Consider the following 124,969-nt stretch of genomic DNA (forward strand, 5'->3'; position numbering starts at 1 on the left):
TTCATGTCATTATTTTTAATAATAATATTTTGATTGTTCTTACAATTAATTTAGATTGTGTAGGGGCTTCTAAATGTTGCTTATAGAATTTAGTAAATAGTTAGATTTTCTGACTGCAATGTAAAGACTGAAATTTATTGATGGGGATATCCTGTACTTGTCACCCTTCTTTCTGAAACCTTAAAACTGACGACTTTTCAAGAAAAAAAAAAGGCCTTTTTTTTGCAAGGTATTAGTGAAATTAGAAGTAATTTTACCTTGTCAATAAAAACAGGAACAAGTACAAAGTGGGGGCAGAGGGAAAAGCTGTTTTTGAGTAGAGTGACATTTTTTTTCAATTTAGATCAGAGTTGAGATTAGAAACCTTAATAAGTTGACCAAAGAAAGGCTTTGGAAGCTGAAATGTATATGACCCAAGATGCTAATTTAAATTTAAATTTAGGGCCCCATTTTTCTATTGTTTGCTTCTTAGGAATCAGCAATCTAAGGTACACCTCAATATTGCTCTAGGGAGTCCACAAAGTTGCTTTATCACTAAACATCAAATGAGTATCAAAAAGTTCTTCTTCAAAATACACAAGTTTATTCTCTATAGGTGATTACATTGTCCTAGTCTGTTTACTACTGATTCTCTGTAACTTAATCTCTAGCGTAAGATAGTTAGTCATAACTTTCTGTTTAACTACTTTTTGGTTCAAGATAATAAAATACACAATAAATAAAACTATATAGCCTATATGTAGGCCTAATACCAAAGAATAGCTACGAAAATAAACAGATGACATCTAGCAAAATCCATGGCATAATGAGACCAAAAATAGTACTGTTGTCAAAGCGAAGAAAATAACTGCTTTATCTGTCTCACATAAGGTAAAATTACTAGGTAATGGTAACTCGCAGTCAATTTAAGTAATGCACTCTTAAATAATCTAACTTTATGGCAATGTTAAATTATTATTTAAAAATATTTAAAATATCCTGAGATAAGTTTTTAAAGGCAAAAAAAAATTTAAATAACAAATTCTAAAATTTAAAAAGTTCAAAAAGAATAAACAGCAGGCATGCAATGATTAATGATTATTGATTAATGTGAGCATGTCAAGAGGTTGAGAAATAAAATTAAAAAAAAAATCCAGTTTTGAAAATTCAGTTTTCGACAAAAGCCAATTGAGGCTGAAATCCAAAGAAAAAAGATACTATTGGGTAAAACTTAATATGGTTATAATTTATATGATTATGTCAATCATAGATGTTATCTAAACATTTCCGTAGGAGATTTTCATAGGAAAGAAATTATGGATAAATGTTGGGGTGATATAAAGAAACCAAATGAAAAAGTAAAATGAAAAGTGAAATAAATCCACAATATTAACAATGTCAAGGATGCTGAATTGAAAGATTATTTTATGCTTTTTGAAAACACAGCATTAATAAATAAAGTTGACTCTTAATAGTCCCATATCTGATGCAGCAACAATATGATGACTATATAACCCTTATCTGCAGTATTTTTTTGTGTTGAGGTTTTGTATGATTATATAACCCTTATCTGCAGTATTTTTTTGTGTTGAGGTTTTGTATGATGACATTCAAAATATGCAACAAAAAAAAAACAACAATAATAAAACATTATAACTTCCTGAGAAAAAAAAGGAAATTATTAGGTATGTGACCATGGTAAAACTACCACTACTATTTCTTCAATTTCTGGCATCAGACAACCTACCTTTTATAACATTATGAAAAGTTGGTAGAAAATAGAACATTTTTTTGAAAATAGATGGAAGATAACACCAAAAGAAAAACCCTTTTAATCAAGCCAATATCCCTAATTAGAAAAAGATCTTTCTTTCTTGTCTGTTGTTTATATTTTAGGCTTGAATGTGTAATAGAATATCTCATTTCATAATTTGAATGTCCTTAACATTTACAAACAGTTACAAACAGTAACTCTTATCAAGGTTATAAGCAAACAAATAATTTGACTAACAATGATAGTGATACTTCTGTTGAAACTAATTTTAACCTAAAATATTTCACAAACTTTCAATAGGAATTCTAGTGAAAACTTATTTTAAAAAAGATAGCAAAAATAGAAGAAAAACCTTTTAATTTACAACATTTGGATAGTGTAGTAGTATATGTGCTTTTTTTTTTTTTATCAACTTTTTTTTTTTTTTTACAAAATGCAGCCAAGCCCCAAATACCCTTTCATTTCTGTAAATTAATTTAGTTTTTAAATAAATGTATAAATTAAACAAAAAAATAATTTTGTAATAAATATGTATATTTTGAAATGATATTTAGTAAATATAATATGACAACTGTTGACTTTAAGAAAATAATAAAAATTTGATTAAAAAAAAAAGTAAAATTGTACAAATCTGGTTTGAATAATTTTAAATATTAAATTAACAAAATTATACAAACATTTATTCAAATAAAAACATGTCTTTCAACGTATAATCTTTCAACAAATCAGGTGTACCTAATTTCAAAGAAAACAGATTTAAACTTCTACAGCATAATATTAAAATAAACAACTTCTTGCACATTAAATTTTCAAAATGATTTAGTCAGTGTTACAAATCACAGTAAAGTAAATGCAAATAGTAAATTTATAAAAAGCTATAAGATTTTAACAAGAAGCCTCCCTCTAGCTATCATAAGCTAATTTAAAACATCATTTATTTGAACTAAAATGATTTTGGATATTATACTAAATATTTACTAATTATAGATTATGTCATAAATTAGCAGAGTTGCTTGTCGCCCATGATTTAATCAGCTGATGTGCTATGGCTTGACTAGGTGGTATGAATAAGCCATCTGGGTGCTGACCAGCTAACATCTGAGCAATCTCAGCACGAGAGAACCAACGGGCTTCTTCAAGTTCATCTTTGTCTATCTGTCAAAATAAAGATGAAAAAGAAAGGCAGGAAAAAAAAAGCTTTATAATGAGGCAAGTTTTAATAAATAGCCACCAAAGGTGTCCATGAGAAGCAAAAATTTTAGCTAAAAATTTTTAGCTTTTAATACTCAAAGAAACCTTTTGAATCATCATCAAACTCCATTTAAGTGAGGGCTTAAGAGGCTCAAATCCTCTCTTGCAAAAGCACTGGACAGAAATCCTGCTGTCTTGCGTAGTGCATACATGTCACCATACAGGTCTGGAATTTTTGGTTTCCAAGACCTGTCAAGACGAAGATCAGCAAGTCTGTGGCAGTCTAACAGAATATAAGGCATGGTTTCCTCTTCTTTCCCACAGCGGGGGCAGAGTGAATCAAAATTTGGTCTTGCAATGTGCTATAATAGCTTGCGCCGCATGGACAGCCTTCACCAAGGGGAAGTGCGGTCAGGGCGCTTCATGCTCTTCCAGACTCCACTGATTTTTTGTGGGACTTGTCCCAGCACTCAAACCACTTTTCCATTTCTGTTTTTTGAATTATAGCCAGGGCTTGATGAAAACTTACAGCCTGTTCAGTGGGTGGAATTTGCCCTCCCAGTGGGCCAAGGAGTCTGCAAAAGTGTTACCAGTCACACCTATATGACTCAGTACCCACTGCATTATTACAGGGGTGCCATAGCATCGTTTTATATTGTGTGAGGTCATGATGACAGTGTTGATATGGAGGCCATGGTCCAGGGCTTTGCAAAGCCTGTAGTACAGGTTTTGAGTCAAAGACCACAACTATCTGTGTTGCCCTCAAATGTCCCTCTCCGAGTTGACAATCAATGACTTTTAAGGCTTCACAACTGCCATGGCCTCTGCATCAAAACTGCAAACACTGCCACATGGTCCAAAGATTTTGACTGAGTCAGAGCCAAAAAAGTAAATGTAGGCTCCATAGCCTGCTCTTCCAGAATCTATCGATGCTGACCCATCAGTATATGCAAAAATGGCACTGGGCTTGAAGGCATTAATGGTCTCCAGTGCTAGAATTTGAAAGTCATTAGATGAACAACATAGCTTAGGCATCTACTAGGGTCTACTAGTTTCAAGCAGACTTTTTGAATAAAGTAAATAATAAACAGTGTGTTTGAAGAAGTAACTAAAAAAAAAAAAAGTAAACTGTGCTTTCTAGTCATTAAATATTTTGTTTATAGTTTTTTTTTAGTAATGATTTTTAATGCTGATCAAAAAAAAATATTTACTGTAATAGTTTCTGTTCTTGCATGGGCTATACAGCCAAGCATTAGTGTGGCTGGAAAAGGCCAAGGTTGGCTTGAATGGTAGTCTACTCTTCCAACTTTGACTCCACTCTCTTCTTCAATTTCTCTTCTACATGTGTCTTCAATAGATTCTCCTAGAAATTGTGGCAGATAGTTAATAACAAATTTACTAGGAACATTTTAACATTTACCATCTATAGTGTCTATGTGTTGTTGTTGTTTTTTTAACTTACACATTTAGTTATTTTAAGAGATGGATGTTGTTGTTTTTTCTGTTATTTTAAAGGAAATATATCAGAAAATTTCTAGATAAAATTTTCATGGCTTCATTTCGACTATTTGACAACTTTTCTTGCTAAATTGAAGTCTAGTGCAATTTATGTCAATGAAAATATAAATGTACAAAATTTCATTGTGGCATGACTAATGATATCCAAAATAATGACCTGGTTCCATAAACCCTGCTAAACAAGAAAACATTTTTGGTGGAAAGCGTTTCTGTCTGCCCAGTAAGCATTGCTTCTTGCTGGGGGACAAGACAAGCATTATGAGAGATGGATCCACACGAGGATAGCAAGTGTTGTGAACACCTAGTAAAAAAACAAAGGAATAATTCTTATTAGAATTACAAATTTAAACTTATGAGTAGCTTAGAAATGCAGCTAACAATTTCTTTTAGTTTAAAACAAAAGTGTTGAAAATGATTAGTACCTTTATGACTTGTACAGTCAGAATTATTACATACTTGTTTATAACCTCCTTCTATCACTGTCTGCTTACTGCCACATGTTGGACAAAACCTGGTTTTTAATAAATAAAAAATATTTCTCTGGTAAAAAGAAATAGTTATAAATAAAGAGTTCAAAAGGCTAAATTGAAACAGTCAAGAAAATAAGGTATTGATTCTGTTCTGCATATTAGCAGAAAAGTAACTTAAGAATATAAACATTGACAAAGTAAAAATACTTTAATCAAAATGAAAGAATATCTGAGTGATGATTCTAGTACTTGAGCTAAATTATGATGATTATATTTATTAAAAAGTTTAAATAAAAGAAAAAATATATTAAAAGGTGTTCAATAAAGGAAAGATGTAAACATTTTAACATACCACTGACATGAATCAAAACTAAATTTGAAAATAAGGACAAAAATAATGCTTTTTGTGGCTCAACCTCTGTCCTTAATAGGGTTGCAATGGATTTTAGCTCCATCAGCAGAATATCTGACCATTTTTCACTATCCTTTGGCCGGATAGTAAAAAGTGCAATCTAGTAGCTACCTGTCTATCTCCCCACCTTATTTGTTTAGTCCGTCACATTAAGTTTATAGACAGACAGGTGACCACATTAAGACAATATGTTGACAATGTCTAGAGATCATATCTAATGAGGAAACTGGGTTTGCTTACTTAGGGATAAATCTTACTTGGGGCTGGAATATATGACTCATCCTACTTTTTTTTTTTATTCAATCTACGAGTATGCAACTATTAAATTAAAAAAATATATATATAACTAAGTGTAATATAAAAATAAAGTAGTTATCTAAATGTAAATTAAAAAAAATATAGTTCAACTAAACTATAAAAAAAATATTTAAATTTTATGAAATTTTCATAATTTTGTGTGTGGTTTGATCTAGATCTAGCTAATCTGACTGTTTAGGCCTACGGTACAATATAATTCTGTCATCATTGTAGAAATTTTTCTCCACAATAAAATCAATAATAAGGAAGATGTTTCTTACATACATTCTTGCACAATTAAATTGTGTCTTGAATTAAAATGTTAAGAAAAAAAGGCATCTTTCATTTATTAATTCGATTGACTAAGTAACAGAAAACCTTACAGTAAAATTGAAAATCTCAAATTGATCCAGATCTCCACATTTATATCTAGCAACCAAAGAAAAGAATATGCTGGAGTGTTAAGAAACATTGACCTCTGTAACTAACGTAAGGGTAGAATAGCTCTACATGCTTATAACTAACCATGCCAATGTGTTATTTTCTTGCCTGACCACTCAACATACAACAAACACTATGGCGTATGCACAAGAAAAAATGCATGATGGTCATCATCTTCATCAACTATACACTACACTAGGCCTCAAGCCATGACCTCACAATAAACAGTACCTTATGCTTATTATAAAGGCTCATCTAGTTGATGCAGGACCTTCAGATAGGTGTCATTGAATCTCTCATTCCAGGCCTTTGGTAAAGAGTCTCAAGGATTTTCTGCAAAACTTTTTATAGGACACTTACAAAGACCATCATTGAGAGCAGAAATATGATAAATACTTAAGAAAATGAAAGTTCAAAAGAACATATATGGAGCTTTACCAACTATTTGAAAAAGACATGATGGTCATCAGAATAGTACTGTCAGTTCAAACTAAAATGTCAAGAGAATAAAAAGTAAAAAAATAGCATAAGTACAAAAACCACAGGAAAGAAAACCAACGTGTAACCCAAGAAAAAAAAGATAACAAGCAATAAATGGATAGATTTACAAGTTGGAATTAAGAAAGCTCTGAAGAGATCATGATGAAAGAATATTTAGAAGCAGGTCAGGACCCTTTGGAAACTAAAATACAATACCACTGGAATAAATGGACAAAAATTAAATAAATATTACAACTATTTAAATGAACAGACAGAAATAAAAGAGGCAGACTAAAAATGAAAACATCTTGCCATCAACTATTGAAGTTGCAAACTTTAATTGTTAATGAGAGGCTGACACACTTTTTTTTAAAGAGAATCTCGATAACTCAAGAAGTTAAAGTAATGACGAATTTAATAATGAATTTTAAAAAAAGTAGTTGAAGTATATTAGTAACTGAAGTAAATTAAACAGTTAACAAGAAAATTCACAAGGAATCTGTACATAAATTTAAACTACTGCTTACCGATATTTGTCCAACCAACAAAGTATTGAATGAGCTTCAGCAAAAAGCCCAGCATGTGATTGAATCATTTGCATAGTAGTTGGAAAAGGGGCTACAAAAGAGCCATCAGGATAGTACTGTTAATAAATAGATTATTGCTATTATAATAATTATATAATTATTATTTATGAAGTAAGATCTTTAATATTTAAGATAAGATAAGATCTGTTTTTGCACTGGTTTCTTTCCCATTTTTCTATGTTAATGCAAAACATTTTTTTATGTGTTAACTCTTTCAGTGCATATTGTTTTGATACAAAAAAAAGGAGTTTTCTGGGACATACAAAAATGAGCAAGGGGGGGGGGGGTAGAGTTACCTTTTTATTTTATAATCTAACAAAAGGAAAATGAATTGGCTACAAAAGAGTAATAAATAAATAAATAAATAAAATGAATTACCAAGGTATTCAAGAAAAATTTTTTTTTGTCAAGTTTAAACTGAGTACAGAAAAAGGAAATATATAAAAAATTCTTTAAAAAAATTGATATACTGAAAGATTGAAACTTTTAATTATAAATTTATCAAAAAAAAATTGAAAAATCACAAAACTAAACACGTTATCACTTCTAATTTCATAAAAGATGAACAAATGCACTAAGAAATTGTATTATTTACATTTAAGGAACCACTAACACATGATGTCATTTTTTTGTTAAATGTGTTGATCCTGCATCCAAATTTACAACCAAAACAAATAAAAATCATTCTCACATCCAGAAAAATAAAAAAAAAGGGAAAAGTTACTTGCTGAGAGTAACATTGCAATTGCCAGCGCAGTTACTACCAGTAACACCGTACGGAAATAGTTCATGCAAAACATTTTTTATGTGTTAATTCAAAATATATCTCGTATTTAGCAGGACTATATAAAGTAGCAAAAATATTCTAGTCATTGTCGATTAGCTTAACAAAGATTTGATATTTAGAGAGTTTAAGATGCTTTTGTTTTAATGATGCACAAGTTACTGAAATGTTGTATTCTTACCTTACTAATAAAAGAATGATCGCCTTCAACTAAATCAACTGCAAACCAAGGGCTGGACACAGGATCCCAAGTTTCTAACCCCAAAAATATTAGAGTTGATGTTTCTCTTATGCTTGATGGAAGCTGGTCTAGGGTAAACACAGCAAATCTAATTAATGAACAAAAAAAAAAAACAAAATTAGGATAATTTAAAACAACCAGAAACAAAATTGTTAAAATATCAAAATTGTTCAACTTGGTCAATGGGGACTAGCAAACATGCTTCTAAAGTAGTCATCCAGGTTAAGAAAATGTAAAAACACTGTATTGAAGGTCTAATATTTAAGTTCAATCAATTATAGCAATATGACAATATGAATTGAATCTTTGCTTCAAAAAAAAAAGTATACAGACTGTTGGTCACATATGTAATTAATTGTTTCTTTTAATAGTTATAAACTTATTTAATTGGTACTTATTAATCTACAGATATTTTTAAAAACAATTAAGAACTATATCTAGATGCTTAAACAATCCAGGGTATTCTTGTTAATTATATATTTAATTTTGTTACGTCATTGGTTTTCCTTCCAAGTAAAGGAGATGGAAGCAAATAATAGAGCATCATGGCGTAGTGCTGTGAAACAGGTGCACAAATTGCAGAAGACGAGAACAGGGCTGGTAGAAGAAAAGCATCAGAGAAAAAAAGCAAGGCTAATGACACTAGCTGAAATAACTTGCCCAATGTGCAGCCGAAAATTTTGGGCTCACATAGGTCTAACCAGCCAGATGAGGATGAACAAGGCCCCAGTGCAAAGCCCTCAGCTGGCTGTATGACAAAAGTGGTCATTATCGAACCACGATGGAGGATCTATATATTAGATATCTAATTAGTAAAACATAATTTTTCTAATAATTTTTTTTTCAGTAAGCAGATACAAAAAAAAATAAATATGTAATTAGACGACTTTTTAAAATTAATATTTTTAAGTTTCCCCATAATAGTTACTACAGCTTCAAAAAAGTTAAATGTAATTTTATTGTATTACAAAATTATGGACATTTGGCATCATTTGATTTACACTTAAATAATTAGTTTATTTATTTTCATAGATTTTACTTATACTACACAAACAGCACTTTCAAATACACTTTTCTTACTTAAATTTCTTTTTTTTTTCCTCAGAGGTTATTAGAAATGGCTGAAGTTTTGAGAACATTATGAATTTGGCTGATTTATTATTTTTGGCTGATTCCAATTGTTTAGCATCTTTGCGAACATCAGAAGCTCTGTAAAGTGGGTTGAGTGAATAGTAATTATGGATTTGGTCATATTCTAACTGCTGTCGATATTGTGATAGAATGGAAGCAACCTCTTTGTGATTCCAGAACTGTGCTATCTCCAAAGCTGTTTGTCCTGAGGCATTAAGGCAGTTGACATCACACCTATGAAAGTATTTTTTTTTTAATTAACATTTTAAAATTTAATAAACATTCTGAATACTACATAAGTTTATTGTGACTGAACTTTTCTGCAAAGTAGTTATTATTAATTTTTTTTTTGTTAGATGATTTTGTAAATGAAGTTAAACCTTTTTTTTTGTCTTTATAGTAAACAAAATACATCTTACTATACTAAATGCTTTAAAATAAAAAAAAAAGATAATTCTTAACTAGGTCTACTAGTATGACAAATGTTATAATTTTTTTTTTTGCTTCAAAACATTTTTTATAGCTCTATTTTATTTGATAAAAAGATCATCACCCTTTTTGGACCAAAATGTTTATAACTGATGTGTGTCCGTTTCTAGCTGCGAACATTAAAGCTGTCCATCCTCTATCACTTTTGACATCAATGTCCACAGCTCCTAAAAAAATGTTAAAATTTCTGTAAACTTAACCTGAACATGTGTGTGGATTTTAAATTTCATAGTTATTAATGAATGCAAAATTAGACTTACAGTGTAAATTAAATAATGAAACATTTAATTTAGTTATGACAGAAGCAGAAACACTTTTTCCAAGTTTCCATATAAGTCATCCAGTGCAGTGTATATAGAACGAAATTTCCCTACTGAAGATACAATTCATTGTAGAGTAATTATAGTTAGCTTATGTTAAACAATGTGAAATTTAAAGTGGTAAAAACCATAACTCGTGTGGAGTTTTTGATCTCCCATCGAGTGCCTCCCCAGGTGGCGGATAGGGGAATGCCCTCCAGATATGGTGGGTACCGGGGAAATAAAATACCTGGGGTGGACCAAAATCAAACCTGCTGCCTTGCAGGAAGTGGAGGGATCCACAAAGGCTAGGGCACCTTACCCGAAAATAAAGGCAGCTATCCAGAGAGCTGAAAGGGGCAGCCCCCCAGATGGTTATGCACAGGGCTAACAACTCTGTCATATAAAAAATACTGTTACGAAAGCTATTACACACAAGAAAACCCGGATAGATCTCAACGGAAAACAACCTAGGCCTGGAAAAGGACATGATTTTTGTTTTGCGACATGGAACGTGCTAAGCCTTTATAGAGCAGGTGCACTAGCCCAACTTACTGAAGTGTTAAAGAAATATAGGATACCCCTTGCAGCCCTACAGGAAATCAGGTGGAAAGACTCGGACATTCTCAGAACCAAGGAGTATACTATATTTTATAGTGATGGAAGCACTAACAACTTAGGTACAGGTTTTGCTGTTAAAAAGGAAATGGTAGGTAATGTCATTGGATTTAAACCTGTAAGTGATAGACTCTGCTCACTACGTTTGAAAGGAAAATTCTTCAACATATCATTTATCAATGTTCATGCCCCTACTGAAGATGCAGATGATAACACAAAAGAAGCCTTCTATGATGGACTGGAAAGAATTTATGATGAAGCGCCAAAGCATGACATCAAAATAGTCCTAGGAGATTTCAATGCAAAAATTGGAAAGGAACCAGCATTCAGACCAATAATTGGCAAAGAAAGTTTACATGAAGAGACCAACAATAATGGCATAAGATTAGTGGATTTTGCATCAGGAAAAGGAATGTCTATCAGCAGCACAAAATTCCAACATAAGAATATTCACAAGGTAACCTGGATCTCACCTGATGGCAACACCCAGAATCAAATAGATCATATACTCATAGATAAGAGACATGGATCAGACATACTAGATGTAAGAAGTTTCAGAGGAGCTAATGCTGACTCAGACCACCTACTAGTAAAAGCTAAATTTAGACAAAGAATAAGTACCATACACAATTACCAAAGAAAGAGAGCACAGCAATATGATAGTCAAAAACTCACAAAGGATCCACTTGTTGCAGAAACTTATAGAATGGCACTCCAAACACAACTGACAACATTAGAAAAGGACTGCGAAAATAACATAAATGAGCATTGGGAAATAATAAAGCATGCTATCAAAAGAACAGCAGAAGAGATAGTTGGATTTAAACAAAAGAACGAGAAAATAGGGTGGTATGATGATGAATGCAGACAAACTATAGAAGAGAAGAACAATGTCCGAATGATAATGCTACAGAGAGAAACCAGGAACACTAGACAGCAATACAATGAAGCAAGAAGAAGGGCCACAAAAGTTGTAAGAAAGAAAAAACGGGAATGGGAAAAGTCCAAGATCACTAAAATTGAGGAACTAGCAAAGGAGGGAGACATGAGAGGAATGTATATGAAAATTAAAGATGAAAAGAACGGATTTCAAGCTAGATCACACATGTGTGAGAACAAAGATGGTCAGCTTATTACAGAAAACAGCAGGGTCATTGAGAGATGGGCTGAATACTTTGAGGAGATCCTAAATACCACTGAAGATGGAGACAATGGAGAATATGAACTGCCGCATGGGGGACCAGATCCCTTAGTGAACCCTCCAACACTCATTGAAACATCAGAAATAATTAGGACCATGAAGAATCACAAAGCACCAGGAGAGGACCAAATCACAGCAGAACTAATTAAATATGGAGTGAAAGACTTACATTCCCAAATACACAGACTAATATCAAGAATTTGGGAAGAAGAAGTAATACCAACAGAATGGGAAACGGCTCTTATAACCCTAATACACAAAAAAGGATCCAAGTTAAAGTGCTGTAATTACAGAGGAATCTCTCTACTAAATGTGACTTATAAGATACTGTCTAGGCTTATAACTAAGAGACTTGGAAAATATTCAGAAGAAATCTTAGGTGACTACCAATGTGGTTTCAGACCCAACAAATCCACAACCGACCACATCTTCACACTAAGATGTATACTTGAAAAATGCCATGAATACAACATACCAATCCACCAACTCTTTATAGACTATAAAATGGCTTATGACAGTATCAGAAGGAAATACCTATATGAAACACTACAGGATTTTGGAATACCCAATAAGCTGACAAGACTTATACATATGACATTAAACAACTCAAAAAGCAAAGTCATAATACAAGGAGAACACTCACGGGAATTTAGGATTAAACGAGGATTAAGACAAGGAGACGCACTTTCCTGCATGCTTTTCAATTTAACACTGGAGAGAGTTATAAGAAATATACACATAAACACAAGGGGAACTATTACTAACTACTTCTGGAGAGAAAACATGGGTCCACAGCCAACCTCTACAATACCTTGCTTATGCCGATGACATTGCCTTATTGGGTAAAGAAACCTCTGACATCGCTAGAGCCTTCATACAACTAGAAGAAGCATCTCGACCAGCAGGACTTGAGGTCAATGACAGTAAAACCAAGTACATCACAATGACAAGAGACAATCAAACAGAGGGACAAAATATCAAAATCAAAGACCACGAATTTGAAAACGTCCAAACTTTCAAATATCTAGGAAGTACTATTAATTTCAAAAATGACCTACTAACAGAAATAAAGGAAAGAATAGCAGCAGGCAACAGGGCATTTTATAGCACCCACCATCTACTTTAGAGCAAAATGATTTCAAGTAAAACCAAGAAAATAATATACAAAACTATAATAAGACCAGCAGCAATGTATGGAAGTGAGACCTGGACACTGACAAAGACATCTGAAAATTTACTTAACACTTGGGAAAGAAAAATCCTTAGGAAAATCTATGGTGCCATACAGGATGAAACAGGGTGGAGGACACGCACTAACCATGAGTTATATCAATTATATGAAGACCCACCAATAGTGAACGAAATAAAAAAGAACAGACTACGTTGGGCAGGTCACCTTGAAAGAATGTCAGACAACAGAGGGGCGAAAATCGTATACAGGCAAAAACCAAAAGGCAGGCGACCCAAAGGCAGACCCCGAGTGCGATGGATAGATGACGTAGAAGCAGATCTGAAGCAGCTTGGGGTTAGGGCGTGGAGACGAAAGGCCCAGGAGAGATCTGAATGAAAGGATGTGTTAAAGCAGGCCAGAGCCCTCCATGGGATGGATGGATGGAAAAACCATAACTGTAGAAAGCCCTGTCAAATCACTCAATATTAAGAAAAACAATTGTTTTAATAATTTTTTCATAATACTATAGAATTGTTTAACTCAGTGCTATTATGAAGTTAAAATGTTTTGCTGCTATTATAAAGTTTGAATGTTTAATTAACCGCTATAAATAATTTAAATAACTTACTACTAATATAAAGTTTGAATGTTTTACTGCTATTATTATGACATTACTGTTGTTTGTGCCTACTTGCAACTTTTTTTTCCTGACCTCTTTCTCTGATTGGTTAATTATAGACAGTATAGGCGTAGTATAAACAAGTGTCTATTTCTTTCTCCTAACTCTGTTTTTTTTATTTCCCCTACTGGTAGTACGTGTACGGGGCGAGAGTGTCTTGTATTTTTTTGTTTTGAATTGTTTTGCTACGTCACAAAGTCCGGTGACATCTATCGGTCATTCTTTGTCATGAGGCAGTTCACCCTCTAGTTTGGTTGTAGCGGACGGTGTGTTGGCTCGTAAAACGTTATTTGTCTGTACCTGTTTCTCGGACTTATTTTTCAGTTGGATTTTTGGGACCCCTGTTTAGGGTGAGTTATTCGTTTGTGATATCTATTATTGTATGTTGTATGAGGTTGTCACTATTTCTATTTTTAGTGTAGAAGTTGAGAGTATTGTGTTTATTTCGTTTATAGGGTGCCAGTGTTGGAGTTGTGGGCGTCGCTTGCCGTCTCAGAAATACATATTGCAGTTTTTTTCATTGTCATTGTCAAACTTTACTATTACCAAGGTTGGCAGTGTTGTGACGCCAGTCGGTCAGAGTCTGGTGACAAGCCAGGGTGACAAGTTAATAGCCGTAGCAAAGGTGCTTAAATTAATTATTGTATAATATCTTTATATATACCTATTATATATATATATATATATATATATATATCTAATATATATACTGTCTATTTGTCATCCTCATTGTACATACACATATATGTTTCATACAATTAAATTCATTTATTTTTTTGTTGTTATTTAAACTATTCACCTAGTTGTTTACTGTATGTACGACTGTGTGTGAGTGATGTTCTTGTCAGGTTGAACCCCGGGACCTTAACAGTATACAGCTAGTTAAAAACGCAAATAAATCCTAAACCTGACAAATAGGGGCTCAGAGTCCGGCTGTGACTACTAGGTCATAGATTGTCTTATCTAGTCTTGTTATCTTATAAAATAAAAAAAAAATATATACTGACTAATACCCCTTTATTGTATTTATATTTGATGTATTGGGTACAATTTGCTGAAGAAAAAAAATTGCTTGTGTACTTCTCATAATTGTTTGGACATCAAAAGTAGCAGAGGCTTGAAACATTGTTAAATTTATCATTAATTTTACCATATTACCATATGTGTTGATTGTTGATATTGAGGATTGTACCAATGCTAAATTCATCATTTATGACTTAGAACTCATCATCATATGACTATAGGTGTTGATATTTCAAGATTGTTATTTATATTCATTTATTTAATTTTTTCTTTCATGTAATTTTGTGCTTCACTTATGACCGAGTGACGAGTGTCTTCTCGCTCCCGACAACAGACAAGTGTGTGGGGATTGACCGTTGATACATGTGTTAGAGGCCATCGTTCCTGTGTTGGTGTTTTGGAAGTCCCTGTAGCAGCTACCTTTCTACGCATCGGCCTGGAGTGAGGCGTTTTCTCTCCGACGTTGGATACTGCTCAGATAGGTTTTCTCTTTCTTTGCCATACGACACACTCATAGGTTGTAGTTTACATCTTATGTGTGTATATTATAGTATATCATAGTAATAATAATAATAGTATTAGTTGATTTAGCTTAACACAGTAAGGCACTTAGACCATGGAAACCAGGTTAACGGTAACGTCACAATTTATTAGTGATGGCCGTGCTATGGGGTATGAAGGGGAAAGGCTAGAGAAATATGTGAAGGAACGGAAAGCTGAATATGATAGAGATAAGGAAGTCGCGAAGGCAGAGGAAGAGGCTAGGTTTGAGCGGCAGGAGAAGTTGAAGAAAGAGGCGAAGGCAGAAGAAGAGGCTAGGTTTGAGCGGCAGGAGAAGTTGAAGAAAGAGGCGAAGGCAGAAGAAGAGGCTAGAAAGAAAGAGGCGAAGGCAGAAGAAGAGGCTAGGTTTGAGCGGCAGGAGAAGTTGAAGAAAGAGGCGAAGGCAGAAGAAGAGGCTAGAAAGAAAGAGGCGAAGGCAGAAGAAGAGGCTAGAAAGAAAGAGGCGAAGGCAGAAGAAGAGGCTAGGTTTGAGCGGCAGGAGAAGTTGAAGAAAGAGGCGAAGGCAGAAGAAGAGGCTAGAAAGAAAGAGGCGAAGGCAGAAGAAGAGGCTAGGTTTGAGCGGCAGGAGAAGTTGAAGAAAGAGGCGAAGGCAGAAGAAGAGGCTAGGAAGAAAGAGGAAGAAGAGAGATTTGAACGTGATGAGAAGGCCAAACGCGAGGAGCACGAAAGATGGAAGGAAAGAGATGCCAAGGAGTCAATCAAGAGGAAAGAGGAGTTGGAACTGGCTAGGCTTAAAGAAAAGTCTGCGCCAGAGGCAGGCGGGGCGGCAGGACAGTCAGGGGATGTGCGATACAAGAATGTCTTAGACAGGCTTGACAAGAGTTTCCAGGGAATGAAAGATGACGACGACCTCCTAGCTTACCTAACACACTTTGAGGCCGTTGCAGCAAGGTGCAAAATAGAGAGAAAAGAGTGGTCCTTGCTGTTGTCATATAAACTGACCACCGCACTCAGAAACTTCATGCTAAGGGACAGTCTGTTCCTTAGCGAGAATTATGAAGAAGTCAAGACTGCACTTCTTCGCCATGCAGATATCAACGCGGAAACCTGCCGCAAAAGATTCCATCTCGTGAGACCAAGTCAAAACGACTTTAGGAGATATGTAACAGAATTGAGAACAGCATTAGACAATTGGTGCAAGATGGCCGAAGTCGGTAAAACAGTGGAGGAGTTAAAAGACCTGTTGATCAAAGATAGGATCTTAGAAAGTGTTTCGAGTGACGTATACAGGCAACTAGTTTTGAGCAAGCACAGAACAGTAGATAATATGCTAGAAGTTATAGAAGGATTTAAGGTAGCTGGTTCTGATGTGTCCATTTGTAAGGAAGAAAGTGTATATGTTGCAGCAGCATGCAGTGAGTCGGGGTCAGATGTGTCTATTTGTAAGGAAGAAAGTGCGCATGTTGCGGCAGCGTGTCGTGAGCCTGTGAGAAATAGAAGTCCAGGGATTGAGAGTAACTTAATTATTTGTTTTAAGTGCAAGAGGGGAGGCCACAAAGCGTCAGAATGCCCTCAACGTCCGCAACTTAACTCTAGTCCTGCTTCTGATGTTAGATATAGGAACGCACCCACAATCTCCACTAACACACAAAGGCCCAGTAGAAATGCATCACAAGGTCGCTACCAAAGGCAGTTTGATGGTAACGGTCGAAGAATCCGCGGCAATAGTGTGGGGAGACAAAGTTATGCTACATACGAGAATTCTTACAATAACAGGCACAGTAGAACGGGTGGTACTGGGGCATACCAAAACAGAGATCAAGGCCCAGGAGGTTCTTATAGATGACTGAGTGGTCCTCACAATATTCAAAATTGTGGAAATTGTACTTTAGGGAAAGGAGATGAGTATTTTTCCCCCTGTAAGAGAAAAACTTTTTCATATGTGGATAAGACATTACGTGATAAGTCTGTGGGTAAGCTGAAGTTTGAAAAGGGGAGAGTAAATGGGATAAGTGTGTCTGTTTTGAAAGATTCTGGTTCGAGTGTTATAGGAATTAGAAGCTCATTAGTTGGTGAGAAAGACATGATTCCTGGTACTTATAAATTAAAACTTGTTGATGGGACAGTGAAGGATTATCCATTGGCATGTGTGAGTATTGAGTCGGATTACATTGTCGGTAAATATGTCGTAGCTTGCTTTAAAGATCCGGTTGCAGATTTAATTCTTGGGAATGTTGACAGTAATGTGAGTCGTGAGTTTAATTGCTCAGCAGTAACTAGGTCAATGACAAATAAGGAAATTGAGGGCGGCACTGTAAGTGATTGTGGAGTATTGGAAGAATGTCGAGATGTGTTAGGTACAAGCGAAGAATTTTTATGTGAACAGTTGAGTGATCCGTCTTTAAAAGATCTATGGGAGCGACATGTGGACAGTTGTGTAGATAATAAAAAGAATGGAAGTGTGGAATATAAAGTGTTTGATAGACTATTGTACAGAGTGTTTAGGGGAAAGTTTGGTGAGGAAGAAAGACAGTTAGTTGTACCTTCAGCTAAGAGAGAAATTGTGTTGAAAACCGCTCATGAGAGTATGTTGGCAGGACATTTGTCATTAAGAAAGACTAAAAGTAAAATCTACAAATATTTTTTCTGGCAAGGTTTAGATAGAGACATAAAAGAGTTTGTGAGGTCGTGTGATATTTGTCAGAAAGCTAGGATGCCACGTCGTTGTGACAGAGTGGAGCTAGGCCAAATGAATGTTATTACCACTCCGTTTTATAAAGTTGCAACAGATATTATTGGCCCATTGGAGTTAACTGACAATAAGAATAGGTATATTTTGACAGTAGTAGATGTTGCTACGAGATGGCCAGAAGCGATACCACTGAGAAATATAAACACAGAAACAGTTATCGAAGCACTAACTAGTATTTTTTGTAGAATTGGGCTACCGACTGAAATTTTAAGTGATCAAGGCCCACAGTTTACTTCGGAATTGTACAATCAGGTCTGTAATTTTTTCTCTGTCAAACCAGTGCATTCTACCATTTACCACCCGAGCTCTAATGGGATGGTTGAACGACTTAATTCTTCTTTAAAATCCTTTCTAAGGAAAGTGTGTCAGGATAGCCCTTGTGATTGGGACCGGAAAGTCAACGCAGCTCTGTTCGCCTACCGAGAGGTTCCTAACGAAACAACGGGAATGTCACCATTTGAGCTTGTCTACGGAAGACAAATGAGGGGCCCTTTGGCTATCTTAAAGCAAGTGTTCGTAAATAACGAAGAGGAAAATGGGTACAAGAATGTATTCAGTTATTTACTGGATTTGAAGACAAGATTATCTGAGGTGACTGCTATTGCTAATTTCAACAGTAAGGCAAACAGAAATAAATACAAGAAACAATATGACAAATACTCATCGAGGCGTGATATAAATGTGGGTGACTGTGTTTTAGTCCTCAAACCACACAGAGACAGTAAGCTGTCCGTGTTTTGGCAGGGCCCGTATAAGGTTCTAAACAAGATTTCCCAATTTAATTATGTTATCCAGAAAGAAAATATGACAAAGATATATCATATAAACAGACTTATGAAATACCATTGTAGGGTAAAGAAGGGAGATAACCTAATTGTTGCAGATGAAAATAGAAATGAACTTTTGTCAGCTAATATGGTTTCAGTTGTAGGGGAGGAAGACGTTGCTGAGCAGGATGAATATAATGATGATATGCTACCTAACATTCCAACGCTAGAAATTACGCAGAAAGAGAAGATTCACGAGGATGTCTTCACACAGGTCAAAATTAACCCCAATTTGAACCATATGCAAAAGATGCAAGTAAATGAAATTTTAACAGAGTATAGAGACATTATATCCAATGTTCCTGGCAGGGCCACAGTCGAAAAGTTTAAAATTAAATTGATTGATAAGAAGCCTATAGCTCTGAAACCATATGCAGTGCCCATTCATATGAAAGAGAAAGTGAAGCAAGAAATCGACAACATGTTAGAATTGGGAATTATAGGGCCGACGGACTCCCCGTATGCAGCGCCAGTTGTTATAATTAAGAAGAAAGATGGCACACTCCGCCCTTGTATAGATTTTAGAAAATTAAATAATATTACTGAAATACCTGCTGAGGTAATTCCTGAACAAGAAGATTTGTTTAACATGTTGTATAAAGCCAAGTACTTTACATTGGTGGACCTAACAAAGGGTTACTGGCAAATTCCGATCAGTGAAACGAGCAAACCTTTTACAGCGTTTAGAGTTCTTGGGGAGCATTATATGTTCCACTACTTACCCTTTGGGTTGAGCGGTGCTCCAAGTCATTTTAATAAGGTTGTTAAGAGTATGCTAAGGGGAGTAGAAAATGTATTGTTCTACTTCGATGACATTTGTATTTTCAGTGAAGACTGGGAATCACACTCGAAAAGTGTCAGAAATGTTTTTTGCGCTCTAAGAGAGAACGGCTTTACACTAAAACCAGATAAACTTGAGGTGGGCTACACTAGTGTTAAATTTCTGGGTCATAATGTGGGACAGGGAGTTATCAAACCTGATCCTAGCAATGTAAAAAAGATCATGGAATTTAAAACACCCACTACAAAGAAAGAAATACGTAGTTTGATTGGTCTGATAAATTATTACAGCAAATTTATTCCGAGCTACGCGGATTTAGTATTCCCCTTTACAGAGTTACTACGTCGGGGCAAGTCTATAAGAGTGGACTGGAACTATGAGTGTGCGGAGGCATTGAATAGAGTGCAGACTTGTTTGAGTAAGTATCCTATTCTTCGTTTACCTGACCCTTCTCTATCTTTTTTTCTTCAGACCGATGCTTCAGATAAAGGAATTTCTGGTATTCTCTGTCAGTGTATCAAAGGTGTGTTACATCCCATAAAGTACGTAAGCCGTAAGTTGTTGCCTCGGGAGCAGAAGTACTCTATTATTGAACGGGAAGGATTAGCCATAGTATATTCTGTTAAGAAACTGGACAGGTATTTAGCAGGTAAAACATTTCACCTGCTGACTGATCACAAGGCCTTATCGTATCTCAGGAGCACAAACTTTACAAATGCACGTATCACAAGATGGGCATTGATGCTACAAGACTACTCCTTTGACGTTGCCCACGTAAAGGGAGAGCACAATCTGCTGGCTGATCTTTGTTCAAGATTGATATAGACTTCCATCCGCCATTTATATTATGTCTCTATGTGTTATAACATTTGAACTTGTGTTTTATATTATGCAAATGATACTAATTTCAAGAATATAATGTGTATTTATCTACCATGAATATAAGTTGGTATATTATATTAATGTTGTATTTGTAAATATGATTTTGTAATATAACTTGGTTCTTGGCCCAAGTTGATATGGATCACCTTAAAAGTCAAGGTAACCAACTTTTCTTTGTAATTGGATTTTCATCTTGACGTGTATTGTGTCTCCTTGTTTCATTAATTGGTGACTCCCCATCATTTTTTTTCTTCCATTATTACATTTTGAAATGTGACATAGATGCACTTATGATCATTTTGTTCTTCCTTGTTCTTTCTACAAAGTTTTGTCTTCGAAAGGATTTTTGATGACTGGAATTTCTTTCAAAATTTCCAGTTCGTCGAGGAGGGGGGATGTCGCGTAGTATAGACAAGTGTCTATTTCTTTCTCCTAACTCTGTTTTTTTTTATTTCCTCTACTGGTAGTACGTGTACGGGGCGAGAGTGTCTTGTATTTTTTTGTTTTGAATTGTTTTGCTACGTCACAAAGTCCGGTGACATCTATCGGTCATTCTTTGTCATGAGGCAGTTCACCCTCTAGTTTGGTTGTAGCGGACGGTGTGTTGGCTCGTAAAACGTTATTTGTCTGTACCTGTTTCTCGGACTTATTTTTCAGTTGGATTTTTGGGACCCCTGTTTAGGGTGAGTTATTCGTTTGTGATATCTATTATTGTATGTTGTATGAGGTTGTCACTATTTCTATTTTTAGTGTAGAAGTTGAGAGTATTGTGTTTATTTCGTTTATAGGGTGCCAGTGTTGGAGTTGTGGGCGTCGCTTGCCGTCTCAGAAATACATATTGCAGTTTTTTTCATTGTCATTGTCAAACTTTACTATTACCAAGGTTGGCAGTGTTGTGACGCCAGTCGGTCAGAGTCTGGTGGACCATAAAGCCAGGGTGACAAGTTAATAGCCGTAGCAAAGGTGCTTAAATTAATTATTGTATAATATCTTTATATATACCTATTATATATATATATATATATATATATATATCTAATATATATACTGTCTATTTGTCATCCTCATTGTACATACACATATATGTTTCATACAATTAAATTCATTTATTTTTTTGTTGTTATTTAAACTATTCACCTAGTTGTTTACTGTATGTACGACTGTGTGTGAGTGATGTTCTTGTCAGGTTGAACCCCGGGACCTTAACAGTATACAGCTAGTTAAAAACGCAAATAAATCCTAAACCTGACATTGAACTTATTTTGACCTAACCCTTTCTTGAAAGAAGTAGAATGAGGTCACAGTATCAATTCATGACAATTTGAATGCTTTAGTGCTGTTTAACAGTTTGAATGTTTGACTACCATTAGAAAGATTGAATTTTTTTAATGCTATTATAAAGTTTGAATGCTTCACAGCTATTATAAATTTGAACGTTTTAATGCCATTATAAAGTTTAAATGTTTCATTGCTTTTATTAAGTTTGAATGTTTCATTGCTATAATTAAGTTTGAATGTTTTACTGTTATTAATGGGTTTGAATGCTTCACTGCTATTATGAAGTTTGAATGTTTTACTGTTATTAATGGGTTTGAATGCTTCACTGCTATTATGAAGTTTGAATGTTTTACTGTTATTAATGGGTTTGAATGCTTCACTGCTATTATGAAGTTTGAATGTTTTACTGTTATTAATGGGTTTGAATGCTTCACTGCTATTATGAAGTTTGAATGTTTTACTGTTATTAATGGGTTTGAATGCTTCACTGCTATTATGAAGTTTGAATGTTTTACTGTTATTAATGGGTTTGAATGCTTCACTGCTATTATGAAGTTTGAATGTTTTACTGTTATTAATGGGTTTGAATGCTTCACTGCTATTATGAAGTTTGAATGTTTTACTGTTATTAATGGGTTTGAATGCTTCACTGCTATAATTAAGTTTGAATGTTTTACTGTTATTAATGGGTTTGAATGCTTCACTGCTATTATGAAGTTTGAATGTTTTACTGTTATTAATGGGTTTGAATGCTTCACTGCTATAATTAAGTTTGAATGTTTTACTGTTATTAATGGGTTTGAATGCTTCACTGTTATTATGAAGTTTGAATGTTTTACCACTATTATAAAGTTTTAATGTTTTACAGCTACTAATATGTTTGAATGTTTCATTGCTATTATAAAGTTTGAATGTATCACTGCTATTATCAATACTATTATAAAGTTTGAAAGTTTGTTTTAATGCTATTATTAAGTTTGAATGTTATTATAAAGTTTGAATGTATCATTTCCATTATAAATTTCAATGTATCACATTTCTCCCTCAAAAGCTACAGTCTGCGTAGCACGGACCAAAGGTTTGGAACTCACTCCCCATTGATCTCAGACAGACAACATGCTACACCACTTTTAAGAAGAACATTAAGACCTATCTGTTTAAAACTTTTTTAGATTTATTGTCATTTTAGATGTCGTGTTTGTGTTTGTAATGTTATTACAGCGCCTTGAGCCTACATTTTCTTTGTTAACAGCGCTTTATAAATAAAATTATTATTATTATTATTATAAAGTTTAAATATATCACTGCTATTATAAAGTTTGAATGTTTCAATAATATTATAAAGTTTGAAAGTTTGACTGTTTTAATGCTATTATTAAGTTTGAATGTTATTATACAGTTTGAATGTATCACTGCTATTAAAACGTTTGAATGTTTCACTGCTATTTTAAAATTGGAATATTTTACTGCTATTATAAAGTTTGGATGTTTTACTGCCATTATAATGTTTCAATGTCTTACTACTGTGAATTGGTTTGAATGTTTCACTGCTGTTATAAAGTTGTGATGTTTTACTGTTATTAATCAGTTTGAATGTTACTTGGCAATTATAAAGTTTGAATAATTAACTGCTATTATAAAGTTTGGATGTTTCATTGATATTTTAAAATTTGAATGTTTCACTGGTATTATAAAGTTTGGATGTTTAATTGATATTTTAAAGTTTGAATGTTTCACTGCTATTATAAAGAGTGAATGTTTCATTGCTATTATAAAGCTTGAATGATTCACTGTTATTCCATTAATACACAGTGTGTACATATGTACATACGACATTAAAACTTTTTTTTTATTTGAAAAGTTGTGGAAAGGTTTCTTAAACATGCATATAAATTTATCCACCTCTTTGAATCTTTGCTCATTAATCACTGTATTTTACACAGAAAGAAAGAGAACATTTTTTTAATTTTAAAATGGATCAGTATGTTAAATATCACGATTTGGTAAATTTCTTGGTCTAGTTTTCTTATTAAAAGTATTCTCTTTTATATAATTATAAATCATATTGAATATTGTAATTAAAGAAAAAAAAAAGTAAAGTTCCTTATCAGACCTTGCGATCTATAGGGCAGATGATGTTAAGGTCATATGTTTCTTTTGCCAATGGTTAACAAGCAGGGTGTCAAGTCGCCAGCATGATGACCAACAACCTTTACATTCTCCAACTAAAGTCAGATACCCATTAGAGTTGGGTGGACTCAGGGGGACCCTAAAAATCCAGGTATTCAAAATCCCAATCTTCAACGATATTCCAACCCAGGACCCCAGGTTTGGAGGCCAAGCACTTATCCACACAGCCACCACACCCCTTATTTGTATTCTAATTAACATATAATTAATTAATTGCTAGTTGATTTAAAAAAAGAAAAATATATTGTGCTAAGTAACTTTTTGAAAAGTGATGTGTAAAATTGTAATTGCAAGTTATTTTTTTAGATGTATTTGCTCAGAATTCTCATACTACTATAAAAAAACAATAAAAGCCTATTCTCTCATATACAGATAATCATGAACTCACAGATAGGTAAAGTAAAAACAAAATTTAAGTCGCACAGTATATGAGTACAAATCTTATTTCAACTTTAGCGATTTATTTTCCTTTTATTCTTCTATTTGTAACCTCTGTCTATATTGCACTTTAACTTTACTTCACAATGCTATTTTTTAAAGTCAACTGGCTTTTTTTTAAAAGACCAGGCCTTTTTTAATTGTTCATACCATTTATCCTCTCAAAAAATATTTGTGTTAAAATAAGTAGCAAGAAACTGCATTATGTTCTTAATAACCTGGAGGAATTAATACTATAAAATTTTTTAAAAAGCATTATGTGGACTGTCACAGATTACATTATAGAATTGTTTGTACATTTCACTTTTGAAAGTAATATAAGCCCTCGACATGAGTCTCGGGATTTAATCCTCAAATTTAGACACTTGACATTCAAGTCAGGATTTACCCAAGGGACATAATTAGTATGTTTGAAATCTATTGGTTGATTTGAATTTAAACAAAGACATTTTTGAAAAGAGTTAGCGCCAGAGAATTGGCGGTAGTAAGAAAGAAAAGTCAGTCGATAATATTAAGTCCTTGTAGTCAGTCACGTTTCTAAGAGCTCTGTTTGAAAAGCCTTTGTAATATGCTCATTGATTTGTAATTTGTACATAACTGTACTTACGTTGTATTTAAATAAAGTTCCAGAGTTTTGTTTTATCAAAGAAGCTTTCATTGTGATTCTAGATCGTCATTTATTCAACTATTGAATTCAAGTAAAATCCCCGGCATAACAACACATCGTAACATCGTGCATGTTGTTACATCTGGCCAGTGTTGTTACATGGACAAATAATAAACCATATTCTTTCATACTTTCCCTACAAAGTACCATTTTTACATTCTTTTCCAATCAACAATAAAAAGTCTTCAGTAAAAAAAATTACCCAATAATTGTTCAAAGTTTTCAACATCTCCTCTAGCTGCACAATCCAGAAAGCGCTGAACCAGTTCTGAATCTTTACTTTCTACATCAGTTTCTTCACTCATTTTTCTAAAGACAATGAGAGTAATTGAATGGATAAGGTTAAGTCAAATGAATACTTTCAAAACATTTTAGGTTCTTCTGTTGATTTACTTATGATTTAAAATAAAGATTTCTAGCATAGAAGAGAGCAAAGGTGCAAAAAGTAAAGACAACATTGAAAACCTGCAAAGTTGACAATTAAGTGAAGAACTAAAAACAAAAGAAAAAAGTGAGATTGACTAATCTCTTTCATATTAGTACAATATTTTTTCAACGCTAAGATTTTATTTGAAGAAATAAATTAGCATTAAAAGCTTTTATTTTACCTTGATATAATTGTTTCAGGCCTTTTAGCACAGACCTCTTGCTTGTTAAATAATTTTTTTTTTACAGTGAAAAAAGATGACTTTGTCAACACTGGTGAATGAGTTTCCTGAAATGTTTGTAGTAACAAAACTTTCTGAAAGAATGAAAACGTTTTTACATGGCACAAGAAAATCTGTCTTGTTCTGTTAGTGAATAAGTATGTAACTAGAGCTCTGCCTTTCAGTGTTGATTTCAATAAAGCACTATGAATGCACATCACATTAATGGTTTTAAAAAGATCCTAATTTACAATCATTACAAGTTCTTTCAGATTGTTCAAATCTAAAAAAAGACAAAAAAATAAGTTTATAAATAGTGAATTGTATCTTGATCACTTTTAAGTCAATTTATCTTAGCTTTAATTAAAAAAAAACAGTTTAAAAAAAAAAAAGATAGTTTTTGATTAACAAACAAGCATTAGCTACATTATGCAATCAATGTAATGTAGTAACTTAAAGAAATCTATTTAGTTATCTATAGATTACTGATTTTTATATAGATGTAGATCAAGATCTAGACTAGATTTGGATCTAGAAGTAGTAGTCTTATTTATATATATATATATATATATATATATATAAATTAGAGATGGGAATCGAACGCAACTTTTAAAGTTTGTTCAGTTGGATGATTAGTATAGTTTGGGTTCGGTTCTGTCAGATCTAAAGTTTGGGTTTTGTTCAATTTTATTAAATTAGGTAATAGCAAACTATGTATCCATACCACATATCCACTCAGCGGTGTCATACGGCCAACCGGCATCTTATACCATTTCTTTGCCGATGACTCACAGTTATACGATTCATCAGTACCCTCAGAGGTGTCGCATCTGGCAGAGAAAATCAGTAGTACCGTTGCAAGGGTGAGCGATTGGATGGTTGAAAATAAACTCAAGATGAACGAAGACAAGACAGAAATAATTAAGATTGGCACTAGGAACAATGTCTCAAAAGTTGAAAGCACAGATTCTCTCTTTATCACGAACTGCCATGTTCCTTTTGTCCATGTAGTGCGGAATCTTGGAGTTTTCTTCGACTCAACACTATCTTTCGACCCACACATAAATCAGCTCTGCAAAGGTCTTTATCTGCAGCTGCGCAGATTAGGCCAGATCCGACCATATTTAACAACGGAGTCAACAAAAACGCTAGCTGTGGCATTCATACTCTCCCGCCTTGACTACTGCAACGCCGTGCTAGCAGGTATACCTGATGACAAAATAGCCAAGCTGCAACGTATACAGAACAACGCCGCTCGAATAGTCCTTAAAAAAACTAGACAAGATTCTGCTACTACGCTCTTGCGCACGCTCCATTGGCTTCCCGTGAAAGCGAGAATCGATTACAAGGTCGCCACACTTTGTCATCAGTGTATATATAACAATGAGATGCCCTTGTACCTTAGCGAACTGATTACTCCATATGTCCCCCAGAGAACCCTGCGCTCAATGGACTCAACGCTTTTAGTAGTGCCACGTTTCTCCCTCAAAAGCTACGGTCTGCGTGCTTTTTCAGTTCACGGACCAAAGGTTTGGAACTCACTCCCCATTGATCTCAGACAGACAACATGCTATACCACTTTTAAGAAGAACATTAAGACCTACTTGTTTAAAACTTTTTTAGATTAACTGTTACTTTAGCAGTCGTGTTTATGTTTGTAATGTTGTTACAGCGCCTTGAGCCTACATTTTGTTTGTTAACAGCGCTTTATAAATAAAATTATTATTATTATTATGTACATGTAATAATGTTCATCTCAATTTATTCAATAAAACAGTGATGTCTAACCCAATGTCTTTCAGACCTTGTGATCTATGAGGCAAATGATGTTAAGGTCATCTTTTTCTTTGGCCAACAGTTAAAGAGCAGGGTGTTATGTGGCCAGCACAACGACCAACCGCCTTTACTTTCCCCAAACTAAAGTCAGGTACCCATTAGAATTGAGTGGACTCAGGGGCTTCCCAAATTCAAAATTCTAGTTTTCCCCGAGATTCAAACCCAGCACCCCAGGTTCAGAAGTCAAGCGCTTAACCACTCAGCCACCACGCCCCCATATATGATGTGATGTCACTTAAAAATTCCGAATCCCACAACCATTAGAGGTCATTAAATTGAGGCACTTGCTTTCATTACTGCATCATAAAAATTTCAGTTTCATGTCTCATATTAAAAAAGGTTTTAGAAACTTTCCTTTGCTTAACTAGCGCACTTCACTGTAAGATAAAAAGTCTTCAAATTCATATACAGTGCTAAACTCATCATCACATGGTTCTGATCTAACACCTTGCCACAGAGGTTTCGCTTGACTTGAAGATTTTTCTAATAACTCTTGCTGCCAGTTCACTATGACATCCTGCCATACTTCTGACAGTATCAGTAGTCATTCACACTAATTTTTCCCTAAGAATAGAAACATCCTCCAATTTTGTCTGAAACTTCTTTGAACAGGTTTTTTTCTAGTGATGGTCCCATGCACGCTTCTCATAGCAACTATGTCTACTGTGATTTTAAAATTGCATTTTGTACAGCGAATATGAAGTAGTACCAAGAGTAAAGTGGTTTCAGATATGTCGGTACTAAAAAACTTTTAGAGTTCTGCTGCTCTATCTCTTAGTTTTAAATCGAGATTTCTTTTTGTCATACAAAAAAAGAGTGACGGCTTCAACAGCATTCTCATTTTCTTGACACATTTCTTCCTTAACTGATAGTTATCCCCTTTTTATGCATTTGACATTGAAAAAAGGCTTCACTCTTTTTTGCTCTCAAGAACCCCATTTCTTTTTGTTTTTTACCTGTGCACCATAATTTCTCACACATTGACTTGATTTGGAAAAAAAAGTTTCATTTCACTACTTAAAATGGGAGCAACTCTGTAAAACATACCCTTAGCACTGACTCATTTTCTTTTCCCTTCTTGGTAAATATTCTCGTCAATCTTCTAATCTATATTTCGGTACGTGACGTTTTGGCGCCGCCATTTTGGTGACGGGACGCTTTGGCGCAAGCCGTTTTGGCGACGGGACGTTTTGGCGCAAGATATTATTTGACGATTATTTAATAAGCACGTAGCATTTATAACAATGTTTATTTCACTCTACCATAATATCGTAAGTATAGTATGAATGCTAACACCATTCAGCGAATTGTTTTTTTTTTAATTATAAAGGTTTTGCTTATTTCATGAATATAGGCCTATAATAAATCAGATTCCTGAATGGTAATGACATGCTATATGTGAGTTCTGCTATTCGCACTGGATGCCATTTTTGGATTTCTTTCCAAAAGATTTTTTTTTTATTTGACATTAGTGTAATATGGTACATGTATTATATTTTTACTTATTATTAGCAAGTGTTTAGTATGTATAGATAGAGATACCATACAGCCATTAAATAAACCAATATTAATGTAAACAAATAATTGCATAAATTTTTAGTCTATCATCGTTTCATTTTGTTTTTTATTTTTGTTTTTAATTTTAAAGTAATATCTTAAAAAACTTTTTTGAAAATAAAAGAGTGCCTCTTAATAAATACACATACACAAGCCAAAATGTTTATTAAAGAAAATGATGTGAAAAACAAACACACATTTACACTTAGTACGTGAAAAATATGTCTTAACACAAACACTCATGCAAAACATAGATATGAATAATTCTTTTAAAAGAAATAATACAATAAACATACATAATGTATTTAGCGCCAAAATGACCTTCGCGCCAAAACGGCAGGGCCAAAAATGCGTCGCCAAAACGTCCTGCTTCGTCTATATTTGTTCATGTTTTAGATTTTATAATGCTGTTTAACTTATGTTCTTTAGAAATAGCCACAAACAGCTCTTTACAAATAAAAAATATTGGCTTATTTTCATGATCCACAAAAGGTTAAGATCTGTCCACTTTTCCTGGTAGTTTCTAAATTCACAGTCTACTTTTTACAAAACTTATATCAACTCACTCTTTCTGTCTTACTGTCTGGCAAAAAAGTTTGGTACACACGTTATTTCTCCCACACTCAATCTTGGAAGCTTTTTTTCTTACAAGAATATTGACAAATCTTTATTCAGTTGGTTAAGGTAAGGACAGTTTGTTCGGTTTGTACTGATAAGTTTTTTTAAAGTTTGGGTTCAGTTCAGTCATAAGTTTAAGTGAGGTTCAAGTTCAGTTTGTTTCAGATAGATGATAGATCTAAGTTATAAGTAGTCTAAGATCTAGTCTAGTAGCTATAACTATAAATTTTAACTATTAGTAGACTCTAGCTATAACTATAACAGTAACAGTATAATAATAACTTTTAACTATCTGACTACACCCTACAATACAGAATACTAAATGATTAGTAAATGATCTGCTCTAGATTTAATTCTAGATCTAGATCTATATTGATATATTGTCTAATATATAAATATAGATCTATATCTTATTTATCTTGTATAATTTATTAATTATATTGTATATATATTATAATTAATATTATTATTATAAAATTAATTAATAAATATAAATAATAAAGTTACAGTTACACTAGTCTAGTTAGTTACACACTTTACACAGTCCCACATCCCAACTCCAAGCCCAAGGTTAAGGTAAATTTGGATCTAGGGTCTAGTCTAGTCTAGATTTAGAGTCAAGATCTATTCTAAACAAGGACATCTAAAAAAAAAAAAAAGTACATAATAGCTTTATAAATAATATGATGGACTTTAACCCTTATGGATCTAATCGAGTTCCAGACTGAACTATTGATTCTCTTAAGAGATTCTCAGCTGATTGTTTTGTGACGACTTTAAACTGCTTGGACTGTCACTTGTTACACTAACCTTTAGGTCTGTTCCAAAAACCTATATAAATCTAGATTTTATAAACCTGGGCTATGCTTCCCAGCCTCAACGTACGTCGTGGCGCTCGGGTGTAACCAGGGCCGGCCTTAGGCCACTGCAGCCTATGCGGTCGCAGTGGGGCCCCGCGCTTTCATAGGCCCCGCGCTAATTCTAAGTGTACATTATTAAATTAAACCATTATAACGTATATAAAATAACAGGGTTTTCGCGACCTCCTGATTTTCCAGGGCCTCCAGGAAATCTCATGAAAAGGCAAAATATACAATAAAGTCCTGAACTTTTTTTGAATTTATTCAAATCTCCTGAAGAATAGACGAAATTGACATTTTGGGGTGCCAATAAATAAAAAGTGGCATTGCGAGCTTTCATTTGATAAAAATTTATTGCAAAGACTATAAAGTAGGCCTATTTTCTAATTCAAAAAAAAAATAATTTTGACATTATGCTTATATCCCTCCCAGACTAGGCCCCGCGCGATAACGATCCGTTTCGCATAGGGCCCCGCAAATGCTAGGGCCGGCCCTGGGTGTAACGTTATATATAGAGGAGACGATCTCGATTAGACTTATTGATAGGGAGGCAAAACAGAACCCAAGTTGGGATGCCATTGCACTGGGGGGAAAAAAAGGGGGGGGGTGGAATAATAATAATAAAGCCCCAACAAACATGTCATAGTATCCACACACCGTTCCTCAAGTAGCCGTTTTTATGGGCACCTGCACGGTTTCTTTGACGTGGTACCGAGAAGGAATATGGGAGAGTTTCGCCAATATGCCATTAGCCTCGCATCTAACTCATATATGTAAGTGCCTTCAGGAATTGCTGGATGTAAAGATGTAGGCCTATATTTTATAATAGGCCTACATATGCTTGGATCTTTCCAGGACAGAAGTTTGTTCAGACAGGCAGATATTATGGAAGCAAGCAAGTTCCATTAGACTTAATTATCTCTTAAAATTAGGACAATTACGAAGACGATCTTGATTTATATTGTAATAACTTAAGTGAGGCAACTCAACGAGGACATAGACGTTTATTTACATAGAGACATGACAAACACAAAGGGCATCTGCCTTGAGTACAGCATCTCCATATTGGCTCTCTCCTTGGGCCGAAATCGTTTGTCTCTTATGTCAACATCCGACTTGTCTGGTCACTGATAGTGCGCACCTTCTTTCTGCACTATCTTGGATGGCGGTGCGCATGGCAAAGTCATAACATTGCCCCCGTCTTAGCACTTTTCGTCCCGAAAAGAAACACTGCAGCTGAGGTTTGACAGTTCAGGTGGAGGTCGATCAGTGGGATCCACAGGCGGCAGGGAGCGTGTTCCCCACGAGGCCATCCGCATTGTTTTCCTCCAGTGCCGCTTTCTCTTTCTCCAGTTGACCAGGCTGTTGTTGCGATAATGACGTGGCCGTTTGCCACAAAAAGAGATAGGGTCGAGCACTGTTTTCTTCAGCACGGCCATTGATCGGACACGCTGTCTCAGCGGACCTTCCCGACAGACGCTTCCCAAGGAGACTGCAGGCTCGCATGCAGCAACGTTGCAAACAAAGCCCAATGCGCCGCAGTCACCCTCACCCAACAGTCTCACATCCAGGAGATAGATCTCTTCAAGTTCAAGTTTCGAATGTCTTCCTCTTGACAGCTCAGATTTAGCCTGGGTTGATTGACATTCGTCTATGCCAATGTCGATGATGATGGCAGAAGTACACATACCCTGTTTGTAGTTTTCTTGGCATCTAAATTCTATGTGTAATGCGTCGCACGTACAGCTCATGCTAAACTTCTGAATGCAGTTGTCGAGCTTCGAATTTACCTCGTGAGCACCGGCAGATAGGCAGATGTCCTTAAGGTCTACAGCAACAGGCTTAGACGCAGACCCAACGTTGTCTTCGTCTGTCCGGCTCATTGAGATACAGGTATTAGGTACAACAGGAACAATCGCTTCAGGCACATAACAGTGTTCAGTTTCTTCATTGGTCTCTTTCCCTTCGATTCGGTACATCTCGTTGAAATCATCACAGCAATCGTTGTCACGTTTCTCGTCTTGAAAGTCACAACCACAAGACTTGCCCACAACACATACACAGACGGCGCTCAAATCCCCAGCGTCTCCTTCACCACTGTTTGTGCAGCCACAGTCTTGACCACGCAACTTCTTTTCCAACGAGTCAACAGGCAACTGCTCCTTTACCAACGAGTCTACTCGAGACATCATTTTATCTACCTTTTTCCCCATACTGTTAATTTGTTCACACATTGCATCAATACCTTCATTTATCTTGCCAATAAGCTCATAAATCTCCAGTTCAATTTCAAATAGGTAGGTCTCCGGATCTTCGTCTTCATCAATCAAGGCTTGCCGGAGACGAGCTGTAAGCACCTCCTTGGTACCACCAATTATCTCATATCGGTTACGAAGTTCCTTCCTAAGCTCTCTAACCGAGAGTTGGTCTAATGGTTTCAAAGCTGCTATTGTAAATCCTACCTCCTCTCGTTGAGTTGCCTATAATCCCACTTCTGACACCAATTGTAAAAACTTAAGTGAGGCAACTCAACGAGGACATAGACGTTTATTTACATAGAGACATGACAAACACAAAGGGCATCTGCCTTGAGTACAGCATCTCCATATTGGCTCTCTCCTTGGGCGGAAATCGTTTGTCTCTTATGTCAACATCCGACTTGTCTGGTCACTGATAGTGCGCACCTTCTTTTTGTACTATCTCGGATGGCGGTGCGCATGGCAAAGTCATAACAATATAATATGCCTTTAATATATATGAATATGAAACTCCATATTTTGTTGCTTTTTTATGTTTCATTTTCTATATTCAGCCCTTAAAATACATCGCAAATACAACCGATTTGTTCTTGAAAAGATAAGATACCCAACATATTTAGATCTAAATAATTTGAGGATCGCCGCCGAAAAATTTTTAATCCGAAAAATAGGCCCTAATATTTAAAAAAAGGCTCATTTGTAAGTGATACATTTTATTCAAAAGGCATGTTTGTAACTATATATAGGGGAAGGTGGGGCTACTTGTCACATTTTTCAGATTTTGATGTTTTAAACATATCTAGAATTCTTTGATTCTCACCAAACTTAACATGCTGTAACTTAAACATTCAGACAACAATTAGAGTAAATGAAATAAACTTTATCTCTTTATTTATCAAAGTTATACAACAAAAAAGTGGCTGGGTTGAAGTTGTGAAAATTTGCCCCACACCGGGGTAAGTTGACACAGGCATGGGGTATAACAATTTGTAAATGTTTCCGTAAACATCTCAGCTGTAGTTTCACATTTTTTGATAGCGCATCACATTGTACTGATATAGTGTTTGTGACAACTTATACCCTTGTGACATTTCACCCCACCTTCCCCTAATTCAAAGCTCTAAAAAAAAAACATTATTCGGAAGTGGGAGGAGAAATTAAGTGAACCATGGAATGAGTGAACCAATTAGATTCTACTCTATTTTTTTTTAATTATTTTTTTTTTTTTTTACGTTTTTAGGATTCTAGTATAAATTGTGAGTTTATGTCCCAAAAGTTTTTATACAACAGAAAATTACTAGTATAATATATATGAGTAAAGGTTTTGTAAAAACATAATTACAAATATAATATTTGGGTTCATAACTCATCTCAATTGTTACTCTTATAAATGAAAAATTTCGTATGAATTCTAAATTTTCCAAATAAAAAGTCTTACTTAAAATAACTAAGATAAATTTGTATGCATGAATTACATAAACTCTGTCGCCACATTTGGCTTTTCTGTTTTAAAACGTCATCTTTTCATCTGGAAAGGGGGGCGAGGGCGGTTATAGAGTGAAAACGTTAATCCTAACTCCTTTTTATAATTTCTGCTAATGATTGCATTTGGCATTAAAGAATAGGGGGGGGGGGACTCGATAAAAGAAATCAATTTATAGCATATATAAATTTTATTAGTGACATTTTTTTTTTAATTTTGTAATTTCTTATCTAAAATACAAAAAGAAAAAAGTATTGGTTTGTCCGATGGGCGGAAGGCGATCGCATGCATCGCCACTCCCCCCTTCCACCTCCCCGAATCGGCTAAGATATCAGAAGTGTAGCAACATAATATAAAAATTATATTGTAATTCAACTAATTTTGTTCACAAACTATATTTATGGTAACTAATTAAGACTAAGACTGCTTTATTGATCCTTACGGAAATGTGTTGTGATTAAGTAATTAAAAGTAGGACCGCCTTCCGCCCACTCAAAGGGTTTAGGTTGGAAGGGCCGTAGATGTTTTCGCCCCACGACCCCACCCCACCCAATCGGCTAACAGGGGAACGACATAATATAAAGATCGGTTAAAATATCAATAACAAGTTTTAATTATATAGATATTTAATAGATTCCGTTAACAAGCTATATGATTTCTACAAATAAATTCGACCGCCCCGCACTTGAAAGTTTAAGGTGGGAAAGGGGGGGGGGCGGGATTGATGCCATCGCCACCTCCTCATCCGACCCCTTCGAGGTCACGCCCCATCCCACCAAATCGGCCACCATATTATACTAGAGGGGGGGGGGCGAAATAATCCGCCTGGATCCGCCATTGTATACTGCCCTCCCCACCTAAACCCTTTGAATTTGGGGATGGGGGGCAAGTTTTTATGGAGAATCATAGTTTGGGAACAAAATTAGTTGAATATCTATATAATAGGTCGACTAGACCCGAGCAATTAAATATATTGGCAATTATTTTATTACGTCCTCGAGTTTCATGTGTTTATAAGCCTTTAACCTATTCAGTTAGGACTTATATTTTTTTAACAGTTTTTTTTTTTTTTCAGCTTTTGGAGATGCTGTAAATGTCGATGTTTTATAATGATCTATTGAAGAAACTATTTGTAATAAAAAGAAAGTCTTACAATGATTTTTTTTTTTTTGCACTACCAATATAGTATATGGTTTATGCTTAAAAACAAAATCATTGACTATTTAACTTGAGCTTTGTAAATCGGTCTTTTTTTTTTTGTTACGACTTCCGAGACAAACGAGTTTGTACAGTAAAAAGAGGGCACGATAAAATTAGATTTACATACAAGTTTTGTAAAAACATTGATCTAAATCCAGTCCAGTGTGGTGTGCTAAAAAAGTTGCTTCATCATTGTACGAGAGAAAATCGAGTGTAACAATTTAGGCTACAAACCAATCTAGATTAGAACTTACTGGATTCTTTTATTCTGGACTTAAGAAGTCTATAAAACTGCAACGTTTTATATTTGTATATTTAGATTCTATTAGAATAATTAGATCTAGATATTTTTCCAAGCATACTAAAATCATGGGCGATGTAAAATCGTTAGTAGATTCTAAAATTGCAGGAAAGAAAGTTATGATATTTTCTAAACAAAGCTGCCCTTACTGTACTAAAGCAAAAAATACCTTTTCCAAGTATCTTGGAAATGCTCTGAGCGAGTCTGACTATGAAGTTCTAGAGATTGACGAATTATCTAACTGCTCAGCTATACAGGATTATCTTCAAAAGCTGACAGGAGCAAGATCGGTAGATATATTACTTACACTTTAAAAGTTACAGTACAATACTTACGTAATAACATATCATTATTATTATAACTTTTTATAGACTTTATACTTTATAGACTTTTAGTATTTTACTAAAGACTAAGAGAGTCCATAGAGTAATATCTAGATCAGTGGTGGGCAACCTTTTTGTATCGAGGGCCACATTAAAAAAAGTTTGGGAATGGCAGGCCGCATATATGTATATATCTTAGAAAGATATGCTTGCTAAGTGTGTAGAATGTCTTCTAATTCATATTTACACTGTATTATATTCACGTTTCTTTCTTTTTTGTTTCCACACTCCACGTTGAAAAATTACAACAAGAGTTAGCAGTTTTTGAAACCAATTTTTACGATTTTTTAAAATTGCTGTTGTCTTTTTATATCACAATATCCCCACAAATATACATTTGTACTTATTGTGCAGTATTTTACTTCTTACACTCGTGCATAATGTTCGGAACTGTGAAACTATATTTTTAGTTGTTACCTTTGTGACTGCTGTCAAATTACAGTCAGTCAACATTGACCAGTGATTATACTTGTTTAGTTTCCAAAAAAAAACAACGTTTGCTCACTGAATGAGACAATATATGTTCCGGAAGTTAAATGTAGGGACGAGCAAAACCTGCCCTTGTGGAGCATCACCAGAGAATGCTGACCATCTCCTTCAATGGCGCATGCTAAATCAAGAACAAGACTCTCCAACTTTAGACTATTCGGAGAGCTGCCTGATCTGGAAGCCACTGCGCGGTTCATCTCAGATATAGAATTACTGATCTGAACCCTCCAACATGTCAAATGAGAACGAAGAAGAAGAAGAACAGATATTTGTGTACCCAAATTGTGTGAACAGCAGCAAAGTTTTTTTTAAAATGTGCTTCTGGCACCCATATGACTCCCGTGGTAGTACTGACTGGAGCTTCTCTTTGCTTGGAGATATGTCCTCTGGAGCTTAATCAGCTTCTACGTTAAATGGTGAGCTGATGGTATTGAAGACTGGTTCTTGACGTCTTAAAATTTGCTTTTATAAATTGTACAATTACGGATTCTTAATAAGTGTTGTACTTTTAATTATTTCACTAAAAATAGTTTCATCTTTCAGCAAAGGAAAATGACAAAAGCTATTTTCTTTTGCTTGCCTGTAGAAATGGGGAAGCCTCATTTGAAAAGATTTAACATGCATTTAATTGCATTTCATATGTAAACAACCAATTGCAATTCTGTCTTCCACTCTTCATTAGAAATACTGGTAACAAAGTCACATTCAATGTCCTTCAAGTAACATAACAATTTCTTCCTTAAGATTTTATATCTCATTTGCCTTGACCATGCTAAGCTAGCGGATACATTGGATTATTTTGTTGTAAATCGGAACTACCAGTGGTTAACATTCCTACCCCTAATAAGTTTGGTAACTGTAATATTTATGCCTTAATAAAACTCACATTTTTATGCAGCTTTGTGCAAACTTTCCTGTTTAGAGTTTATGGTTGGGATATTTTTTATTTAAAAAAATATTTTTTTTCTCAGTCAAAGATCAAGCTCCATCAGTTGTTACACTTGCCGTCTTGTTCCAACACTCAGAGATTGTGTCTTGAATCGGGTGTATTAATGTATAGCGTATATAGCATAATCTTCGTTTACTTAAAACTTTTATAATGAGACAGTTTCAATAATTTATATACCGGTAGATATTATTTTTAATATTTACATTTTTATATGTATATACTGTGGGCACACCTGATTTCTATAGGTGTCGGCGGGCCGCATAAAACACTTTGGCGGGCCGCATGTGGCCCACCCCTGATCTAGATAGAATCTATAGTAAAATATTTATAATAATAATGTTTAAATTACATGCTGTAAATAGATTAGTAAAAATATTGAATGGCATTGAGTTTGAGAATGCTATGCAGACTATGCTATATAATACTATATAATTATATACTATATATATATATATGTGTGTTTGTTAATTTTTAAATAATTAATGATATTTACTACTAGTTGTACTTCTGTTGTATAGTAAAAGGTTTAAAGATTTGAACAATAAACTTATAGTGTAGATAGATTCTTACCATGCAGAAGCACCTCTTTTCAATTCAAATTTTTTTTTTAATATTTGTATTTTTTAATTACCGGTACTTAATATTTATGAAAACATTGTAATTAAGTCCCAATAGTTGTGCTGCGTCAGCTTGAACTCAGCACCTTTGATAAAAAGACATATATATATGTATATATATAATATACTTTATCACAAATGCTTTTGAAAAATACACTTACAATTTTGTTTTATTAAAAATTAATTATTTAACATTGTTTGATTTTTATTTCACAGGTGCCAAGAGTTTTTATAAATCAAAAATTTGTGGGTGGTGGAGATGATGTTGTAGCCAAAGACAAAAGTGGAGAGCTAAAAACTTTGTTGGCGGCATGACTGACTACAAAAAATCATCTTTGATCTAATCACTGTGTGAAATTAAGCTCATTCAAGTCAAAACCACTTTCTTCTAAGTGTTTATAAACAGTACATCATATAACCACTAAACAATTTTTTACATTCAAATTCACATTTCTAATACCCTAAATGTTATTAGTTCACTGTTAACTAACTTATTAAATTCATATTATAATAAATCTTTGAAATGTACAATATTTATTAAATTTTGGTGGTTTTGTTGTTATCTTATTGTTGTCCTGAATTAATATATATATAATATTTTCAAATTTTTACTTTATGCAGGGAGATTGTTTTTGATTTGATAATCAAAGCAAATTGTTATTTTAAATGAAAATTTAGGTGGGGGATCATATAGCAAAAGCAAGTTAATACAGATAAAAAAAAATCCTAGTTTATGTTACAGAAATGTAGTAAACTAAAATGTCATATTTTATTTTCATCATTTTGTAACTCTTTTAATTAATATAGATATCTATATATATAAATATCACAACACAAGTGATTCTTTTCCTTACATTTTCACTTTTTATTTTCACATGATGTCACTGTGAATTAGAACTATTATTTTGTGGTAAATATTATTACACTATTATTATTTTATTTCAACTTAATATACCGGTAGCTGATAGTGGTCTATGATTTCTCATTTTTCCCCTTAAAGCCTTATGGGTCATGAACAAATAAAAAAAAAAATTGACCAGTATGGGAATCAAACATACAACATTTGTGTTCTCAGCACAACACTCAAAACTAGCCCACTTAACTGGCTATTCAATAAATGTTTAAACATGAATATTATAGAGATCTAGATCTATAAATAACATCTAACTGAATAGAAAATACAAATGCCTGCCAATATGATATCTTCTTTCCACACAATGTAACAAAAAAAAAACATTCAACATTTTATAATGAAGTGATTTTTCCAAAATTGTATTAAAATTCTAATAAATGTGTTGACATACAGCACACATTTATGTGCAAACTTTCAGCTTGACAATGAAATGTCCAAAGTGTGAACTATATGTAGGAATTGAAAAAGAAAAATTAGTTAAAGATAGTGTTTCTTGTTGACATTGTGTTTATTGTTTAGAATTTAGAGTTTTGTCCCTTGGTAAGACAGTTTATTTTGTATTAATGTGTGTATCATATGTTATGTAAGAATGTGTTTTTAAAGAGTGTGATGTATCCAGCTCTAGTGTTAGCATCCCTTATTGAGTCCAGTGTTCTTTAGTGTAGTATTAAACAACCTGACCAAACCAGCTCAGCTATAGCTATAGTCTCTTCATAAATTGAGGCATTCCTCCTTTTTTCCAGCTAAAGTGTTGACTTATAATAGTACAAACTCATTTATCTACTTTTCATGGTATCTAATACTGGTGATACCCAGCATTTTTTTGTTGCATTTATGCTCTCAACAAAGGCTTATGAATTCTTCTTTCAGCCTCTGCATTCAGTGTCCTTTTTCACAACCATAATATAGATCAGGGGTGGGCAAATTATGGGCCACGGGCCACATGTGGCCAGCCGGAGTGTTTTATGTGGCCCACGAACACCTACAGAAATCATGTGTTAACATATTAGAAATAAATAATTATAAATATCTATATAAATTATCGAGACTTCTGACTCTTCTTAACACTTATGAAGGGGCTAAAGAAACAGTGTCCCTACAAGTCATTCTAAAAAGTTTAAAGTAAACGATTATTATTCTTATTTCAAAATTTTCAGTAAAAACACATTTATTTTATTCATTTATTTATTATTCAATACTATGAAGAACTGTCTAAATCAACACTGATAACAGTAAACTCAGGTGTACCCCAAGGAACAGTCATAGGTCCACTACTATTTTTAATTTACATAAATGATTTACCAAATTGCATTACTTCAGGAACAAAAGTCAGATTATTTGCAGATGATTGCATAATATATAGAACAATAAAAACAACACAAGACACAGATATTTTACAAAGAGAATTAGAGGAATTACAGAAATGGGAATCAAATTGGAGCATGTCTTTCCACCCAGAAACATGTCAACTGTTAAGAGTAACAAAAAAACTAAAACAAATTAATTCCACTTATCTTATTCATGGCAAACCAGTAACACAGACAAAAATCGCAAAATGCCTAGGTGTTATAATAAATGAAAAACTGTCATGGAATCCACATATTGATGAAACTATAAAAAAAATCAAACAAAGCATTAGGGTTTATTAAAAGAAATTTCTATAAATCAAATAATAACATAAAACTAAAATGTTATTTAACCTTGGTTAGGCCAATAATGCATCCTCCGTTTGGGACCCCTCAACTCGAAAACATTAAGAAACTGGAACAGACACAAAATAGAGCAGTGAGATTCATAACAAACGAATATTCACATTTGACTAGAGTAACACCTTTAGTAAAATCACTAAATTTAGAAAGCCTTCTGGACAGAAGACTCAAAAGTAAAGTAGCAATTATACATAAACACTGAACCATAATCTTTAAATACAAAAACAAAATTTAATAAAATACTCTGAAAGACACAATGATAAAGGCATATTCCTCGTCCCATATGCTAGGACAAATTTGTACAAATACTCCTTCTTCCCTAGTGCTATTAGAGCATGGAATGGTTTGCCTGAGCTAGCTAGGAAAACAAGTGACTTGGCAGAATTTAAGTCATTGGTTAATATGCATGACTAAATGCATGACGCGTAGGACGTAATCATCTTCTTTTTTGAAGTAACGTCTGTATTATGTAAGATAAGATAACTGTGTTGAAAGTGTTAAGTTGGCATGGAAATTAAAGGGCAAGTGTAACAACGGATAGGAGTCCGTGCTTTGACTGAGAACAATAAATTAAATTAAAGAACAATACCGGGTATACCAATCATAAACTTTAAACTGCATTTGATATTAAACATATTATTGACCCCATTATCTCAGTGATCAAACTTATCAAAGCTAGAAGTCTTAACCACAGGCAGTTCAAAAATTCCGATGTTTGGTACCACAGTAGTATCCGCTTGTTTAACAAGTACAAGGTGTTGAGAAGAATAAGAACGAAATCGTTATGTTCCTTGAAGGACATTGACTGTGACTTTGTTACTAATATTTCTAATGAAAAGTGGAAGACAATTCTCGTTTTACACTGGCGTTAATGTAGTGGATTGTTTCCACACGAAATGTACAGTAAAGTAAAACTGTACATTTGTGGTAAAATGTTGTGATGTAAAAAGACTGATAAAGTGAAAAAATATATTCGTAAAATGTGTTTCAGATATTGTTAACCCTTGTTGCAATTCCTCTATTGGTAGTGTTAAAAAAATGAAATGTAAATGTATAATACAGTATACATGTGAATTTAAAGACATTCTACTCAATTAGCTAACGTATTTGTCTAATTTGTAAGTATATATTTCTCTCTCTCTCTCTCTCTCGCTCTCGCTCACACACACACCACACACACACACCACACACACACACCACACACACACATACACACACATACATACATACATACACATGCAGCCCCCGCCCCGTCCCCCAATTTGTTTTAATGCAGCCCTCGAAAGAAAAAGGTTGCCCACCCCTGATATAGATCCATCGTCCAGGAGTACAGAGACCATACTATAACAAAGAATACAGCTTTCTAAACTTAAAAGTGTAGTGTAGCCTACTCATCGCTCAATCAGTTAATCGGAATGAATGGGAACGCTCAGTTTTTTAGTCTGATTAATTTTAAGATACTTTTTATGGACAAGTTTTTTTTTGTTAATGCAACTCAATATATAATATATAATATATATTATTATCTAATCTAGATCTAGATCTAGTTTTTTTTTTTTTTTATAGCCTAGCATCAAGCAATAAGTCGCACTGTTGTTGGAAACAAATCAGATTTGAGATAAAGGTAATAGATCAAAATCTAGTATCTATAGTTCAGTGCTTTTGTTTTGATTCTTCTTTGGAAAAGTTTTTGAAAAGCAAGGTCAAAACAAAATTTCCAGAAAGTTTCTTTCAACTGATCATCTAATAAAAAAGTGATGTAGTAACAAGTTGCTAGACAATTTGTCGACACGATATCAACCCAGTCTAACTTATATCAATAAGTCATAACTTAAACATTAATTTGTGATTAAAATCATCATCATTCATCATGGATATGGGTGACATGTTCAGAAGGTTGTTTGGTTTAAGAAGTGCACGGAGATCAGACAGATTTGTGGATGCTGATGACAGTGATGATGATGATTCTTTTCACAATCACATGAATGACAACAGTAAATACAATGAGAACGACGACGACACAGGAATGGGGTATGTTGTTGTTGATGAGACTAAATCTAATCACTGAGTGAAGTCCAAAGAATTCTAACTATTCTAAGTCAAGCCGAGTCTCTCTTTTTAATTATTTTCATTTTCCTTGAATTATTTAGTTTTTTTTCATAATCATAATGATGATAATATCATAATTAATGACTCTATTATCTGATGTAACATCATTATCATTCATATCATGACATATGCTTGCCTGAGTGTTTTGACCTGCTATGTTACAATGATATTAGACTAAATAAATTGCTTTGTTAACTCCTTCAAGAAAGTAAAAATGCTGTCAACATTCAGCAGCGAGGCTGAAATGATGCTACCAGCACCCGATCACATTTTCCCTGTTTACGTTTTTAATCCCTTTCCTTAAAAGTTATTTTTCTTCTGATACTTTTGTGGATCTAAGTCTAAGCTGTTTTTATTGTTCTAAATATTTTTTATTGTGACTTTTTTGTTTGTTTACATCATGGCTGACAAGCCTTCTTGTTTGTTTGTCTGGCTTCAGGCCTCCTCACTGTTTTACAGATTATCAGGCTCTAAATATCTTTATAGATATATGAATAATAGTGACATGGGTGACTGAAAGTGGTTTTCATCCTTCCAATTCAAGCGAGTCTGAAAGTGAAATATAGACATCTCTAGATCTAGTATACGAAAGGGGGCGTTGCCCCAGCCAGGCTCAAGTAGATTTAGAAAGCAACTTTGCATTGCAACAGATGATTTAGAACCAACTGAATCGGAAGAAGCAGATCTAGATCTGCTGCCAGCACCGTCTACCCATAATAATTTTAGGTTTTTGCCTAAAGATGGTAGTCAGCCTGGAATAAATCCTGCTACTGACCTAGATGAAAATTCGACTCCACTTCATTTTTTTTTTGGTACCCTAATGACATCTGATATTACTGATGATTTAATTAGATCTGTCAACAATTATGCTAAACACATGATTGTAAAGAATAGCCCAGCATTGTCCAGATAAAGATTAAACAGTGCCAATTGGCATAATTTTACTGAGTATGAATGGCTCAAATTTTTAGCCATCATTATCATCATGGGCATTGACAATAGACCATCAATTTGAGACTACTTCTCAACCGCTGATAATCTTTACACAGGCTTTTATCACAAGATGTTTCAAAGGGAGAGATTTGAAACAATTTACTATTCACTACTTCATGTGGGAGAGCCATATAATATGCTGAAGACAAAAACAAAATCGAACCTTTTGTGAATAGCCTTACTGAAAGATTTCAGTTTGCATTTACACCAATTTAGTCTGTCTCCATAAATGAGATGATTATTGGATGGAAGAGAAAGTGGAGGTACAAAATGTTCCATGCTGCTAAACCATACAAGTAGCACATCAAACGTTTTGGCCTAGTAGACAGTGGTACTGGTTATGTATTGAACCTTGTTACTTACTATGGAGCATATACTTTATAGACCCTGAAGCTGATCCAAATCAAAATATTTGACACCCTCCTGAATCATTTGGGTAAAGGTTACCATGTTTATGCATATAGATGGTACACAACAAGGGCTTTAATTGACCATCTGGGTCAAGGACAATATAATACAGGGACAGTGCAAAACAACCGTGTTGGCTTCCCCAAAGCTCTGAAAACCATAGTTCTTAAACACATGCAAAGTAAGTACTGGATAAAATCTTGTGTGTCTAACCTGGAAGGACAAATTAGCTAACAAGCCAGTTATCCTTTCTTCAGCAAGTGCTACAGCAGAGGATGTCACAGTTCAAAGGGGCAAAGTTAAACCTGGAGCCATCCATGCTTACAACTACAACATGAATGGATGTGATTGTGCAGATCAGATGATTGGTTACTATGGCATTCATACTCAAATAGCAAAAAAAAATGGTGGAAAAAGATTTTTTACTGGTCTTGAGAGATAACTACAGTAAATGCTTACATCTTCTGTGCCTTACTAGACCACCAACAATGAAGAAACATGAGATGACTCTTAAAAGCTTCAAGCAATGAGACATTGACAAGCTATACTGCAAAGCCTCTGCAATCATGTCCGATCCCAACCAGAACAATTCAAACAAAACCTGGAGGTCCTAGATTGGTTAATCACATTGAATGCCTAAAAGGAGCCAAACACCCCATTGTTCACACTGAAAACAACAGAATATGTAAGGTATGCAGCACACCTAAACAAACAAAACGCTGCAACTTTATTTACAAAGGCTGTGAAGGTCATCCTCATCTCCATCCAAAATATTGTTTTGAAATTAAGCACACAAAATTATTTTTTTATCTGTTGTACGCAGTACTTGTATATATGTTGATTTTGTGTACAAAATGTATTTCTAGTTTCAAGTTTCATTGTTGTTATTTTCATACTTTTTTTTTTAATGAGACTGCCTAAAAGGATCACTAAAAGTGTAAATATGGATAAAGTTTGACAGTGTTATGTTTTTTCTGTTGATAATTGGTTATAATTTAATATTTCTTACAATAATAATGAATGAGGACTGTTGTGATATTCTTTTTTACTTGGGTAAGTCAATTTTTAAAGAGAAATGAAATATATATATATTTTTTTTCATCTCTGAAATTACCTAATTTTTTTTTTCCAGTGACTATTTATAACACTCAAAGATAAATTATCTTGTAGTACATTCAGTTTCCAACAAAATTGTATGTATGTCTATGTTTTTAACAAACAGAAAAAACAGTATGACATTTATAAATATGAATATGTGATAAATTGTGTGAAAAAAAATTCCGGCACAATGAGAAAAAATGACTGTTTTTAAGAGTTAATGAGAGTCTGTGACATAACCATCTAGAAATTCATGATTCCTCATTTGATTGAACACGCTGATTAACATAAAGACATTAATTTTGTTATCAGATACAACATAGGATAATTTTAGAACTTGATGCAAATTTGGAACATATTGTCTTTATTAGTTGATATCAATCTGATATTTAAGAGTTTGCAATTTAACTGTGCATTATTTGGTAATGTTTGATTTTGCACAGAAATGAAAATGCCTAAATACTCTTCCCTTTTTAGAGAATTAAGATTTTTACTTGTATTTATCCTTAACCTATATTTTTTTTTGTTTTATATTGTCTTCTGAATTTGAACATATTTTTGAAAATTTCATGTGAATCTCACATGGACCTTGCAAAACCTTTCAAAATTTATGCTACACTAAAGCTATATAGGCCAAAATTTTAAAAAATTAACAAGAGAAATAAAATGTGAATGTTTTACCATTTGTAAATCACATATATAATTGTAGAACATTACTGACAGAAAAAGGGGTTGTGGTTACTTAGTGTTAAAGTCATTTGCTTTAGAACAAAGGGGTTCTTAGCTACATCCTGATGAAAACTGTCATTTTGAACTTAGTGATTTTTTGGACTCCCATGAGTCTTACATTAGTGTGTGTGTGGGAGGGGGCTAAGTAAAGGCAGTTGGTTGTTGTGCTTGTCATGACTTTAATTGTCACTGATAGAAACAAATATGAAAGTGCAACTTTTAAATGCACAACTTAATACACATTTTTTGTTATAAGCTAAATGCACTAGAGAACTATTTTATTAGTAATTCCATGTATTCCTTTAGTTAAAATAATGCTAGTGTCAGATATTACAATCTTTTTTTTTTGATTGCATGAATCTTTAGAGATAATGGCAACTTAAAGCTTAGGTTATTGTGTAGGTGTCTCACTTAGAAATGTGTGTAGACAATCTGTTGAAATCTTATTATAGAAATGGACATTTGTACACAAAACATCACTTTGATAGAAAAACTTAAAAAATATATAATTAACATCTGTACACATAATTGTAAATGATTAACTGCAGTGTTTAATAGTTTTATTGAGTGCAATTATCAGTCTATGGTTAGTAGGGAAGTAAATTAACATTTATATTAAGTATTAAAAAGTGAGGTCACTGTTAGAAGCTATTTGCTCTCTTAGCATACCCTATAAAGCTTAAACAAAATATTTTTGTCTATATGCAACTGACTAATGGCAACTGACATATTTTTGCAACTTTTATTTTGTACTTAAATAAACATATAATTGTATAAATATTTAGATTAAAAATTTGAGTAGACTTTGTGATATTATGCTTATTTTTTAAATTAATACATTTTGTTTTGTAAATTTGTCGTTACTTAGCATTTTTTTTGGTAGCCTAAATGGCCTTGAAGACATGTTTGAACATTTTCATGGTGATATGCAGAGACAGATGGAGGCTATCCAGAAAGAAATGGAAGATATTATGAGAGGATTTGGAGCTGTAGACTTTTCATCAGGTTATTGCATTTTTGTTTTTGCATTCTCTAATATCAAAGAAAGATCTGAACTAACTTTGTTATTTTTTATATATGTTGTTCTCTTAAATCTAAAAATTTTATGCATCAACTTTTTATGTTTTTACATATAAATCAATGATTTCAAAATATGTTTTTATTTTATATTTAATAAGCATGACATTTATGCATAATATGTGTCAGCACTAAAAGCTTCAAACTTCATTTTTATTTTTATATTTACCTTGCATATTGTTCATCTAACCCCCTACCCTTCAACTTTGTTTTCAGTCTTTCATGGACCAACATTTAGAGAAATAGAGCCCAGCAAAGATAGTAAAGCAGAAGATAGCAGTCCCAAAATTTGGTTTGGTTCTGTTTCACCTTTTTTCAACAATGGACTTCGTAAAGAAAAACAAAGTCCCAGAGATTTTATGCTGAAAGAAAATTATTTGGACACCCCAAAAGCTATAGAAACACCTTCAAAAGGCTATGAGGCACCTGTAAGGCATATATTTTTTTTTTTTTTTTTTAAATCTTTGACAATTCATGTCAAAATTAGGTAATATGTTTTGTGAAATGCTAAAGACATTTTTGAGAACTAGTAACCTAATATTCTATATATATATTAGAATGATATTTAAAATAAAGTTTTAATCCTCTTTAAACAATTGTGTTCATGAAAAGAAAAAGTTTACAATGAAAGTATTTTTTTTATTTCAGCATTTCTTAATGATTAAATTTTACCCTTTTTTTTTTGTCTTATGACAGATCTTGGTGCCTCATGGTGATGATCTTAGATCAACAGATTCAGGTAATGTAACAAGGCTCAGCTTTGAAATTGAATATTGTCTATAAACTTCTTGCGTTTTAAAAAATATGTTATATTTAAATCTTCCTTTAACCTTTTAAACATTAATATAATTTTTTTTCTTTAACCTATTGATTAAAGTTTTTTTTTTTTATTATTTGTTGTTTGTAAACATAGTTGAGATATTTGGATATCAAACTGTTATGTTTATCAACTTGCAGACCTTGATGGTAAAATCAGCGAAGATAAGCTCATTGATCTCATTAAGAAACCTAATGTGGTAGAACCCAGTCACCCAGAACAAAGGCAGCCTTCTTTCTTTTCTACTTCCAAATCTTATAGTTTCTCAACTTTCAGAGGCCCAGATGGGGTAAGATATACTAAATATATATATATAACAAAATAAAACTAAAATAAATTATGAATATGTAACTTAAGTGTTCATATTGACATTGAAATAGGATACTGTTAACATGAGTAAACATATTTATTTGAATGCGTTCAGTTTAGACCCCATTTTAGTTGTTATTCTAAACAAAATATTACCAGAGAATTGAAGAGAAAAGAGTTTCAAGAGACTCCAGTGGCCGTGAAGAAAGTACAGTAACTATGAAGCTAGGCGACAGAGCATACAGTGTGACAGAGGTTACTCATCCAGATGGTAAACATGAGAAGAGGGAGTCGTACAATAATGTGGATGAAAGTAAGTAGTCTATAAATTTGTATTTTCAGAAATGATTGGGTTTCTTTAGGGCTTAAGTACATTGCTTAAGTAAAGTACACTGCTAAAGTACACTGCAACTTTTAAAATCCATTGCCTATTTATTTTTTAAATAAGGGTTTATTCTATGCTATTTTCAGGTCTAGTTATTTTTCCCCAAATGTATTTTTACTATAACAGTTGCTTTAATTTATTGTAGATCTTAGTTTATCTTACCAGCGTAATCAATCATTTTTACATAAATTTACATGCATAGTTAAAAGAGTTGAATATAACATTCAAAATTTGAAAATAACATAAATAGGATTTTTTAAAAGTAAGCTTTCCAAAAATGTTATCAGAGAAGTGGATTTTTAGTAGAAATTTTATCTATAGTCATTTCTTGTGACCTAAAAGCATTTTTTTTTTTAATTTCCAGAGGATCTCAGCAAGTTCCTAGAATCATGGAGTAAGCCAAATGGAAGTCTGATGCCCCCACCACAACACTCAGATCTTGACTCCAAGGATGTAGATTTATTTTCCAAATTATTTGGCAGAAAATTTTGATGAAGAGGATGCCAGATGATCCAGCAATTAATTTAGACAATAAAAAAATGGAATAAAAATTGTCTCCATAAGAAAACTTGACAATTTCAAGACAACATTTATTCAAAATGTCTCAAGCTGCACTCTTGAAACTTTTCAATTTATACAAACCTGTCAGGAAACTGAACCAGATTAATTATTCTAAATGTGTACTAAAAAGTTTTTCATAATCTTGTCTGTTATCCTTGTCATAACTATGTTAGTGCTATCATATTGATAGTTACTAATATAAGTTATATAAACAAAAGTAGTAGCCCCTTGTCATTTTGTGCCAATGTTTCTATGAACCTTACCTATATAGCTCACTGGTGATTTATTTCTACCTTACCATTGGTGGTTTGTCTTTGCAACAAAAACACAGTGATTAGAGTAAGTAAAAGCTATAGACCAAACTGTTCTAGGTTAACTGTTGTAATATCATATTTAGTCCTTGACATTCATTGTCAGCCATTCTGCAGTTAAATGTAACTAGAAATACAGTTGAATGTAACTAGAAATAATGTTTATGTCTAACAATGAAGAAATAATAGTTATAAAGCTCAAAATCTTAATTCGTAACATCACATTATAAAATATTTATGGCTAATGCTATGTTCTTTATATAAAAGAAACAAAACATGTTTATTATAAAGAGAACAGATTGTTAATAATTGTTTATTCAACTAGAAACTAGATTATCCATAGTGCTAATCTTTAACATTAAAACCAAATGTTTGATCAAACCTTTTTTTTTTGTTTGTTTTCTGTTGGTAGTCTTTTGTTTACTTTAATTATTATGCTATAGGCTCTGAAAAAGTGTAATATTAAAAAAAAAATAAATTTAGTCATAAAAAAATAATTAATAAGCACTATCAGAAATGCATACCCACCCCAATGATAAAAAATTGTATTGCTAAGACGTTGAACTTCTTTCCAATACAAAATTTTATATTCCCACTTAGATCACAGTCAATTAAAGATGCAAATTTGAATACACCCTGCCAATGAAAGGGGTTTATTTAGAATGTACATGCCAACTCTAATACCATCCCTGTTCAGGCTTTTCAACTTTCACTGAGCACAAGTGACATTTAGTTTACTCCCAGAAAGAAACAAAGAATTCAAGAGTAACAAAAATCTGTGGTTTTCTTCATCTTAAAGCATCCTTCTTTCAACTCATAAGATAATGCATCTGTGTTTTGAAACTTCTTGTTATACTTCTGTTGTTTCCAAAAAAAAAAAAGAATATTAAAAATATCTATTCGGATTGATTTCTTTAAATTAATGACTTCTATGTATCTTTTATTATTATAGATAATGAATCTTGAATCTGTTCTATTTAAATATTTGATAGAAATTTTTAAATAGATTGAAAATAGGGAAACTAAACTAAACTGAGAATTTATTTTTCAGAAAGTAAGATTTCAAAATCGATGTAAAGGATAGTTTCTCAAAGATTTAAAATGCAGGCCTTTATGAAGTCAAATATTAAAGTTAATTTTTGTACTATTTCCTTTTCCCAGATATAGTTGTACCTTTTAAAGTTAATAAGTTCTCTTTTTAATCCCTGAGGCAGATGATGTAAAGCTCATTTGTTTCTTGGAACCAGGGGAAATAACTTTGAACAACTTTTTTCCCCCCAAAATGTTGGAGTTAAGTGGACTCATCAGTCCTGAAGCTCAATATCCCAGTCATTGCCAAGATTCCAACTTCCAGTCCAGAAGCCAAGCTCTTTACCACTAGGCCACCAGCCCTTCTCTCCCAAATCAACTAGATTGAAAAGATGTAAAATGTTTTACATAATTCGGATGTTCCTTCAGAGTTGAAGATAGTTTACTTCCTAGTCCAAACCTCCCGCAGGACGACGGGGGATGGGAGCGGGCAGGGTTTGAACCCTTGACCGTCGATAAATCCGAACGACAGTCCAGCGAGCAAACCGCACGACCAGGCAGCCATCCTGTGAATGGTGATGGTCATATTTTAACCATGATATTCCTTGTAGTAAAAATATTGAATATTTTTATTGAATAGGAACACAATAAACCAATAAAACCAAAATAATGATTAGATTATCAAATTTAAAAGATACACAATTTTCAAAAGTAATTTTATTAATTTTTTTGTAAATGATGTTTATAATTAATTTGTTTTGACATTTTCTCTTTTTAATTTTTTTTTTCAAATTGGAAAACAAATACATAAAAAGTTGTTAACATCATTAAAAAAGTAGTCATAGCATTTCTTGTTTTTAAAAAAAAGTATTCATAATATTTTTTGTTTAAATCACTCTTTATTTTGGAATCTTTGCATTAGACAATTTATATACACGAAACAAGTATGTATATATGTATACCAACCAAGTTTAATAAGTCTCATGGGTTTCCATGGAATTTTCTTGATTGTCTTTCAAAATATTTGGATCTCAATGTTTGGAGCATAAGAAATATTTTAATAATAATCAATATTAGAAAAGTTTGAAACTTGTTCCCACACTCATGAAATATTTATCTTTTAAAAACAAAAAATAAACTATTGCCAAATTAAAATTACCATTATGTTTGTATACAAACATGTTTGTGTGTAGGTATATGGGGTTTATAGAGCTAACCATTTCATCTGAATTTATAGTGCATCTCAAAACACTACATGCTCGTCCATACCTCCTACACACAAAATCATAACATTTAAACATTTAGTTTTTTTTAGTCCACAGGCTTTTGAAGTACACATAGCCATCACTTTGCTTGTTAGACGCTTTTAAGTGAATCTTAATTGAAGTTTATGTTCTATTTTTTTAAAGAGGAGCAAGGGGAACAACTGGTGGATTACATTTGTATTTCAGAATTAGTATTTATGAGACGACATGGCCTAAATTGTGCCTAAACTCAAACTCAAGTATTTATGAGCTAATATGATCTTGCTTTCTCTCAATTTTGTTACGCTAAGTGAAGACAAACAGAACAATGGGGTCCATAACTGTACAGATGTTGCTTCGTTCAGAAGAACAAGACATGAATTATCTTTTGTTAGAACATCACGTTTTTTTTGTGTGTTCAAGCATGACTTGGCCATACTAACATGCAGAAGTAGTAGAGCCATCACCGCAATGAATACGGCTGACCATTGCATGCACATTTAGCCTTGACGTCTGATCAGATAGTATCTTATGTTTGGAAATGGTTATATTGTAATAACTTAAGTGAGGCAACTCAACGAGGACATAGATGTTTATTTACACGAGGACATCACAAACACTTAGTAACGTCTGCCTTGAGTACAACATCTCCATATTGGCTCTAGACTTGGGCGGAAATCGTTAGTCTCTTATGTCAACATCCGACTTGTCTGGTCACTGATAGTGCGCACCTTCTTTCTGCACTATCTTGGATGGCGGTGCGCATGGCAAAGTCATAACATTGCCCCCGTCTTAGCACTTTTCGTCCCGAAAAGAAACACTGCAGCTGAGGTTTGACAGTTCCAGGTGGAGGTCGATCAGTGGGGGCCACGGGCGGCGGGGAGCGTGTTCCCCACGAGGCCATCCGCATTGTTTTCTTCCAGTGCCGCTTTCTCTTTCTCCAGTTGACCAGGCTGTTGTTGCGATAATGACGTGGCCGTTTGCCACACAAAGAGATAGGGTCGAGCACTGTTTTCTTCAGCACAGCCGTTGATCGGACACGCTGTCTCAGCAGACCTTCCCGACAGACGCCTCTCAAGGGAGCTTCAGGTTCGCTTGCAGCCACGTTGCAAGCAAAGTCCAATGCACCGAAGTCATCCTCAGACAACAGTCTTACGTCCAGAAGATAGGTCTCTTCAGGTTCAAGTGGAAAATGTCTTTCTCTTGACAGCTCAGATTTAGAGTGATTTGATTGACATTCATCTATGCCAATGTCGATGATGATGGTAGAAGTACATATGCGCTGTTGGTGGTTTTCTTGGCATCTAAATTCTATGTGTGAAGCGCCGCACGTACAATTCATGCTAAACTTCTGGATGCAGTTGTCAAGCTTCGAATTTCCCTCGTGAGCACCGGCAGATAGGCAGAGGTCTTTAAGGTCCATAGCAACAGGCTTGAAAGCAGACCCAACGTTGTCTTGATCTGTCCGGCTCATTGAGGTACTGGTAACAGGTACAACAGGAACAAACGCTTCAGGCACATAACAGACTTCAGTTAAGGTACTGGTAACAGGTACAACAGGAACAAATACTTCATTTGTCTCTTTCCGTTCGACTCGGTACATCCCGTTGAGATCATCACAGCAATCGCTATCACGTTTCTCGTCTTGAAAGTCACAACCACAAGACTTGCCCACAACACAGACACAGACGGCGCTCAAATCCCCAGCGTCTCCGTCACCACTGTTTGTGCAACCACAGTCTTGACCACGCAACTTCTTAACCAACGAGTCTACAGGCAACTGCTCCTTTACAAACGAGTTAACTCCTTCTTTCAGCTGAGACAACATTTTATCTACCTTGTTCCCCATACTGTTAATTTGTTCACACATTGCTTCATTTATCTTGCCAATAAGCTCATAAATCTCCGGTTCAATTTCAAATAAGTAGGTATCTGGATCTTCGTCTTCATCTATCAAGGCTTGCCGGAGACGAGTTGTAAGCACCTCCTTGGTACCACCAATTATCTCATATCGGTTACGAAGTTCCTTCCTAAGCTCTCTAACTGAGAGTTGGTCTAATCGTTTCAAAGCTGCCATTGTAAATCCTACCTCCTCTCGTTGAGTTGCCTATAATCCCACTTCTGACAACCAATTGTAATAACTTAAGTGAGGCAACTCAACGAGGACATAGATGTTTATTTACACGAGGACATCACAAACACTTAGTAACGTCTGCCTTGAGTACAACATCTCCATATTGGCTCTAGACTTGGGCGGAAATCGTTAGTCTCTTATGTCAACATCCGACTTGTCTGGTCACTGATAGTGCGCACCTTCTTTCTGCACTATCTTGGATGGCGGTGCGCATGGCAAAGTCATAACAATATGGTTCCATCACAGGCAATGTCAAAATGCAACCAGTTCGGTCTACCCATGGATAGTTAACTATGCGACTAATCATATAGACAGTCAATTTGAGGCATTGAAATAATGGTGTAGACTCCATAATCTAAAAGATTGATTCCTTTATAGGTTATAAGAAGAGCTGGTTTAAGGATGTTATCATCAAGTCAAAGCACCTAGTTGATCCATAATCTGGTTCGATTTCTAGTATATCTACTATATGTGCGAAATGTAAGTTTATTCAGCTATTTCCAATGCAATGTCTTGGCATTTCTCTGACTATAACTAACAGAAATTCACTGAAAAGTAAAAAGGGCGGGGTAACGAAATGAATGAATTTATTTACATAAAATAAGTCGATTGTATAAACTTATGACAACAATTAAACAAAAGAGCACAACCACTTGTCCAGATTTGTCATTTATCCTATGAGTATTTGACCAGAGTTGGCGTCTCTGGTTTTGTCATGGGCATAATGACCAGAGTCACAATAGAGGCGGTCACTGTCAACAAAAGGAAGATGTAAAAAAGAAATTTGTCCAAGACCTGGGCCGCCTCTTCCCACTGAAGCTTGATTTCCACATTGGAGTCTTTCTCCTGCTCCTTCAGAAGAACTTTCTTCAGGAGATGCAATAGTGTCTCCACGTCGTCCTCTCTGGGCTGGCCCAGCTTGCGTTTCTCGTGGGTCTGGGGCGGTATTCTCGGGTTGGGATTGTGATTTCTTCCTAAAGATTCGCCACTGCCAGGGCTCTCACCAAGCTCGTACTCGAGTAGGCCGCAGCCAGAGTCACTGGAGACGTGGTTGCCGTTGCTTACGCGGTATATGGTCCGAGATGTCCTTAGAGGAGCAGGGGAAGTGACTCTGACGTCGCCGGAGAAAGATTTAATGAAGTGTAGCTTCCTGAACATAATTTTGCCCAGGACTATGGTGAGACCACGGAGAAGTTTTGGGACTGGTTTCTCGTATTGACCACCGTGGCTTATGTTGGAAATGAGAACAGCTAGCATAACTGAAACAGACGTGATCCCCATAACTGTGGTCAGGTACATACCTAATAATAGAGAAGGCAAGAATAGTAATTACTTTAATTCAAGACAATAAAGAGATGAGAACAATCAAATGAGCATACAGGCACATTATTATTTTGGGAGTGTCTAATAAATATTATATTATATAATATCATGGGCGTAGCCAGGACTTTTTTCGGAGGGGGGGGGGATTTTTTTTCTCCCCCTTCCCCCCGCTAAAAAATTCATATGTGTGTTTGTGTGCATGTGTATGTTTACATAATTAATCTTTATTAATTCGGACCTTTCATTCTTTCGGAAGATGTTTATTGTGCCCTAGAATAGGTTCTTTCTGGAGTTAGTGGAAAAATTGTAGACTTCTTGACCGTGTCAGTAAAAGGGTCTGGGGGAGCGCTTCCTAGGGACACAACAAATATCTATAACAGACTTAATAAAACTTTGTGAATTCTTCAACTGATGTTTATTTACAATTGAGGATGATCCGTCGTTTTAATTAGTGGTCTATTCGCTCTACATCTTGCTACAAGCCCGAGCCACATTCTTCTCCTATCATGTAGTGCCGTGTTCTGCAACGTAATTCGTCTGTCTGACTGCGTCACTAGCTTTACCGTCGCTAAAGACAATGCACAATATATTTATTTACAAAACTAACATGATCTCTAAACTACATATCATCGGAAGGGCCAATGTCGTTGGTCAACCATGTAACATTTCGGAACTACGAGTGACATGCTGAATCTTCAAATATTCTGAATGTGTATTAGTTATCGTGTGTGTATAACTTCCCACAGCGCAATAGTCCTGTTTTATATCAGCTTCGTCTAGTTAGCAGTCGATGGTTTTTAAAGCAACTTTGTCAAGAAATGAATGTTCAACCTAGTGAGTAGAAAGTCGTTTGTGGTTTCAAGCTCGCTTTCCATGCACTAATGTTTGTTACTTGAAAGAATTGGAAGACATATTGCCTGTACATAGGTGAATCGTGTATTTAAATAAGATTTGATACAAGTCTCTCTCACAAAAAGTATATATAACTCTAAGTATTATTGAAATCTGAGTGCATTCTGCAAAAGGGAACGTTCTTAACATCTACTGTTTACTCATACAATTAATTGAAGTAATTCAATTAGTCAATATGCATTGTAATATTAAATAAATAAATAACACTTGAACAAAAATAACGGCAAATATAATTCATCACATACAACACTTTCACAATGAGTAGGCTTACACGTAGTTATTATTATTATTATTACTATTATTATTATTATTATTATTAAATAAATAATCTAACACGTTAGATTTAAAATGAAACGCTGTACTGACAATTTAAGAGTTACCTTCCTTTAATAGATTACATTGTTATTTGGCTCGGATACAAAAAATAAAATTGAAGAAAAAATATACATGATTTAATTAAAATAATGTAATAATGTGATGCATTTAAACCCTTATAGTCAACACACTCCCTTACTTAACCCCGTTTGGGACCCTAGTGGTCGTGGCCCCGGGCGCAATGGTTGCTACGCCACTGTACAGTACATTATTCTGCTATTAAACATTTTTATTTTTAAAATCTCATGTACTATTCTTACTGACTTAGATCTCATGCGCCGTTCGGCGCACTGGGCTGCAAGCTGCTTCCACAAAAATCTGTCACTGGCAATGTCTAAAGCCTCTTCCACCTGCTCTGAGGACTTCCATGAAATTGTGGCGCCAAGTTGTAGGCCTACTAGGATGTCCTTGTTTGCGCTTTCCTCGTAATGGCCTCCATGTAATCGCAACGATTATTATGCGTAATTCATTTTGTCGGAGAACATGTCACGCAAACCTCTCTGTCACAACCTTACTAAGGAGTCGACTTCCAGTTCGGCATAGGATTTCCTTGATTGAGACCCGATCTCTATAACTGACTCCTAAAAACCATCTTTGTTGAGCCACATTTATTCTTTTTCAATTTCGGCAGATGACTATTCACTGCACTTTATTAATGGAGCCCAGCCACTGGTAGAAATTTGTAACCTCTATGGCTACGCTCTTGGAATTAGGTGACTGCAGTTTGCTTTAGATTTTATATCAAAAGGGAAGTTTTATCGTCAAAACCATTTGGTGGGAGGGTTTAAACTAAAAAATCTGTGGAGTTTATTTTTTTAAAATTTAAAACACCATAAGCTACGGTCATAGAATTTGGTGACTGTAGTTTGCTTTAGAATAAAATTGAAAAGAGAGGTTTTCAACTTCAAAACTCTCTGTATGGGGGCATTTAAACTCAAAACCATCAGGAGGGGTTTTAAACTTTAAAAAAAAGTCCTCTGGAAGAGGGGGTTTAAACTCAAAACCCCTTTTGGCTTGGCTAGGCTCATAGAATTTTGAGTGTGTAATTTGCTTTTGTTTATATAGAAGAGGTATTTTTTAGCTTCAAACCCCGATGAAAAACCCCTATAGCTTATTGAGTGTGTAATTTCCTTTTTTTTTTAATATTCAAGAGGTATTTTTTTCGCTTCAAACCCCGCTGGAGGGGGGTTTAAGCTAAAAAATCCCTTTGGCTACGATAATAGCATTTTGAGTGTGTAATTTGCTTTTTTTAGCGGCCCGCGAAAGGGAAAAAGACGCTATTAGTTTTGTGTGGCCTATCAGTCTGTCCGTCCGTCCCGTTTAGATCTCAGAAACTAGAAGAGAAAATGAAAATTGGAGATAATGATATTTTAGATCATTCAAAGTTCTGATGCAACGGCTACTTTTTTATTTTCCGAAAGTGAACCATGTTATTTTTAAAATTATATATGCAAGCAGATAGTTAATGGCAATCAACGATGAAAAAAATTGTGACTCACTAATTTGCCAATGGTTGGAAAAAAATAGATTTCAATTTTGTCAGGAAGAAAGCAGCTAAGATTTTTGTAGTATCTTGTTGTTAAATTGATTTTTTTTCAGATTAGCTATACTTTAACAATAAATACACATTAGTTCGAAAAAAGTCATTTCGTTTTTTTTTTTAGAAAAGGGGGGGGGGGCATCACGAGACGCTGCCGCACTGGGCATCATATACCCTAGCTACGCCGCTGGATCTAGACTAACAATAAAAAAGCATTTATAAAATAAAAAAAAAAAAGGGGAAAGACCTGAAACTCATGGCTCAAGTCTTCTCAAGCCAACAAGGTTACCACTCTGCTAGTAGAGAGCTTATGAACATGGTAGATTGTAGAGTTAGCTATTGTTTCCTATTTTTCAGATTTGTGTTCATTGACTCAGACGACGACCTATAAGGGGACTAATTCAGCTTATACCACCATTTCAGTCAATTACAATTTCTTTCCCTTGTTCGAGATATCAAACAAAATAATTTATTACCAATAGTTAATTAACTAATTGTTGTTGTGTTGTTGTTTTTTTTGTCAAGTACAAGAAACAATTGTGCAAAATTTCAGCGTGATCCGAGATTGATTGTGGGAGAAATCACGTGTAAAGACTTTAAATCAGACAGACAGGCAGACAGATAAAGTGAGTTGATACAAGCCTTGTAAAAACAAACATTTTTACAGTAGTTCAATACTCCAACCAAAAGTGACTTACCAATGAGAGGAACAAAGTTGGATGTTGCTGGCATGTTCTCGGCTATCAGCAACATAAAGACAGAAAATGCCAGCAGGACGGTGAGACCAAGCGTGACCTTCTCCCCTGAATCTGGACTCATCCAGAACACCAGCAAGGTCAGAGAGGACAACATGACACACGGGATGATGACATTGTGTGTGTAGTACAGTGTCCGGCGACGCAAATGAATGGTGAAGGTCACGTCTGGAAACGGTTCTGGACAACAAGGGTAGAAGACCACGTTTCGTTGTGCAGTGACGCTGATCAGGTGCCACTCTCCTGTAAAAATAGGCATAAACGCAAAATGTATTAGGTTTTATTTATCCATTTTTAATAAACAATTAATAACTCTAGGTTTTTCTATAGGTTTTAATGTCGGAAACTTTTAACCATTTTTAATTAGGCAGTGATACTATGCAATATTATTAGTTTTCATATGTATAGCGCATGCTATATAGAATGTTCATTGAGCTTTGGTCCAATCTCTTTCGTGGGTGTGAGGGCTATCTGGAAGGCTTCTATGCTCATGCTTCTGTCAGCTTGTAGGACTGTGTGCTGCACAAGCTGCCTAAAGGGCACCGGCTCCTGATTTTTGTCCTCAGGGTTGATGTAAGATGTATGAGAATAAAAACCAAGTAAAAATTGATATCTTACCATTACTGACATAATTACTTAGGTCGACTGGAACTGATCTGTTATCAACATCAACCTGCGCATGAACACAAACAAATTAGACATTAAATATAAAAATTCACAGAAAGGAAAATAAAAAATTTACAAAAAATAAATTCCGCCATTATGAAGCCGAAGACATTGTAAGAGTGATTAATTCGCCCTCAATAACATTTCTATAATTAAGAAAAATCTGAAAAAAAAAAAAATATCCGCCCTAATTCCTCCCCCCTCCCACCCGAAAAAAATCCTGGTTACGCCCATATATTAATTTACTTAGATTATAGGAGATTCTAACGTTAGTATAGATGTAAATCCAAACTTGATACTTTCTCATAAATAAAAGAAATTGTGTAAAATTTCAACTTGGGTGTGGTAGAAATAACGTGTACAAACTTTTTTTTACCAGACAGACAGTGAGATAAGGTAACCAGACGTCCCGACTTAGGTGGAACAGTCCCGTTTTGGACGTCTGTATCACGCTTTTCATAAAATGTCCAGGCGGGACGGCTAATGTCCCGATTCCATCAAAAAAGTCTATTAATGTCACGCTTTTATTTACAAATCTTTCTCAATCTTTTGAATACCAACTTAAAAGTACCGCCTTGCATCGTTTTCTTCTTGTTCCTTGCTTCATGGTCTCTGTTTAGCAGACTTCTGTTTCCGAGGCATGGGTAGTGCTTTTACTTTGCAGCATCCTGCCTTTTCCCCAGAAACTGACACCACGCTTCCTTGCGACTCTTGGCGTGCTGTCCTTCTGCATGTTTTTCGCTGCTTCTATTAATATCGCTTTGAGCATAGACCATTCTATGGCTTGGCTTCTCCCTTCTGTTCAAGTCGATGACAGGGTACGACATGTCGGAGACCTTCAGTTCCTGGATAGTACCAGGCAAGTAAAATCAACAATCACCGCACTGGCGGATCCAGAACTTTTGAGGGGGGGGAAAAGGGCGATTTTTTTCCAAACCCTAACCCTAATGCCCAGTAAACCCTAACCCTATGCATAAACGTGCGTATATATATATATATATATATATATATATATATATATATATATATATATATATATATATATATGAGAATTTTTAAAAAGCAGCATTTCTCAACCTTCGGTGAAAAACAAAACAACTGGGGCAGCGCTATAAGGTTCTCTTGTGGGGTTCGGGGCGAAGCCCCGACGACAAAAGCGTTTTCTTGCTTTTTTCACTGCAGAAAAGTATTCTCCTGATATTTACAGCTCATTATTCATCAATAGAGTTCGGGGCGAAGCCCCGACGCCTAAAGCGTTTTCTTGCATCCTTCACTGTAGAAACGCATTCTCCTGACATCTACAACTCATTATTCATCAATGTATTTCGGGGCGAAGCCCTGACGCCAAAAGTGTTTTCTTGCATTCTTCATTGTAGAAACGCATTCTCCTGACATGTACAACTCATTATTTATCAATGGAGTTCGGGGCGAAGCCCCGACGCCAAAAGTGTTTTCTTGCATTCTTCACTGTAGAAACGCATTCTCCTGACATCTACAACTCATTATTCATCAATGGAGTTCAGGGCGAAGCCCCGCCGCCAAAAGCGTTTTGTTGCATTCTTCATTGCAGTAACGCATTCTCCTGACATCTACAGCTCATTATTTATCAATGGAGTTCGGGGCGAAGCCCCGCAGCCAAAAGAGTTTTTTTGCATACTTCACAGAAGAAACGTATTCTCCTGACCTAAAACTCATTATTCATACTATTAAAAAAGGACCTTTTGAATAATGTTGTACTTGAAAAATATTCTAATATGAATTTATAGGCCCTTAATACATTGCAAAAAATCCGATTTGTTCCTTGAAAAGATAAGATACCCCACATATTTAGATTTTAGCTTTGAGGATCTCCGCCGAAAAAAAATTATTCGATAAATAATATTCAATAAAATGAAAGTATAAATTGTGAGTTATAGTCCCAAATTTATTTAACTAGAAAAATATCAGATTGAGTAAAGGTTAGAAAAAGGCGACTATGAAAAAATGATTTGGGTTTAGAACTCATCTCAATCGTGACTCTTATACTGAAAAATTTCGTTTGAATTCTAATTTTTTGAATGCAAAGTCTTTCTTAAAATAGTTATGATAAATTCATGTGAAATTACATAAACTCTGTCTGGAAATGGGAGGGGCGGTAGTGTGAAAACGATTAATCCTCGCTCCTTTAATAATTTCTGCTAAAGATTGCATTTGGCATTAAAGAATAGGGGTGTGGCGACTCGATATAAGAATTTAATTTATAGTATATATAAATTATATTAGTGACAGATATTTTTGTTTTGTAATTTCCTAACTGTAATACAAAAATAAAAAGTATTGGTTTGTCCGATGGGGGAATGGCGATTGCATGAATCGCCCCTCCCACCTGGTACAACCCTTTTTCATTTAAATTTTACTAATGATAAAATTTGAGATTATAGTGTGGTACGACATAATATACAATGAGTTCACATATCAATATGTAGTTTATATTATATAGATATTCAACTACAAACTATGATTCTCCATAAAAATAGACCCCCCCCCACTCAGAGGGCTAGAGTGGGGAGGGCAGTACATGCAATTTCCCACTCCCCCAACCTCACCGAAACGGCCAAGATACAAGAAGGCGAGCGACATAATATAAATCTATATATTAATTCATCTAATTTTGTTCACAAACTATGATTTCTCCATTAAAGTAGGACCGCCCCCCCCCCCCAAAAGGTTTAGGTGGGAAGGGCAGTAGAGATAAATTGGCAAACAGGGAACGACATAATACAAAGATCGGTTAAAATATCAATAACAAGTTTAAATCACATAGATATTTAATTGATTCTGTTAGCAAGCTGTGATTTCTACAAAGAAATTGGACCGCCCCCCCCCACTCGAAAGTTTATGGGGGGGGGCGGGATTGATATCATCGCCCCCTCCCGACCCCACCAAATCGGCCAACATACTAGAGGGGGGGCGAAATAATCTAAAAATAGGTTGAAATATAAATAATTAGTATATATTATTAACATAAGTAATGAATTCGTATACAAATTGTGTGAATTATATACTAAAATTCGTCCGCCCCCCCCCCCCGAAGGGGTCGGCCGAGTGGGGGGGGGGCGATCGCCCCTCCCCTCCCCCCCTGGATCCGCCAGTGATTATCACCGAGGAGTGCGTTGTGAGAAATGTAAGTCACAAGTTTCTGTAGCACATGTGGATATAACCAAACATCTGAATGTAGGCATATATTGGGATTTTCAATGGGAAGCTTTATATATGCTTCCATTAATGTACATTCAATAATGAAATATATTTGGAGGGAGATCAAGGTACTTTGCCCTATCCTACAGTTTTCTAGTATAACAGCTCAATCGACTATATGTTTGAAATTGCTTAAAACGTATGACCCAAAATACAATTGAAGCAATCTTTACTAAACATTTGGCCCTTATAAAATGAAGCAATCTTTACTAAAGATTTGGCCCTTATAAAATGAACAAAGCAAAGAAGCAGGCTAGTGATTCCCAGTTTTTGACAGCGTTCACGGACTCTTCGAGCCCACACTAAAATGAAAGTGTTTTCTCTGGCGATACGATTCATTGTGCCACAGTTCGTGGGAAATCTCAAAAAGAAATAAGCAATTTCGTCGATTTAGCATTTAGCTGATTTTCGGGTTATGGAAAGAATAGATGGTTAGCCTTGAAGCATTTCGTTGAGAGACTATTTAAAGTATATCCTACTTGTGAAGTCTGCCTGGTCGTACGGTTTGCGCGCTGGAGTGTCGTTTGGATTTATCGATGGTTCAGGGTTCAAACCCTGTCCGCTCCCATCCCCCGTCGTGCTGGAGGTTTGGACTAGGAAGTAAACTATCTTCAACTCTGAAGGAACATGCGAAACATGTAAAACATTTTTACAAACAAACATTTTTTATTTCTTTTCTCGAGAAAAGTGTTCCACCATGCAGCATTGAGGGACAAAAGTATCTTCTGCTATTGACTAATTGGTTCAGAAATACACGAAAAGAAGTTTGTATGCGACTTCCTATTTTGGATGACGTCACTTGGTTAGAGAAAAGTGACGTAGTAGCGACAATCGTGAACTTTGACGCAAACTGTGCCGAGTATCTCATAGTGAGAAGCGACCTATTCCAGGCAGGTTAACGCGTTCAGAGTGATCTCTCAGTAAGTTGTTCTTTCTTGAAAAAAAAACGTTTCAGAAAGCCTGAAATTCTTTCAATTATTCTGTGTGCACATTGTGATGTGTTGTAATGACGTCAAAGTGGTTAGAAGCAATATTGCTGGAACAAATCTAAGACTGTTCTTTTCACGTTTTGTGATCGACATGCGTACCGCTTTCGCTTGAGATGTTTTATATTTGACTACAACAATATCTTTGGATGGAGAAAACGTAGATTCGAGTGTATAGCAAATTATAGAGTCCCGTTGTACAGATATGCCACTCAGGAATTTAAATGTGCTGTGTCAAATATTAACCTCAATGCAGCGAGTTTCAAATGGACAAAAATTGAGTACTCGATAGTTAGAAATGCTCAATCCTATTCACTCCCAGCTGGAGCCATAGATAACATTAGCCCCAGCAACTCTTCCACACCTTCCGCCTTCAACGGGATTTTTTTCGACACGGCAAATGCAATTATCTCCCTTGATTAACTTTAAGAAAACCAAAACTCGACATTTCCCTCCCTTTACTCTCCTAGCGCTTCGAGTAAATGTGAAAATGAAATTTGTTCAACTCTTCGGTTCCCATTCTGTGTGTGGAGGTCAATGCTTCCCTCAACACCTGCACTGTGCCAGAATGATCTGATTTAGGTGAATGTCTCAGAGGTTATCTAAGAATAAATAAGAGTCATGTACTAAGTCTTGTATTCCGATGTATGTTTAAAAAAGAAAACAAGTTTTGTGCCAGATAAGCTCTAAAATACTTTAAAACAAAAGACACTAACCAAAGCGCTTGGTATAACCGACATTTAGGGCAATTTAAATATACTTTTGTTGCTGATTGCTTGGATGTACAACCCAGTCTGAAAAAAGACAAACTAATAATACTCGGAGCAAAGGCAGCCAATACTGTAGTAGATCCAAGCCAAACATGCCCTTAATATAATCCAGAAGAAGAGCGGACTCTAGGGCCATCCAAGTTCGTTGGAAAATGAGAATGTATTATCTTCGGAAGAGATGGTAAAGCATAATAGACAGGCTAAAAAAAAGGATTCGAGTCACTGACTGACCTCAGTGGGGCCTCGAGTCACTGATTGACTTTACTGAAGCCTCGATTCACAAACTGACTAGAAAAATCCATTGCAACTGGAGAGCTCTCTGACAGTCACAGAGCAGAAAGGGAAGCACTAGCACTAGCTGCTACCATGCTAGCAAATCATCCAAGTTCCCCTCACAGTCAGATTGTCTTTCTAACAGACGCAAAAACAACCCTCCAAAGCTTGCAAAACTCTGATTCCCCTTATATTAAAAACCTCAGAACAGCACTTACAAAGCTCAACAACAGCAAAAAAACTGTTATTCAATGGATACCAGCTCACATACAACTAGCAGGAAATGAGAAGGCTGACACACTCGCCAAGAGTGGGAGAACAAACTCACAAGTAAACTCTGCACTCTATCCAGAAGAAATTAATTGTAGATAAAATAAATGAGAAATGGACGAGCTCTCATCCAAATCACAAGAAAGATGACGCTTACTATAAGCTATCCAGACAAGACCAACGTCTAATCTTTCGAATCAGGACCGGACACAACAGAATGCGACAACACATGTTCCGGAAGCTCAAAATTTGAACCAGTGAAATCTGCCCATGTGGAGTATCACCAGAAAATGCCGACCACGTCCTCCAAAACTGCTCTCTCTACCAAGAGGCCCGTATAAGACATTGGCCCCAAATCACCCCAATAGAAAGAAAACTATATGAAGAGCTCCCTGATTTGGAAACCACTGCGCAGTTCATCTCATGTATTGGTCTAGTCATATGAACACTCCAACATAACAATGAGAACGATGAAGAAGAAGAAGAAGAACACAAACTGATTTCTCTGAGACTTTGAGTCACCACTGGATGACTTCACTGAGGCGAGGCCACAGTGGAATGATGTTAAGGGCTGCAGCTTTCTTTTGACAAGAGGTGTGTAACTATGATCAGGTACAGTGGACGCACTCTGGCCAGGTTGCAGGTTCACAGCCTTGTCAGTTTATTTCGACATTTGATGCAGGATTGTGCATACAGGATGCCTGCAGCTCCAAACGCTTACTGAAAGGAGCTGATGTTCTTGCGGCAAATAGAGTTATCTTGCTGTCTCCCTGCAAAGGAAATTTTCATATTGATGCCTAATCTATAACAAGCTTGCTGTTTGGTGCTCAGAAGGAAAAACCAATCTCGAATGCAAGTTCAAGTCGCCCTCCCCACTGATCCTTATACTGCATGGTCTGAACTCTAATGTGGCGCTTTCCTTTTCTGTTTTATTTGACTTCCATAGCCAATTTACACACGGTCCAAACTTTTAAAGTCCCGGCTTGATTCATTTTTTTCTTTTCGACATCGCATCTCCTAGCCTTTTTTGTCTTCATGGTCCGCTCCATAAATTATAAACAGTTAACCGTTACATGTATATAAACAGCTTTACGCTATAAAATATTAAATCTAATATGCTACTATACATTAGCATAAAGACTAAAAATTTTATCGATGCATTTGATTCTACAGTTGAAAATAAAAATGTGATAATTGCGTTAGGAATGGATTTAAAAAAATTACTTACTTGAAATCCATCATAAGCCCACGAGCCCAGCTTCATGCTACAGATTTGGTCATCAAAGGGAAAAAATGTAATGTCCACCTGACAAGTGCTTTGAAACTTCACAATGGGTGGCCAGAAGACTTCACCATTAGAGTGGACCATGGCCAGTGCCTGCATATAACCGTCCGTATAATCTTCAACACTGAAATAAGTATTTACAAATAGTATCTATATGATTGTCCAAACATGCAGTTAAGTCTGAACTAAGAAAGCAGGGAATAGGAAGGCCTATGTTATACGGCAGCCATTTGATTGTATGAGGTGCATTAATTTGAGCGCGCGAACGTCTGTAACAGGCGTGATCGTCAGAAGAGGATCTTAACTCTTTCTCTCCGTAATTATTTACCACATTCTGTTGGAATCAACGTTGGTATCGTAAGTTAGGAGAGAAAGAGTTAAGGAACTCGTCTTGCCGTATTTATTTTCGTCACTTAAAATTCGTCCAAATAATGATGTACCGTACAGCAGTTGGGGACAATGTTTGCCAAATCGTCACATGAAAGTCGAGAAGAATCATGCTAGCGGAGACGTTTTCAAAAGTTTTCTTCAAAATGTTTTGAGTCGATATTTTTGCAGGCGCCTCTAGCGAGAATGCTCTACATTTTACAAGGGCCTAAATACAAAAATGAAACAACGTATATTGCTTAAAATATTTACATTTTAAAACTTTGTTAAAAATGTCATTTTACTTGGTTATCAAACAAACACTAATTTATAATTAAAACACTAACGCAACTTTTTTTTTCCTTTAAAAAAGAAATCGACCGATTTCTCCCCCTCTCCCTTTCTTTGTCATGACATCGCCCTCCCTTTGGGAGGACAGCGCCCTACAGTTTGAGAAACGTGGTTCTAGAAAGGTCTTAAGGCCTATTTCTAAAAGTGGCATATGGTATAAAAAAATTAAAATCATTTTAATTACGTCTCCATCTAACTGCTATTAGCAAAAATAACTTGATCAAAATCATTTCCTTTCTGGAAAGTTTATTTCCGCAGTTATCTGCCCTTAGATTACAAATGATATTTTTTGGGTTGTCAAAGGACGAGAACAAAATTGTAAATGAATTTTAAGACATGAAAATGATGGTCAAAAATATTGGCAAAATTATTTCCTGATTTGTGTTTTTTTCCCCAAATAGAATAAATAAAAAGGTTATGAAGTTAAAAATAATTTCAAAGTATATGTGATTCTTATATACGTCTTGATTTAGCAATACTATCCAGACTATATTATTTATATACTATGTACAAGTTATATGTAGTATTTTTCAACAACAAAAAAATCTCACAAATTTGAAATCAAACAGATTATAGTTATAAACTAATAAATAGTGACAATAGGTACTAGGGACAAAGTGATTCATTTGTTTCAAAACACATGGTATTGTCATATGATTTATATATTGTTGAGTTATAGGCCTAAAGGCTTCAGCCGTAGGTCAGCAGACACTAATTTATCCAGAGCACATTTTAAAGGAAGTACTTTTACAAACCTGACTCTAAAAATGTTGAAAAAATGTACGTTTTCAATAACACATTCACGGTAGTGACAAAGTTCAGAAGGACAGTAAAAAAAAATTCAATAAACTTTGCAGCATAATTGTTCATTTAGTTCAAATTTCGTTTATTTAACCTTGGATGTTGCTTGAAAAATAATTTTCTTTGGTTGGAAAAATCACAGCTCATTTCATTAAAATGGTATGCAGACAAACTATTAGATAGCCTTCTTCCTGAAACATCTTCAAGTAGCTACTGACTAATAGTCCAGGATTGTGGGCATTTATGTCCAATAGGTATTTAGAGTCAGACGTGGGCCCTCAACAAGAGCAGAAAATAATGCTTGTGAATTGATTTGCCTAAAAATAATATTAGGCAGAAGCTGAGGACACCACATAAGAATACACAATAGCACATCATATAACAGTACACAATAGCATATTACATATCACATAAGGATACACAATAGCACATAGCACATCATATAAAGATACCCAATAGTACAACAAATAACACACATAGCACACCAGATAACTGTACACAAAAGAGGCAAAAAACCCCACCAAAAACAAACAAAACTCCCGAACAACAACGACAGACACTCAACTAACACTGAAACTAAACACCACTCGATAAACCAGAAAACAAGGTGAGGGGAAGACCGAAGAAAAGATGGAAAGAGTGAAAGCTAAAAGAAAGTCTCACGCTTGAGCCTCACAGCTACATAGGACAATTGTTTACGTTATGACCAGCGAAAGCCATGCAAGGGACCTAACACTGACCTGTTGTATAAAACTATATCCGGTTTCCACAAATGTCGACAAGGAATTCTTAGAACTTTGAGTCCATTAAAGTCTTCAGGGTTCCAGTGTAACTTTTGATCCTTCCATTGCTGAAAAAAAAAATAAGCAGAAAAGAAGGGAACAATGAAACGAAACAAATAAGACAATCTCTAGTTCATACAAATTTATCCTCATGACAATCACTACATACAGTGCCTTGATTAGTCCTTAGCTGAATATATCACATAAAAATTTTTGTTGGTGGAAAAAAACTGAATATATAACTAGTCAATGGGCTCCATAATTATGTAGTATATGTGTTGTGTATATTCACTTTTCTATGTATGTTCACCATGGGCGTAGCCAGGATTTTTTTCCGGGGGGGGGGATTCCCCCCCGCCCCCCCTGCCGCGGAAAAAAAAATATATGTGTATGTGTGTACATAATTAATCTTTATTACATTCTGACCCTTTCGGAAGACGTTTATTGTGCCCTAGAATAGATTATTCCTGGAATTAGTGGAAAACTTGTAGACTCCCCGCCCTTGCTAGCAAGGGGGTCTGGGGGAGCTCGCAGCGATCCCCCAGCGCTTTGCCCCGCCGCCGGGCACTATTTTTGGTAATGAAAGCCAACAAAATGCATATTCTGAGGTATCTACAGTGCATTATCTTGCTATTAAAAAGTTTTATTTCAAAAACGTAATGTGCTATTCTTACTGACTTAGACCTTGTCGCGCTGTTCGGCGCATTTTCCGGCAAGCTGTTTCCGCAACTCTTATTATGCGTAATTCATTTTGTCGGAGAACATGTCCCTCAAAACCTCATGCGACGCTCTGTCACAAACTTTACTAAGGGTTCGACTCCCAGTTCGGCATATGATTTCTTTGATTTAGACCCGATCTCTATGACTGACTCCTAAAATCTGTCTTAGCCATCTTTGTTGAGCCACATTTAGTGTTTTTCAATTTCGCAGAAGACTATTCACACTTTATTTATGGAGCCCAAGCCACTGGTAGAAATTTGTAACCTTTCTTGACTAAGCTCTTGGAATTACATGCCTGTATTTCGTTTTAGATTTTATATCGAAAAGAAAGTTTTTTCGTCAAAATCATCTGTTGAGGGGTTTTAATTCAAAACCCCATTAGGCTACGATCATAGAATTTGGTGACTGTAGTTTGCTTTAAAATAATATTGAAAAGAGAGGTTTTCAACTGTAAACGCTCTGTAGGGGAATTTTGAATTCAAAACCATCTGGAGGGGTTTTAAACTTTAAAGAAAAAGCCATCTGGAGGAGGGGGATTTAAACTCAAAAACCCCTTTGTCTACGCTCATAGCATTTTGAATGCGTAATTTGCTTTTTTTTTAATATTGAAGAGGTATTTTTCAGCTTCAAACCCTGCTGGCAGGGGGTTTTAAACTCAAAACCCCTTTGGCTACACTCATAGATTTTATAGTGTGTAATTTGCTTTTTTTTTAAATATTGAATAGGTACTTTTTAGCTTCAAACCCCAACTGGAAAAGGGGGGAGGGGAAATTAAACTCAAAACCCCTTTGGCTACGCTCATAGAATTTTGATTGTGTAATTTTTTTTTTATATTGAAGAGGGTGTTTATCGTAAATTTTGGAGGGAGTTTTAAAATCAAAATAAATCTTCCTTAACTGTGCTGTTGGAATTTGGGGATTGTTGTTTGCATTTTTTTTGTTTTGTTTTATAGAAGAGGGGGATTTAACTGCAAAAACCTCTGGTAGGGGGTTTGAAACTCAAAACCCCCTGTAGGGGGTTTTAAACTCAAAGCCCCTGGTATGGGGTTTTAAACTCAAAACCCCGTTTTAAACTCAAAGCCCCTGGTAGGGGGTTTTAAACTTAAAACCCCCTGGTAGAGGGATTTGTATCTCAAAACCCTCTGATAGTTTTTTTTTTTAAATCTCAAAACCTCCTGGTAGGGGGTTTTAAACTCAAAACCCAACCCCCTGGTAGAGAGTTTTTAACTCAAAACCCCCTCGGCTGTGCTGTGGTAAGTGATGATTTAGTATTAAAATCTCACCTAAAATAAACAAAATGAAAGCAAAAATCAGTCATTTAATTCCGTTCCCCCCCCCCGAAGGGGGGGGATTTCATTTCGGGGGGGTATTTGAACCCCAAAACCCCCCCCTGGCTACGCCCATGATGTTCACCTACCTGGTCCAACCAGACATTGGTCGTCAGCACCTGATTTTTCTCATCCTGTCAGATAAAATTCAAAAGAGAAATGTAGTAACAAAAGTGAACACAGGACACAATCATAGACATACGTCAATACACAATATAGGCTTGTAATAATGTATTGGGAATTTTCACGAAAAACTAAAAAATATCAAAGACGCTAAACCTCTGACGCTAAACATGTGACGCTAAATTGATGTTAAATGCTGCCCACTTAATAAAAGATTTCAATATTTTTTGTACCCCGGATACACCAAAGCTAGCAATTTATAGTTTTTCCCCCATTGATAAAAATCTTTTCTAAAATACTAATTTTAATGTATATTTAATGCATTAATGTATAATAATGTATTATTGAAAGTATATATTTCGCAAGGTTGTTAAAGCCGGAAGTGGTAGTGGTTCTAAGCCCACCATTACCTATAAAATGCTTCCAATGGCACGCGTCTCAAATAGTCTCTGACAACCAGTCCAATTCCTGGCCTACACGTGTGGTTCAGATACTGAGCCCGGCGGAATTGTTATCACCAACAGGAGAAGGGGAAAAGGCGAGCAACTAGCGCCTAAATCAGTAAGCTTCGGGCAGGAGGGGCTCGTTAGCCTTGGTTGGCTACCCATCTAAGAGAAGAAAAACTCTGAATCCAAACCTCCGCTGCCTTGCGGCTATACCCAAACATGGGAAAGGCTTCGGGAGTCAACCCTGATGAAAAATCAGGAGCTGGTGACCCTTAGGCAGATTACCGCACACTGTGCTACAGCCTGGCAGAGCCTGCCCCGCTACTGATCCCAAACTGTATCCATCCGTCAACTTCAGGAAAAGTGCAGAGAGCAAAGAATGCCTTTGTACATTGCATTCATCGATCTAGTCAGCAGAGAATGCCTCTTTAAAATCTTACAGTTAATAGGCTGTCCACCCAAGCTGCTAAATATTATTGTCTCTTTCCACCAAAATATGATGGGTACAGTACAGTTCTATGGCGCCTGCTCCGAAAGTTTCAGTATAAACAGCGGAGTCAAACAAGGATGTGACCTGGCCCCAATCCTCTTTGGAATACTCTTCTCAATGCTAATCCACCACGCGTTTGACAAGTCCACCGAAGGCATATATCTTCATTCCAGATTCGAGTTGCTAGACCGAGGGCCAAAACTAAAACCAGAACCACCCTCATAAGAGATATGCTCTTCGCGGACTAAGCAGCGGTAGTGGCACACTCAAAAGAGGAGCTTCAGTCACTAATGTCCGGCTTGCAAAGAGTATGGCCTAACCATTAGCACAAAGAAAACTAATGTTATGGGACCACCTGCTACAGCACCGCCATCCATCCTCATTGACGATAACAAGCTAGATGCCGTAAACGAATTCTGCTACGTCAAGGTGACCTGTCACTAGAAGAGGAGATAAAAAAACGCATAGGGAAGGAAGGCCACATCAACCTTCGCTAGACTCCGACCAAGAGTTTGGGAAAACCAGAAGCTCACCACAGCGACCAAAATGGAGGTCTACAAGGCATGCGTTCTTAGCACACTACTGTACGGCAGTGAGTCGTGGACAACCTACACAAAACAAGAAAGAAAACTAAACTCATTCCACTTGCGCTGCCTTCGAAGGATCTTAAAAATAACATGGAAAAAAAAGTGTGCAATACTGAGATCCTCGCGAGAACGGGCCTTCCCAGCATCTTTACGGTCCTCAGGCAACGCTGCCTGCGCTGGCTTGAACATGTTCGCCGGATGGAGGACAATCGCATTCCGAAAATCATTCTGTACAGGGAACTTGCGTCTGGCTCAAGAAAAACTGGTTGCCCCCACCCTCGATACGTTGATGTGATAATAAAGGATTTAAAATCAGAAAACATTTATACTGACCATTGGGAAGACCGAAGCAGGACGTTTTGGCGACGCCGTTTTGGCCCCGCCGTTTTGGCGCGAAGGTCGTTTTGGCGCGAGCCGTTTTGGCGACGGGACTTTTTGGCGCGAAATACATTATGTACGTTTATTGTATTATTTCTTTTAAAAGAATTATTCATATCTATGTTTTGCATGAGTGTTTGTGTTAAGACATATTTTTCACGTATTAAATGTAAATGTGTTTGTTTTTCGCATCATTTTCTTTAATAAACATTTTGGCTTGTGTATGTGTGTTTATTAAGAGGCACACTTTTGTTTTCAAAAAAGTTTTTTAAGATATTACTTTAAAATTAAAAACAAAATGACACGATGATAGACTAAAAATTGATGCAATTATTTGTTTATATTAACATTGGTTTATTTAATAACTTTATGGTATCTCCAACTCTACATACCAAACACTTGCTAATATAAGTAAAAATATAATACATGTGCCATGTTTCTCAAAATACTACAAGTTAAGTATACATAGACACCAGGGTTATTTGCCTAAGTCGCTGGAATTCAAGGGTTCATTAAAAAAAAGCTACGTGCTTATTAAATTATCGTCAAATGATATCTCGCGCCAAAACGTCCCGTCGCCAAAACGGCGGGGCCAAAACGGCGTCGCCAAAACGGCGGCGCCAAAACGTCACGTACCCTGGGAAGACATAGCCTTAGATCGCACTAGTTGGAGAGAGACGGTGACCAAGAAAGCTATAGACAGCGAGAAAACATGGGCCTCGATTCTTGAAGAAAAGCGTGCCGCACATAAAATGGCCAGCTCCTCTACCACCAAAGCGAAAGCCACTTTGACATGTAATATATGTGGACGGGAGTGTCTCTCCAAAATAGAGCTCCACAGCCATATGAAAAAGTGTTCGAGATGAACCATAGTCATTTCATGACTGAAGGAGGCCAGTGATTGATTGATAGATTGACTTACATTAAATCCTTTGGATTATAAATTGTATAAAGTTTTAAGTTTTTCAGAAAAAAACAACAACAAAATAATTTCCTAATAGTAAAGAAAGTTTAATGTTTTCTTCATCCTTTTCACAGAGCAGACGTAGCTATCTTATTGTATACATCCGACGGTGTTGGTGTTAGGTCAATACAAATTGAGTTTGTCAGCAGTGACCATGTCTATAGAACTACTCGTAATGGTCAATTGCTAACCATGTGTAAAGGATGCCAGAGATGAGGACTGTTTGACCATGGTCCAGTTTATCAATGGTCCAGTTTAACCATGATCCAGCCGTAATTGAAAAACGTGCAGAGTGTGTCATGGCCTCAAACCTAATTTTCTTTTTGTACTTGGCAGATAAACGAGTATCTTTTTGAAGAGTGATTTCATGGACAATCTCTTCACCATATTGATTTCATGGACACTTTCTTGATTATACATGTTATAGTGAATGGCGTTCTCTTGGACCTTTTATCTGGGATAGAAAGGACTTATATTTTTGCTGAATATGTATTGTGATGGACTTTTTACATGGTTGATATATCTTATTCAATAGCGTCCCAGCGGCTATATTTAGATAAAGGAACAATTTTATTTTTAATGAAATATTTTATTTTGAAAACTTTTTTGTCCAAAATCTTTTCAGTCTATTATGATTTACAGCCCTCGTTTTTATAACGTTTATTTCAACTCACTATTAGTCACTATATCGGACTGGTAAAATGTTTGTACACGTTATTTCTCCCCCATCCAAGCATAATTATTTCTTTTACCTGACAACACAAGAATTATTTTAAAAGTTAACCAATTAGTTCATTAACAATTGATGTTTAATTTTGTTTTTGGTATCTTGAACAAAGGGAAAGAAATTGGAACCACTGAAATCTGCCCATGTGGAGTGTCCCCAGAGAATGCTGACCATGTCCTACAAAACTGCTCTCTTTACCAAGAGGGTTGAAGAGGCCCGTATAAGACATTGGCCCCAAAACACCCCAATAGAAAGAAAACTATATGGAGAGCTCCCTGATTTGGAAACCACTGCGCAGTTCATCTCATATATTGGTCTAGTCATGTGAACGCTCCAACATAACAATGAGAACGAAGAAGAAGAAGGTCGCTCATTTAAAAAGCGATCACCGCGATACCCCTTTCTTTCTCCCCCTTACGCTTTTCCAACTGGTCCAGACAAGTGATAGGATCATAATGTATTAAAGAAAAGTAAAAACAATTGGTCAAAATATTTCTAATCGCACATATTTATTTTTGTTGTCTAGATCTAATTATACGGCTGATCCAAAATAATGGATACAAATACACTTACTATAAGCTTTGTTTTTTTTTTAAAAGTATTTTAGTTTAAAAATGGTTTTGTCTATTATGGAGTGTATGTGTGTGTGTGTGTGTGTGTCTAATGACTGATGAAACATTTAGTAGGAGTGATGCATGCGAGAGTATAAGACAAGGGGATCGGAAGAGGGAAAGGGAGACAAATACTTTAAAAAAAAAATTGTGACATGAAGCCGACATTGACCAAATACGTGTGTTAGTGTACACAAAACAAACTTAAATGTAGCTATAACTTAATTAATGTGTGTGTTGAGGATGAAGGTAGGGTAGAGTTACTACGTCAGAGTGATAAGGAAAATGGGGTTCAACCAGAAGCAACACAGAGCTTATAAAATTTTATAACTTTAAATTGAGATGCAGAAGACAGTCAGTGATTGTAAGTACAATTTTTTGTTACGGATGGTGACTGTTAAACTAGAATTCTCAAGCAAGAAGTTTTATTTGCGTGTTGTAGGTCAATATAAGAGGCAGTTCTAATTCAAAGTAAAACATTGTTAGGAGAATGGGAACTGATCTAATTCAAAGTAACAAATTATAAATTATGGGCCAAAATTGTCAGGGGAAGGGTAAAATGGGGAGGGGAGGTTCGGCTAAAATTTTATGTGAGCGTTTGATTCACAGGGTGGAATAACAAAAAAGTCTCCTGCAAAGAAGCATTGGAGAACCTTTCAAATATCTCGATTAAGAGCTGACTCTGAGATTGTATGTAGGACTATTTTCTAAAGAGTAGGGTGGGGGGGGGGGGAATAAGGGATAAGTACATTATGGGAGGGGTAGTGTTATTCAAGTGGGCAGCCGTGCCAATTAGATGTCACAGATACTAAAATTCAAGTTTTTTTTAGGGGTGGGGGAGAGAACAGTGATATCGCGTTGGCAGGCCAGAATTGAGTTTGTTTGGGAGGGCATTTTAAATCGTGCCGTTTCGATTCAACGCAACATACTAGAAAGCACTGGCCGAATGGGAAATTGTTGAAATGCGGGCAGTGCACAGAAAGGGGGGGGGGGTGGGGGTAGCCTTATGGTTTGCAAGATGTAATAAGAGAAAGTGCCCAGGCTAGAAAGTATCTTAGAGCCTACCAAATATTTCCAAATAACTGCAAAGCAGAAGAATGGCTTCATAGTGTCAATAAGACTATTTGTTAAGGCAGAGTCGGGGGTGAGAAAAGTTATACTCGAATTTAAAGACCGGTCCAAATTATAAGTAAGAAAAAAGGGTGGGGGTTCCATGGTAAACATTTTATAGACTAGGAAAAAAATCAATGGGCGTAGCCAGTGGGTAATGCTAGTAGAATAATAAATATAGTAATCCACATACTCTTTGTCATAATTCTATGGATAATTCAAACATTTAAGCATCTCTACTATAGTAATTAAAGACAAATATAATTTATACTGAAAAGTATTTTCCAGAAGGCAAATCAACAGAAACATAATTCTTATCGATACATCTTTTAGCTTTCATCTTTATTCAACTGTCAACAGTTGCGTATAAACTGTAAAGGATATGTCTGAAATGTGATTCAAGTGAAAGATCTTCTACAATTGCACAAGTTGATTGCCACCCTTTGTAGTTTTCTTAAGCTCAGAGATGTGTAATATAAAACCTTAGCCCCTGACAATATTTACAATCTTATAGACATTTCTATAAAGCGTAGCATGTAAAAAAAACGTTAACAAGCTTATCAAGAATATTGTGGAAGTATGAAACAGAAATATATGAAAATATTTGTTTTACAGTGTAGGACTGGATAATAATCCATTTAGATACACAGACACACACACAGAGACATTTAAATATATATATTGATTTTCACCACTCTGAAGAAAATATGTAGGCTATAATAATACATTTTGTTAAACAAAAGGGCAAATGGTAAGGGTATAGATATAGACATATATAGTGTCTTTATCTAGATTCTAGATTAATCTATGTACAAAATCATTCTCCAATTCATGTTTGTGATTTAAAAGTATACAATATTCTAACCTAAATTTGTATTCAACGGAGGTGGGGGGGGGGGTTGTATGCAGCGGTACAACATTGACGTATATAATGATCTCAGCACAATAACCCAGAAATCACCAATGGGTATGAAAGTAATATGTGTTTTATTAAACTAAACCAAAACTTACCAGATCAAATATCTGGGTTAAAGTAATCCCTATCAGGACTCTGACTGCGTCAGAGGCGTTGTACACTGGACGTGTGTTAGGGTCGTAACCCTCAAACAGCTTGTAAAAGAGCCTCTGCTCATCTGTTAAGCCTTTGGCGCTGAACTCGCCGGCGTTCTTGATGCTCCTTTCACTGACATTTGCGACACGATCTCTTCTCAAGAAGCTGGTCCCGCCAGTAGAGGAATTGAAGTCAGATAAGTCGTTTGATTCAGTCGTTGTCATGACGACTTGAGAAATTAGAAAAAAACAACAATTAGTTGATGAATGATGATTAAAATAAATCTCAATTCAAAATGATTAAGTCTAGTTCCATTTCAAAAGCTATTAGCAGCAATGGCAGATTGTATTTAGGGGCCCCAGGAGCCGGGCTCATAGCTCAAGTAGACGCTATTTAAACAAATTGATACATTGCTATAAATAGATAATAGATATATTCTATCTATCGTTAAAATGATTTTTTTTCTTTTATTATTGCTTTCATTTTTAAACAAATCATTACGTTTTAGTATTGTAAAGTAAGATAATATTTCTCCACAAAGGAATAGTTTGGAAGTGGCTCTGTATCCCTGTCATTCATCGCTCTGCACGTATCTAAGTGCAAGCCTTTGTATTTACTTGTCAGATCTATTGGTTTTGTTGGATGCGATTTTTCGCTATATTTCGTTTGGCTTCTTTTAAGGGCCGACACAATATCGACCATATCACAGTACTGAAGTGGTCGAATTTGAAGCGGGAAATTTTATTACTGAAAAATATGTTGTTTTTTTTAATTAAGACAAAATGTTTCTAAAATTGTTGTTTGCTATTTTAAAGTCTTTTGAATACAATTTTTTTAGTTTTCTTCCAGCCATGCATGCAATCAATGATAAGTGTAAGATGTAATGACAATGTCTAATTAGATCTCTGACATCAATGATAAGTGTAAGATGTAATGACAATGTCTAATTAGATCCCTGACATCAATGGTAAGTGTATGATGTAATGACAATGTCTAATTAGATCCCTGACATCAATGGTAAGTATAAGATGTAATGACAACGTCTAATTAGATCCCTGACACCAATGGTAAGTGTAAGATGTAATGGCAGTGTCTTCGATTCGGAAGATTAAGGATGAGTTCAGTGTTTCACATGACTACACAAACCCAGTTGTTACCTGCATATAATATAAATAGATGCTCTTGGAGTTGTTTGATCTTTAAATGCATGGTGTAGCAGAACTTAAACATCACAAGTCTTGCCTACAAAACTATTTAATGTCATGACACAAAATAAGACTTTTGGCATATGGATAACGTTACAGTTTTTTTAACGACGGAGAACAGGTGCAAACAGGAGCAAACACGGGTTCGAATCCTGGTGTAGACGGGAATTTTTTAATTTCGGGATCTTTGGGCGCCTCTGAGTCCACCCTCTCTCTAATGGGTACCTGACATTTGTTGGAGAAAAGTAAAGGTGGTTGGTCGTTGTGCTGGCCACATGACACCCTCGTTAACCGTTGGCCACAGAAACAGATGACCTTTACATTATCTGCCCTATAGTATATACCAAGGGTCTGAAAAGGGGAACTTTGCACAAACACTGTATGAAAAATAAGGAGTCTGTGTTTGCAATAACGAAACAATTACTTAACAATACACCATGTTAATGCATGATATTGCAGGTCTAAACATTTTCTTTTGTTGCAATGATACTTTTTTTTTTAATTCTGGCTTTTACAATGCCTATATTCAACTCGTACCTTCGGTGGAAAACCATCTGGGTGGAACCTCGATATGGTTCTCGAAAACGGCTCTAACGATTTTCCTAGAGATTTGAAAGTTTATGTATATGGTTTGGAAAATAATTACTAGCTCGTTTGCCACAGTGAGACCACTCTAATTTGACTGTTTTAATTCAGGAAGTATAAAAAATTTATTTGAATTAGGGTAGAGAACTTGAAAATATTTTATCTTCGAGTATTTCCATGTGTATATATTATATTTTTAAAAATTAAATTAATTAGGGTTCCGGAAAATTTTGCGCATCTTCTAGGTCTATTGGAATTGTATAAACTTTTTTAGTATAAAGTCTAGAAGATGTGTACATTCGCTAAACCGTTAGATCGTCTTGAGAACTGAGCCGAAGGCTCTTCGAGTTCTAAGTCTGAAAAAAAACCTGCTTGAGCGTCAAATAGTAAAAAAACAACAACCCGTGTAAACAGTAAAAAAAAAAAACAAAACCCGTGTAAACACAGTTCTGTTTGAGAGAGACACGAGTCAATGCCTATGTAAAGCATTGCTGTTTCCGATGCCTTTGGCCTTATCCGGACGCATGCTTGGCTAATCATGGCCGAAGGACGAGAGCACCGGGAGCCTCCGCCATTTTCCTTCGTTATACCAAGCTAACCGTGGGGGACTCGCCATTTATGTAACGGTCCCTTGAGGAACGGCGCATGGATTATCCACTGGACCGGGCTCTCTTTCAACTCCGTCTCCGTGCAATGGGTCGACTCTCGCCTGCCCGTGGTCACCCTCACGGGACGTTTTGTTTTGCTACCCGTTTAGCCTAGCCACTTCCTCTAATGGCCGTTTCCACACGAGCGCCACGATGAGGCAGAGTAGCTCGCTAAACCGTTTGATCGTCGTATGAGCTGAGCCGAAGGCTCTTCGAGCTCAAAGTTTGAAAAAAAACCTGTTTGGACGCCAAACAGTAAAAAAATAAAACTCTGTGTACACAGTTCTGTTTGAGAGAGACCCGAGTCAATGCCTATGTAAAGCATTGCTGTTTCCAATGCCTTTGGCCCCCGACGCATGCTTGGCTGCACATGGCCGAAGGTTTGTGGGGACTTTTGTGCAAATCCGCCTGTGCAAGAGGTGGACTCTCGTCTACCCGTGGGCATCCCCACGGGAATTATGTTTCTCCATTCATTTAGCCTAGTTGCCCCCTCAAGCAACCGTTTCCACCCGGGTGCCACGGTGAGGCAGAACAGCGTACCCGGGATTCTTTCTCGAAAAAAGGGGGAGGGGTAAAAATGTTCCTTTTTTTTTCAAAATCTAACATTCATTGTTGATTAAGAGAAAATAATCGCTTTATAATTTGTACAAAGGAGATATTGTCTTTTTAAAAAAGTCAGATAATAATCTTATTCATTTTCTTGTGTTATGTCACAAAATATTTTAAAACATTTATATGCATTTTTTAATTACCTTTAATAAACCATGCATTTATTGGTAAAAAAAAAAAAAGAAAATCATCACTTTCCTTGGCCACACGCAAGTGGTCAGCCAAAAAGTCCACTGTTACCTTTCATAATCAACCTTCAAATGGGCTAAGGAATATTCCTAATAATAATCATATAAATAAGGCTTGTCCTCGAGTCCGAAAATAAATAAGGAATGCGGTATTTGCTACACAGCCCAAGCTGCAAACCCACAAATTTTGCTACATGCAACGCAGGTGGTCGATTTCGATTTTCTTTTCGCTGTCTACGTCTGTCCTAGTCAGCGAATTTTCATTTGGTCACAAATGTGTATTCCGCGACCCTTGTAAGTGACCTCCAGCTGTCTCGCTCTAAAGCCCCCTGCAACCAGGTGCTCTATTCTATGTCAGTTAAAGCAAGTTGGCGCCTAAGCTAGTCTTTAAAGCGTTTACGTCGGGCACCACTGTTACGTCGACCACCTTTAAGCTCAAAAAAAAAAAAAGATTGCTTTTGGCATACGGGACACGTGCCCTGCCCAGCGTACTTGTCGAATCATAGTTGCTTTCAGTATAATACCCATGTCTCAGATCCAATTAGAAGGGTTGATAGAACCTCCACTTGGTAGGCATTGATTTTTATAGGCAGGCGGAGCGATTTATTCCACCAAACCTTCGCATGGAGGCGTCCAAAAGCTTTATTGGCCCTGGCCAGACGGTTATCAACTTCCCTTGAAAGCGATGCGTCATTTAATACTATGCTTCCTAGATATGTGAAGTGGTCTACCACGTTGGGGGGGGGGCTGACGGTGGTCTTTGGGGCTGAGTAGGTTTAAGGAGATGGACTAAACTGTTCCAAACTTTGAAACGTCTAGAGATCCTGAATTACTAAAAGTTGTAACACCGGATAAATCTATGAGAAATGGAAAATCAGCAGGGTTTGACACCATTCCTCCTGGCCTTCTACAGGCTGGATGAGAAACCATGTAGTCAAGTAAAAAAAACAAAATAAAAAAAAAAACAATAAAAAAAACAAGAACCATAACGGTGTGTACTTCTATAATAACATTGGGTTCTGGTTTCAAACCACAGGAGTGAAACAAGGATGCCTACTATCAAAATTACCAATATCTTCACCTTGCAAATAACATACAATATCTATCAGGGTCATAGGAAAATCTAGCTGACTTAAAGATGCGTATAGAGTAGATTTTCGCAGCGTATGTTAGCTGAGTGGTAAAGCGCTAGCTTCCGAACGGGGTTTCTGGGTTGGAATTCTAGTGGATACCTGACATTAGTTGGGTACCTGACATTAGTTGGGTACCTGACATTAGTTGGGGAAAAGTTGTGTTGGCCACATGAAAGCCTCGTTAACGTGGGCCACAGAAACAGATGACATTGATATCATCGCAAGGTCTGAAAGGGGAACTTTAGGGTATGCACATACCCAAATTTTGACCAATAGCTAACAAGGCTTTAAAATGGACATCAGTATTGCAGGCGAAAAAACTGGCAAGTGTCAGTAATTTATATACCTCAGAGCAAAGGCGTAGTCAAGGGGGGGGGGGGTAAGCTGGGCATGATGTCCGGGCGCAACTCTCACACGCAGAGGACCGCCAAAATATAAAAAACAAAAAATTAGATAGTAACTAATTAGTTCTATTTGAAAATGTTTCTTAGTTTAAATTAAAAAAAAAATGAAAATTTTGATAATGAACAAAACATGCTCTACGCTTTTAACTAACAGCCATTTAACATGAGAGCAAAAATTGTTTTTATCAATGAGTTTTTAATTACTAGATCTACTCACAGGGCTGGGTATTTGACTAAGCAACAATATTTTTATGTAGTAAGTAAATACTAAGAAGAAAAAATTGTTTTAACTGATCGGCTGCTGTAAGCCGAAACGACATTATAAACAAATATTACAGATAACCCGCGAAAATTCAAGGTCAGAAATGATTAGGCGCCTATGAAAAAAACCATGTGAATCCCTCGCGCGCCGCTTCATTTTTCTTATTAAAAGTTTTCAAAATAGCTTCTTATGTACGAATATCGTTGTTGTTTTTTTTTTAAATAGTTTTCAAAGTATACTGAATTAATAAGAATGTATATAAAATGTTAAACTATTTGAGTAATTTCTTTTTTACTAAACTAAAAAATTAAAAAAAATAAAGGTAACCTGGGAATAATGATTTGGCCGCCCCTACATTCAGCCGCCTGCGTGAAATGCACAGATTGCACAAAAGGTAGCGGCGGCCTTGGTTATTGCATTTCTTGGTCTGACTAACAAATTAATTCTACAAGAGACTTCCACTCGCGTTAAATCTTACGTATTTACCATGTTTGATACAATGCGTTGTGTTTATAACAATTAGTAATAGGCATCAATGAGGATAATTGCGTTTTCAATGAAAAAAAAATGATTCTAGATTATAATTCAGTGAACAGTAGATGAGTAAAACTGTTATAGCAGAGTTCGATAAAATAATTAGACAATAAAAGGACAATTATTTTGCTACAATCATTTTTTTTTCAGTTAAGAATAATGTAAAATCTCCTTTTTGTGTATTAACTTCTGAGGCCAGCGTGTCTCAAACTGTGGGGCGCCCCTTCCCCCACCTTCTAAGCGTCTGCAACAAGATCAACTCATAAAGATCTTTTAAATAAAACTAATACAATATTCTAGCGAGTAGTAAAGTAAAGTTCCCCTTTCAGACCTTGTGGTCTATAGGGCAGATGATGTAAAGGTCATCTGTTTCTGTAGCCTAAGGTTAACGAGGGTGTCATGTAACCAGCACAACGACCAACTGCCTTTACGTTCCGCAACTAATGTCAGGTACCCATTTAGAGCTAGGTGGACATGGAAAAGGAGTGGGAGGGGGCACCAATAAAGTACCTTGCCCCGGACGCATGTCATGCTCACTAGGCCTCTTCCTGGTTACTATCCTTTCAGTATTTTCAGACGTAGGAAACAAACATGAACTACTGGCCAGCAGAAACTACAGCAACACACGTGAATCTAAAGACAAGGAAAGATAATGGAATAGAGATGCTATAGACTAGTATAGACGATGCCTAGGTATTTACTGCAAAGGCCCCACCACACACACACACACACACACAAAAAAGAAATCCGAGACACTAATACAATTGGAATTGGGCCTCACAGAGAGACAAAAAAAAACCCAAACAAAACGCAAACTACAACTAAAACTGCATGGCCTGCATGTCCATATCACAAGTTCCTCGCCAAGACCTTCCTGCAGGGAACCAGGGAAAAGAAAAAAAAAGATATACAGAGAAATCGATGGGAAGGCAGCATCATGACTGGATTGAATGAGGTTCTAGTCATAGACAGAAGGAATGGAGAGCGACGATCGACAGATCATATGTGATACCCCAATCGTTCAGCAGCCTAAGGGATAGGTGAAAGTAAAGTTTTTTCTTGCACTCGGTAATACCTTTAATCTTTAAAAGAAACAATTATACCGCAACACTTTATTGATACTACAAGATTACTACCCTTAGCTCTCCCTCTCTCTCTCTCCATATGCATGTATGTCTAACTGTAAATTCTGTATTCTAAGACTAAGACTGCATTATTGATCCTTATGGAAATTGGTTGTGATGACAAAGACTCTTTTCTCAATAATAGAAACAACAACAGCCAAAACATTCACATCAATAGAACAGACAGAGTTCATTAAGCTAAATGAATTAAAATATTTATTATGGTTCTGTCATTTCTTAAAAATTCATATTTGTTCTTGCTAGATCTAGTTTTAAATGTTGAATTTTCTTGACTAAGTGGCCAGGCATTCATTTCATTTGTATCATGTAATCTGCGGTAGCTTCGCGACTCCAGAAGGCCATACTAATGCTGTTCAATTGCTTTTGTCTGTTTCACGGTTTTTATGTCAATAGGACTGAGACCCATGGGCGTAGCCAGGATTTTTTTTCGGGGGGGTTTTGGGGGGGGTGAATTTTTTTCTCCCCCCCCCCGGGAAAAAAAATCATATGTATTTATGTGTGTGTGTGTGTGTACATAATCTTTATTACATTCTGACCCTTCATTCTTTCGGAAGACGTTTATTGTGCCCTAGAATAGGTTCTTCCATGAGTTAGTGAAAAAATTGTAGATTCCCCGACATTACTAGCAAAGGGGTCTGGGGGAGCGCCACGACTTCCCCAGCGCGGGGCGAAGCCCCGCCGCCAAGCACTATTTCTGATATTGAAAACCAACAAAATGCATATTCTGAGGTATCTACAGTGCATTTTCCTGCTATTAAAAAGTTCTATTTCAAAAACCTAATGTGCTATTCTTAGTGACTTAGACCCTCCCTCGTCGTTCGGCGCATTTGCCATCAAGCTGTTTCCATAAAATTGTGGACTCCCCGCCATTACTAGCAAGGGGGTCTGGGGGAGCGCCAGGAGCTCCCCAGCGCGGGGCGAAGCCCCGCCGCCAAGCACTATTTCTGGTATTGAAAGCCAACAAAATGCATATTCTGAGGTATCTACAGTCCATTTTAATGCTATTAAAAAGTTTTATTTCAAAAACCTAATGTGCTATTCTTACTGACTTAGACCCTCCCACACCGTTCGGAGCATTTGACGTCAAGCAGTTTCCATAAAAATCTGTCACTGGTAATGTCTGAAGCCTCTTCCCACCTACCATGAGGACCTCCATGAATGAGTGGCGTCAAATTGTACTAGGATATCATTGCAACTCTTCTTATGCGTAATTCATTTTGTCGGAGAACATGTCCCGCAAACCTCATGCGTCGTTCTCTCACAATCTTACTAAGGGGTCGACTCCCAGTTCGGCATAGGATTTCTTTGATTTAGATCGGATCTCTATAACTGACTCCTGAAATCTGTCTTAGCCATCTTTGTTGAGCTATATTTAGTGTTTTTCGATTTCGGTAGATGACTATTCACTGCAGTTTATTAATGGAGCCCTGCCACTGGTAAAAATGTGTAACCTCTCTTGAATACGCTCTTGGAATTAAGTGACTGAAGTTTGCTTTAGATTTTATATCGAAAAGAGAAGTTTTATCGTCAAAATCTTCTGTTAGGGGTTTTCCACCTCAAAATGCTCTGTAGGGGGATCTTAGACTCAAAACCATCTAGAGGGGTTTTAAACTTTAAAAAAAAAGCCATCTGTAGAAGAAACTCAAAACCCCCGATTTAGCACCAAACCCCTCTGAATGAGGGTTTAAACTCAAAACCCCTTTCGGCAACGCTCATAGCATTTTGAGTGCGTAATTTGCTTTTTTTCTTACACTGAAGATGGCGGGGGGTTTAAACTCAAAACCCCTTTGACTACGCTCATAGATTTTAGAGTGAGTAATTTTCTTTTTTTTATATTGAAGAGGTACTTTTTAGCTTCAAACTCCAATGGAGGGGAGTTTAAACTCAAAACCCCATAGACTACACTCATAACATTTTTAGTGTATAATTTGCTTTTTTTTTTATTATCAAAAAGAGGTATTTTTTACCTTCAACTCAAAACTGAGTCAAAACCCATTTAGCTACGCTCATAACATTTTGAGTACGTAATTAGCTTTTTTTTATATTAAAGAGGGGGTTTATCGTAAATTTTAGACGGGGTTTTAAAATCAAAATCTTTCTTAACTGTGCTCTTGGAATTAGGGGATTTTCGTTTGCATTTTTTTTTTGTTTTGTTTTATAGAAGAGGGGGAGTTAACTGCAAAAACTCAAAACCCCTGGTAGGGGGTTTTAAACTTAAAACCCCTAGTAGGGGTTTTTAAACTCGAACCGCTCTGGTAGGCGTTTTAAACTCGAACCCCCCTGGTAGGGGTTTTTAAACTCGAACCCCCCTGGTAGGGGGTTTTAAACTCAAAACCCCTTTAATTGTGCTAGGGCAAGTGATGGTTTAGTATTAAAATCTCACCTAAAATAAACAAAATCAAAGCAAAAAATCAGTCACTCAATTCCGACTCTCCCCCCCCCCAAGGGGGGGATTTCATTTCGGGGGGGGTTTGAACCCCAAGAACCCCCCCCTGGCTACGCCCATGCTGAGACCTCCCTGTTACAATTAACACAATGTTTTCTTTTTATGTGAACACAGCTAAGCGGATCAAAATTTACTGAGATCTAAACATATTAATTACAAAATTCAAGTCTTTTGAATTAAATAAGTTTCTGAAGCAATACCAAAAAAATTCGTTTTTCCCCGTAGTCTGTTGATTCCTTAAAGGTGTTAAATAATAAGTTTTGAGTCGATAGTTTTGAAAAATATTGTGACGGCATGTCGCTGCACTCCCCCCCCCCCCCAAAACAAAAAAAACAAAAAAAAAAAAAACACACCAATTTATCGATCAGGACAGTCCCGAAAGAGGTTCAAAGTAGAGTTTAGAGTTAACGGTTTCTGCTCAAGAGCAGAGAAGATACAGAACAGTGTGAAGGAGGCGGATTGCTAGCCCATGAGTGTGTTACTTGAATCCTGCTCTAATTGTGTACATTTATATTCTCATTCTTTCTGATTCTCTTTCGTTATATAGGCCTAATTAAAAGCAACTGTGTCAATTTGTGGAGATCCGATCCCTAACATTAAGAGTAGGTTACCGCGACAGTACTAACAGATCTAAGTCTATAGTTAGAAAATACCAATGACATAAATAAATGAGAATCCGCATGTACTATAAGTAACTACAAAATTTATGCAATTAAACATAATTATGCAGGTCTTACCAATGGATGGAAGATGAAATAATAGCCTACAAACAATTGGGAGCACTACGGTGATGAATAGCTGAGCAAGATGTGACAGTGTTACACAGACCTTTACAAGAAATACTTGTAGATACATGGATATACATTGGATATATTGTTGATTTATATAGTTCATTTTTGTAGATAATTGAGGCAATCATTGGATATATTGCTGATTGTTCATTTTTGTAGATAATTGAATCAATAGAGAATCGATTGAATTGTATAAACTATTTGTGTAAAAATAAATGTATGCTAGTAAAAACTCGTGTTGATGGCCACTACATCGAGTCTACGGGTCCCCAAGGAATCATAAAGATTTAGAAGCTCCTGTCATCAAGTTTAGCTCCCTGGCTAATGTCTCGCGTGATTTACATCTGACATGTTATTACATATTATAGTTATGTTATATTGCCCTCTTCTGTAGGATGGGACAGCTTAGACAGTCTTGTCTCAGACATTAGTTAGCTAGGATGGGACAGCTTAGACAGTCTTGTCTCAGACATTAGTTAGCTAGGTCTAACGTATTTATAATGCTGATGAAACACTTTAATATCTTAAAAACTGTTATAACTGATTTTTATTTGATGTGAATGAAACAGGCAATAAACAGGGCCGGATTTAGACTTTAAAGGCCCTAAGCTATTTGAGATAGGAGGGCTCCAGATATCGAATGTCAGTATTAAATATAAATTTCGAATAATTAGAGGACTTAACTAATGAGCAATTAAGAAACATGTTGATTATAAACTTTTACAAGAAATTATATTTTTAAAACAATTCTTTACAAAGTTGAATGCAGTCAATAGCTGCACTACCAACAAGAGAATAACTAGCACATGGAATGTGTTCAACATACTTTTTAATCTTCAACATCATTTCCTCCATACTCTTAGATTTGATGGACATAACTGGCCTACAGGTTTACTAAAATCAGATTTCGTACTTTGCTGTGCTCAGTATCAGGCAGGGATTTACCTGAGTAATTCTCCAACTCTAGGAAAGTAAGAAAACGTTCAATATGGAGCCTATCGTCTGGTAGAACATACTTGACTTACACTAACAGTGAGATGGTCAATATGGGACCAGTCTGGAGTAGAATCTATATATAAAGTACCCTGCAGCCTGGAGTAGAATCTATATATAAAGTACCCTGCAGTCTGGAGTAGAATCTATATATAAAGTACCCTGCAGCCTGGAGTAGAATCTATATATAAAGTACCCTGCAGTCTGGAGTAGAATCTATATATAAAGTACCCTACAGCCTGGAGTAGAATCTATATATAAAGTACCCTGCAGCCTGGAGTAGAATCTATATATAAAGTACCCTGCAGTCTGGAGTAGAATCTATATATAAAGTACCCTGCAGCCTGGAGTAGAATCTATATATAAAGTACCCTGCAGTCTGGAGTAGAATCTATATATAAAGTACCCTGCAGCCTGGAGTAGAATCTATATATAAAGTACCCTGCAGTCTGGAGTAGAATCTATATATAAAGTACCCTGCAGCCTGGAGTAGAATCTATATATAAAGTACCCTGCAGTCTGGAGTAGAATCTATATATAAAGTACCCTGCAGCCTGGAGTAGAATCTATATATAAAGTACCCTGCAGTCTGGATTTAAATCTATATATAAAGTACCCTGCAGCCTGGAGTAGAATCTATATATAAAGTACCCTACAGCCTGGAGTAGAATCTATATATAAAGTACCCTGCAGCCTGGAGTAGAATCTATATATAAAGTACCCTGCAGCCTGGAGTAGAATCTATATATAAAGTACCCTGCAGTCTGGAGTAAAATCTATATATAAAGTACCCTGCAGCCTGGAGTAGAATCTATATATAAAGTACCCTGCAGTCTGGAGTAGAATCTATATATAAAGTACCCTGCAGTCTGGAGTATATTCTATATATAAAGTACCCTGCAGCCTGGAGTAGAATCTATATATAAAGTACCCTGCAGTCTGGAGTAGAATCTATATATAAAGTACCCTGCAGCCTGGAGTAGAATCTATATATAAAGTACCCTGCAGTTTGGAGTAGAATCTATATATAAAGTACCCTACAGCCTGGAGTAGAATCTATATATTAAGTACCATGCAGTCTGGAATATAATCTATATATAAAGTACCCTGCAGTCTGGAGTAGAATCTATATATTAAGTACCCTGCATTCTGGAGTAGAATCTATATATTAAGTACCCTGCAGTCTGGAGTAGAATCTATATATTAAGTACCCTGCATTCTGGAGTAGAATCTATATATTAAGTACCCTGCAGTCTGGAGTAGAATCTATATATTAAGTACCCTGCAGTCTGGAGTAGAATCAATATATTAAGTAGCCTGCAGTCTGGAGTAGAATCTATATAATAAGTAGCCTGCAGTTCTTAAATCAGCCAAAATTTAGTCACTAATTTAATTTGCCATAATTTTGACAAATTCTTCGAAGATTATTTTCAAAAGAAAAGATATATGACCCGATCCTCTATTCTCAAATGTGTAGATGGCTTGCTAGAAAATGATCAATTTTTTTTTAATTCGAGTAATCCAAGGAAATAGTCACCGTGTTTCCTTGTCTCCTCTGAACGGTAAATCTCGTTCTGTCAGAGTAAGGGTTCGAGAACGTTTTCTCAGTCCTGGCATTTATTATTGATATGTTCTTGACTTCGAGGTACATATTTGTTGCGACAGTCACTATATCTATCGCTAATATTTGTGTATAAAAGGAATTTGAAAAGAGTTAACATGAAACTAAACCAGTAGCTGACGAATAAACTATCCATTCTCAGTTAGTGAATAAACTATCCATTCTCAGTTAGTGAATAAACTATCCATTCTCAGTTAGCGAATAAACTATCCATTCTCAGTTAGTGAATAAACTATCCATTCTCAGCTAGTGAATAAACTATCCATTCTCAGTTAGTGAATAAACTATCCATTCTCAGCTAGTGAATAAACTATCCATTCTCAGTTAGTGAATAAACTATCCATTCTCAGCTAGTGAATAAACTATTCATTCTCAGCTAGCGAATAAACTATCCATTCTCAGTTAGCGAATAAACTATCCATTCTCAGTTAGTGAATAAACTATCCATTCTCAGCTAGTGAATAAACTATCCATTCTCAGTTAGTGAATAAACTATCCATTCTCAGCTAGTGAATAAACTATCCATTCTCAGTTAGTGAATAAACTATCCATTCTCAGCTAGTGAATAAACTATACATTCTCAGCTAGCGAATAAACTATCCATTCTCAGCTAGTGAATAAACTATCCATTCTCAGTTAGCGAATAAACTATCCATTCTCAGCTAGTGAATAAACTATTCATTCTCAGCTAGCGAATAATCTATCCATTCTTAACAATATTTTTAATTGAGAAACAATATCTGTCTTGATTTGCAAAAAAAAAAAAACTTCTTTGATTTTTCAACTATGCCAGTTCAGTGCTAAAGGATTTTTTTCTGTGTTTTCTATGTTGACTGGAAGATTTAGAAAATGATTATCTTTTTTTCCCCCTTTGAAATACAATCATAGAAACATTATTCCAGGCAATAACTGTAACAACTATAATAATTATGCACAACCATAATAAGGATTTTGAAAATAAAATATTGTGAATTAAATAATTGCAGTCTTCCTAATAATTTCCACAACTAAGCCATAAAGCACACACACAAAAAAAGATCAGAAATATTCTCTCGTCCTTCGGCTCAGTCACAAAGGTCCTGCGCATGCTTGAGTGTAGCAAAGCAACTCGAGGACTACAAAGGGGAATCAACTTGTTTAGAATATAAGAAAATATGATATAGCTCTATTTCTTTTATACAATACTACAAACAATATTTAAAAGTATCAAAATTGTGGGCATTTGATTTAAAAAATGATTGATAATATATTAAAGCAAATGTGACATTTTTTGTGGTGGGCTTCCATTCTGTCGGGGGCCCTAAGTCATTGCTTTAGTTTGCCTATAAGTAAATCCAACACCGGGGATAGATGTGAAGCATTGATATTTTCACATGACATGGATTACTCAGCGGCTTACACGGCGAGTGCTAAACGGAAATTCAAAAACTAAAATCTAACAGTCTAGAAGACTCTAGAATACTCTAGATTAGATCAAGGGAGACATTGTTTTTATTTTCGCGTAGCTTCCGGTAACGTTGGATTGCCAGAAATATTCCAAAGCATGAGAGGCGATTAAAAAGAGATTCGGTGTTAAAGTTTGGTTCTTGCTAAATCAGCACCTCGTTCTTAGAAGTTATACATTTTAACACATTGCATTCTACTTGAAGACGTTATTGTGTTTGTTTATATTATATATAGTGTTGGTTTATACCATACATTGTGTTTGTTTATACCATACATTGTGTTTGTTTATATCATACATTGTGTTTGTTTATATCATGCATTGTGTTTGTTTATATCAAACATTGTGTTTGTTTATATCATGCATTGTGTTTCGATTCAATCACTTTCGTTGTGTTGACGAGATTCTTTTCTTGAGCTCATATCGCATTCAAGTTGGAAGATTTGTACATCTGTGTTACACAAAAGTCTTCCTCATCATTGATTATAATGAGATTCACTTGATTTTGACATTACAGATTATATATCATCCATAAATAATATTCATTTAAAAGACTTCAGTTGTAATATAAATTCTGAAACTCTTTTCGTGAGTTGAAAATTCATGCATGCAATACACTTTTGAATTGTAAACTAATATTTATTTTTAATTTAGTAGATTATAAATATATTTCAAATGTTGCTTTATAAGTCTGTATGTGCTTAAGACAATAAAGATAAGCCTATACATCATGGGCGTAGCCAGGGGGGGTTCTTGGGGTTCAAACCCCCCCCCCGAAATGAAATCCCCCCCCCCCTTGGGGGGGGGGGGGAGTCGGAATTTAGTGACTGATTTTTTGCTTTGATTTTGTTTATTTTAGGTGAGATTTTATTACTAAACCATCCCTTGCCCCAGCACAACCAAAGGGGTTTTGAGTTTAAAACCCCCTACCAGGGGGGTTCGAGTTTAAAACCCCCTACCAGGTGGGTTCGAGTTTAAATAAAAACCCCTACCAGGGGGGTTCGAGTTTAAAACCCCTACCAGAGGGGTTCGAGTTTAAAAACCCCTACTAGGGGTTTTGAGTTTAAAACCCCCTACCAGGGTTTTGAGTTTTAAACCCCCTAGCTGGGGTTTTTGCAATTAACTCCCCCTCTTCTATAAAACAAAACAAACAAAAAGCAAACGAAAATCCCCTAGTTGAAAAAGCACAGTTAAGGAAGATTTTGATTTAAAAACCCCCTCTAAAATTTACGATAAACCCCCTCTTTAATATAAAAAAAAGCTAATTAAGCACTCAAAATGTTATGAGCGTAGCTAAATGGGTTTTGACTCAGTTTTGAGTTTAAACCCCACTCCAGTGGAGTTTGAAGCTAAAAAGTACCTCTTGAATATAAATAAAAGAAAATTACTCACTCTAAAATCCAAGAGCTTAGTCAAAGGGGTTTTGAGTTTAAACCCCCCGCCAGGGGGGTTTGAGGATAAAAAATACATCTTCAGTGTAAAAGGAAAAGCAAATTATGCGCTCAAAATGCTATGAGCGTTGCCGAAAGGGGTTTTGAGTTTAAACTCCCATTCAGATGGGTTTGGTGCTCAAAATACATCTTCAATATGAAAAAAAAAGCAAATTACACACTAAAATTATTTGAGCGTAGCCAAGCCAATCGGGGGTTTTGAGTTTAAACCCTTCTTCTACAGATGGCTTTTTTTTTAAAGTTTGAAACCCCTTCAGATGGTTTTGAGTTTAAGATTCCCCTACAGAGCATTTTGAGGGGGAAAACCCCTAACAGAAGATTTTGACGATAAAACTTCTCTTTTCGATATAAAATCTAAAGCAAACTACAGTCACTTAATTCCAAGAGCGTATTCAAGAGAGCTTACACATTTTTACCAGTAGCAGGGCTCCATTAATAAACTGCAGTGAATGTCATCTACCGAAATCGAAAAAACACTAAATGTGGCTCAACAAAGATGGCTAAGACAGATTTTAGGAGTCAGTTATAGAGATCGGGTCTAAATCAAGGAAATCCTATGCCGAACTGGGAGTCGACCCCTTAGATTGTGAGAGAACGACGCATGAGGTTTGCGGGACATGTTCTCCGACAAAATTAATTACGCATAAGATGAGTTGCAATGATATCCTAGTACAACTTGACGCCACTCATTCATGGAGGTCCTCATGGCAGGTGGGAAGAGGCTTCAGACATTACCAGTGACAGATTTTTATGGAAACAGATTGACGTCAAATGCTCCGAACGGCGTGGGAGGGTCTAAGTCAGTAAGAATAGCACATTAGGTTTTTGAAATAGAACTTTTTAATAGCAGGAAAATGCACTGTAGATACCTCAGGATATGCATTTTGTTGGCTTTCAATACCAGATGTAGTGCTTGGCGGAGGGGCTTCGCCCCGCGCTGGGGAGCTTCTAGCGCTCCCCCAGACCCCTTGCTAGTAATGGCGGGAAGTCTACAATTTTATGGAAACAGCTTGATGGCAAATGCGCCAAACGGCGCGGGAGGGTCTAAGTCAGTAAGAATAGCACATTAGGTTTTTGAAATAGAACTTTTTAATAGCAGGAAAATGCACTGTAGATACCTCAGGATATGCATTTTGTTGGCTTTCAATACCAGATGTAGTGCTTGGCGGAGGGGCTTCGCCCCGCGCTGGGGAGCTTCTAGCGCTCCCCCAGACCCCTTGCTAGTAATGGCGGGAAGTCTACAATTTTATGGAAACAGCTTGATGGCAAATGCGCCAAACGGCGCGGGAGGGTCTAAGTCAGTAAGAATAGCACATTAGGTTTTTGAAATAGAACTTTTTAATAGCAGGAAAATGCACTGTAGATACCTCAGAATATGCATTTTGTTTGCTTTCAATACCAGAAATAGTGCTTGGCGGCGGGGCTTCGCCCCGCGCTGGGGGAGCTCCTAGCGCTCCCCCAGACCCCTTTGCTAGTAATGTCGGGGAATGTACAATTTTTCCACTAATCATGGAAGAACCTATTCTAGGGCACAATAAACGTCTAACGAAAGAATGAAGGGTCAGAATGTAATAAAGATTATGTACACACACACACACATAAATACATATAATTTTTTTCGCGGGGGGGGGGGAGAAAAAAAAATCACTCCCCCAAACCCCCCCCCCCGAAAAAAAATCCTGGCTACGCCCATGCTATACATGCCAACTACAAAAGATACTCATACAAAGAAGATTCAATTTATATTCAACAATGTTCTTTACCTTTTGTTGTATTAACAACAAAACAACTTGTCAAGTTGTGAGACACAAGCTCGTTGACATTTTAAAGCAACGCTGTCTTCTTGGCTGAAAGTTCTTTCTCTTGATGAGACTTGAACCAAAGTCTAGGATTATCAGGCTGAGACGTCCAGCATGTTAGCAAATGTCTCATTTCAATGCTAGTCACATACAACTGTGAACTGATCCATGTTTCATTCACATACCCCCCCCCCCATTCTGTTCTCTCAGTTCATCCTCATCACTAGCACACTCATCCTCACTTTGTCTAGACCAACGTCAAACATATCACTTACAGCTCACACACACACACACACATAAACACACGCACATTCACACCACAAACAACACACACAAACCTACCTCGTTTGGTACAGCAGAGAACAAGTGATGTCAAGAGAAAGATACAAAATCGGTTGCTAGGTATTGGTGACGTCATAATCAGGTTAACTCTATTGGGTAGATAAATAAAACTATCCAGAAGTGAATGCGTTACTGCTGGTCAAGTCTGTCAGGTAGATATCCAGTAGTGAACGTTTGACTCCAGTGGACGAAACAATATAAATTGCGCACTTTGATTTTGGCAGCGGTGCCGAAGTTCGGACCAGTGAATCAATACAATTAGGGTTGAACTTCAAACACGACTCTTGGCTCTGATCCCCGCCTGTTCCTTTGCCCTAGTGTAAAACCTCGTGACAGCAGACTCAATACCTTCACGCTCATTAACTCTGTAGATGAAAATGTGGAACATCAGTAACAAAGAGAAAACGAAACAAAACAATTTGGTTCACGTTAATATTTATTTTTGGTAGCACATTTGAAACTAAGACTTCAACTCACAGGTAGGAGTCATAGAACTAATACTGGTATCAAGGAAATCATAGAACTAATACTGGTATCAATGAAATCATAGAACTAATACTGGTATCAAGGAAATCATAGAACTAATACTGGTATCAAGGAAATCATAGAACTGGTACTGGTATCAAGGATATCATAGAACTAATACAGGTATCAAGGAAATCATAGAACTGGTACTGGTATCAATGAAATCATAGAACTAACACTGGTATGAAGATAACAAAGTCAACTGTATTCATTTTAATAGCAAAGTAATAATCTACTACCGTCTGATTCCATGTGTAAATATAGTGATGCTATTTTTTTTTAGTGACATCCTATAAGGAACAATTCTTTGTTTTTAAGCTTTTTGCTGTTTTCTTTAAATGTTTGTCCGTTTGTTGGATAAAAAAGTAAAAAGCTAAGACGCAAAAATTGTTTTCCCTCTTCCTTGTGACTAGTCTAACACTTTTTTAGAATTTCTGAAAGCGAACTCTGTCCATATTTAAAACACTCTGTGTTCTGTGACACACAGGTCATCTTGTAGTATTGTGTTCTGTGACACACAAGTCATCTTGTAGTATTGTGTTCTGTGACACACAGGTCATCTTGTAGTATTGTGTTCTGTGACACACAGGTCATCTTGTAGTATTGTGTTCTGTGACACACAGGTCATCTTGTAGTATTGTGTTCTGTGACACACAGGTCATCTTGTAGTATTGTGTTCTGTAACACACAGGTCATCTTGTAGTATTGTGTTCTGTGACACACAGGTCATCTTGTAGTATTGTGTTCTGTGACACACAGGTCATCTTGTAGTATTGTGTTCTGTGACACACAGGCCATCTTGTAGTATTGTGTTCTGTGACACACAGGCCATCTTGTAGTATTGTGTTCTGTGACACACAGGTCATCTTGTAGTATTGTGTTCTGTGACACACAGGTCATCTTGTAGTATTGTGTTCTGTGACACACAGGTCATCTTGTAGTATTGTGTTCTGTGACACACAGGCCATCTTGTAGTATTGTGTTCTGTGACACACAGGTCATCTTGTAGTATTGTGTTCTGTGACACACAAGTCATCTTGTAGTATTGTGTTCTGTGACACACAGGTCATCTTGTAGTATTGTGTTCTGTGACACACAGGTCATCTTGTAGTATTGTGTTCTGTGACACACAGGTCATCTTGTAGTATTGTGTTCTGTGACACACAGGTCATCTTGTAGTATTGTGTTCTGTGACACACAGGCCATCTTGTAGTATTGTGTTCTGTGACACACAGGTCATCTTGTAGTATTGTGTTCTGTGACACACAAGTCATCTTGTAGTATTGTGTTCTGTGACACGCAGGTCATCTTGTAGTATTGTCAAATTAATGAATGATAAAAAAATTCACTACGTGTAAATAAATGGATCACAGGTGTGGACTTTCAAATGAATTCATTTATTTATTTTTTACTTCACATTAAGAATTCACATTATAAACATATTCTTATAAACTTTAAAACAACAAGAAAAAGGTACTGTACTGAGCATATACGATATAGGTCTTTTCGTAATTGTCTGCATCGAGACTAGTGAGTACTACTGACCCACAGAGGCCGCCTAATAGTTTGAATGTAAAACAAACTTACTTTATTATTGTATCTTTAATTGTTGACATAATAAGGATTGTCTTTGAGTCCGAAGATGAATGAGCAATGTAGTATATCCAGTGGCTACGCAGCCCTAATTGTTGACATACGTTATAATTAAAATCAGAGTGATGGATCTCTTGCTGAACACAAAGTGATTGGTTACAAGTACACACATATTTGTTTTTACAAAACGGAATTATATCTCCAATAAAACACAAACATGACGTTAAATTTGAAGGCGTAAATGAAATGCTTCGTTCCATGCAGACAATCACTTAGAGCCGTATCCTAGAAAATTCATCAGTTCCATTCAGTCTGATAATCCAAGATTATAGTTTGTAGAAAACTACAAAATAGACATTTCAATTTTCTTTTTTTCGTCTAGTCGACAATTTTTTGTCTGGCTGTGTTTTGTTTCTTTGCATTGAGTGAAACATTTGGCAAAACATCACGTGCGATTGTTCTTCCTAACTGCCCCCTCCCCACCTCTAAAACAAATGAATCCGGTTGGTGTGTAACCACACACAGTGTGATTAGTTTTTTTTATTCTTTAATTTGTATTATTTATAGGTGAATATCTCAGTTACTGTGGCAGTAAAACATGAGGCAGCACTGAATAATATCACTTCTGCTCATGAAACATCTTGATGCACATCAATATTTGAAAATATATTTGAGGATGCTGAGACATAGTGCTTGATTACTTGTGCGACTCTAGACGAGGCTAAACGAGGAAATGGTTCAAAAAGATTGTAGGACAAGACACAAAGCTTTATATCAACTTTTCTCCCACACCCAATCTCGGATCAAGTTGAAACCTTGCCCAATTATTTCATGTACATAACAAAACAAAAATCAATAAAAAAAATATTTGCCTATTCATTAATTACCGGTAATTATTTTGTTTGGTAATTGTACTTGACTGGTGTGGCGAATTAGTCCCCTCTATACTTTGTCGCTTAAAAGTTTGAAACTAATAGATAGCTATGCAGCCTTCTTTTTTCATAAGCACTTCGCTGGCACAGCGGTTAGTGTTTTAGCTTGAGGAGGCTTGAGCCCTCGAGTTCTAGATACATTTAAAAAAGCTATTACAGTAACCTTCACTCAGATACCCTCTTCTTTCTACATACTTACTGTACAAATACACTTAATATAAGCTGTGTTTTAAAAAACAGTATATTGTTAAAAAAAACTTCTTGTTACAATCCAAACATAAGAGACTTGTTGAAACACTGTCTGTGTCTATTATAAACTCTTGGTGAACATGAATTTCCACTTTCTGTCACAGAACTGAATGCACTTTAGCTCGGAGAAGTTTGATCACGTGATCGTGCAGACTATTTACGTTTTTCATCTGTACGTCTGCATGTGACATTTAATCATTTAATCCACAGTCATGTTCCAGTAATTTATGCATCCCTCAAGGGGTGAAAATAACGTTAAAATAAGGTAGATCGGACATTTTGTCAATAAAATCGCGATACAGTTCAAATTAAATTTAGGTCGACAAAACGAAATGTAGCGAAAAGAAATCAAGCAAATGAATGTCGACCATTTCTTTGACGTAAGAACATTTATTACAACACCAGTGTAATAGTTCATATTAGCAAATACGATTATAATTTTTTAAAAGTAAAAACTGATCTAGACCTAGATCCTACATCGGCTTTGAAAGGACTGTGTCACTTTTTCGGGTAAGGCTCCATGGACTATAAAGTGAAACAAAATAATGTTCAGGATCAATTGTACGCATCGTCTTCTAAGTCTAGAAGGAAGTCTAAATGTAAAGACCTATCATTGGAATATTATAAACTGTAGTAGATACCCAACTAGACCTAAAATGTTTTTGTTTATTTTAAATATTATTTTAAGTTGTATAATGAAGGTCAGTGGCGGGGCAAGTGATGGGGGGGGGGCCACGATAAAAATCCTGGTTGTTAATGTATAAATCTAAGAAATTGTAACATTCTAATGCTCAGCCTATAGAGTCATATAGAGCCAGACTTACACGACAAACTGTTCCTTTACGTCTTGTTATTAAACTCTTTAACGAACAGAGCTTACATGCAGGGGATACCCGCTGACATACAAGGTAGATTGTTTACACCAAATTTACTATTATTTCGAAAAATTATAACGGTCAAACTAGAGTTTTCCCAGTGAGTGTGGTCCTTTAGCTAGTAACTTTTTCCTCAAAGATATACATCAACTGTCGAATTTCTAAGAGAACATCTTTAGAGCCGTTTTCGAGAACCGTGACCGCCCAGGTTTTGGTTTACAACTAAATGAAGAAGTTTCAAGCTTCGAAGAGGAATTGTAAAAAGTATACATTTTAAATCAGTCGAAATCTAACTCATAATTAGACATACAAACACCGCTCTCTGATGTTAGGACCCCCAAAATAGTGTACACTTTACATGTGCAATAAACATTTTTTGTACAAAGCTTATATCAACTCAATAGGTCAGTCTGTCTGTTTGTCTGTGAATATGTCTATCTGGAAAAAAAATGTGTACACGTTATTTCACAGCTATGGCTAAACATGTTGGGTTTAGTCCCCTTAAATAATTGTTGACGCTATTTCTTCCTTACGCATTCTCCGATGAAGTTGATACTTGAAACATTTATTTATTTTATCTAACAAAATATCAATAAATGAACAAAAATACTCAATTAGCAAATTAATTATTGGTAATTAATGATTTTGTCTGATATCGAATAAGGGAAACAACCTGTACATCATTGGTACTTATAGTTTTAAGGTCAGAGTTATTCTCCTTTAAATAAGCTTTATTTTTTAAAAATATATTTTGCTTGTTTTGACATATAAATTGCTATTATTTAACTATTGGGTTCATCTGCTACGGCTATTATAAAATAGAGGTGAAAAAGCCAATGTTGGGCACATTCAATTACCTAAGCAGACGGCCTGCGTGAATACAATGACGTCAAGGACAGCTATAAAATCTGGTCTTGCGCATTCCCCGCAGCAATCTCGTCTGATTAACTAATAACTAATCTATTAGTTGGGAGCTGTTAGTATGGTCAGGAAGTGTCTCCGGGGACATAGTCAAATCTTGCTTTAAATGAAGTTGCTAACAATTAAAACTAGCGCTCTCCAACTTTACATTTTGTTAGGAATCTCTTCTCATTGCTTTAGTGTTAATATAGTAGTATCTTATCTTCTCATATCTTATTTTAATAATAACTTATCTTTTCATATCTTATTATAATAATAACTTATCTTCTCATATCTTATTATAATAATAACTTATCCTCTCATATCTTATTATAATAGTATCTTTTCTTCTCATATCTTATTATAATAATAACTTATCTTCTCATATCTTATTATAATAATAACTTATCCTCTCATATCTTATTATAGAGTATCTTTTCTTCTCATATCTTATTATAATAATAACTTATCTTCTCATATCTTACTAGACTAGATGAATGGAAATACACGTGAGAAACATGAAGTTCAAGAAACTATTAGTTACCTGACTATTTCGTCAAACTATTTCACACAAGTGATAGGCCTACTATCTATCTATCCTGTCTGTCTGTCTGTCTGTCTCTCTCTCTATATATATATATATGTGTGTGTGTGTGTGTGTGTAAATCTTAATCTATAATTAATATATATACAACATACCTTTTGAAAAATGAAATCGGAACTATATCGATAGGAAATAGTATTCTGCTTTTATAACTAGCGTAACTCTTTTAAATCGTCCAAAATGTATTTCTAATAATTAACACTGTCTTTTTATTTATACCAGAAAGTAAGCAATCAGGTTGTATCATTTAGATTATATATTAACTTTAAAACAGAAAAAAAAAGATCTATATTGTATATATTTTCGTAATCAAACGCCGATAGAGAAATAAAAGCACTATGACCTTCCATTAAATTTTAAAATCACACGTAAAGACACTCAGAACACAGAACTATTTGTTTCAATAAAGAATAAAAGTTTTTCTTGTTCAAGTTTTCATTGAAGAATGAAGGAATTTTAACTCGTAAACCAAACCATCAAGTTGAATGACATCCCTGAAAGATTTGAAAATGTATAAAACATTTAGAATCTTGATGACATTTCGGCTGTAGAGAAGTGAGCTAATGACACATGTAATGGCCAGGGTCTATGTACACCAGGTGTCTGTGATGTACACAGCAACAGTTTGGATCAACTCAAAAATGAAAATCTTCAGCTTGTCCGGCACATAAGAGACAGCCAGTGACGTTCCACAAGCGGCATAAAACCAAGTTTAATCAGAGCCCTGCACTCAATCAGATCTTGATGACGTAGTTCCGGTGACAAGGCCAGCTGGGAGGTGCGTACTGAAAAGACAGCTTTTAACTTTCTCCCCCGAATCTTCATTTTTTTTCTCTCCCTCTCTCTTTCCTTCGTTCCCCTCCTTTGCACTCCTGAGTGAACCTCTATGCATCCATTTACGGTGTTTTCAGAGGGTCAGACTCCGACCCGCGAAGTCAAACATAGCACATGGGCTGAAATTTAGCTTTGATAAAGTTAGCAACTTCTAGGAGGAGATTGTGAACGCTGTACAACTTGTGCGTGGTGCTGGAGCCTGTGTGTGTGTGAGAGTGTGGATGTGTGTTATGTGTGGCGTGAGCTCTTTGATGAAGAAAACACTTTTATTGTCACGTATGTTTGGAAATGTCTTCAGAATGGAGAAAGTCTGTCTGTGAGAAGGACACGGATTGGCTAAGAAACAGAAAGAATGACATTCAAAGAGATTGAGCTATAAGCACATTTTGTAAACATGTCAATGATTCAGTATAAAATTTAAATGTTGTAATATGTTTGAAATATACAACAAAAGTTATAACAACAACTATTCAGTATGTGATATTTTTGTATAAAGTAATTACTTCTAAATCTCAATCAATGCGATGTGCAGTGCGCCCTCTAAGACATTTACTTCTCAAACTTTTTGGTTCTCATGTTTCGGGCGTTCCATCAGAATAGAACATGATTACATTCTAGCCCAAACCTCGACGGGGGATCGTTGCGGGCAGGTTCGAACCCTGGACCATCGAGACAAAAGTTCAGAGCGCACACCACACGAACAGTCAGTCATCTTCTATCATTGCGCTATTTATTAAGTTTAGAACCAAGGATACATCTTTAACGTGTTCTACAAATACGAAAATGAGAAAAAGATTTCAAAAAGAAAAGGGGCGAAAGTAAAGTAAAATAAAATTAATTTCTAGAAAGAACTAGATTCTAGTTCTGTATGAAAAATGTAGGCCTATGGGGTAAGTGCATAACACACTTTTTAAATCTAACTTCTAGTCCTATCTCAAATGTTTCAAAATGAAAATAGCTTTTTAATAATAATATATAATTTGTGACCCTCTATTAGGGACCCCTCAACTCAAGAAAACAAAGAAACTAGAAGAAAAAAAAATGCAAAAAGATTTATAACAAACGAATATTTACATTGAATTAGAATAACTCCATTAGTAAAATCACTAAACTTAGAGACACTTCAGGACAGAAGAATAAAAAATAAAGTAGCAACAATACATAAAACAGTAAACCATAATTATCCTACCATATAAAATACAGACGTTACTTCAAATAGGAAATAATTACGTCTTACGCGTGTCCCTACGTCATACTAGCGTGGCACATTTCTAATTCCATATGGTAGGACAAAATCGTAGAAGTGCTCCTTCTTCCCTATTACCATTTGAGAATAGAATGGGTTGCCTGAATCAGCCAGGGAAACAAACGACTTAGCAGAGTTTAAGTCACTGATTAACATGCATGACTAGATTGACACATAAAATGCGTAGGACGTTATTATCTCCTCTTGTGAGTTGTGAAGTAACGTCTGTAATTTATACTATAAGATAGGTATCAATAATTTTTGAGTACATATTGTTACGTATTTCTGATTTTCTGGCTAAATGTACTAGGCACACAAATAAAAGAAACACTGCAAAGAACTTGACGACTCAACTTTCAGCTTTATATAACTTTATTGAATTATAACTATAACAATTCGTCACTGTAACATGGGGCTCAAGTCCACTCTCTTCTACTGTCTCGCACAGTAGAGAACAGTATCGACGACTGTACTGACCCTTTTCACATGAACTCTCTGGTTTATAAAGAGTCCCTAATCGCTTGTCTATTGTTGCAAAAACACTGCTAGTACCCTCTGGAACAACATGGGAGGAAACATCACATCCTGTTGTTGTTTATACATGTCGATTCCAGAGGATGCCTGCTGCAGTGTCATCTCGCCGAGGTCACACGTAGTGACCTCTAACTGTCACTGTTCATTTGTCACAATGCCCCCCTTCGTAAATCTGTTCGTCCTCTGGAACAACACGTGAGGCACGTCCCATCCTGACTTTGTTTACATGCATAGATTCCAGATAACACTCGGTGCTGTGTCATCTCGCCGGGGTCACACATAGTGACCTCTACCTGTCACTGTTCATTCGTAACACTGCCCCCTTCTTAGATCTGTTCGTCCCGAACAGATTCTATTTCACCACGGTACTGATGGAGTCGGTCAACGTGGACAACCTTCAGCTTGGACCGTGGACTTTTCTGTATCCGGTAGACCACGTCGTTTATTCTTTTTACGACACGGTATGGACCTTCCCAGTCTCTTTGGAGTTTCGGGGATCTGCCTTTTCGTCTCTGTGGGTTATAGAGCCACACTAGATCATTCTCATGGAACCCCGACGTATTGGCCCGTTTGTCATACCTCGTTTTCATCAGGTCACTGTTGGTCTTGATGTTTCTGCGGGCCAATACATGAGCATTCTCCAATCGTCTTCGGAGATTGGTGACATATTCAGTTGAAGACACTGGCGTATCTCTCGGAATCCCAAATAACAGGTCACATGGTAGACGAAGCTCACGACCAAATAACATCTTCGCTGGGGTATATCCTGTGGTGCTATGAACGGATCCTCTGTATGACATGAGGAACATGGGGATATGGGTGTCCCAGTCGTCTTGTCGGTCATCAGTAACCTTAGACAGATGTTGTTCTAGGGTTCTGTTGAATCGCTCCACCATCCCATCAGATTGCGGGTGGAGAGCTGTCGTGTGAGTCTTTTCGATGCCAAGTGTCTTGCACATCTCCTGAAAAACTTTGGACTCGAAGTTCCTGCCCTGGTCAGAGTGCAACTCATTAGGTACACCAAAGCGACTGATCCAGTTATCCACGAGTGTTTCGGCCACTGTGATAGCTTCTTGATTTGGTATGGCATAAGCTTCTGGCCATTTGCTGAAATAGTCCATGACTACCAAGATGTATTTGTTTCCTTTCTTGGTTTCAGGAAATGGGCCTGCTACATCTATTGCGATCCTCTCGAATGGAACACCAACATTATACTGTTGCAAAAGACCCCTAGTTTTGCGTCGAGGGCCTTTTGCTGCCGCACATATGTCGCACCTTCGACACCATTCCTCTACATCCTCTCTATATCTGAACCAGTAGAACCGCTGACGAACCTTTTCCAGAGTCTTATTGACACCAAGATGAGATCCGCTAGCGCCATTATGCATCTCTTTCAGTACTTCAGCAACTCTCACCTTCGGTAACATCAGCTGAAGGCGATTGGATGTTCCATCAGCAGATTCCCAAACTCTTTTGATGACACCATTGACCAACGTCAGCGAGTCCCACTGAGCCCAGTACGCCTTGGTGGCTACCCCCTTCTCAGAGATGTCTTTCCAATCTGGCCGTTGTCCATCTTCTTTCCATAGAAGAATGGGAGCCAGATCTTCATCTTGCATTTGGTCCTCTCGAATCCTTTTATCACACCAGGGTCCGGAAACATCTACTCCGAGCCGAAGACAATTGACAGCTACCTCCTTTTCTTCAGCCTTCTTGCAGTGCTTACATTCTGCTTTGCAGGGTCGTCGAGACAGTGCATCAGCATTCTGGTGAATTTGCCCTTTTCGGTGCTTAGTTTCAAATTCATAGGTTTGAAGACGTTCGATCCACCTTGCCACCTGACCTTCAGGGCTCTTAAACGAAAGCAACCATTGCAGAGCTGCGTGATCTGACCTTAAGATAAATTTCTGCCCGTATAGGTACTTGTGGAAATGTTTTATTGCATCCACAGCAGCCAGCAATTCACGTCTCGTCACACAGTAGTTCCTTTCAGCTCTCGATAGGCTTCGACTGAAGTATGCGATGACTCGTTCAGTTTCATCCACCTTTTGGGACAAGACTGCGCCTATTCCAGTGTTGCTTGCATCTGTGTCGAGTATGAATGTCTTCCCTGGAATGGGGTAGGCCAATACTGGTGATGAGGATAGTGTGTTTTTCAGCCTCTCGAAAGCTTCTTGACATTCAGATGTCCAAATAAATGGCCTCTTTTGCTCTGTCAGTTGATGAAGGACCTTACAGATGTTTGAGAAATTTGGCACGAAACGTCGGTAGTATGTACAGAGTCCCAAGAAACTTCTCAGCTCATGGATATTACTTGGCGTAGGCCATCGTTTCACTGCCTCAACTTTGTCAGGGTCAGTGCTGACTCCGTCATTTGACACAATGTGACCAAGGTACTTAACGTTTTTCCTGAATAAGGAACACTTCTTTGGGCTGAGTCTCATTCCCGCACTTCTTATCCGTTGAAATACTTCCTTCAGATTTGCAAGGTGCTCTTCAAACGTTTTGCCAATGACAATAATGTCATCAAGGTAAACAAGGCATGTAGTCCAATGAAGTCCTCGTAAAACCCTCTCCATCAATCGTTCAAAGGTGGCTGGTGCGTTGCAGAGACCGAATGGCATCACAGTAAATTGCCAGAGGCCATTGCCAGCAGAGAAGGCGGTTTTCTCTCTATCATTGGGATGCATTTCAACTTGCCAATACCCACTCTTTAGGTCGAGAGTAGAAAATACCTGGGACCCTGCAAGCGTGTCCAAAGTATCGTCGATTCTAGGAAGTGGATAACTATCTTTATGTGTGACTTCATTCAGAGCTCTGTAATCTACACAAAATCGCATAGATCCATCCTTCTTCTTTACTAAGACAATAGGCGAACACCAAGGACTATTTGAGGGCTCAATGATTCCTTGCTGCGTCATGCCCTCTATCATGTCCATAGCTTCTTGTTGCTTTGCTAGCGGCAAGCGACGTGGTGGCTGTCGAATCGGTCTGGTGTTTCCAGTGTCTATTCGATGTTGTACCATGTTTGTCCGTCCGCAGTCTGTTTCATCAGATGGCAGAATATTGTTACGATCTTCTCTATCAGGCCTTCTGCAAACACTGCCCAACAGCACAACACGTCTAAAACATCAACTTGACAACAAGAGCTTCAATAAACAAAGTGGCGGTTTATTTACAATTACATCAACAACAGCCAATAAACACAATTGGCTACGGTAACTTCAAATGCTTTGCTACACTACAGAACTGCCTAACTAATCACAAGTCTCTCTAGCTCGTACAGCTACATTTTCGAGGACTCACTTCGTAGCACACAGTCCTTTCTGCTTGCTGTCCTGGACTCTACTGTCCTTTCTAACACACTGTCTCTCGTCTGTATAGGCTTTGTGGTCACATGACCATAACATTGGTCATATTGCGTGCATTAGTAGTAATGTCCCTTGTTCACCAGCCCTTGACCTGTGTGATTGGCCTGAATCATGTGTGTCAGTAGGCCGCACAAACATTAACCCTTTCAGTCCGCCACTAGGGTTATAGCATTGCCCCCTTCTCAGATTTGTCCGTCCCGGACAAAATCTACCTCACGACATGGGCGTTGGAGTTGTATCGACGCAGGTGGGGGTCTAACAGTGGGAATGGCAGTGGGCCTGTATTGCCATCTCGATGGGGTCATATGCATTGCTGCCTGTGTATGTCTTTTTCTCCTGCACCAGTTGGTCTTACTTTGGTTGAGAGGACGTCGTGCATTTTCCCTGGTCTTTCCGTCAGTCGCCGCCGATCGCAGCCTCGTGGCTAGTAGCGGAGCACTTGATGTCATGGCAGTGGGCATCAAGACCGTTGGTCTTACACGTTGCTTCAGCAGGCTTTCTCGATGCGCCGTAGGCCCCCCGGAGGCCCGGTTGTCAGACACGGCAAAATCTTCAAGCGTGTCTGGAAGACATGTCTGTGGGGCACGTGGGTAACGTACTGTGTGTACAAGTCCATCTGCTGCACCACCATCAGCGCTTCTCTTGCTGATACTGGTATCAGGACAAACGTCGGTTTGGTCAAGACTTTGTTGGCAAGACTTCCGGTGCTCGTACTCTCCCTGCCAGGCGGCCCTGTCAGTACAGTACTTGCTGAACGCCTGGGTACTGGCAGGAATCACGTTGACTTGATCAGATCTGTGCTCAGCGCTGTCACAACAAATGTCAGGATTCTTGTCGTAGGAGCCAAGCTTGCACGGCTCGCTATCACAGTCATAGACAGCGCTACCATCAACAGCTTCTCCGTTGAGTAACGGATTGTTTATACCTCTTGACATGGTAGCCATCTGGTCGTCAGTCTTGTTCATCACGGTATCAAACGTTTCATCAGTCTTGTTCAGCGATGTACTGGTACCTATCTGGTCTACTTTGGCACAGGTCTCTTTCTGAATGTCACCGTTGATCACCTTCTGGAAGCCAGCCAACATCTGTTCTTGAAAGGTGATCAAGAGCTCTACAACATCGGGTTCTAACTCGAACAGGTAGGTGCCCGGATCTTCACCATCGTCCAGCAAGGCTTGTCGAAGGCGTTCTTTAAGAGTTTCATGGTTTCTTTCAAAGCATTTCAGTCCACGACATCGAAGCTCTTGTTTCAATTCTTTTAGATCAAGTTCAGCAAGCAGTTTCACAGAAGCCATAAGAAATCCCACTTCAAGACACCAGTGTTACGATCTTCTCTATCAGGCCTTCTGCAAACACTGCCCAACAGCACAACACGTCTAAAACATCAACTTGACAACAAGAGCTTCAATAAACAAAGTGGCGGTTTATTTACAATTACATCAACAACAGCCAATAAACACAATTGGCTACGGTAACTTCAAATGCTTTGCTACACTACAGAACTGCCTAACTAATCACAAGTCTCTCTAGCTCGTACAGCTACATTTTCGAGGACTCACTTCGTAGCACACAGTCCTTTCTGCTTGCTGTCCTGGACTCTACTGTCCTTTCTAACACACTGTCTCTCGTCTGTAAAGGCTTTGTGGTCACATGACCATAACATTGGTCATATTGCGTGCATTAGTAGTAATGTCCCTTGTTCACCAGCCCTTGACCTGTGTGATTGGCCTGAATCATGTGTGTCAGTAGGCCGCACAAACATTAACCCTTTCAGTCCGCCACTAGGGTTATAGCAATATCTTCAAACTCAATGATCAACTGTTCCGCTTTGCTGTACTGCTCATCTGATAAATTCACTTTCATTTCTGTCAGGAGCTTGGTAATTTGTGGATTGAAAGGTTTGGTGGAATTAACGATCGTGATATCATTATTACAGTTTCTGATCAGGTCAAGAGTATTACATATTGCGATGGGGCTGTCTTTCTCTAGATGTCTCTCCTGTAGGCCGAGGTTCATGATTCTGACAGGCACCTTTTGATCTTTTCCGACAAGGACCAATGTTTTTCCTACTGCCATTCCGCTGTTGTCATTTTCAATGCCTTCCACTATCGCCGTCATCGTTGCAGTTTGACCATGCTCTAACTTTCCCCAGATAATTGCTTCAGACTGAGCTGGCAAACTTGTATCTTCTGTTAAAAGGATTCTTCTTATTTGACCATTCTCTTCATCTTCATCCCCGAGCAAGGGAATCTCAACATCACCACATTTCAAAGTACCACCTCCGATGTTCAGAGAGAATTCACATTTCTGCATAAAATCGAGCCCAATAATACAGTCATCCGTAATGTTAGCGATCAGAAATTCATGTATAAATGACTGATGCCCGAGCTCAAAGTTTATATTTGTCAGTCCATGTATAGGCATCATCTCTCCACTGGCCGTCTTCAAGGAGTAAGAGTTCACTCTCTTGATTTCGTTCTTTTTGACAATGTCTGGACGAATGACTGAACGTGAGGCACCAGTATCTAGAAGAAAACGGTAATTTCGAGATCCAATTCTACCATTGATGTACAGACTTTTATTCTTCCCTAACACAGCGACTGGAATTATAGTTGCAGGGGCTGTCATGTTCTTGATCGCCGATTTTTGCCCCATAAAACCGGCGAAAGTTAGTTTCCCTGGTAGACATGAGCACCTGACCTTGCATCTGTCTCCGGTCTGTGCTGATACTCTGTTTGTCGGGGAAATCTTCTCGTGCAGTTCCTTTGTAGATGGCCAGGTTCTCCACAATTCCAACAACGTACACTGGTTCTATTCTGTCCTTCTTGCTTCTTATTTGGTCTGCGTTCTTCTAGCACTTCAGTTACCCTTCTGAGAAGTTGTGTAAGATCTTCTTCTTGGACTTCCAGCATACGCCCATGATGGATATTCTTAGAGGCGTCTTTGGCGGCTTCATAGGAGAGGGCGTAGACCAGAGCTTCGCTGGATTTGCGCTTACCACTGATTCTTATTGCCTTCTTCAGTTCTGGATCTCGAATAGCATCAATGAATGCATCAGTGATAATGACGTCCAGAAAGTCTTGTGCTGCTGTTGGATATGCCAAATGAGCAAGACGTTCTATGTCCGCCTCTAGCTCTTGCAAGGTTTCACCGGAGCGTTGTTGTCGGGTTTTCAACTGAACTCTATAAACTTCTTGTAAATGTTCGTCTCCGTAACAATGGCAGCGTAATCTTGTTGATTTGTTATTGACTGAAGCAGTTCTGCTGCCTTCCCTCTTAAAGCTAACACCAGAGCAGTCGCTTTCTCTTCTTCAGTGTTCCAGTTATTAACCTTGGCCGCTGCCTCAAACTGTCTTTTGTAAACAGTCCATGAGATGGATCCATCAAACACAGGCGGCTTTATCTTCCCAGAGATTTCGGGCACTAATGTTTTTGTTCTAGTACCCCGTTCCTTACTCAGTTGTTCTTGGACATGAGTCCTTATCTCTTCCATTTCTTTTTCCACAGTGTTGACTCTCTGGTCAATCTTCTCGTTCATAGAGCTCATCTGTTCATTTACTTTTTCATTCATGGCGTTTATTTTCTTGAAGCTCTCCTTCATTAAGTCCATCTGGCCCTGCATGTTACACAGGATCTCTGTCATATCTGGGTTTAATTCAAATATGTATTCATCTGGATCTTGATCTTCCTCAATAAGGGCCTGTCTTAGGCATTCTGTTAGTGTTTCTTTGTTACCATTGAGCTGCAGACCTCTCTCACGAAGTTCTTGCCTTAATTCTTTGACCAACAGCTGGTTAAGTAGTTTCCTCGAAGACATTTCAGCCAGAAAACATCCCACTTCTGACACCAATTGTTACGTATTTCTGATTTTCTGGCTAAATGTACTAGGCACACAAATAAAAGAAACACTGCAAAGAACTTGACGACTCAACTTTCAGCTTTATATAACTTTATTGAATTATAACTATAACAATTCGTCACTGTAACATGGGGCTCAAGTCCACTCTCTTCTACTGTCTCGCACAGTAGAGAACAGTATCGACGACTGTACTGACCCTTTTCACATGAACTCTCTGGTTTATAAAGAGTCCCTAATCGCTTGTCTATTGTTGCAAAAACACTGCTAGTACCCTCTGGAACAACATGGGAGGAAACATCACATCCTGTTGTTGTTTATACATGTCGATTCCAGAGGATGCCTGCTGCAGTGTCATCTCGCCGAGGTCACACGTAGTGACCTCTAACTGTCACTGTTCATTTGTCACAATGCCCCCCTTCGTAAATCTGTTCGTCCTCTGGAACAACACGTGAGGCACGTCCCATCCTGACTTTGTTTACATGCATAGATTCCAGATAACACTCGGTGCTGTGTCATCTCGCCGGGGTCACACATAGTGACCTCTACCTGTCACTGTTCATTCGTAACAATATAAACATCTTTCAAAGGTCTGTGGATGGACAGAACAATAGTGTCTGTTGGGTCTCAGTAAATAGAAATATTTGTCAAACTGACTGTAAGTAAACCTTTTGCCACACTGACATTCTCACATGATGGCCACAAACTTACATACAAATCTAGACTCACACCACACACAGATACACATCATGTTGTTATAATGTTAAACGTCAAGATAAACTAACTGAATGAACGTTTGTTGAATACAAAAAAAGATAAAAAGACAAATAACAACTTCATATTGAGAGGATAATGAAACTTGTATTGATTGATTTTACAGCTCTGAAAATGGATCATTGAGAATCGCTGCACACAGCAAGCACTTGAAAGAGAACAAACAATTATCTCAGCACAGAGAGGTAGACAGGCGTCTCACCAATTGGATTTCATGCTCAACAAAAACGAAGAGACGAACAGATAATATATAGGTCATGCTTCTGAAATCATTGGCTTTTTCCAAAATGATTGGCTTCCTTTTTGCTAGCCAAAGGTCAAAATAGATTATGGCTTTTTTTTTGTATTTACATATCTTCAAACCTATATTTAGTGTGTATTTTATATAGTAAGTCCATTGTTTATACAAATACAAACATCTGTATTTAGAATTTGAGGTCGGATTTTTCTGATATTTTAAGATAAATTGACTGCGCATGTTTCTATTGGAGGTTTTCATTCATGGCAGGTAAAACTATAAATAGCCACTATTTTGGTGTATTCGGTGTACAAAAATAAAGGACGTATTGATACGTGATGTCTTTTTACAAGATTGACCACAATTTGTCTGCATTTGTTAGCACTGCAGAGTCATATTGTTTCATCTCTTAAACTGAAAATAATTTCACTGAAGAAACATTGGCTTATAGTTTGTGACTTAAAACTTAGTTTAAAACAACGGAAAGGGGGGGGGGGTAACCAACAAGCGATAATATAGGAAATTTGATAAGAAGTTAGTCTGTCGCGCAATGAGATATTTGAAAAGATTTTAAAAAATTAGCTAAATTCTTTCTATTTTTTACTTTTGTTGGCAGCAGTGAATTTCAATTTAGCGTCCTTGACATTGATTATTTTGTGATGAAAATCTCCAATTTCCTCAGTATTTTTAAAAAATTGTCTTGTCAAATTTTGTTCTTGATACTGGTCTATATTTTAACTTGAATATTGTTAGATGAATGTCTCAGTCTGAAAGCAGATGAAATAGTAACTGAAGGATCTGAAATAATTATTTAAAAATGTAGGCCCTATATGTAACGAAGTTGTTGATTGGTTAGACCTGCGCAGTGATTATGTGACAGATGCCATATTTATGTATTCAGATTAAACTCTTTATGTATTTCTGGTTATTGATTTTTTTGTTTAAAGTTCAACTTAATTTGAATACTTTGGTCTACAGTTGTATTAAGCGTATTATTAAGGAGTTATATAATAAATACATTGATATGTTAGAGGTTATCCAAGTGAAAAGAACTAAGACAGTAAAACTATAATCATGTTTTGTGTGTGTGTGTACGTTTTATTGGCAAATGAACTATACACTCATCTTTTTTTTACACTATACACACATCACTCAGCGTACACATCACATGTTCCGTATAAGACTGGCCACGCGATTATGACATTAAGGTCTACTTTAAAAACATATTAATAAACTTTATAAAGTGTTCTAGTCAGATGCATTCATAACGAATGTCCACTTTGTCTAATTGTCCACCCTGTCTAATTGTCCACCCTGTCTAATTGTCCACCCTGTCTAATTGTCCACCCTGTCTAATTCAAATAAATCTAAAAAGTTCTTTTTCGAAAGTTATATGAAAATAATGATCTACCTGGTTTTAACATGTCACCATTCGGCAGGTAGATGTGATCACAAACAAATGTATTATTAACCACATGAATAGCATACTGAAATAGTCCAGTTGTAACTTCATATCAAATAACAAGTTTGCTGTATGGTTGATAGAGTTTCAAAGTGTTGTAGTTTTATATATGTATTTACACTCAGAGATACAGATCTACCAATAAATTTAAAACACATTTTTTCTATATATGTTTTACTTAGAATAGTTTTTACTCACACCAATCGAAACAGTGCAAGGATCTCTGTCTACCTATTTTTAATAACAAATTAATGTTTTTATTTTTGTAAAAGATCGATTTGTTATCTCAATAAACTTTCAGAAATATTTAATCCCATCTAACGTCCTAAATAAGAGATTATCTTATATTAAGATCTAGAATGAAGAGAAAATATAATACAATTCAATGTGTTCCTATCAGAACTGATGTGATCTTCGGAAAGACCCAACACAATATATTTGAAGGTGTAGATAGACTCTAATCCCTAGATTTGTATCAGTTTATTTATCAGATAGACTCTAATCCCTAGGTTTGTATCAGTTTATTTATCAGATAGAAATGATTAGCCTTATGCTTGATGGGAGACTATTTTTTTGCTTGGAAGTGTGATTATAAAAACAGTTGAACCAAGGAAGATAACCATCAATGGAATTATGTTTCAAGGGACATAATTATGGTATTATTATGATTTATAAACCAATGATCCAACAAATAAAACTTAAAGATGCCATGAGGAGAGCACGAGAGCGTGGCTACGTAACAAAAAAATAATGGAACTATTAATCACTGAGCTCTGAGAGTGCAGAAGAGGTACGGACTACATAGGTGAGGATTATCTCTTCGATTTTATAACATATGTTTCACTTGCAATGTTGTTTTCCCATTTTGTTATTTCGATGAAAAGGTTATAAGCCTAGGATTTTTTAAATTACTTTAATTACAAAATTATAATACTAATAACGTGGTTTTCCATAAGGAAAGTTGGAAATTTTTTTTGTTTTATGAAATGTGAGCATTACACATACCGGTAGCAAAAAAATATGAGAACTCTAGCAAATGAAATCTACATTCTCACCAGTTCCACTCAAAGATTACAAGTGAAATTTTGATTTCAGATAGTTCCTTTGTATTGAATAACTCCGAGAACAAAGTGGTTCTTGTGTTGTTGTTTCTTGTGGTGTGTGTCTTGCATCTTCATTATGATGATAAAATGTAAAATGGGCCTAATGGGTGTTTCATTATCTTTAAAATCTTTTTAGCTTTCTGTGAATGTATTTCTGAAATAGTTGCCCAAAATGAGTTTGTTTCTGCCTTGTATTAAGTTTCAAATCTTCAATATAATATGTCAAGATATATTCAATGACATTATTTAGCAGACACTGACATGATGCACTATTCCATCTCCCCGGGATGTTATTGTGACAAACCAATTCGTCAAGTGAGCTCATGAACAGCTTCCTGCCAATCCTTGGGGTCGAAAATGTAACGTTTGAATTATCATCTACAAGGAATAGGAATTCCTGTCACTTCATCACAGGCTACTTCATCACAGGTCACTTCATCCCCTTATCATTTCATCCCCAAATAAATGAATTGTTATAAATCATTGTGTGATGAGGAAATACTTTGACTTAAAGCATCTATAGAATAAATTGAAATATGCATAAATTGTTTGTTGATATTTTTAAGCCCCTCTGCTTATACAAATGTAGCGCATAGAGGAGATCTACAACAAACAAAGAGAACTAACAAACATTAGGCTGTACAAATATGATGGGCTAAGGGTTCGAGAGTTTCTTGCTTGATGATGACGAAATTACCTTTGCGTAGAGATCTAACAATATAAACAGTAACATTCGAAATATATTGAGAAGCTAGATGTGTTTTTAAATAGCTCTCTTTGTCTGTCTGGTAAAAAGTTTGAGCATGTTCTTTCTCCGACACCAATGTCAGATCAAGCTGAAATTTCGCACAATTATTTCTTTTACCAGACAACATAAAAAACAATAACAAAAAAACAATTAGTTAATTAACTAATTGTAATTAATTATTTTGTTAGGTCCCTCGACCAAGGGAAAGAAACAGAACTTGACTGAAGTGGTGATATAAGCTTAATTTGTCCTTTTATAGGTCGCCGGTTTAAAGTAACTTTGAAACAAACAATAGATATCTATACAATCTTCTATTTTCATGCACACCTCAGTAGCAGAGTGGTTAGAATGTCGGCTTGAGGAGGTTAGTTTTATGAGTTCAAATTAAGGCCATTTTTTTTTTAATTTGATAAATGCTTTAAAAAAAAAACGATTACAAAAATGTACCCAGATCTTCCTTTCTTCTCACCCCCTTCCCTATTTTCTCAACAGGTCCCGACAAGTGATAGGAGCATAGCGTAGTGAGAAAGTGATAGGAGCATAGCGTAGTGAGAAAGTGATAGGAGCATAGCGTAGTGAGAAAGTGATAGGAGCATAGCGTATTGAGAAAGTGATAGGAGCATAGCGTAGTGAGAAAGTGATAGGAGCATAGCGTAGTGAGAAAGTGATAGGAGCATAGCGTAGTGAGAAAGTGATAGGAGCATAGCGTAGTGAGAAAGGGATAGGAGCATAGCGTAGTGAGAAAGTGATAGGAGCATAGCGTAGTGAGAAAGTGATAGGAGCATAGCGTAGTGAGAAAGTGATAGGAGCATAGCATAGTGAGAAAGTGATAGGAGCATAGCGTAGTGAGAAAGTGATAGGAGCATAGCGTAGTGAGAAAGTGATAGGAGCATAGCGTAGTGAGAAAGCTAAAATCATGAACGAGCGCTAAACAAAAACAATTGGTACAAATATTTCTCAGCACAAATTTATTGTTGTTAGTCTAGATCTACTACAAACTTAATTACATGACTGATCCAAACTAATTGATACAACTGTACTTCTTAAACGCTTTTTTTTAAAGGTATTTTGAAAATGATTTTCTCCTCCCATTAGCAAATAACTATATTACACCGGCGAAAAATGTTTGCATTTTTTTCGCTCATTTTTCTGCTGGCATAATCTATGACTATGTATTTGTATTGCTTCGTTCATTCATTTCTCATAGTCGCCATAAGTCATAGGTCCATATAAACATAAATGATCTGGATAAATAGAGACCAAATACTTCTTTCTTAAAGACCAAATAACGCTTTCTTAATAACCTAATACTTTTTTCTAAATAACCTTCCACAAGAAAAATCTTATCAAACAAAAACATCTACTCTTAGTTTTTCTTACTAAAATTTCTTGTCATAATTGAAGACATTTGATCAATAAATCATCTACATAGAAGCAAACAGAAGCAGCTGGAATAATTTGTCCGGCCGTTGGCCTAACCTTTAACCAGACTTTTGAATATAACTTTCTTTGATACAGACACAATGAAAATTCAATAAATCTTTCAAACTATTAAAAATTGTAACATTTCCACTATGCCTATGCTGTTCTATGCTTTGTTATTTAGTGCTAGTTTCGCCAGTGTTCTCGCTATTCTGTTTTATGCAATGTTTTCAAGGAAACAGAACTCTGTGGTGAAACAATGAACAAGCTGCTACATCATTTCGATTGGCTGCAATGCACACTTCAGGAAACGTTTATTAGAATAAAATACTGTAGGAAGTCGTTTATCCGAACGTCAGTTATCCGGAAGATCAAATATTTGATTGAATTTCCATTTGATTGGATCAATGAAAATTACCTTATCTTATATGAATTTTCTTTTAAATTGTCGGTGACATGGACAATTTAAAATATTCTGCACTTGAAAAGCTACTGTACATTCTTTTAAGATAGTAGAAACATAGTTACTTTAATTGTACATATATTTTACACTACTAGGCCTATTTTTCACACTACACCAAAGTAGATAAAAAAAAGACTGACTAACTACAAAAAGAACTACATGACATACAATTATGTTTATTTTTTAAAAAATAATTAATTATTAACAAATACAAAAAAAGAAAGTAACTCACTCATTGTGATCAGCATTCAAAGCCAGGGGGAACAACTGTCTGTGCACAGCCTGGATATCGCTCACAGACCCAAACACACAAAGGCAAGTCACAACGTTGATACAATTAACACAGAGTTATCCTTCTTTGATGTTAATAAAGAAATTGAAGATGCGAATGAGAAGAAAAACATTTCAATAATTAGTTTGTCGTCAAGAACTAAATATTTTAAAATGATTTTATTTTCAAATGAGAACAAAAAATTAATTGAAATGTTTTTATTTAACGTCTTTGAAACTTTGTAACTGTAAAATTGCGATTAATTTAGTATTTATGCTTAGGGTTAGGGTTTACTGGGCGTTAGGGGAACAATCGCCCCCCCCCCCTTTTCCAAAGTTTTGGATCCGCTAGTGCATAAGCCTAGATCTTTCCAATCGAAACCGATAGGCTGACTCTCCTCTGCATCGCTTGAACCTGCATCTTCCGTGACCGTGTTCGTGATTTTTTCTGCCAACTAGCCGATTCCTTGACCAGTTCTTTTATGGTTCCTTGACCAGTTCTTTTATGGCCATCCGCTTTTCGTTTGTCTTTTTGGATGCTCCAGACTTAATTTAATGTCTTGACATTTTCCCCCTAAGGTCTTCTAATATTGGTAGTCTAACAAGTCAATCTAAACTTTCGTTAGTAAATCTCGAGGCATGGTAAACACCTAGAGCTAGTCAAGCAGACAGAGCAATAGAGGTTTGCTTTGTTTGAGATTTGATCCGAGTTCCGCTGTTTTTAAAAACAACTTGCTAGTTCTATGCCAGACCCCACCAATCGGAGGCCCTATCTGATAGCTTGCCTGTGCCTAAGCCCGGCCTTGACAATGAATAAGATATGTGTAGGTTATAACACTCATACAATTATGTATGCACTCAATTATAAAACAATCTTTTCCATACATAGTCAACACGATTTTCTAAAATATTTTTATATGAATCCGAATAGGGAAAAAAATAGGAAGAAGATATCTATTTAAAAACAACAACCAATACCTAATGTTACAGACTAAGCTACGCCTGCCACCAAATAGTCCAACCCACTAAACCCCATTTCATGACATCACCTTATAACATTCAAACTTTCCCCTCTTTGTATGCTGTGTTCGTTGGTCTAGAATTACCCTCTGGTGTAATGGAGTCTTATGTCACAATCGATTTTACCTTAACATGCGTCTAATTTATATCTGAATAAGAAAAGGTACTTGTTTTATTTTACATTAAGTCAATGGAAGATTTGTTCTAGAATTTTTTAAAAACTTTAGTCAATGAAAGATTATTGTAGATTGTTTTTTTTAAAGTTAAGTCAATGAACGATTGTTCTAGAATTTTTAAAGTTATTGCCTTTCGAGAAATTAATAATACGTAATTGACTGATTGGATTTATCACGTGATGAAATTCAAATATCTAGTTTTATTTGAAGAATGAATCATTTGGAAATTATCTTAAATCTAGATTAAGTTAGAATATATTACATAAGCGAGTCTCAACCTTTGATTCGCGGACTTGTGGCCTCACTTCTTAGATGCTTATCAAATGATACCGTTTTCATGTCTAAACGAAAGCACACAAAACTAAATTGAGAACCACTGCAGAACAATTTGTAAGGGGCCAGACTTTGATTGGGAAAATTGGAAAATAGAGAGGTCATTTCCCTGCCAGTGTTATCGGCGTTCAGGACGTGGGCCAGCCAGTCAGTGACGGCAAAAAGGTTTTTAATAAGAATGTCATGTACACCAGAAAGGGAGGGGCAGGGCACTTTGATTTATAATCGGGAAATAAATTATTGCAAGTAAAATAATAATGTTGAAAAAAGACCAGAAAATAGTTCACTCTCCATGTTTTGTTTCCTGAAGAAGAAAATTACATCAAAGGACGAACAATTACCTCCTCCTTTTAAATCTGTACCACGCTTATGTCCCTTTGTGAGTGGCAAAACATTTTTGTCTAGACTCCCTTCTTTACTGAAAGCTGATGTACTTGATAGAAGTTTGGTAGGTGATAAGGAAGTAACTACAACCTGATTTCTTACACGTTGTGACATTAAATCCTGGCCTACCATTGCTTCGGTATATGTATTATTGATCTGCTAGTGGCTTATAGATAGGCGTGGTGGCTGGTAAAGCGCTTGGCTTCCGAACCGAGGAGTTCCGGGTTCGAATCTTGGTGAACACTGGGACTTTAAATTACTGGATTTTTAGGACGCCTTTGAGTCCACCCAACTTTAATGGGTACCTGACATAAGTTGGGGGAAGTCAAGGCGATTGGTCGTTGTACTGGCCACAAGACACCCTCGTTAACCCTCTGACATAGAAACAGATGAGCTTTACATCCTCTGGCATCTAGATCGGTTTCGCAAAGTCTGAAAGTGATCCTTTTCTTTTTAAACTTTCAATGGCTTACTGTAACAACTATCAAGTGTATACCCAGCCTGTTAAATTAGTTACTTTGTCCCCACACAAAAAGGAACAAAGAAAAGCGTGAAGGCTAAAGGCTATTTTTTTAAAAATCGCTTTAGTATAGCACCACTTGAGATCAATTTTTTTTCTCAGTTTAACGTCTTAGAGTCAGTCGAACACAGTAAAAGTTCATCGAACGCTTTCTGAAAGGTTTGGCAACATTTAGCCCAGGACTGAAGGAAACAAACACCCGCAGCGCCCCAGATTGGGTAATCGTCAATTGATAAAGGAAGTGGGTGCTAAATGTACACGGAATTCCTCTTACTGCACGAGAGTTTCTTGGACTGCAGTTGAAATTCAAAAAGGATGGGGAAGTGGGGTGGACAAGGTTCTATTGTAAACTAAAGCCAGAGAAATGAGTGGAGATGGGGGGCTGTCGAAGCCCTAGTGGAGTTTCTAATGGCTTCAGTTATATTATACGGCGAGAGTTATGCAAATGAGACATTTTGTTTTGTTTGGGATGTGTTCTAGTAGATATGGTCCACTAAGTGTGTAGCTCTAGTACAATGTATTTAGCAAGCCTGAGATGGACATGGGGTACGTGGTGTGTCTACACCCCTCTCTCCCTATATATGCACCTAAATATGTTTCTGCACATTAATCTCCCTATAGGATTAGTTGAACTCAGAATTTGTTGCGTCAGCAGTAACAAGTAACAGAGTGATGGACAGACCGAACACTAGTAATGGTAGTAATGGTTTTAAAAATGTGCATTCAGGGAGTCTTAAGTTGCACCAGTCCTTTTCTACCTGAACATTAGTACAGACCACCGACACACTCCCCAAATACACAGTGAGACATGGACTTCAGCTATAAGATACACAGTGAGACATGGACTTCAGCTATCAAGTCACAGGGAGTCTCATCTTAAGTTGCACCAGTCCTTTTCTACCTGATCATTAGTACACACCACCGACACACTTCCCAATGTCGCTACAGGTCCACAATACAGTTCACTGGTAGCACGAAGGTAGGCTCTTAGTCCAAGACAGCTCAGACTCCCATAACCTGCAGATCACATCAGCCGGATCTAAACCAGTTGTTCCTCCTGTATCAACATGTCGTCTATTTGTCGTGTTGAACAGTGTGGTGGTGCGCACCAGGGTTGTACCAGTAGAAACAAAGTTCCTAAAAGTAGGCTTAAAGAATATGTGCACCGCATTAAGACGACATACAATTACAAAATAGTTTGGTAGCAAGAACTCAGTTTATAAAACAATAAGAATCATGAAATTCAAGTGAAAAAAACTTCAGACGTCACTTGCCTATCTAAACAATTATCATCATATTCCTGAGATACAGCCCATCTGGACGGAATAGGTACAGAAACTGCATCAGTGGCTCAGTGCCATGTGGTACAAATATAGATATAGAAACCATAAACTGCTTTTTCTTTTCTTTTAGTGAATGTTTCATTTCACGAGCTAAGTCTAAGGGAAAGTTATTTCATTTCCAGCTCGTGTCATCACCTGAAACAATTTTCAACCTCAAATTAAAATTGATTTTTCCTTCCAAAAACGTCTTTTTTTTTCTTAAAAAAACAAAACAAAACATTGTTTAAAGAGAACTCTTCATTTTCTAAAAAAAAATATTTTTTCTTATTATCGTGTTGTCAAGTTCAATTCAAAGCTAGAGACCAGACCCGAACACTTGTTTGGAGGAGACCAGACCTGAACACTTGTTTGGAGGAGACCAGACCCGAACACTTGTTTGGAGGAGACCAGATCTGAACACTTGTTTGGAAGAGACCAGACCTGAACACTTGTTTGGAAGAGACCAGACCCGAACACTTGTTTGGAGGAGACCAGACCTGAACACTTGTTTGGAGGAGACCAGACCTGAACACTTGTTTGGAAGAGACCAGACCCGAACACTTGTTTGGAGGAGACCAGACCTGATCACTTGTTTGGAGGAGACCAGACCCGAACAATTGTTTGGAGGAGACCAGACCTGATCACTTGTTTGGAGGAAACCAACCCGAACACTTGTTTGGAGGAGACCAGACACGAACACTTGTTTTGAGGAGACCAGACACGAACACTTGTTTGGAGGAGACCAGACACGATCACTTGTTTGGAGGAGACCAGACCTGAACACTTGTTTGGAGGAGACCAGACCCGAACACTTGTTTGGAGGAGACCAGACACGAACACTTGTTTGGAGGAGACCAGACACGAACACTTGTTTGGAGGAGACCAGACCCGAACACTTGTTTGGAGGAGACCAGACACAATCACTTGTTTGAAGGAGACCAGACACGATCACTTGTTTGGAGGAGACCAGACCCGAACACTTGTTTGGAGGAGACCAGACCCGAACACTTGTTTGGAGGAGACCAGACCTGAACACTTGTTTGGAAGAGACCAGACCTAAACATTTGTTTGGAAGAGACCAGACCCGAACACTTGTTTGGAGGAGACCAGACCTGAACACTTGTTTGGAGGAGACCAGACCTGAACACTTGTTTGGAAGAGACCAGACCCGAACACTTGTTTGGAGGAGACCAGACCTGATCACTTGTTTGGAGGAGACCAGACCCGAACACTTGTTTGGAGGAGACCAGACCTGAACACTTGTTTGGAGGAAACCAACCCGAACACTTGTTTGGAGGAGACCAGACACGAACACTTGTTTGGAGGAGACCAGACACGAACACTTGTTTGGAGGAGACCAGACACGATCACTTGTTTGGAGGAGACCAGACCTGAACACTTGTTTGGAGGAGACCAGACCCGAACACTTGTTTGGAGGAGACCAGAAACGAACACTTGTTTGGAGGAGACCAGAAACGAACACTTGTTTTGAGGAGACCAGACACGAACACTTGTTTGGAGGAGACCAGACCCGAACACTTGTTTGGAGGAGACCAGACACAATCACTTGTTTGGAGGAGACCAGACACGATCACTTGTTTGGAGGAGACCAGACCCGAACACTTGTTTGGAGGAGACCAGACACGATCACTTGTTTGGAGGAGACCAGACCCGAACACTTGTTTGGAGGAGACCAGACATGATCACTTGTTTGGAGGAGACCAGACCTGAACACTTGTTTGGAGGAGACCAGACCTGAACACTTGTTTGGAGGAGACCAGACACGATCACTTGTTTGGAGGAGACCAGACCCGAACACTTGTTTGGAGGAGACCAGACCTGAACACTTGTTTGGAGGAGACCAGACACGATCACTTGTTTGGAGGAGACCAGACCCGAACACTTGTTTGGAGGAGACCAGACCTGAACACTTGTTTGGAAGAGACCAGACCTGAACACTTGTTTGGAAGAGACCAGACCCGAACACTTGTTTGGAGGAGACCAGACCTGAACACTTGTTTGGAGGAGACCTGAGATGAACTCCTATTGAAAAATCAGAGCAGGAAGGACTAGTCCTCCCGTAGTGCTCTGGCAAGAAACTTAGCCGTCCGGCGTAGTGCCTCATAGCTACCATACAAGTCGAGTGACTGCACAGGCAAGTCCCCCCTTAGCTCGCGGAGCTGGGGACACTCGTACAAGACATGCGACACTGTTTCGACGCTCTCTCCACAGTGACGGCATCGGGAGTCAAAGTTAGTGCGGAACCGGGCAAAGTATGCCCCAATAGGACAGTGTTCCGTCCTGCACTGCGCAACTATTGACTGCTCTGACCTCCTCAGTCGCCACCATGGATCGTCGCGATCTGGGTGACGCATGCGCTGCCAGACACCACGTGCTCTGTCGGATTCCTCCCAGGACTTTAACCACTTCTCATGAATGAGTGCTCGGATTTGTGCCGTTGCTTGTAAGTACGTGCTTGGTGCTTCGAGGTGTGTGGCTGCCATTGCACCCTCCCTTGCGAGGGCGTCTGCCGTTTCATTGCCCTTCACGCCGCAATGTGAAGGCGCCCACTGCATATAAACGACAGCTCCAATAGCTCGGCGGATGTTATCTGCGGCGCCGATTGCCTCTTCTATTACGGGCGACCCTCCCCCGCCGCCACCCATAACTAGGAGACTGGAGCGAGAGTCAGTGACCAACACCACCGTAGTGGCGTTAGTCTCGCGTTCGAGCATTCGGGCCCTAATGGCCTCGAACGCCCTAGTTATCCCTGTAAGTTCGGCATCCATGGAGCATGCAGCGTAGCCGCATGGACCAGAGAGCCTATCTGGTTCAGTCCGGTCGGGGTAGACAATAAGGGCCCCATACCCCGATCTATCGGGGTCCCTCATTACCGACCCATCGGTATAGCAGAATATGGCATCTGATGGGTAGGACTTTATAGTAATGGATGCCAAATTTTGGAGAATGGCAGGTGTTAATCGCCTCTTGGTGGCTCCCTCTTGCCCTAACAGGGACAGGTTTATTTGTGGGGCCGGCAATCTCCTCCACGGAGGGCATGTACTGATTCTCCCAATGGGGACTCTATCAGTGGAGAGTCCAGCCGTATTTGACAAATTGGCCGCTATATGTAGGAACGATCGCATTTTAATGCGGTTCCTCTCTCTCCACTGTCGCACTAAAATTGAGGTGGGTAGCCCAGAGTCGCCCCTTTTATAGCGCTCGTAGGCCGTAAGTACTGCCCTCTCCCTCCTAAGATATAAGGGTGCCACGTTTGTAAAGACACGAACACTTGTTTGGAGGAGACCAGACACGAACACTTGTTTGGAGGAGACCAGACACGAACACTTGTTTGGAGGAGACCAGACACGAACACTTGGTATCTCTTATATAACTACGTCATAATTCTATTGGTGGGTATCAAAGGTACTACGAACGACAGAGTTGTAACATGACTGGCAAATTATTTATTTTCGCTATTCAGACAAGAAGATTTCGAGATGTTTTCATGGAGGATACTTCTTTGAGCGTCCTCTCTTCTCCTCTTTCAATTTGCATATGTTATGATTTGTATTCTACCAGACATGACAGAAAAACATTCTATTTTGAGTTGGACAGCAAACTTCTTTTTTTTTATTTCTTCAAATTTTCTCTTGAGAGAAGAGCGCTTCTCGTAATATTCTGTAGTATTTGGAAACAATAGGTTTTCAAAGCATTGCTTGTAGACACAAGTGTGTGTGTGTGTGTGTGTGTGTGTGTGAAACTGATGACAACGTAAACGTATAGTCACAGTAAGGGAAGTGTATGGTGGCTGCTGGGATACTCCTGTTGTAAGCTCCTCGACCAACGAGCCGATTGGAAACAGTTCAGAATGATAGTCCTATCAACTTGTTCAATTTTTCTTGTATCTATTCTATCCTTCAGAAGGTCAAGGTTTGATAATGAAACCATACATACCTCAAAGCCGTGTGTGTGTTTGTCTGGTAAAACTAACAGTTAGGTTTCACTCCATTTTAAATCAACAAAGAGCAACAAATAAAAGTTGGATAATAAGTCAATGAAATAAAGATCACAGTAGAGAATGTTGTGTTTGTTTGAAATAGTTTTAAACGGTACATGTGTTCATCATTACGTCTATGGTCTAATGATTATAATCGTACCTTGTCAGGGGAAACTACTAATAAGAATCGTCACTTAAAAATATACAGCGATTAACTCCCTTCACTATAACTTTTGTAAGGTTTCAAAATTGACTTGAAGAATTG

The 124,969-nt window shown here is 36.6% G+C and overlaps 5 protein-coding genes across 18 annotated transcripts; 3 read left to right on the plus strand and 2 right to left on the minus strand.

Annotated features, from left to right (window-relative positions):
• Positions 1-2,128: 2,128 nt before the first annotated feature.
• Positions 2,129-30,550, minus strand: LOC106053342 (NAD-capped RNA hydrolase NUDT12-like). 9 transcript variants are annotated; one of them, XM_056029834.1, is made up of 11 exons: positions 30,458-30,550; positions 25,710-26,031; positions 25,304-25,410; positions 9,859-9,961; positions 9,255-9,539; positions 8,115-8,262; positions 7,090-7,205; positions 4,885-4,973; positions 4,620-4,763; positions 4,156-4,307; positions 2,129-2,908 (listed from the first exon to the last, which is right to left on the minus strand). In XM_056029834.1, exons 2-11 carry the CDS (start codon positions 25,964-25,966, stop codon positions 2,747-2,749), a joined length of 1,563 nt encoding a protein of 520 aa, XP_055885809.1. In that variant the 5' UTR covers positions 25,967-26,031; positions 30,458-30,550; the 3' UTR covers positions 2,129-2,746. The 9 variants fall into 9 exon arrangements, with proteins under 9 accessions (XP_055885809.1, XP_055885858.1, XP_055885846.1 ...); XM_056029883.1 differs by having other exon boundaries at positions 25,710-25,816; positions 30,458-30,478; XM_056029871.1 differs by having other exon boundaries at positions 25,710-25,843; positions 30,458-30,461.
• LOC129926363 (uncharacterized) lies at positions 15,315-21,994 on the plus strand. 5 transcript variants are annotated; one of them, XM_056029808.1, is made up of 3 exons: positions 15,315-15,550; positions 15,659-15,811; positions 15,953-21,992. In XM_056029808.1, the coding sequence occupies exon 3, from the start codon at positions 17,370-17,372 to the stop codon at positions 20,469-20,471; it is 3,102 nt and encodes a 1,033-aa protein (XP_055885783.1). In that variant the 5' UTR covers positions 15,315-15,550; positions 15,659-15,811; positions 15,953-17,369; the 3' UTR covers positions 20,472-21,992. The 5 variants fall into 5 exon arrangements, 4 of the variants coding, with proteins under 4 accessions (XP_055885783.1, XP_055885789.1, XP_055885771.1 ...); XM_056029814.1 differs by having other exon boundaries at positions 15,746-15,811; XM_056029796.1 differs by having other exon boundaries at positions 15,315-15,811.
• A 5,128-nt stretch (positions 30,551-35,678) lies between the features above and the next one.
• On the plus strand, positions 35,679-38,841 carry LOC106075054 (glutaredoxin-1-like). The gene is made up of 2 exons (XM_056029886.1): positions 35,679-36,151; positions 38,516-38,841. Exons 1-2 carry the CDS (start codon positions 35,930-35,932, stop codon positions 38,612-38,614), a joined length of 321 nt encoding a protein of 106 aa, XP_055885861.1. The 5' UTR covers positions 35,679-35,929; the 3' UTR covers positions 38,615-38,841.
• A 3,768-nt stretch (positions 38,842-42,609) lies between these two features.
• LOC106053341 (HCLS1-associated protein X-1-like) lies at positions 42,610-50,103 on the plus strand. Of its 2 annotated transcripts, none has more exons than XM_013208883.2 (7): positions 42,610-42,952; positions 47,142-47,263; positions 47,552-47,763; positions 48,032-48,074; positions 48,293-48,441; positions 48,621-48,774; positions 49,211-50,103. In XM_013208883.2, the coding sequence occupies exons 1-7, from the start codon at positions 42,792-42,794 to the stop codon at positions 49,336-49,338; spliced, it is 969 nt and encodes a 322-aa protein (XP_013064337.2). In that variant the 5' UTR covers positions 42,610-42,791; the 3' UTR covers positions 49,339-50,103. The 2 variants fall into 2 exon arrangements, with proteins under 2 accessions (XP_013064337.2, XP_013064336.2); XM_013208882.2 differs by having other exon boundaries at positions 42,612-42,952; positions 47,127-47,263.
• Positions 50,104-54,360: 4,257 nt separating this feature from the next.
• On the minus strand, positions 54,361-120,448 carry LOC106053339 (neuronal acetylcholine receptor subunit alpha-10-like). Its single transcript, XM_056029904.1, has 10 exons — positions 120,284-120,448; positions 116,912-117,035; positions 94,951-95,315; positions 77,312-77,580; positions 70,954-70,998; positions 68,776-68,885; positions 66,461-66,641; positions 59,649-59,703; positions 58,974-59,273; positions 54,361-55,426 (listed from the first exon to the last, which is right to left on the minus strand). Exons 3-10 carry the CDS (start codon positions 95,024-95,026, stop codon positions 54,801-54,803), a joined length of 1,662 nt encoding a protein of 553 aa, XP_055885879.1. The 5' UTR covers positions 95,027-95,315; positions 116,912-117,035; positions 120,284-120,448; the 3' UTR covers positions 54,361-54,800.
• Positions 120,449-124,969: the final 4,521 nt, after the last annotated feature.

Source organism: Biomphalaria glabrata, chromosome 1 (assembly GCF_947242115.1).
Source record: "Biomphalaria glabrata chromosome 1, xgBioGlab47.1, whole genome shotgun sequence".
NCBI lineage: Eukaryota > Metazoa > Mollusca > Gastropoda > Planorbidae > Biomphalaria > Biomphalaria glabrata.

Coding starts and splice junctions, on each gene's coding strand:
- LOC106053342 (XM_056029834.1), bottom strand. CDS start 25,966: ATGTGCATTCATAGTGCTTTATTGAAATCAACACTGAAAGGCAGAGCT. Junction 25,411..25,709: donor CCTGAAACAATTATATCAAG/GTAAAATAAAAG, acceptor CATTGTCTTTAG/AAAAATGAGTGAAGAAACTG. Junction 4,308..4,619: donor AGCAGGGTTTATGGAACCAG/GTCATTATTTTG, acceptor CACAATTTCTAG/GAGAATCTATTGAAGACACA.
- LOC106075054 (XM_056029886.1), top strand. CDS start 35,930: ATGGGCGATGTAAAATCGTTAGTAGATTCTAAAATTGCAGGAAAGAAA. Junction 36,152..38,515: donor AGCTGACAGGAGCAAGATCG/GTAGATATATTA, acceptor TTTATTTCACAG/GTGCCAAGAGTTTTTATAAA.
- LOC106053341 (XM_013208882.2), top strand. CDS start 42,792: ATGGATATGGGTGACATGTTCAGAAGGTTGTTTGGTTTAAGAAGTGCA. Junction 47,264..47,551: donor AGCTGTAGACTTTTCATCAG/GTTATTGCATTT, acceptor CTTTGTTTTCAG/TCTTTCATGGACCAACATTT. Junction 48,075..48,292: donor TCTTAGATCAACAGATTCAG/GTAATGTAACAA, acceptor ATCAACTTGCAG/ACCTTGATGGTAAAATCAGC.
- LOC129926363 (XM_056029796.1), top strand. CDS start 17,370: ATGATTCCTGGTACTTATAAATTAAAACTTGTTGATGGGACAGTGAAG.
- LOC106053339 (XM_056029904.1), bottom strand. CDS start 95,026: ATGACGTCACCAATACCTAGCAACCGATTTTGTATCTTTCTCTTGACA. Junction 68,886..70,953: donor CCAATGTCTGGTTGGACCAG/GTAGGTGAACAT, acceptor TTTTTTTTTCAG/CAATGGAAGGATCAAAAGTT. Junction 66,642..68,775: donor GATATAGTTTTATACAACAG/GTCAGTGTTAGG, acceptor TACTTATTTCAG/TGTTGAAGATTATACGGACG.